Source organism: Barbatula barbatula, assembly GCF_947034865.1.
Source record: "Barbatula barbatula genome assembly, chromosome: 25".
NCBI classification, from domain to species: Eukaryota; Metazoa; Chordata; class Actinopteri; order Cypriniformes; family Nemacheilidae; genus Barbatula; species Barbatula barbatula.
The window spans coordinates 6,309,371-6,453,549 of NC_136788.1; the positions used below are offsets into that span (position 1 = coordinate 6,309,371).

General features: G+C 37.9%; 8 protein-coding genes across 9 annotated transcripts in view; 5 read left to right on the forward strand and 3 right to left on the reverse strand.

Annotated features, from left to right (window-relative positions):
- The window catches only part of LOC306890876 (uncharacterized protein), a gene marked incomplete at both ends in the record, with an annotated part of 5,876 nt that extends 1,145 nt beyond the window's left edge, over nt 1–4,731 (forward strand). Inside the window, 8 exons of the mRNA XM_079450892.1 lie at nt 349–399; nt 1,395–1,602; nt 3,033–3,063; nt 3,510–3,546; nt 3,675–3,803; nt 4,031–4,120; nt 4,194–4,370; nt 4,636–4,731. Of these exons, the coding sequence (XP_079307018.1) occupies nt 349–399; nt 1,395–1,602; nt 3,033–3,063; nt 3,510–3,546; nt 3,675–3,803; nt 4,031–4,120; nt 4,194–4,370; nt 4,636–4,731 (819 nt within the window). The remainder of the gene's footprint in view (nt 1–348; nt 400–1,394; nt 1,603–3,032; nt 3,064–3,509; nt 3,547–3,674; nt 3,804–4,030; nt 4,121–4,193; nt 4,371–4,635) is intronic.
- Nucleotides 4,732–13,925: 9,194 nt separating this feature from the next.
- Nucleotides 13,926–19,827, forward strand: LOC306890673 (troponin I, fast skeletal muscle-like). The gene is made up of 7 exons (XM_079450566.1): nt 13,926–14,017; nt 14,920–14,954; nt 15,043–15,079; nt 18,334–18,462; nt 19,091–19,180; nt 19,281–19,457; nt 19,563–19,827. Exons 2-7 carry the CDS (start codon nt 14,947–14,949, stop codon nt 19,647–19,649), a joined length of 528 nt encoding a protein of 175 aa, XP_079306692.1. The 5' UTR covers nt 13,926–14,017; nt 14,920–14,946; the 3' UTR covers nt 19,650–19,827.
- A 2,009-nt stretch (nt 19,828–21,836) lies between these two features.
- On the forward strand, nt 21,837–24,656 carry LOC306890877 (troponin I, fast skeletal muscle-like; the record flags this gene model as incomplete). Its single annotated transcript, XM_079450893.1, has 5 exons — nt 21,837–21,866; nt 22,808–22,936; nt 23,804–23,893; nt 24,258–24,434; nt 24,567–24,656. 5 exons carry the CDS (start codon nt 21,837–21,839, stop codon nt 24,654–24,656), a joined length of 516 nt encoding a protein of 171 aa, XP_079307019.1.
- Nucleotides 24,657–38,169: 13,513 nt separating this feature from the next.
- Nucleotides 38,170–63,767, forward strand: lsp1a (lymphocyte specific protein 1 a). 2 transcript variants are annotated; one of them, XM_079450604.1, is made up of 13 exons: nt 38,170–38,595; nt 44,865–45,011; nt 47,946–48,318; nt 48,400–48,530; nt 49,536–49,794; nt 50,497–50,637; nt 52,869–52,912; nt 53,281–53,362; nt 53,769–53,909; nt 55,224–55,322; nt 55,858–55,941; nt 56,061–56,169; nt 62,564–63,767. In XM_079450604.1, exons 1-13 carry the CDS (start codon nt 38,537–38,539, stop codon nt 62,587–62,589), a joined length of 1,695 nt encoding a protein of 564 aa, XP_079306730.1. In that variant the 5' UTR covers nt 38,170–38,536; the 3' UTR covers nt 62,590–63,767. The 2 variants fall into 2 exon arrangements, with proteins under 2 accessions (XP_079306730.1, XP_079306731.1); XM_079450605.1 differs by lacking the exons at nt 55,224–55,322; nt 55,858–55,941; nt 56,061–56,169 and having other exon boundaries at nt 38,338–38,595; nt 62,564–63,474.
- On the reverse strand, nt 58,667–64,934 carry prr33 (proline rich 33). The gene is made up of 3 exons (XM_079450603.1): nt 64,753–64,934; nt 64,426–64,469; nt 58,667–62,186 (listed from the first exon to the last, which is right to left on the reverse strand). Exon 3 carries the CDS (start codon nt 62,169–62,171, stop codon nt 59,190–59,192), a length of 2,982 nt encoding a protein of 993 aa, XP_079306729.1. The 5' UTR covers nt 62,172–62,186; nt 64,426–64,469; nt 64,753–64,934; the 3' UTR covers nt 58,667–59,189.
- A 3,858-nt stretch (nt 64,935–68,792) lies between these two features.
- Nucleotides 68,793–76,609, forward strand: tnnt3a (troponin T type 3a (skeletal, fast); the record flags this gene model as incomplete). The annotated part of the gene is made up of 11 exons (XM_079450894.1): nt 68,793–68,833; nt 69,434–69,537; nt 72,524–72,542; nt 72,638–72,683; nt 72,781–72,897; nt 73,041–73,118; nt 73,205–73,318; nt 73,914–74,026; nt 74,173–74,263; nt 74,569–74,609; nt 76,355–76,609. The coding sequence occupies 11 exons, from the start codon at nt 68,793–68,795 to the stop codon at nt 76,389–76,391; spliced, it is 801 nt and encodes a 266-aa protein (XP_079307020.1). The 3' UTR covers nt 76,392–76,609.
- A 506-nt stretch (nt 76,610–77,115) lies between these two features.
- myod1 (myogenic differentiation 1) lies at nt 77,116–79,440 on the reverse strand. Its single transcript, XM_079450293.1, has 3 exons — nt 78,665–79,440; nt 78,400–78,478; nt 77,116–78,301 (listed from the first exon to the last, which is right to left on the reverse strand). The coding sequence occupies exons 1-3, from the start codon at nt 79,172–79,174 to the stop codon at nt 78,063–78,065; spliced, it is 828 nt and encodes a 275-aa protein (XP_079306419.1). The 5' UTR covers nt 79,175–79,440; the 3' UTR covers nt 77,116–78,062.
- Nucleotides 79,441–79,914: 474 nt separating this feature from the next.
- On the reverse strand, nt 79,915–83,199 carry LOC306890047 (ferritin, middle subunit). The gene is made up of 3 exons (XM_079449513.1): nt 82,979–83,199; nt 82,380–82,526; nt 79,915–81,302 (listed from the first exon to the last, which is right to left on the reverse strand). Exons 1-3 carry the CDS (start codon nt 83,144–83,146, stop codon nt 81,006–81,008), a joined length of 612 nt encoding a protein of 203 aa, XP_079305639.1. The 5' UTR covers nt 83,147–83,199; the 3' UTR covers nt 79,915–81,005.
- Nucleotides 83,200–144,179: the final 60,980 nt, after the last annotated feature.

The following is a 144,179-nucleotide window of genomic DNA, read 5'->3' on the forward strand; positions in this document are numbered from 1 at the left end:
TTCAATTTAGTTGTGTTTACGTACCAGAAAAATCTAATATTGAAAGCCCTTCATTCGCCTTTGAGTTCTGGGAATAAATGCTATAAATCAGATTTCTCAGTTGTCTGTTAAGTTTTCAGAAACTATCCATGTACTGCTGTCTTACACAAATAACAATAAAACATTTAAGCATATTGTTGAGCAAAAAGTATTTTGTTAATACTGACACACGAGGTCAATGAAAATAAACTCCTACCATAATCTTTGGTTCAAGTAAGTATTCATTTTCCATCTATAGTATCCATATGGTAATATGGGTTGAATAAACATTACATAACATTAAACATTATGATTTTTTGTTCAAAACAGTTTACTCTGACTTCTCCCCTCTGTGACCTGATAACACCTCACGGTCCTCAGGTAAGCATTTTACACATATATTTACATACTGTAAGCTACTTTGATAGTATAATAATTGCTAAACATATAGACGGTTTCAAAGCAATAACATAAACAAACATTACCGCGCATGCACGCTTTTGTGGCCCTTCTTCCAGTACACATCCGCAAAAAAATTGATTCCCTGCAGATTATTTATGATAACTAGAAAAAGGAATAACAGGTAAATTACATTAGCTAGCAAGTTAAAAGTATGTCTAGCCAGTGTTAGGTTGGGTTACCAGAAGAGGAAAAGTTACTTGGCTTAACCATTTTTTAAAATAAAATGAACATATAGAAAAGTAAACAAATTGTTTATTTAATACAATTATTATTCAATAAAATATACATTTAAATGAAATAAAATATAAATACTTATTATTGCCAGACCAATAAAAAAAACACAGACCGGAAGTTAACTTCGGTCCAGGCATGTGAGTGTGATGAAACTGTCTAGGAAAACAAGTTATCAAAGGTAATCCTTTTCCAGTCAGTCCATTTTTACCATAATTTAGTTAAGTAGAAATTGGGCATGAGGTGACCCCTAAATCTCTAAAATAACTTTGTAGATGAATAACTTTTTTGATGAGATTGCTATAATTCTAAATGTTTGAAAGAATATAAAAGAGGAAAGAGTGTTTCCAGACATTTGACTGGTGGTCTGGGTGTATGGGAAGGTACTAGTAGGTAGGTAGGTAGGTAGATGGATGGATGGATGGATGGATGGATGGATGGATGGATAGGTAGGTAGGTAGGTAGGTAGGGAGGGAAGGAAGGGAAGGAAGGAAGGAAGGAAGGAAGGAAGGAAGGAAGGCAGGCAGGCAGGCAGGCAGGCAGACAGGCAAACAGAGACAGACAGAGACAGACAGAGAGACAGACAGACAGACAGACAGAGAGACAGACAGACAGACAGACAGACAGGCAGATAGAGACGTCATACTCAGAATAAAAGACATTCAGGAATAAGTGTTGTGAAGGACGGGTTATTTATACTGAAGGAATGGCGAAGGAGGGATAGTGCTGTATTTCATGACCTTGTCTGCCCATTGGTTTGGTGGTTAATCCACTTCCATAAAGAGAAAGTCAGGATTTGCCAAGAGATCACACAATGCAATATATACCTTCTTAACACGTCCTTCTGCAGCAGACAGCCTGGAAGACGTTCCTCTGTTCTTCAGAAAGCAGGTGAGATCAGTTTTTATGCTTAGATTCAAGAAATAGTTAGTCTTAGATCAGTTTGTGATGCCAAAAAGATGGAGGCAGTAGTCATGGGGACTGACTCTTGTATCGTTTTGCATCTGCTGGGAATGTCTTACTGTTCGTTAATGTTTGGTTACTGTATGCACAACAGTATAGATTTAGATAAATCATGTTCAGTTTTGTGACACATCTGAAAATAAAATCTTAACGCGTCCTTATATATTTGATAAAGTCAGTGTTTACAGAATGTCTCTGTCAGAACGTGGTTAAGAACAGAGAAACTGTTTTCAAAGCAGACCTGACGAGGGAGGTCAAGGATTGATATACTAACTGGTGATGTGGTCGTTTGAAAGTTAACATGAGCCAACATGAGCAGTAAATTTACTAACTGTCAACACCTTCTTTTGGTTCAAAAGATTTACGCGGACTTGGAACGAATAACTTGCAACTACGGATCTTCTCAAGCATCTTGTGTGATGGTTCATAATGTCTTAAACGTCTCAAATCTAAGTTATTATTAAGAGTTCGTCACTTGGACTTTTACCAGACCCTCACAGAACACTTAAGAGCCTTCCTAATATATCCTTAATGTCTGCTTCCATTGAAATCAAAATAGCCTTATACGTGACTTGACTGTTGTCTTCACAGCATCTTAAGTATGTCCTTGAGGAATTAGAAGTCCATTTGAGTGTACTAAATCAGCGTGTCATTCTCTCATCAGTTAGCCAGGTTTGCCATTTTGTCCCTTAGGGTATATTAAGACAGACATTTGAGACAGTTGTTTAGAGAGGAATAAAGGAGGGTTATATCGGCACTGTGTCGTCGTATCTTTGCCATCTCGGGAGGTTCTTGAGGATGGAGACGTGTCTGCAGCTGATGTGCCGGCCTTCAGATCGTATTTCAGTGACCTCTCGGAGAAAAGCCTCAAAAAGTGTTTGGGGACTGCGTGGCCTTCTTAAATTAACAGGTCTCCGGGTGGCAATGGCGATGCTTAAAGGTCACACGATCAGAATATCTGCGGATTAGGTGCTATGGAATGATATGAATGCTGTGGGAGATTAAGGGGGATCATCTTCAGACTTCTTCTCTGCCTTAACTGCAAGAGAAAATAGATTTGTGTTGAAAATGCGCTACAGTGACCCTTGTGGTGATACTGAAAATTGTGTTTCATTATAAATTATCTGAACTGGCACCTTTCTGAATTAAAATGAGAACAGAACAGGCATTAACAAAGCTGAAACAACTATTTACTTTTATACATCTTTTTATGCTAAGGCCCAAAATATTTTATTGGGTCGAAAATGTGTGTGTGTGAGGGGGGGGGGTGGTCTTCATAGTCAGGTTCAGATCCACTGCTTATAAGATCATATTTATATATTTTATATCTTGATTTCATTTTTTTCTCTGTTCAAAAGGTGTAAAAAGAGAAATCGGCAACATGTCTGAGTAAGTATTTTTAGGCATTCATTTAAATTACAAAAAATGTTGTAAATATGCAATTATTTTGTAATATCATATCATATCATATCATATATCATATATCATATATCATATCATTAATATAATATAACATACTAACAGCCGGGGGACTGTTAAGAGATCATTTTAAAAATAATTTCACTTTATCTGAATTTACTATTTATAGTTTATGTGACTTTATGTCACTCACAGACACTGAACTGGAATGACCACAATACATCTAGAAAGGATGATAAAATGAAAATTTGGAAAGGTCTCTTAATTTCTTTCCACGTCTCTATATGTAAAATAATATAAAACAATACCATATTTAGTATTAATGATTAAATATACTGTAGTTGCACTTTGTTGTTATAAACAAATTGCACAAGGCAATACTATGTGTTTGTAAAATAATATCTCTTCTTTTTCAGAAAACGCATGTCCAGCAGTAAGAAACATGCTCTTAAGGTAGGAGCTCAAGTCTTTTATTGAATAAAGTTAATTCATGTTGAACCACACCAACAGAATGACAGTAAAACTGAAAACAAGAACAAAAGATATGCTCACGACTCTTACTGGATCCCATGTGCCGGTAGGGCATGATGCTCCTGGTTGCAAAAGAGCTGCTGGAGGCAGAAGAGATCGAGAAAAAAGAGGAGAGGAAGAGGTACATGGAGGAACACTGCCCGCCATTATCATACCCAAACTCCAAAGACGAACTCCAGGTCCTGTTATATTATTACACGCTTGCTCTTTGGCTCAATAACGAACCTAAATATATCTATTTAGTCAATATATCTATTTTCTGTTGAATACCTTTAAAGTTTACAGAGACGTTTGTTGGCAGCGATGCCATATGTGAACCATTTTTGGTTCCCTAAACAACCCAAGGGATCTTAATAGCATAATTTCCATCATGGTGCTTATTTGATGAAGCCTTTTCTGTCCACAGTCCCTTTGCAAAGACTTACACGGAAAAATCGATGTTCTTGATGAAGAGAGATATGTTCTAGAGCACAAAGCCATCATGGTCGTCAATGAGGTAAGCTGGTTTGTCTCCTTTTTTTGTTGCTCAATGACGCGGTCGTCGTTAGATGTCTGTCTGTGTGTTTTAGGTCAAAGATCTTAATATCAAAATCGTCGACCTGAAGGGCAAGTTCAAGAAGCCTCCTCTGAAGAAAGTGCGCATGTCAGCCGACGCTATGCTTCAGGCTCTGCTAGGATCCAAACACAAGGTGTCCATGGACCTGAGGGCCAACCTCAAACAAGTCAAGAAGGAGGTCAAAGAGGAGGTGGGGACTTTAGAGTTTGCTTTTGTACAGCTTGGAGATGTGCAGGTTCTTGTGGGACGTTGTCACCATGTCATTGTTCTGTCAATCCAATAAGATAGGCTCAAAAACATTTCTTGGTATCATGAGAAAATATAATCCTGCCACATTGAGAAGAATGTCAGTGGTAGATTGCTTTCTCTGGATATTAAAGACCTCCTTGAGCTCAATATTTTTCTACAGGTTGTTAAAGGAGACTAGTAAATCATCTTTGTTCTCTTCTTCACAGGATAAAGAACTGCGTGATGTTGGTGACTGGCGTAAGAACATTGAGGATAAGGCTGGCATGGGCGGCAGGAAGAAGATGTTTGAGTCTGAAGCATGAAGACAGTTTGTGACAGTCGATGATGAGTCTTCTTCCATCATCTCTAGTACTACTCACAGTTTCTGCAGTATATGGACAATTCCACATATAGTCCATAGAAATGCAAATCGTTGTCAAACGAAACAGAGCCAAACATCATGTCCTCTTCCTGAACAGAGAACTGTAAAATCGTAGCCGTTGTTGATTAAATGTATGTCAAAATTACGTTTTTTTTTCTAAATAAATAACTCAACACAGATAATTGTTGTGGTTTCTTTTTTTCATATTTAAAACAAAATTTTAATATAATTTAAAGGAAAAGTGTGTAATATTTTGCGCTAGTAGTGGCATCAAAGAAACTGAAAAAAATCGAACACTTTTAAAAGTCTTTCGCAAACAACGTTGACAGCAGTTGGACAATTTGGACACAGTTAGAAAATTAATCTATGAATATTGTATATCAATCTGTGAAATTATTTCAGAAAAGAAAAATATAATATTGATCATTATATGCACATAAATAAAATCTAAATGACACACTTCCTCCTTAAATATATATTTTTTGAAAATGGCTTTAAACTAAACAATATCGTCACTGTGTTTCTGAAACCTTGTATTACCAAATTTGCTGTTTTTCAGGAGATGGAAAAAAATGATTGCATTCTGTGTTGTCAAAGTTAACATGCACCTTTAAAGACTTTGGTTGGGTGTTTGCAAAACCCAGTAAAAAACAAAGGGTGAGTAATAATTATGATTTATGTCAAAACATGTAAAACACCATATGGACATTGGAGGTTTCAGAAGGACGGCAGCGAGACATTTACTGAAAATGATCAAATATTTAGGTTAAAGTCACCAGCTAGCATTACCACAATCTCATAATCATACAGGTAAGATTTCCTCCCTAAAGTCTTTCCATCTATGTACAGGTAATATCCAGTCTCAGGTTAAATTATGATTGCAATATTTTGTCATTCTTGCAGAATGACGTCACGAATACGTCTTCATGAATCACTTTGTGAGTGAAGCCGAGATGCAACACATCTCCCTGGAAAGTGGGGTAAGATTATTTTTACATTTTATTTCAATCCTCATAGCAGTTAATAATTGAATATAATAATATGGATAATATTAGTAATGAATCATTTTTTATTTCACTGGAAGTATAGACATAAGCAACAACTATATACTATTCATTTTTTTATAAGCCACCAACTAGACAAATGAAGAAATAATAGGACATCTTAACATCTTAAAGGTTAAGTTATTTTTAAGAAGGGAACGTGGAAGGTATTTGTGGCTTGAATTTCAGATGTGTGCTGTGATCCACTGGTATTAGCAACATGGCAGTTCCTCACAGAGAAATCTGAGGTTTGCTGAGCCATCAAAGAATGCCGTTAAAACCCGTCATTGCCTTTCAATGGTGAGTTTATCCTGCTGAGGGTGAGGACCCCTCTCCCTGAACCCTTCTTGGATCTGAAGGATTTAACGCTTTTCTGTGCCGGATCTAACAGCAGTTTTCTGGATTAAACCTGTAATTTTTCTATTCATCTATTTAACGCATCTCAACATTGAGAAATGTCTTGTTTGTCTGAGCGTTGTTTTGAAACCTTAAAATTGTGTTTTCTACTGGAGTGATGCGAATACTAATTCTGCGATAATAAAGATACTTTATTATTGCAACTGTTATGATGTAATGACATCCACGTGAAAGTGTGTATGAAAAATACGAGTGTTATGGATTTATAAGCACGTCGGCACGCCATTATCACAATCACTTTGAATTATTTCTGTCATTCAGTTATTATTTCAAGTACTTTGAATACCCGTGAAATAATCAAAAGTAAAGTTTATAAGTAAAGTTGTGACTTGGTTCAGTGCCGTTTGCGTTCTGCTCGATGATTTATGTACTGATGATTTGACACTTAGAAACCAAATCCCTCCCTAAGCAGCCAATTCGGGATATGATTTCACGTGGTTTCTATCTGCTTATAAATTACGGTACTTGCATACATTTTGCACGACTGGATCTGGTATTCTTTTAAGAATGAATAGTGTTTATTGCAGTATTGTTTTAAGACTACTTTTCAAAGGGGGTGAACGTCATCTACTGTATGGGGACAGCTTGTTAGGTTTCTCTATAAGGCCTCTTCAAAGCTGTCAAAAGCTGATGACAAAGTGACACTTTAGGTTACCGATTTGGAATCACATGTCAAGGTTAAAATGACTCCTCCAAGATAAACATATCACAGGGCCATAGAAAATAATCTAATAATCTAAAACTACCATGGTCATTTTGAACTAGCATGACACATTGAATCATAAAAATGTATATTATTATATTGTTACATTACATTATAATATGCATGAAACTATGATTTTCAGCTAGAATGTGTTTATGTAGGTTGCACCGTGCCAAGAATTTTAAAACTTGTGAAAAAAACATGCATGCCAATCTAATGCTGCTGTATTAAACAGTTATTAATACATGTAATAACATTTCGTTTGAGCAATACACTGTAAAAAAATTATATCTGTTTTCCAGATTTATTTTGGGCGTTTTTGACTTTATTGGTACAGTAGCCTAAGTGGGACAGAGATGGGGTGGGATCTGGAAAGGACCACTAGCCGGGACTTAACTCGGGTTGCCTGGAGCGCAACAGCGCCATATGTCGGAGCAGATTTTCCACGTATAAAAATGAATTTTACAGTTTTTCTACTGATTTTTATGTATTTGAAAAAAACAGGGATAAATGTAATTTTACAGGGAGAACTTTATTTTACATTTCATTTCTGGGGCCCCAGCTGAGCTAGAAAATTTCAGTTATTTTTTATTTCTTTCTTTTACAGTTTATTTTGGAAATACGGTCAAAAACTATAAAATTACAGTAAAATACATCACATTTACTAGAAAATGGGGGAACTATTTAATATATACCCAACAATCTAACAAGGGAAAAACATTTTTACGGTATATTTCTATTTTTCCAGTTTACAGAAAATTACAGCTTTTTTACCGATTTGTTTAACAGTGAACAGTATGCACAATACAAGATGTTAATAAACAGGACTGCAATCTGTTTTTGTCAGTTTAAAATAATTGATTTAGCCCAAATAATGTCACTAAACTCTTTGAATGTGAACACTGAGAGTCAAATAACATTTACGTGTGATCACTTGGTTAATGTAATGATGTTGAGTTCTTGTTTGATGCTTCACTTTAGAGATCAATCCTGTGTGTGCAGAAAGAGACAGATGGGGTGAAAAATGGAAGAGTCTACAGAGACATCTATTGGTCGCATTTGGAACTGCAGGTAAAAATGCATGTGCTCCATTCATTTCATAATTTACTCCCACTTTGCACTTACATTGGTATGAGTATTACATTTTACTACTTGTAATAACAGTATTGCTGCGTATAAAGTGAATGTTTATAGACCGTAAGTATAACTAATAAATACTGTATAGCATATTTATTCTTACCTTGTAAAAGAGTCATTTGAGCTAATACGTATGTTCCCTTGCAAATGATGAAAAAGCTAACTTAAACAAAAAAGAATCAAATTAACTTTACATTTCAATATCTTGAGAAGAGCAAAGTTGTAACCTTCCAAAAACAGTGATGAAAAAAAATAAACTAATATCTGTTCTCTATGTCTGTTTTTGTATATTATTGGCATTCTTGGTGTTACATTGGGAAATATGTTGATTAATCTATTAGTAGAATCTGTAAAAATGATTTTCTTAATAAGTGTACTTTTGTGTATACAGTCTATAAACATGATAAACTAACCAGTTGTGAAATATTACGTTAACGTATAGGCTAATATTTAGCCAAATTACGTGCATGGTTTTATACGTTGGACATGCATCCTAAATATTCTTAGATCTGGATAAATTTGCTTTTATCAGCCATATAGATCTGATATGCTAACTGTTTTTTGGCTTGTCAAAGTCAAAAACATATATTATTTTAAAGGAATTTCTTTAAAGTATCTTTATTTGTATTGTGAGATACATTACAACGTTTAGCCTTTGATAGGCACATTAATTTGAACACATAAGCTAACAACATGTCTAACAATTAACATTGTATTTTATATTTAATTTGAATGTATATCTGATTATGTAATGGTATTACTTAGATAAGAAATATATATTTTAAATACAAAAGTTCTTTGTTTACGATTCTTAATCTGCATGCCTGTTTGCCAAAAGTGAGTTAAAGAGATGTCAACATGGCGGTGGCCATGAGGGGGTGATCCACACCAAGCAGAATAAAACACGATGTTACGTGTCTTAGAGAACATTATCTAAACACACTTTTCAAGTTTTAAGTTTTAAGATTACCATAAAAAAAACTTTGGTTACTGTAAAGCATGCTTAATTTTGAGACGTGGCTTGATAGTTGAGAAATAACTTTGCATCCTTTATAGGAACATTCCTCATCATTGCTGCTGAAAGAGATGGCTGAGGGGTTTCTGGACACACCAGATGATGTCTGTATTCACTCATCACTGTTCTGTAGACAGCAGCACTAACGGATGGATAGGGGACCAAACAGACTCATCAGTGAAACGGGCCGATGGTTTGACGCTGATGGTAAGTCTGATCAGTCTATGTTTAACTGATGCATTCTGATGTGAACAATTAATGTAAAACATTTAGAATTATGAATGAATATTTCCACTATTCATATATTTACTTTAGTATTTTTGCACATTTATAAGACATGTTCTTAATAATTGGTCATTTTATTGTTAATAAGAAGAGAGCTTGAAGTGGGAAAAAAGGTTCCAGTGCTCTCTTGTGCACGATGCCGTATGCAAATTATAACCACATTTGACATTTCTAAAAGGAAACAGTATTTGGACATTGCTGGTGCAAGTGCAACATATTTATTTGCATATTTATATTACCTATTTATAAAGGTAACAGCTGCCAAACAACTGATTTAATAATGTTAACTACCATTGACCAAAAAAATTGTAATTTCATTGCCTGTGATAATAGTTCTGCAGTGTATTGAATTCTTCTGTTAATTAAATTCATCATATACACACAGTCATATCTAATGCCTTATATGCTATAAATTCATATAGTATGTTATGTTTTAAGGCATGCCAAGTTGAAAACACATTACATTATATATAACACACAATCTAAGTTTTCATTTAAAAAAGAGGAATCACAAAAGATACAGTAAGTCGTTTGCTTCACTGAATCTTACCGTTTATCATTTTTATTGTAAAACCGTTGGCTTTCTTATGTTTGCCTTCTCACATCTCACTGCACAGTCATTAGGGCCCGCCTGCATACTGTCCTCTTCTATTTGATTGGCTGTACATTCTGTCTTCTTTAGCTTTATTGGCTGAAATGGTCCTTGGTCTCTGTAATTTGATTTGCTATAATTCCGTTAACCCTGTTTGATCGGTCAATCTGTTTAAATCAGCTCCACGCCAAAGACACTAGATGGAAAGCCTGCAATCTTTTAGTCAAAAAAGCATAACGGCTCATGCTAACGTCGTGGCTACAGAGAAACCAGCTTAGCTTTTTAAGGGATGTCAATGGGAGTTGTTAGCCATTACGCTTTCTTCAACTGGAAATATTACAGACCCGTCCATCTCATTTTAATAAGACCTTTGATTTTAATAAGGCTCCACGCTGATCTCACTGAAACTGGATGCATCTTGGGCCTGACCTAAAATAAAGCGTCTCCTTGAGGCCAGGGTTGATCGGGTATCCCTGTCTGACTTCGAGTACCGTTCCAGACATTTCTTTCTGGGTTTGAGGTTGAAATATCCGAAATATCCGAGAAGTGCAGGTTCAAGAAAAAGTGAAGACTCTTAAAGAAGACTGCCTACCGGCCCACTTCAAGCATAAGAAACCACCCCATCCTATCACTGTCATTATGTCATATGTTATCCACTTATAGGGATGGGCATGAGTACTCGAGTACTCTGACCTGTCAGTGACGAAAACGATGAAAATTTACTTTCTTTCTTTCTAATTGGTTATGGTATTTATGTTTTGAAATATTTGATTGAAATGTGATAAAAAATGCCCATGGCTTAGGCTTTGTTTTAACAAAGTCACATTTAAGTCTGGCCCCAAAACAATATGGAAGGTCCACTTTTCAAGATCCATCCAATTTGAGATGTATGAAACGGTGTCCAGCATTTTTCATAGTTGGAGATCATATTTCACATATAAAATTCACATTTAAAGAGAAAAATTTGGGTTTTGTTTTGACATTTTCAGTAGATTTTCCACATATTATTAAAGTCACCATACAATCAAACAGGAAAAGTGTTTTACACAGTGTTGTAGTGATTATTATAAATTATTTATCTGTGCACACCATTATTTTTTACTTAATTTGCACTTGTAATCTTTAATCAAAAACGTTAAGCTCCTTTCCCCCTTTCAACAACAACTCTTCACCACATGATGTCAGCAACAAAAAAGAGGTAGGACTATACTTACTGTCCAATGACAAGGCAATTTTAGCCCTCCCCAACAGGCCCGACTTACAACAAACCAATCAATTCATGTGATCACGACGAGAGGCTCTTAATAACGGCCGTACAGGCGGTGCCTTGCTACTCTACATTTAGGCATTTGGCAGATGCTTTTATCCAAAGCGACTTACATTGCATTATCCTATACATTTTACATAGGTCAGGGGGACTACCCAAGGAGGGGGAGTCACTACATGTGGAGCACTTGCTCAGGTATCGGTGTTCACCTTGTGAGGGAAACTGAGGTATACTAGGCTTGAAACTCAAAGTACTCAGTGATGGATGGAGTGCCGATACTTGGTCCAATGGGGGGAGTAGGGAACCTGGAATAGCTCGCTTACTCCCTTGGCGAGGGGAGAAGATGCTTCGCAAGGATACGCCCAAGCAGACAGTCGATCTTAGCTCAAGTTGCGATCAGACACCGGTTCTACACAGAGGTTGTAGAATCTAGCAAATGTACTTGGGATCGGCACACCAAAGTGATGGTGTTCACTTATTATTTACTATCTCTGTCTGGAGACAGCTCTCCCCTTCTGCTGTCCCTCAAAACAGACAAAGTGTTGCTCAGAGCTCCTGACGCTCTGCATGCGGTCCAAGTAGAGGCGCAAGGTGCATATTGGACACAACACGGTGAGTGTTGGATTCACCCTCCTCGCTCCCCTCAGGAACCTAATGACCAGGTCGTGCTGTCTGGACATACCCGCCACAGGTGTGTGATGCGCAGCGATGATGGCGACATACACCTTGAGCGTGGAGGTAGAGAGGTTGCTCTCTAACCTTCCTGAAGGGAGGACAGCCTGACATCGATCACACAACTCTGTGGGTCTAACCACGTGAAGAAAACCTATAGGACATGAAAAGATGTCACTTGTAGGCGTACAGTCGCCTAGTGGCTGGGGCTCTTGTCAGAGTAATCATGCTCGCGCCTGCGGGCGGCAGGTCACTCAGGATCTCCTCATCCCGTCCAGGAGCCAGACGTGGACTTTCCAGAAGTCTGGTCTCAGGTGCCAGACCATGCCCTTCCCCTGAGAAAGAGGTCCTACATCAGGGGAACTTGAGTCGACTCTCTGATAAGCGTGACCTGTCGCATCGGCTGTGTGATTAAGGTTGCCCAGGATATGATTGGCCCGCAGGGATTTCACCCACTGCTGACTCTAGAGGTTGATGTAGACTACTGAAGCCGTGCATGCTTGCCCTGAATGAGGGGACCCTCTCCAGAGCAAGCTAAGCGGCCAGCAACTACAGGCAATTGATATGCCACTGCAGGTGGGGGCCCGTCCAATGACCGGACACTGTATGCCCGTTGCACACAGCACCCCAGCCGAGCAGGCATCTGTCGTACCCAAGGGGCTATGGTGCGACAGCACTGAGGCATGATGGGAGTACGCCTCGTGCTGGTGTGGTGCTCTCCAGGGAACTTGACTCTGAACCAAATGCTGAGGCCGGCCTGAGATTGGACGGGACCGTCCCGGCTTTACAGCGGTTGACTGGAGTCAGGTCCAACTTCCTGGGTCTCCCAGTCGATTCTCTCCTCTGCGACTCTCTCCGTCCTCTGCGACCCGTCTGCCTCTTTACCGCCAAGAACTTTGAGATAAAATCCTTGACGGTGTCCCAAACAGCCTACCTTGCACGATACCCGCATCTAGAAAGCATACCTCCTCTACGTCTCTCACCTCGGTGGGAAACATTTCTCCTAAATTTTAAATGAAAATATTGTTTCTGATTGGATTTATTTAAAGAAAATTTAAACTGGGGAAACAAGTGAAACTTAAAGAAAAAATGCTCTGTGTTTTTCAGACCTCAAATACTGCAAAGAAAAAGCAATACATGAGTCAAATTTGTAAATGTATTTAGGAAAAGTTCAAAATGTAGTTTTATGTGATTTTCATGTGTTCTTTCATGCTGTCAGTCTTTCACATTACTGTTGGATGACTTATTGTCCCTCCTGAGGTTTGATGTTGTTGAAAATCAAGAGACACTGGACTGAAATGACCACAATACAACTAGAAATGCTTAGAATGGCCTCTTAAGTTTCTCCACAGCTGTACATTTAGTATTCTTTCTGTTTTTTATTTCGTGCTGAAATGAATCTTTTTTGTATTGAGTTACAATGAAATGATATTCATACTTGTGTGTGGCCACTTCATAGTATAAAACCCTCCTTTTCTCCAGAGGTTAAAATAAGAACATCTCTCACATCTAACACAAATATAGACTCCGATGAGCTAAAAATATCACACCACTTACTAAACCTCTGTGTAAGTATTTGTAAATGATCTTATGTTTTTTAGCGACCACTGCTGACCTTGCGATTTATGACAGGAGGATCATATTAAGTCGATGCAAAACCCGCCTCCTTAAATCTCCAAGACACGCCCAAGTATTTAATATGATTTACTTTAGTCTATCAGAGGTTTTAAAACAAAACACACCACAAAGCAAACTCACAACAATGTGATGATCTCCAGCATCACATCAACAATTTGTGTGGTAGATAAACAACTTCTTGCGGTCCATATTTGATCAAATGGGTTGTGATAGTATTATTTTACAGACATCTGGAAATTTCATTATTCTCATCAGTCTATTTTAAGGAGCGTAATTGGCAGACATTAGAAGTGGATATTTCTAGAGACTGGCAAGCCAACTGTGTTTAGTGCCTTACCATAAAGAGGGGAGAGGTATTATGATGCCAGACTTAAATACCTGCATTTGAGCACAGTCCTGCTGCTAGTGGTCTGCTTTCTTCTTTCCGGTCCGAATCACTGCTTTATATTCTCATATAGGTGAGAAGAAGGTTTTTCATTAAGATTTGCATTTTTTCCTCTCATTATTCTCATGCATTTTTGCTGTTTGAATTCACCTGTAAATTCTAACAATTATTATTATTATTATTTTAGATGGATTCACCCTAAATGTATTTCAGTAAGCAGTTTGCAGTTATTATATTAAATAGGGACAGATAGATCAGCATTTAGCATTAATACTTCAAGACGAAGCAGTTTACTTTGTATTTTTGTTTATTATCGCACATGCATTCTTGTTAGCTTATCTAATTGTTATTCCTGCAATTTTTCATTTCTCGCTGCTGACTTATGATATGCTACAGTACGATACGCTAAACCCTATGATACTCATTATGTGACCTTGGCACAATAGTAAATATTTGAAGTGACTGGCATTAGCATGATTGCTAAAACGTCCTCCTAGGTGGTGACAGAATTATATATCTACCTTAACTAATACGTTTAGTGCTTATAGCATCAATATATATGTATGCAATATTACAGATTTGTATAATTTGAGCCCGCTCCAGATATCAGTATTGGAGTGTTAGAATGTGTGTATTAATGTAAAGGCATGTGAAACAGCAGAATAAGGCTGTCAGTAAACATGGTTTCAGATGGCATATGCATAGATTGTTCCAGAAGCTGGAAGATATGACACTCAATATCAAGGGTGAAATTCACACCCCACCCCCTTGCGGTGGGCATCTTAACAAACAGACATCCAATTTGATTCCAAGTCTTGAATTAGGATTGCAGGACATATAGCCCATATCATATCATGCTTGTAATGGATCTGCCGTAGCAAGCTTGGCTAAAAGCAGCATACCTTTATTTTAAATGATTTAAAAAAGTAAATCAAGTTGTTGAAACTCACTTTCTTGATTTGAACCTTTCCATAGGTGGTGAGGGAATAACAGGTGGCCAACATGTCTGAGTGAGTAGATGATTTTCTCCATTGTGTATTCATTATGCCAAAATCTTCCTGTTTATTTGTGATTCATTTCTATGTTATCTCGTCACAGAAAAAAGATGACATCGAGTCGGCGCCACAATCTCAAGGTAAAATAAATAAATAAATAAATAAAGTAAGGATTGCTTTAAGGGACATTCAAAATCAGACCTCAAACCAAAATGTTCTAGTTACTTACAGTCTGTGCTATAGATTTACAGAACTTGAATATTGAAAGAATTTCACTAGAGTCACTAGAAAATTTGAGTATGAGAGATCGGATTTTTTTAAATACATGCCCTTGGATAACAGAACATCATTTTTTCAGATCCACAACAATTGTTTTTCATACCACAGATGTTGTCAGAAAATAACTTGTTTTCAATCACAAATCATGTTTAATGATCTTGTTATTTAAAAAACGTAACAAAGTTTTGTGGGTTTTAGTCATCTATGCAGTAATCCTAAATACTGTTAACATTCACCTTTTACATTTTTATCTTTTGGGAAAATTTATCAAAAATAATGATGACTCATACTGCACTATACAGATTTTTGACCAGTCAAATTCTCCCGGAAGCAAAAAAATGCCCCTTCTCCTATACACTTTCAAAAAAGATGTTTCATAATGCCATAGAAGAAATGTTTTCAGTTAAATGATACCAAACAGAACCCCCGAAGAGTATAATCTTTATATTTCACCAAAGTTATTTGTAGTAAATAAAGGTTCTTTAGACTATAAGAAAGTAAAAGTTATAAGAACTTTGGAGCAAATGGTTATTCTATGTAATCGCTGTAAAGAAACTTTTTAAAGGAGCCGTATGTAATTACTGTTTAAATCAAAACAAAACCTTAATATGTTTGTAGACATTTAATAAACAGGTTAAGTTCATATATTGGTTTGTCCAAAAAACGAGGAGTAATATAAAGTTTTTTACGGTTATTTAAATGAGACAGCAATATCGTAAATGCGACCTCCGGAAGACACAACCTCTGAAACGAGCTACTGATGGAGATATTTTTGCAAACAACAAAGCTACTGCAAACGTATAAATTAGTATCAAAATTTACAGTGTAAGAGTTGATGCTTTTCCTTAAACTCCTGTAAGTGTCTGGCAACTTCTGTGAGCGTTGAGTCTGAGGAGGGGCGGGGAAAAACCCTCGCCAATATTTTCAAATTTAGACTGCGATACCAAGCTCAACCGCTAGGTGTCAATGTTACAGACGGCGCCTTTAAAGCACCATTTAAGAGTGTAATAATATACAATGGATTAACACATAGCAAATAATAAGTCACGAATTACGCCCCGTTCACATCGGCTGCGACTCTGTCGCAATGTGTCGCAATGTGTCGCATAGGGCTGGGCTATCTTCCCAAAAAAACGTATCACGATCTTCATAACAAACAATCTCGATCCACGATCTGAATTGAAATGAAATGCAGGGTTGTACGTTAAGTTTTTTGCACATAGCACAGGTGCTACAAAGGTTTGACGTTTTGTAGCACAGGCCAAACAGTTGTACAGGTAGCACCAGTATAAAACGTCTGTTATCATCTTTAAAAAACACAAATGCACAGATCATCACATGAATAGAGCTAAAAAGTGCAGCTGAAATAAACTCTCAGGGCAACTCTGGACATGATGTTCATGAGTTTATGTCCTCATACAGTAAGACACACACAAACCACGTGCGTTAAACTGTGCAACACATTCACTCATACATGCAGATGACAGATTTGAATAGCAGGATTCCGCGTCTGCATTTAGATTTAGTCAATGTGAACTCAATGCAGCCAGTAAACAAGTTTCAATCGCACAGTAGACTAAAACTACGTAAATTAGCTGTGCGCCATCGACTAACGTCACACACAAACACGCGTGACCTCGCATCCTAAAGCATGCAATCTCTCTGCTCTCGCGGTGTTTCAATGTCACACGCCAATGGGTCTTTCCTGCACCTCTTGTTTTAGACGACAGACAAGATCAAGATCCTCGCAATTCCTTTGAAAAGTGGATTGAGGACGCCTTCAAGATCGATCTCGATTTAAGATCGTCAGATTCTTTTGCAAAGATGTAATTAGAAGGAGTTACTAGTTTTGGTTGCACTAGAAACAGTTATAAACAAATGCTGAGGTAACTGATGAGAGACGATGACGTGAGCTCCGGTGCTTTACACGCATTGGTAGTACTCCAGAAAGTGGCTCATCATTTGAATAAAGTTCGTTTATGGAAGTCGTCAATTAAAAAAATTGCAATTAAATAGCATATTTCCGATCAATAATTAAACCTGATATGGACTGTACTATAACTTTGGTTTGCTAAGCTTAGGCCATATTCACACTTGACTCATTTTTGACAAGAAAAAGATGACAATGGCGCCTTTTTAGTTAAAAAAGCTTGCAGCGGCAATGTTCAAAGATTAGCATTTGTGCATGAAGGCAGCTTAGAGAAACAGGCTTCATGTGTAGCGTAACGGAAGTCTATTTGAATTATAAACAAAGAGCGCCTTTGCAATAACCAATCACATATTTAAAAACTACAATACTAATTTCTCGCTAGAAATGCACTCAGAAGTTATTGAAAGTGCAAATTTAACTTAAATTTATACAAAACTGCGCAACAGGCGTCTTGGTCAATGTTTCACGTTCCTCGCATGTTGTCATGGAAACTACAGGTCTCTGTCATTGGTTAGCTGTAAAAAAAGGTGCTTGACGTATGGCTTTTTTTCAGAAAAGTTGAACTTTTTCAACCTCAAAAGACGGTCTAAGCTTAAGAAAAGATACTGGCGCTTAAAAAAGTGCTTTAAAACACAGTTTACACCATATGATAATGTAAAAAAGACGCTAGCGGCTTTAAAAAGATGTCAAGTGTGAACGCAGCCTTTTTCTAGCTAACTTCATCTACTGCATGCGCACAGTCAGGCAAGCGCCTCACATAAGCCCCGCCCAAGAGAATCGTAAGTCTTTATCGATTGATGATTGGAATGTTCTATTGGAAGGCGGGGCTTTCTTCTTCCTCTCCATTCATTGTAATGGCAGTGGCGCATCTTAATGTATATTATCTTTGGGAATTCTTAATTTTGTTCTGTTGCTGGACAAGCCCACTTCCTGTTGCCAACCTGTTGCTACAATTTAAATAAATAAAAACATGTCTCTTTGTCGTTGCCAGTCGCAGGGGGTGTAAACGGGCGTAAGTTGGCATCTTTAGCCTATTGGCTGTTTTAAAAAAGGCAAAAGCCTGTTGACATGTCCTTCCGAAAACAGTGTGATTTTTAGCATAAGTAAATATAACGTTTAAGCACTACACTGCAATCAAATACCATCAATTCATGGTGTAAGTCAAATATTCTGTCCTTCTCACAGAGTTTGTTGCTGTCCATCGCAAAGACCTTGCAAGAGAAAGAAGCCGCTCAAGCCATTACAGATAAAGAGAACTACATGGCCGAACACTGCCCTCCACTCTCCCTGCCCGGATCTACACAGGAACTGCAGGTCTAATGTCTAATATACATATTCACAATGGCAAATGCATCACACAATCCTAACAAATACAGAAAGTAAGGCTTTACATGGCCTTATAGCAAGGAAAAGTGTCCTAAAAAAAGTTTAAATATGAATATATATATAAGTATATACTGTATTAATTATATATGATATATTTAGTATACATTAAAAAAAAGAAAAAGATTTGCCAGTTGGGCAGGAAAGATAAACTTGAATTAAGTTTAACTTCTTTATTAAGTATTTAATTAATGTGCATTTATCTTACCCTACTAGCTGACATTTTGGTTGTTTTAATATATATTAAAAAAAAATCCAAGAAAATACTTTAAATATTAGGGAATTTTGTATAAAGATATTTGTACTGCAAAACAAGACAAAAATAAGAAGTAAAAGATACACTTTTTTGCAGTTGTTGCAATTACGTTTATTGTTTGATGCTGAAACAATTTTCCGCAGATATTTTCACTACAGCAATTCATGTTTAAGAACATATTCAGTCATTTTTTTAGTGCTCGACAACTCATATTATGTAAAAAACGTAATATGACACGTAACCGATCGCACAAATGTCTTTGTGTGCCTTTGTTCTTTTTACGTTTTACAAATCTCCATTTAGGAATTCTGCAAGAAACTGCACCAGGAAATCGACAGGATAGATGAGGAGAGATATGATTTGAACGTCAAAGAGGAGAAGGCCAACAAAGAGGTATTCAACCCTAAAAATTCCAACTGCACTATATGCAAATGTATATATCTTTAGATTCATCCCATATATTGGGTTTTAATCCTGTTTAATGTGAGTCTAGATTGAAGATCTGAAGATCAAGGTGATCGACCTGAAGGGCAAGTTCAAGAAACCCACCCTGAGGAAAGTGCGTATGTCTGCTGACCAGATGCTTCAGGCTCTGCTCGGATCCAAACACAAGGTCTCTATGGATCTCAGATCCAACCTGAAACAAGTCAAGAAGGAGGTCAAAGAGGAGGTGGGTTCACCATCATTTTGTTCGAAGGGGTCTTCCAACAAGACCAGTTCGGTCTGGAAGACCAGACAAACAAAAATGTTTGTATCTTTCTTTCCTGTTATCCAGACTGCAGATGTCGGTGACTGGCGTAAGAACGTCGAGGACAAAGCCGGCATGGGCGGCAGGAAGAAGATGTTTGAGGGCGAGGCCTAAATTTTTCTACATGTCTTAGTTTCATTATCGTAGGAATTCTTCAGAGCTGCGCAGACCTTTTGCAACAGTGTTTTTTCAGTCGCTGCCTCAAACAAGCATTTGTTTCATTATAATCTATAGTCTTGAAATAGAAATGTATCATTGCAGAGCCACTGCCATTAAATGAATGCTTTTGAGGAAAAACTTTGTTCGTTTCACTTTCTTCTGCTTTATGATTATTGGAGTTTGTATGAATAGATTTTTGAAGTTAAATGACTTCATATTAAATGACATGGTTAAATGACTTCATATGACTGGATTGAGAAGATGCTGGTATGCTATAATACGACCACCAGGGGACACTAGAGCATCTTCACGACTTCTGTTTACTTAAATTACTCCCTTTTTTACATTTATTCTTTTAGTTGTTTATTTTAACATATCTAAGAGTTGCAAAGTGTTACCGAATCCGATACATTGTGATCACTCATCGTTTAGAAGAAACAACCATTTGAGCCCATGTGTCCAACCGAGTGAGTATCTTTATATTCTGCTCAAACCTTCTCATGTTATTGAGTAGCATTATCTCTCATTTCTCAGACAGATCTTTATAAACCATTGAACACTGTTTATTGATTCGTAGTATTTTGGTTTCTTAAGAACTGTTTCTGTTCGCAGCACACAGTGAGCAGCGTCTTGAAGGAAATTTACGAGGGCCTGAGATATTTCAGGAGCTCGGTGGCCTATTGGTCTGGGGTGGAATCTACTTCCATAAACAGGACCCCCAAGATCTGCTGAGCCATCAGAGCACAACATATATATCCTCTTAAATTTTTCTGTCTCTGGGGCTTACCGGTCTTCCACTTCTCCTTCAAAGTGTCTGTGATACCCTCTTCTTCTTCTTCATAGGTGAGCTTCAACCCTCTGAACTCTGTCTGTGTGTGAAAGACGAAGAGACATAACTCGTACATATCAATGCATGGGTTTAAATGATTCAAGAAGGAAATGTCAAAATGAAAGGAGAAAATCAAAAATGAGGTTGTGAGGTAGAGATCATGGGTGTCAGCACAGGGGCAAGATGCAGACGTCAGGGTTTTGTGAGCCACATGCTTGAGCTTGTTTACTTGAAATTAAATAAATGAGCAGATATAGTTTGTGTCAGGTGTCTTTCAGATACAAGTTTTAGTTTTAGTGTTTTATTTAGCGTTCTGTATTAAGGATCTTGTTTTCTGATCTATAATGATTAATGTACGTCTTTAAGATTGAATGAAATATTTATCAACTACATTTACATTTAGTCATTTCGCAGACTCTTTTATCCAAAGCGACTTACACAGAGTTCAGGGAGCAATAAGCGATATGTCGTAAAAGAGCAATAGTACATTAGGTGCTAATACAAAGTTACTAGTTTCAACAAAAGCTAGACCACTACCTATTGAGAGAAAGAGAGAGGGTTAGTTTCTTTTTTTTCATTTGTCTGTCAAGTATTCACAGAAGAGATAGATTTACTTCATACAATATTTTTCTCTAGAAAACGGTTTTAAATATTCAATAAATGCTGGGATGTTCTGCATTGTTTTGAACTGTAGAGTGTTTATTGTCAGTATTTTTGTCTGTGGCTATAAATGTCTGAAATATGCGAAGGTATTTTCTTTTGGGTTAAACATATACGGAGACCATAATAATGAATGAAGTGTAATTCTGAATATTATCATCTTGGATTGACATTGTCTAATGGCTCGTCTCATTGCCACAGCTGGTTTTATGATCCTTTGGAAATGAAACTGAACTGAAATGCCACATGTCAAATCCAGTGTCAGAGGTTACAAATCCAAATGTTGCGCTAAAATTGAAGTCTTTGCTGACTGAGTTTCATTTATTTACAATTCTCCAGTCAAATCTAATGACTCATTTCTGTCCTGTGCAGGGTGAAGACACACGAAACCGCCACAATGTCAGAGTAAGTATTTTGATTTATGTGGGGTTGTAATCTTTGTGACTAGTGTTTTATTTTTAGATAAAATTAATGCAAAACCATATGGACCTAAATGTCATTTCATATCTTGTTTCAGTCTCTTATATACAAAAATAGGTTAAGGTTATAATCCAAAATATGTGTTTTAATGTTATGGTTGCCATGTTGTCAATGTGTATTGATGTATAGAACCCTCAATTTGTTCAATGTTTCTTTTCACAAACAGAAAAAAGATGACCTCCAGCCGCAGGCATACTCTGAAGGTAAGATAAAGACTTTATAAATTAAGATGACACACCTTTTATCAGTTTGCATGGATATATGACCCTGGACCATAAAATCTCACAAGTAGCACGGGTATATTTTAAGAGTTTGTTTCCAAACCTTCAAAAACCATGTTTTTATTATGTAGTCATGGTTTTAATGTGTTTTATTGTGTTTATTAGCTGTAATTTTTTTACATTTTGGCTTAAATCAAAACAAACCAACTGCAGTTTGACTGAATAAACTCTTCATTTTTAGCAAAAGCCAGAATTGTGTTGCTCAAAATGATAATTTTTTTATTTTATGTCTACAATCATCAGGATATCAAGTAAAGATCATGTTCCATAAAGATGTCCCTCCGTAAACATATAAAAACTTTATTTTTGTGAGTGGAAGCATCGCGAACAAAAATGGCCGAAAACACGCCTATAAAGTTCACTCGCTGCTGTCCGCTTAATGGAAATTACCCACTCAAGTTCGGTATCTATGTCAAGCTTAGAATTTCAGCTGTTGAGTTCATCTACTCTCCACAATGTCGTTACAGCGGTAAGCCAATAGAGAGCGCTAAAACAAACCTGGGCTGGGTTTCCCGGAACCTCCTTGACGCTACATCATTCTTAAATGATATTTTAAGAGTGGTAGAGATATAATCTAAAGAACGACGTAGTGCCTGTTTCTTCTTAGCAACGACCTTCTGCAGCGCCTCTGAGTAACAACTTCAAAGGCCATTTTCTCTTGATATTCCAGATTTTTCAATAGTTGTATCTCGGATATTTATTCAATTTATGTATAAATCTTCATTTCGTAAAATCGACACCTTGTTTTGTGGTCCAGGGTCACATTTATGGGAAATCGAACCCAATACCTCAACGTCGCAAACCCCACCAGTTGAGTTACACGAGGTTATTACTTTCAACTAACATTTTCTCTGTGTTTTTAGAGCCTGGTGCTCTCCATTGCCTTTAATCTGCTGGAAGCTGAAAGCAAGCAGGCTGTGATCGATAAGGATGCTTACATGAGCGAGAACTGCCCTTCTCTGGATCTGCCAGGATCCACACAAGAACTGCAGGTATGGTACAAGCTATTGTTTTGGTTAACAGATATTGTAAATGATTAGATATATGCGTGTAACATTTAAAATACACGTGAAAACATACCCTGACATATTCTTCGGTATCATGTTAATATAAAAAGCTACTTGCATATTCATTTCTATAAATCATATTTTTATTCTGTTTTGAAAAAAATATTCATATACTTAATTTTATTGTTCCGTACAAATTACTGTTAATGTACTTGGTTTAGTACTACCTGTACATGCAACCAACTCCAAAACAATCCTTAAAGGAATAGTTCACCTTCAAAAGGAAAATTCTGTCATAATTTACACGCCCTCTTGTCATTTCAAACCTGTATGACTTTCTAGAAAACAAAAGAAGATATTTTGAAAAATGTTGGTTACAGAAAACTTCTGGACCCCATTGACCTCAATTGGTTTTGTGTCCATACAATTGAAGTGTATGGAGACAAACGGTTTTTGGTTTATTACATTTTCAAATCTTCTTTTGTGTTTTGTAGAAGAAAGAAAATCATACAGGTTTACAATAACAACAGTGTGAGTAAATGACGACACAACTTTCATTTCGAAGGTGAACTAATACTTGAACTAAACTCTATAGTAAATACATGTTTTTGATTATTATTACTAAATATGTCAATGCATATTTACACTATAATAAGAAAGCCTTACAATAAAGTGTTGCCAGTATTGTCTTGGCACTACAATTACATTTTTCTAACATTCAGATCCATGCTTTCACGTGATCATGAATAATATTTCAGTCAAGTATACCCTAAACCTTTTGAGGGTAGTATGCATACACTACATCTACACAGTGTCGTTTAATTACATTAACAGTGTTGTTTTTGCCATCAGGAACTGTGCAAGAAGCTGCACCAACAGATCGACAAGGTCGATGAGGAGCGATATGACATGGAGGCCAAGGTTGCCAAGTCAGACAAAGAGGTACAGTGTCATTACTGAGCTACAACACGACTAACACCATTCAATCTAACATAAGTGATGCTTTCAACATTTACATTCATGTATTTGGCAGACGCTTTTATTCAAATCAACGTTCAGAGCATTCAAGCTATGCATTTTATCAGTATGTGTGTTTCTGGGATCGAACAAGTGACCTGCTATTGTAATGCTTTATCAAATCAATATTTTTTTTAATGCAACTGATGACAAATCCTTACATCAGAATGTAACATTCAGTTGACACTTTAAACAACTTCCATTCTGTTCTCCGTGTTTTCCAAAAACTGATTTGGGTCGTTTTTGTATCAGAACATTTTGATGTCTTAACAATTGTTCATCCGTTCAGATCAATGATCTGAAGATCAAGGTGGTCGACCTGAAGGGCAAGTTCAAGAAACCAGCGCTGAAGAAAGTGCGTATGTCTGCTGACCAGATGCTTCAGGCTCTGCTCGGATCCAAACACAAGGTCTCTATGGATCTCAGATCCAACCTGAAACAAGTCAAGAAGGAGGTCAAAGAGGAGGTGAGTTTCATGAACGTTTCTTATTGGCTATTTTCTTTACAATTCTGACGTCAAACGCATTTGAATCTCAATAATGATTTATTTGGGTTCATCATCTAGTTCATTATTGCCTGATGTTTTTGCGTTGTACAGAGCGCGGAACAGGTCGGTGACTGGCGTAAGAACATTGAGGATAAGGCTGGTATGGGCGGCAGAAAGAAGATGTTTGAGTCTGAGGCTTAAGACGTGTCATGTTTATACTTCCATGTCTTAATATTTCTCTGGCAAACATTTCTCTGTCCTGTGAACTCCCCTGTTTAAATAAAAGTTTTTTTTCTTCTGGAATATTTTGCACATTTTACATGGTCACAGTGTTTGGCATTAAAGATAAGTGTACGTATATTGCCTTTGTGTGTTTGTTCATGATTAAGGTTTACTAAACAGCTTAGTCGTAGCATTAAGGTAACTAACAACACATTATTATTTTAAAAGTTTTTTTTAAATGTTAAATAATTCTCCATTCTCATTTAATACATTTAATGAACTGAAAGGCATATAGGGGATGCTTTACCAAAAAACCCAGCTGCATTACCAAAACATTCAAATAAAAACAGCAAAGCACTGTGATGCATTATGGTAAAGGGATAAATATAATACATCAAATAATACTGAATGATCTTATTTTCAAGGTACGCTAATGTACCGTATAAAATACATACCATTGGAACACGATTGTGCCATGCCCCCCCAAAAAAACATGATAATACTTGTAGTTTATTTTACTTTTTGGTTAGTTCAGTCTCTGTTATTGTGACTTATTTAGTAAAAGCTAAAGGAATAGTTTACAAAAAACTGGTATAAAACCAAAACTGGTATGGAACACAAAAGGAGATATTTTGAGAAATTTGTGGTGTGTTCATATAATGGAAGTCAATGGGGTCCATTGTTGTTTGAAATCCATCATTCTTCCAAATATCTTCTTTTGTGTTCGGCAGATGAATGAAAGTCAAACAGGTTTTCGTACTAAGAAGTACATTTTATACATGGTTTAAGGTGATCAAACAACATAACATAATGGCCATTCTTGGCACCACAGTACAGTGATACAGTAGTATCATATGACCACGATAACTTGATACAGTACTGAATGATTACCGGATGTTAGACATATACCATAGTATTAACATCAGAGTCCTAATTATTTCATGTAAAAATACTTTTTTTTACTTTAAGTATTACTATAAAAAATATTATTCTACGAATTGTTAGTGGCACTTACTGTATTAAAGAATCCCCATTTATCTATAGTGTTCTCAGATATACAGCCGCGTAAAAAATTAAGAGACCATTTCAAATTTTCATTTAATCATCATGTCTAGATGTATTGTGGTCATTTCACTCCTTTGTTTGTTGAATACACACTAAATCAAACATCAAAGTCGTCCGACAGCAATGTGAAAGACTGACAGCATCACTAGACACATGCAAACTGTGATAAGGTGTCAAGATTATTGATCTTTTCAGTGAATATGAACTTGTTTTCTTTGCAGTATTTGAGGTCTAAAAAATACAGAGCATCTTTTCTCCAGTTTTCATTTTCTGCAAATAAATGCAAATAGAAACGATATTTTTATTTCAAATTTGGAAAAAATACTGTTAGTAGTTCACAGAATGAAACAAAAATGAGTATTTTACCTAAACACATACCTATAAATGGTAAACTGTAAAATCTGAAAAATGGTCTCTGAAATGGTCTCTGCGGCTGTATATAGCAATATAGTAAAATATTCACATGCACTACTAACTCATTTAAATCTTAACAATTTGGAAAATTGTATATTCGTCTGATGGTGGAGGTTCTATTACATTACATTTAGTTTGATATTATACAGTTGGACAATAAAGTCTAATGTCCTTTAAACTAAACTTCCACTGACTAAATACCATTAATCCCACTTCCCGGCTGCTTCTTTTTACAAACACCATGGGCATTTCTATTTCCTCAACGACACACTCCACAAACTTCATGTTTTTTTTCCTCCAGGAACCCGCAGCACTTTCACTGTGAGGTCCAAACCAGTTCAGGCTTGCGCTTTCGCACCCAATCATTTTTCCTGGTTCCATGCTACTCAGCGCCTCCATGTACGGTCAGGGCTGTTTGTGTTTAATAGCTTGTGTGGTCCCTCTTGGGTTTCTCAAGGAGCTCAGATGTTAAACTGAAAGGACTCGACTTGCTAAGTATATCTGACCCTGCAGCGTTGAACGCAAGAAGACGCCAAACTATGCGGAGAGCACATAATTTCCACGGCCACTTCGGCACCCTGAAACCTAAAACAAGGGTTGTAACATTTGGAAGATGCCATCACGGAGAACGATACTTCATTATAAAAATAGCTATTTCACAAGTATTAGAAGCAAATTAAGTACAGTATATGTTTATATCTGAAGGTACTGTATGTATGGTGCTAAGTCTTGTTTTCTGGCACACTCGTAAAGAACTGACGCATTATTATGTCACTCGTGGCATGACATATGTGCAGTCTCTGGGCTTTTTCAGTCACATGAACTTATGAGAAACAGCTGTCTTTAACCAAACACAGCACATACAGAAACACAGCCAATATGTAACCCCGTCTGTGCAATCCGGACGAAAGAGGTATGATCCATTTAATATATTAGGCCATTACCATAAAAAGACCATAAAAAAGGATTGTTAATTCCTGTAAATTATGTATAATGTTTGGAGATACAGTACTTTTCACTTATAACGTGGGAAAAAATGAAAATGAAAGATTGGACTGCTGGTCTCCTGGTGTTAAATTGAGTTCCTGGTGATCCACTGAGCAGGTCAACTCTCCCACCGTCTGGCCATTCATACAGACTCCAGATCATGAAATGTATGCATATCAAAACATTCTGCAGAATAATCTATGAAAATCTATTTGGTCAACAACATTTGTCACACACATATCAACAGTAACTGCTAATCCAATACATTCCAAAAGAGATCTACTGCTAATGTGTTTTATATCCTGGAGATATTTTGGACACCACTTGGTCTTGGTCAGCACGTTCGTGCACGGGTGACGGGTATGTGTGCCATCGTTGAGGCCATGAGAATGTCTCTTTATATCCTGCATGTGGACTTTGCAATTAATGGGAACACAAAAAGAGATCTCGTGTTCTCATGAAAAACAGTTATGATGACATCAGCACCACAGGAATGTGCCAGGATTTTGCCCTGCGTTTGTGCATTTGGCCATTAGAGGGCTGGTTGACACACGTCATTGATATTTTCTTTACCGCATTTGGGAGTTAGCACAAATGTCATATTTTAACATAAGTTAAATCAAACACATTATTATAACTACATATAATGTAGTTACAAACACTGGCAAATAGGTATATCATGAATGAACAAGCAAACAATTAAAAAAACAATAAAATGTCAACCAGCATCTTGTAGACATCTTAAAAATACATTTTATTTCTGGATAAAACAATAAACACTTTTTATTTGCTCACACTGAATCTCAGACTATAAATAAACATGGGTTTAAACTGGGCCATCAAAGACAGACAAATACTTGGGGGCATTCTTGTTAAATAAATATGGAAATAATCTGGGTATTGATGTCATGGGACATTTCCTCATTTTTAAGTCTTTTGGTGAGGATTAAAAAATAATATTTAACATTTCTTTGCCTACAGTGGTTGGCTTCTGCATATTTCCGAATAGACGGGCATTTAAAGGTGCGCTTAACACCTTTGCAATAAATAATGGACTATTTGCAGGGATGGATAAGTGACCGGGCCAAATGGGGCCCTTAACTACCTTGAGCTTGAGGGGGCCCTGGCCAAGTTCCAGTTTGGTACAGAGAACCCAACAACAATGAAAATAAATGTTTATCTATGTTTAATATATGGGTTCCATAGGCTTTACAAGGACTCTGTGGATAAATGAAATGATCAACAAATCTTTGCAACATAGGTTTTTATGTTACTTTAACTTATTAATTAAATAACAGCATATTTAAATAGCATTTTCTGAATCTTTTGCTTGATGATTTGATGTATGTCTCAAAGTAGCATTTTATGGTGAGAATTTTGTATTTATTTATGGGATGCATTGAATGATTTGGCAAACACATTTACACTGACACCTAGTGGCGTGGATGTAGCATGACGCTAAAGCAATGGAAGCGCAATACCGGCCATAAGCTAGCAAAAGTGTTGTCCCTGGGCACCTACATAAAATTAGTTTTGTTGGAAATGTAAACTCAAAATGTTTATCTCATAGAGGACCCCTTCGTTGTTAAAAATAGTCTGTGGGATATCTGATATGCATATCTGATGTGGGTGGACAAGCTTCTAAAGCTGTTAAAATACCCCCCCCAAAAAAAAGTTTTTATGCAAGAAGCCTATGTTTTCTCTCCATCCCAAAAGTCTAACCATTTTCCAGGCTCTTCACCCTTACATTGTTTTAAAAATGCTATCACGTTGAATTATTTGTAATCATACCTAATCCTGCTGCTTCATCTCAAGATGAGGTTAAACTTAACAATTCATTTTCTTCATAAATTCATCTTGTATTAGCAATTCAATTACACCCATGCTTGTTAAGTCAAGATCCAAAAAGTGAAAGTTTTCCATCAAAACTCAAGGACGTGTCCGTGAACTTAAGCAGGCCTCTAACCTGACATGCTCTCCTGTTCTCTCAGACTCCATCAATCCAAATATGGTTGTGTTTGACTGTTCCACCAACATTCAGGGTTTCCTTAATGCCACATTTCTTTCACAGGTTTGGCCTTGATTAGCAAACAAATGAACGCTTGTTGTAAACATCCACTGACGTCAACTTTACTTTATTTGCACCAACTCGCCGAAGTGAGGCACATGGCATGTGATTAGCCTATTGGAAAGCAGCATCACCTCTGAGCTGTTGTCTCAGCCTATTGGAATGTGCCTGCCCGCTGTTCCCATTCCCAAAACCCAGCAGGGTTAACAGCCTCTGCAGAACACAATTCCCCACACTGGGGACAGATTATTGTAACATGTCTTTGTCAGAACATGACGTCTTGCCTTTGTGCTGTAGACATCTAGTTTGCAGGAGGATTATGGAAAAAAGTTAGGAATGGATTTGAAGACTACAAGCCACAACCATGAAGGATATATTGTTGTTTAGCAACGCCTTTTATTTACTGGTATGATATAAATCCCATTTAAAGGTCCAGTGTTCACATTTTTTGGAGGATGTTTTGACAGAAATGCAATAAAATAAACATAACTATGTCTTCAGAGGTGTATAAAGACTTTACATAACAAAGCGTTATGTTTTTACCTAAGAATGAGTTATTTCTATCTACATACACGGCGGGTCCTCTTGCATGGAATTCGCCATGTTTCTACAGTAGGCCTAAATGGACAAACTGCTCTCTAGAGCGTGTTTCGTAAATACGGAATCTCCTTCGGCAAAGAGGTGAAAACATGACGTAAACTTAGTTCTGTTCCGTAGTGCTTCGGAAGGGAGGGGTTGGAGTGAGCCATTGTTTGCGATTCACAACCTCACCATTAGATACCGCTGAAAGGTATACACTGGACCTTTGAGCATGCAGAATGATCTATACTAAATTTATTTTTGTATACTTTCGAAAATCAACAGTGTTTGTTGTTCAAAATTTGTAATGCTCTCCATATAAACCCTATCTGATTCTTGTTCGGTGTCTCTTCTAGCCTACATTATTGATGATCATTGAGTGTTTTGGTACCTTGACATTACATCAAATGGAGGTTATAGTGCTGATCAAGGTGTTGAAAAGTACCACACTGTGTCTTTATCTGAAAATGAACTGTGGGAAGTAGTCTTGAGATACAGAGGATGTTGCTCAGAGATACAAATACAGGATGTGTTATGCTTGGAACCTCTGATGAACATTCAACTGAAATTGATTGAATCCTCTTTCATTTTTATAACTTTTTTATGTTGTCCTGCTGCAATGACCGAACAAGCTGGAATTGTTGGAAAAATAAAGAGTAGTTGTGTAAATTCATCATGAAATTGGCCTACAATCTCTGAAGCCAATGATGTCATGAGACACAGCAGGAATGTTTTTGGAAGTAAACGCAGATCCATCTATTTTCATCTGCACAATTGACCATTTCAAGGGAAGTTGACCCATAGTAACAGGTGCTTTAAAATCACTGAATATTCATCTTCTAAAAGAAAATGTAAATGTGCTTTTGTATTAGTGTTTTATTAGTACATACATAAAACTCACCGGTTATATTGTGCATTAATGAAGGAATTATAATAAATCAGGTAATAACAATTCAAGACAAAACCTTAGCCATCAAAAGTATTTTGTTGACCAAATATTCGTTTTTTTTGGATTGTTTTTATTTTTTGTGTAACCAAATATGTTCAGCAGTCTTCATATATTGTGTATCGGATGCATTGTGATCTAATGATGTCACTTTCTCAGTTTGTGTGTAAATGTGTGCAAGATTGCAACCTGTTGAGTTAGCCAGAATCCTCAAGGGATCCAGATGAAAGTCTATCCTGCCTTTTTAAAGACTACCATACTTGCTAACATGTAGCCATATTACATTTTTACATGTTATATGATGCATTTATTTTGGTGAGTTTCGCAAAGTTTTTAGACTAGCTTTGTCATGATCCTGCCTCTCCTTGTCTTGGTTTTCGACTCTTGTGGCAGGATCATGTCAGTCCCATGTGTTTTGTGTGGAGAAAGAGCATTGTTTTGGCTCTCTCTCCGGTGTCGCGTCCTTAAGCCCCGCCCCCTTGTTTCCCTGTTAGCGGCGCATTAGTGTTTAGTCCTGTCACCGTCCCTGTACAATCTTCCCCTTGGTGTTTCATTCCCCTCACCTGCCTCGTGCAATCCTCCTGTTAGCTTTCCTTTAGTGTTTCATTCATGTCACCTGCCGCCACTCTCCCTGTGTCATCAGTCCTTGTTAGTGTTTCCCTTTATCTAGTCCCAGTTCCCTCTGTCTCTTGTCGATTCATTGTCATTATTTTCCCTGTTTGTATTCTCTGGCCCTGTTGGATTATTCCTGTCTATGGATTATCGTGTTTGTTCCTGTTCAAAGTTTGTGGATTATTGATTTATTATTCTAAGGACTTTGTTTGTTTTGTCCCCCTTGTGGGAAGTTTTAGTTTACAGTCTTGTTTTTGTTCATGTTTTCCCAATTGTGGGTCTTTGTTTAAATAAAATTTTGATTTTGTTCTCACGTCTGCCTGCGCTTGGGTTCTGTCCATAACCGTGACAAGCTTAGTCTCCTAGGAGGTGCTCAATTGAAATTTCAGGAAATTTATGAGACTTGAGAAAAATTTGTTCATTAAGTCACAGTAGAGTGATGCAATAAATCACAAATTAATAGTTAAGAATACTGGCCCAGAATAACTTCATGTTTCAGATTTTTCTTTTGACATAAATCAACTATATTTTCGCACATATAAAATTATATGTTTGTTCATTTTAAGACGTGCATTTTTTTCAGTTTTAAATGTTCTGTTGGTTGTATTTTGCTCAAATGTTTGTGTATGGCTGTAAAAATTAAAACAAAATGATTTTGGACAAGTGTTGTTTATGGTTTAGAGAGAAACTCGAAAGAATGACATCAGTGTAAGATTATAAAGAATAATTTAGTGTGTTAGTCAATCATGTCCAAACTGTATTGCCTAGAAAAGCCTGTTGCTAGTCAGATTTCACTAACAGCAATGGACACTTCACAGGACAGTGTCACAAAAATGTCCTGCCTTGGAATTTATGGTGGGGCCTGGCCCTGTGAGCAATGAAAGCAGTGAAAGTTAAAGTCTACTGAGTCCCTTTTAACCCCGAAGACCTCAATTCTTGACTCCTTGCGGCAGTGAATGTTTTTCTTCTTGTTCTGAGGCTCATATAAAGGCCATTTGTCAAACTCCAGGGGGTTTGTCATTGGCTTCACACACAGGCAGTTAACTTCCATCCAACCACTTCATTGCAGATGATGTCCCGCAGAGACGCTTGCTCTCCTCGCAGGTTCTCCTATCTTAGTACTCAACTCTACATATTTTTTTGTGTGATTAGAAAATAAAATAAATTTAGTTTAGTGTGAGTCAACGTCAAGAAAGAGCTATGCCTGCTGAAAGCTCCAATTACTTTTTCTGTGTCTGGTATTCACCTATATTATCATTTCGTATTATCATTGATGCCAATTTAGTATTAATTTGATTTTGACCATAGGACAGCATAAGTGGGAGGTGGCAGGAATGTGGATCGTGGCTTAAAACTCTTGCATGTGTGTGTGTGAGGGAGTGCTGGACTGCGCATTCCCATGGTGAGTCATAGGTCATCCCTTAGATAAAAAGGCCTATTTCCTGTCATCATCAGCACTTTCTCTTTTATCTGTGAGTTCAGACCAGCAAAGAGCAAGAGAGATGGAGTGAGAGATACAGTCCAGGGTCATCTCTTGCCCTAAAGCCCATAACAGCTCACAGAACTACAAACAAAACAATTACAGACACTATAACAATCCTTACAAACAATATAACAACGGCAATTCATGTTTGTGTGTTATGTATGCAAATATCACAGCAGATCAGATTAATGGGGAGGAAAATCTGTTATGCATATTCACCCACATATTGATGTGAACTCACTCTTCCTGTTTTTTCCCATAGTTCTCAAATATCATATTCATACTCGCTGAGACAGGCTTGATGTTAATAATGCCAAACTATATCGGCTCTTGTCGCAGGAATTTCACAAGTTTGAATAGGTAAAAGTAAAAAAGTGAAATGTGCTGTTTTGTCTTTTTGGAATTTCTAATGAGAAAAAGTGTGGGCGTGGCTTTCGTCTTTCTCTGCGATTTGATTGGATGTATGAAAACAGCTGTTGCATTTTTAAATGGAACTGGCATCAGACCGACAGTTGAAGGGGAGGAGTTAACGGATGGATAGTCATTACAGGAGGGAAGTGCATTTTCAGATTTTAAATAAAGATTATGAGGGCACAAAATATTGATAAAATATTTACATTATACACTGCAATATTTCATGAAAAAAATAGGCATTGTCATTTTTTATTTCACTGGGACTACAACCTTGGTACTGCAAGCACTATGTTGTACAACTGTTGTGCAACCCATCATTGCCACAATGGCTCTCAAGATCTCACGATCTCAAGATGAATGCCCCCGCCCCTAACTGATGACAGCCATGAGTTAACAGTGCTCGGATCATCAAAACTTTGTGACTCAATGATTGTAGGTTGAGCATGTTTTACCTAAGAGCTGGAGGCAGATGCCTGGATGTGCTGATGTTCCCAGCAAGCTCTGAGGACAGATCAATGATTCACATTATTCTTTAGTCAGACCGCTGCTTCACTACAGTAAAAACCAAACATAATGTTTAGAAGGAGGGACATTTTGGACACGATTCAAAATCATAGTCACATTGTAGCAAACGTTACCAAAACTACATAAAAACATTTGTGGCTCATTGAATGACCCTTTAAATACTGTAATTGAGCGTTTTATCGTGACTAATAATTTGGCCTGTCTAGATGTGTTAATGTTGTCATTGATAAAGTGTGTCAATTGACTGACATGTTTTAAAGACGGTTACATTGGATGCACACACCTGGCTCGAAGTAAACTTCCGGTCGGTGTTTGTTTATCAGTCTGGCTAGTGGCTTGGTTCAAAAATCATGTTTTTATTATGTCATCATGTTTTTATTGTGTTTTATTGTGTCAGTTAGGCGTATTTTGTAGGATTATGGTTTAAATCAAAACAAACCAACTGCAGTTTGATTGATATTAATTGGAATCCACAATTTAAAAAACATGATTTATGAGGTATCTTATTCTGGAAACAAACTCGTCATATATTTTATTGGATTTATATTAATATTTTCTTGTATAACAATTGTATTAAATAAACAATGTGTTGAATTTGATTGTATATTAATATGATTAAAAAACGAATAATTTTATGGGTCATGTAACTTTGGCACAATTAAAAATAGACAAGTGACGGTTCCTTTACTGCTTACCCAACATACTACTGGCTAGACATACTTTTTTACTTGTTATTTCTTTTGTTTGGAATCAGAAATAATCTACAAGGACACTATTCTTTGCGGATGTGTACCGGAAGTTCACAACGTTTGTTTATGTTGTTGCTTTGAAACCGTCTATTGCTAACACACGTTGCTAATTGTTTATCCTGTAACATAACTTGCCTCAGTAATTGTTATACAGCTTGTGTCTTCTCCACACACTGTGATACAAATATGCCATTGATTTTCCTCCTCACAGGTTTACATAAAAGCTGCCAAATTGGACTATTGGAGAGGTTTTTCTTGTCACAGTATCGTTTCGTGCTTCACATAATATGACTCATAATTTATGAGTCTGCCAGTATACAGAAATGAGTACAGCTGGTCTTCTGTGAGACAGTATTGACATGTTTTACAAGATCTGGGCCAACATCCTGGAAGCAATTTCAACTTTTGCTTTCAGTAAAAAAGCCACTGTAGATGGTGAACAGCAAGCACTGGTTGATAATGCTTGGCTAATGATATCATAACAAATGACTAAAGTCGGGTGTGATCAATTTTTTTGTGCTGTCTGTGACTTACTCACAAACATACCCAGTGTCACACGAGTCGCTTGTCTAGACCAGAATGGTTCTGAGTCGTGGCCCTGTTTTTAAGGTTTCACAATTCACGTGAACTTCCAGACCCCCACCTCCCATCTGAAACAGAATTAAGCAATACCTTTTATGTTCACACATCATCACATTTTTGGCAAAACTAAAGTGAGTACCATGGTGTCTGTGATGATGTAGTTTAGCATTCACCCTCAGACAACAAACTAGTAAGGGTGTCACAATTCTGATATTAAAATCAAGATTATTGTGTTCTAAACATGTGATAACTTTGTTTATTTGTTTAAACATTTAAACAGATATTTTGTTTAGGCATGGGTATTGTTAAGATTTGATCAATATTGATACTGCTTATCGCTACCGATACTTATCAATACTGTTATCGATGAGTCTCTCCTTTCTGTGCTCGCGGATCGCTTTCTTTTCAGAGAGCGAATCTGCTCCTCGTGCCCTCCAGACGTCTTCCTCGCAAGCAGTTGAGAGATGAAAGCAGCGCTCAGATGAGTGCGGCCCGTCTCCCTTGCCTTCTGCGGAGCCCAGTGAGACCCGGAGCATTTCCGGATTCTCACAAAGGCTGTGGAGGAGCTGGGCTTAGAGGGGTCTTCTCTGGAAGAACCCGCTCGTGGCCACATGGATCAGTGGTTTCTGCCGGGGTGCTAGAGGCTAGAGCGCTGTCCACGAGATGACTCTAAAATCTGTGGTCTGTCTTTTCCGCCTGGTGTGCAGCCTGCGGCACATACCCGGAATCTTGCGACGTATCATTGATACTCATTGATACTGTCTTTCCTGCAGGAGCTGTTGGAAAAGGGTCGTTCCCCTTCCACACGCAAGGTCTATGTGGCAGCCATTTCGGCTTCCAACGTCCCTATTTCATCCAAACAGTGGGAAAGAACAAGTTTGTTGTTCGTTTCTTAAAGGGGTCCAGGCGGCTCTGTCCTCATCGTCCCTCTACTATCCCTCAATGGGGTCTTCCCACAGTGTTGAGAGCTCTGAAGAGCTCTCCCTTTGAGCCTTTGCAGTCTGTGGACCTTCGTTCCCTGATGCTTAAAACCGCTCTGCTGCTAGCGCTGGCATCTGTTTAACGCATTGGCGATTTACAGGCACTCTCTGTGAGACATGGCTACATAACGAAGGTGCTCTCTACCCTGTAAAGGGCACAGGTAGTGACACTTTCTGCACTCCCCTCCCCGAGCAGGACCCAGAGCTAAACCTGCTCTGCCCCGTCAAAGCACGTTCCTTGGGCCTTCGATGCCCCACGGGAGTAAGAGCTCATTCTACTAGAGGTATCGCCTCATCCTGGGCTTGGTCTATCGGTGCGTCTATAGCGAAGATCTGTGCGGCGGCCTTTTGGGTTTTGCTGTCCACATTTACCAGATTCTAAAGTCTGGATGTCCCAGGTTATGCTGGTTACCAACATATTTCAAAATATCTTCTTTTGTGGTTTGCAGAAAAAAGTCATACAGGTTTGAAATGACATGAAGACATGTAACTTATGAAAGAATTTCATTACTTTTAAAGTCGACTTTTAGCCGATTTATTGTTTATCTACCAGCTGGACTTACATAATGCAATGTTTCAAAGTCCATAGCTGCAAAAAAATTTTCATCTCTGAAAAGTTTTCTCCTTTTTCGTCTACATGTTAAACATCAACAAAATCTCAAACTAGATAACTACATCCCCGAAAGAAACTCAAACCGAAACTAAGTCAGCAAACTGAACTGAAGGACTTCTGAAGGAATTTTCCCTTCAAATTCCCCTTTCGCTTTGTGGGCCAGTTGTGTTGAAGTGAGGAACGGGCTTGTTACACAAGGCCCAGAAAAGTGCTGAGCACTGCAAGAGCTGACTGCCTTTATTGTCTGAAGTATGACCATAAGAGCTCCGCTGGGTTGGCCCGAGCCGTGTGTAGTTCACCATAGTAACAGAGTTAACAATGTGAATGCTTCAGTAGATGGAGACGGTTGCATGTTTATGTGTGTGAATGTGCCCGTGTGTGGTGAATTATGGCGTTAAATAAGTTGAGGGATGGTGTTGCTACGGAAACGTGAGTGAAACAAATGGAAAGAAGGCCGGTTTGGTTGCTCGACACTTGAAGGTGAAGTGTGTGTCGTGTTCTGATTTAATGCCAAATGACAACTGGGAGTAAGTCGTTCGTATGTTGACACTGTGGCACTTTGTGTTTGTTTACACAGCTTGATCGGCTTGACAAATGATGTCTGTTCGGAGTAGGACTTGCTGTTTGACCCATGTATGGCCTATATTTTGGGTCAACATTTCTGTGTATTTTTTCACCATTCGCAGTTCATTTAAAGGGACAGTTCACCTCAAAATTAAAATGTCGTCATCATGTATTCACCCTCACGGGGTGGAATAAAAGTGGAGCACAAAAGATGATATCTTCAGAAATTTAGGGGCTATCAGTGGTTTTACAACCTAGGAAGTAAATGAGAGCCAATATTGTTGGGGCACGACATTCTTCAAAATATCTTCTTTTATGATCTGCAGAAGAAAGAAAGTCATACAGGTTTAGAATGACACAAGGGTGAATAAATGATTATAACATTGTCATTTTTGAGTGATCTATCCCTTTAAATGTGGTATGACAAGTTAATTTGTATAGAAATATATCACATCTCTTGATTATTATAAATACAAGGAATGAAATATTGTGAGGTTGCACTTTCAGAGCTCTTTCAGAACATAATCGAATTCTCAGATGTTTCTTTAAAGTATCAATGTAGTCTTTTAAGACACAAATGGGACAACTGTTTAAAAACGATATTAAATGATATATACATAATTTCATGTCAAGACAATTGCATTTTACAGAACGACAGTGGGGTCTCTTTCTCAGAAGCACGTGAGAAGTAGGAGATTAAAACAAAAGCTGCCATCTGTTCTGGGTTTAATCTCATTGCAGACAAAGAGAAACAATAGAGATATTTTACGAGCTCTCGTTTGACTTTTCCTTCTCTCAAACAACGAGAGATAAAAATTCCAGCTGAATGTTTGTTTGTAAGTTTTTGTGTAAGTGAGCACTGTTGACTGTGTAAATAAAGGCAAAGAAAGGTTGAATTCTGGGTTCGGGACGATGGGGTTTCTGGGGGTCTAGATTCATAGCATGGGGTGGGGGGTATCAACTTACATTTTCCCCTGGGATGGCCACATGAGCCTGCAAAATGAGGGAAAGGAGGGGAAAAAGATGTTGGGCTATGGTCTGAGCTCGCTCAATGAGAACCACATGCAGGAAAAAAAACCAGAGGGAGGAGGAGAAGAGAGAGGAGGGGAAAGTGTGTGACTAAAGCCCTGTGTGAGACAGAAGCCACTGCCGCGTGGATCTCACCTCAGAAGCGTCCGGGAAAGAGCGCCAGCGTGTGCGAGTCTTTGTGAAACACATTCATCGGAATACAAAAATTCCAAGAATTCAACAAAAACACTGAAGGGAGAAGAAACAACAATGTCAAGTGCAATCATGAGGCGAAACTCCAGCAAGCAAGGGCTGCAGAACCTCCTGAGGTGAGAAGAGCTTTTTAAAACTTGATGCAACAAGGAATTTAAGGTTTGAAGCCGGCTGCTCAGGTCTGATGATGATTGGTTTTTTATCAGTCAGTTGATAAAATATTCTTGTGATTCTTGTTTGTGAGAAAAAGCTATTCATATTATTGACAACTACATGAAGAACCTGTCATCCTTTGTTCTAGCTTGAGGACAAATGTTTTGTCTAAATCTGAGTAGTTGACAATCATAAACCAATTAACTTATAATTCAACTAGATAGTTTGTTTACTGTAGGCTATGAATGGATATGTTTTTGTTTAAATTTGCTTTAGATGAATTGTAAAATGTGCTGTCGGCATTCAATTCAATGTCACTTTTATGATCCCAAATATTGTGTTTGTGATGTTCAATAAGGTCGATAAATCTAGACCTTCATTGGTATCGAGAAGATAACAGTTTTCAAATACTTTTGAAAACTGAGCACAGTTTACTACGTCTGACAACAAATGAACTCCAACATTTGTCACTTCACACCTTGTTGTTTTTATAGACAAAACACGTCATGTGTGGTTTAGTGTGATTTTATGAGCAGGAATTTGGTCAGGGTTCCAGATGAGATTCTGTTGTTTTCTTCCAGAGGTGCTTTGGGATGGTGGAGGGGGGACGGGGGGATGGGGTTAAGGGCACCTGGGCCCCATAATTAACCTAATGACCTGTGTTTCAGTAACTTAGATTGATACGACTGGTAATGGTGCTGTAAACTCAATTATCAAATTCTTTTAAAAGGCTTTTACTAGTGTTTCTGTAGCTCAAATGGCAGAGCATGAAGGTCATGGGTTTGATTCCCAGAAACACACAATAACACAATTGTTTTCTTTTAAGTGTTTTAACATAAACATGACCATTCAGCATTCTTTAGAAAATGAATCATTCACTGAATAGGACATGAAACAACATATGAATAAATAGACAGAGATAAAAACAATACAGTAAGCTCTCAGGATGTCCACACTGTTACTGTATTCATTCCTCTTCAGACAGGATTTCAGATAGATCAGGTGAGCTTTGTCAAACACTCAGCGAACAGGTTACAATAATGACAGATCGGCTGGAATTATTTCCCAAAGCTTTTCAGAGCTGCCAAAAACAGCTTTTTCTCACACTCACACGGCAGCTTCCTTTATTAATGGGCTCCATTCAGCCAGAACAGCTTTGTGGTTTGCGAAGACAAATACCGGATATGTCAAATACATTTCTGTGTACGCAATGTTTTGTATACGCATTTCAGATGACAAAAACATTGTCACATTGAGGCTTAACAGTACGTATACTACTATCAAGCACATACCTGAAACAAGACAAACTAAAGAAATTGACTGGAGGAATTGTTATGCTACTTATATCATTTTTTCTATAGTGGGTGTTTCAAGAAAAAAACGCTGACTATACGTGTGGAGTATCAGCTGCAGAAATAATTCATCCTCATTTCCTCAACCTTACTTCCTGTCCTGTGTCCTTAAAGGTCCAATGTGTCATTTTTTGGAGGATGTATTGACAAATGAAATTTAATATACAAAACTATCTACAGAGGTGTATAAAGACCTTACATAATGAAGCGTTATGTTTTTATCACCTTAGAATGAGCGATTGCTATCTACATACACCACGGATCCTCTTGCATGGAATTCTCCATGTTGTTTCTACAGTAGCCCGAACGGACAAACTGCTCTACAGAACTGCGTTATATACATTATGTCCTTCGACTAAGAAGCGAAAACAAAGTCAGCCACCGTAGTACTTTCATACACTGGACCTTTATACGCCTAAAGGTTGACAAAAGTGACAAGTATACAGTACACCTTCTAAATTTACAGTCTTTCTCTTCCAGGAAAATTACCCCCAAAACAGTGATGACTCATCGCGAACTAAAGTACACGCACATTTCTTTCCAATAAAGTTATTTCTAGAACATGTTTATAATGTCTCTAAAGCCAAATATCCCTCTGATCATAGCAAAAGCAACAGGCAAATGTTTAAAAAATGATCAGGCAATTGACTGGGTCTTTAAAAAATCTGTTCAACTTGCAATAAGATCTGCCAAACCATTTCAGAATTGGCAGGCTGTAAAATGAGCTGTTTCCTCATTTAAATGAAAAGACAAATCAAATATTGGAGAAAATAAATACAACAGGATCGGGGGAATTGATGGTATAAATGATTTCCTGCTTTTATTTTAAAACTGTATGAAACCTCCCTCTCATTGTGGTCAGAGCCGTGACCCTGTAATTTAGGGACTTTACATAAGCCGCTCTATCTGTTTACGATACTGTGATAAGGGCTGCAGGAATGCAGGGGGCTTAGCTGTTCGACTGAAAGGGGGAATAAACTTTACCGTCCCTGTGGCAGAGCGCTTTGCCAAGGTTCACCGATTAAGGGAGCGCAGCAGAGTAAACACTCCAGGGCACTTCTGTGCTGTTATGTTTAGCTAAGCATTACAAGACTCATTTTGTTTCTTCGGTGATGTTGCGGGATGTCTCGCTAGCGGCACCAGACGTTAGACAAAGTCTCTGTAGCTGCGGTGGTTTACCAAGACATAATGGCACATTTTAACCTTGTGGCTTTTAGAGATGAGGTTCGAGTGACACGTCATATTGGCCCCCAGACAGAGTAATGTATTTAACAATGATCACTCGCTTTAAAACATTTAGACAACATCTAATTACAAAAAGGAAAGTGTAAGGAAAGAATTATAGAAGTACAATGTGTAAATATAACAAACAACTTATATGTTTATTGTGTATAGTTTTTTTTAAAGGTCCAGTGTGTCATTTTTTGGAGGATCCACTGACAGAGATGCAATATAATATACACAGCTATGTCTTCAGAGGTGTATGAAGACCTTAGACAATGAAGCGTTATGTTTTTACTACCTAAGAATGAGCTAGTTTTCTAACTAAAATACACTGCGGGTCCTCTTACATGGAGTTCACCATATTGTTTGTACAAACTGCTCTACAGAAATCGTTTCGTAAATACGTTATCTCCTTCGAAAAAGAAGCAAAATCGTGAAGACATCTTGTCCTGTGTCAGCCACCGTAGTGCTTCGAAATGGAGGGGTGGAGTGAGCTTGCAATTAACAACCTCACTGCTAGATGTCGCTAAATTTCATACACTGGATGGGTGACCTTTAGAATGTGAAGATTAAGCTATAGTCCTCATGATACATGACACACCTTCCATGGCTTAGATCAATGCTTTCAAATTCCTTCAGCTTTTCAAGGAATGCTGAGAATCTGAAGTTGTGGCCACACACTGACAGCTGATACTGTGTTTGTCTGGTACTATAACTCTCCTTTACCGTGTAAATCTGTCTCGCTGTGATGACATCATCCGTCTCAGAGGCAATAAACCCCACGGCCGCCCTTTAATACAGATTTACAGAGCGAGAAGAGGAAATAACGACATCCTTCATTCACGACTCGAACACTGGGATTTGCTTCTTTGTAAACAGGCACAAAGAAGAACAAAAGCGGAAATTTTGATGGTTTCAATTAAGAACAATGGTTTGTTCTTTCATGCAAAGAGGATCAGAAAACAGCAGTTGAAGGAACAAGGTGGTACAGCAGGTTATAATCTCTATATAACACACTATTCAACATCAACAGTCACACAGCAAATCATGTACGTCATCAAAATTTTAATTACTAATAATGATAATAATTTATAATAATTTATAATTACAAATTTAGCCAGACTAAGCGAACATAGATTGCAGATTTGCTTGTGAAACAATTATTGTGACATGTTGTACTTACATATTGTACTCATTGGTTTTAAGGTTAAGAATGGGAAAGGGAAACCCAGGTCAGAGGTCAAGCACCACATGACCCATTTGCGTTACTGACCCATCTTGCTCAGCTCGGCCTCTGCAAGACCAGACTTGGCTGTGGTAAATAAGGGCAGGCTACAATAGCGAAAAACATTTCCCAATCTGTCAACCCCTCCAAATCCGTTCTGCCTCAGGGCACCAGGCCGTGGAAGTTTAGTCAACACAGAGTCAGGGGAGGTGATACATGACGAATTTAAGCCAGACTTCATCTTTCAAAAATAAGCCTGAGAAACATTTCGCAAATGTGTGTTTGACAACAGATTTAACAAAACTAGAAATCTGTTTTTACTTTCATGACCTTTGGAAGATGGTATTTCCACACCACATGAAGGAAAAGCAGGCTGCATAATCCGACTGATAGTGGTAAATAAATCAGATGTGCATGACATCATTGGCAGGATTGACATCATTCAAGTGTCGTCTGCCAAAAAATGAAGTAATTCCTTCTGAGTGATTAACAGCATTTAATAATCACAAGCCCGGAAACGCTGTAAGGCCTTTATAAAACGGAACGTGTACTTTCAAGATGTGGTTTGGTGTCAGTTGCACTGTGACTATGAAGGCTGGTTTTCACTTTGTCGGAGTTCTTCCAGCACTAGATTTTAATAAAAGAAACTGCAAAAGGAATAAAAAAAAGACAGAAAGAGGTAACAGACAGGACAGAGGAGACACTGAGAGACAATGTTAAACCATACTGGACAACTGTGGCGGTGAAGGTGAATGAGGAACACAAAAAGCAGAAGATATGCTCATCATTCATTTAGCCCATAGTTGAGCCGGCCTGCTTTCACTATTGAATGTCACATTGTTTACAAGAAATATAAGCATAACTAAAACAAGTGTATGTAAGTACAGTTCTAAAGTTAATTGTGCATTTTGTATGATACATATTGTTTAACTTTTTTGTTTCATATTCTTTGCCAATTGACAATTGAAATGACAAAAGGGTGAGTAAACGATGACCGATATTTCATTTTTGTGATTTAATTAACTTAGTCTCAGATCTTTCTCCTTCAAGTGCTTAATATAGAAACGAATAAAACAACAAACGTTGAAATGCAATACAAACAATGTGGATTTGAGTCAATTTATTAGAATTCCTATGAAATCTTTGAGTTCATTTTGAGATCTACAATAATATGTTGACTTTTGATCGCAAACTTGGCAAATCTGACCTCAGTTTGTGACATTGTTGAGATCTCTATTGAAAATCTAATATAGACTTTTGTGAGATGTCTGCCTCTTTTGCTCAGAAGAAATATCTAGGACGCATACGACTTCCATGAACGTGTCATGTTCTCTATGTAATCCCACGGATATCCACTAGAATCAACTGAGATATTAAAGACATCTCATCTGTGGTTTATCTTTCTTATATGGGTGTGACCATTTCTGAGACAGATGATAAAAATGGGTTCATGTGGTTTCTCTGTTAACAATACGAACTAAGAGCTTTCAGCGGTATTTGCAAAAAAGTTAAAATTTGAAACACAGCCTAAGAAGAACTTCATTGTTAGTTCTTTATAGCAGTTTCGGTTCAGCCAAATACAATGTTTAGAAAAACATTTTTGTTGTATGTAGAGATATTCTTTGGTAGTGACACGTGTTCTTGATGTTACATACGTTCTTTAGAGTTTGGACTTTTAGGTGTTTAAAGCACAGTACATTCTAGAACTACAGAAAAACAAATTGTTTTGCCGTCAGGCTGTAAAACCCTTTGGGGGTCTGTTTGGAGTCTTATTTTTAGAGCGTTGACTAATGTCATCTATCAACCTTTTACGACTATTGTGAAGCTATTGTAGCAGCTTGTGACCTCAGTGACGGACCTGAAATTCTTTCGAGGGTCCCTGCATGCGCCCTTAATTGACCAAAAATCCAAACTAAGACCTTGAGCCATATGACACAGACCCCTTTGCCTCCTTGGACAAGCGGTGGTAATGCTTACTACCATTGACATTTGTAAAAATACTCAGGGCTTAGCGAATACAGCTTTTAGTTTTTAGCCTGCATTTTTTAGGGGTAGAAAGTATATCTTCTCAAAGACGTATAGATGAAGAGGACATACAACCGTGTCAGTCTTTGCATGTGTTTACAGGCTGAATAAACACAATAATGCCTGAGTGTCATGAGTGTGTGGTTACATGGGTCCCAAATCTCCATCACTCAATCACCGGTGGTGTCGAATGCCAAAGCAGATGTTCCACTGGCTACAAATCCCAACCGTGGGACTAAACAAACTATTGTTGGAGGCGTCTTTAAGAGCTTCTATGTATCACAGTCAGTATCATTCTCCTGGGCTAGGGGGTCATTAATCATTCGAGTATGGTTTTCATACATTGTGCCAAGAAAGAGAAAAATGTGGTCTAACAAAATGGTTGTTCACACATATATTTTGGCAGAGTGACGGCCCAGCGGAGTGTTGAAGATGCAGAAGAAATTGAGAGGGAAAGACGACGTCGGGCCCGGGAAACCTTCCGCAGACAAGAGAACCTGTCTGGATCCACAGGGTCCCCTCAGGACAGCGTGATCCCACCCGAGGCCACCCCGTAAGTGTTTATGTGCCTCACACTTTGCGTGGTATTTGGTAGGCTTGTTTGGAGTATCGACTATTTTGTTTATCGGCTACTTTTATGTTTATTTGTTCATTTAATAAAAAGTAATAAATATGTAGATGCAGTGGGTTTCATAAAATAATAACATTTATTATATATTACACGTAATCAAAACACAGAAGTTAATGTCGGGTCAGCACGTTTGTCGATGAAACCATCTATAAAGAACCTTTAATATCCACATAATATTTTAGGGGCCCAAAATTAAAAGGTAAACAATATGTTTATTTGGGCGGGGGTTTACAAGGTAGTGGACCGTAATAATTGTCTACTGACTTTTATTACTGTTTCATATTTATTTATAAATATTCATAAATATGTGTTTCTTATACTTTAATTTTTTGCGAACGTTGTTGCAGCAGAATTAAATCCCCAAAATTGTTTTTTCAGGTTTATACATCCAATATTACTCTTATTATAGGCAATTATTTAATATCGTATTTAATATAAGTTTCATCATATCTGGGGCTATAAGCATGTAAACATTGCGGACCACTTTAACAAATTTTGGCCCTTACAAATGGCTTATGTCTGCACACGCACACACAGCATGTACAGCTGCCCTCTCATCATGACTTAACCTCTGAAGAATTTCAGCTGAGCATGCTTTTGGAAACGGGTTTATGTCATACCCCACACCAGCGCACTTTGCTTTTAATCAGAGCAACGTTGTTTATCCTCTACCCCACATCTTTCATATGTGTAAAGTTAAACACAGCTTTAAGCTGACTGTTTGAAACAGGTCGTCTAGGGCCGCTCTATGATTATCCGTGATCATAGAGGAGCTAGAAGTTCACTCTCGGCTTGGAGACGCATAAATCTTTTGGATTTCTTGGAATCTTGGTTAGATGTGTTTAACGTGGAAAGAGGTCTTTAATGAGTTATTGAAGTAGTCTCACACAATTAAACATCGGTGTATTAAACAAACATGTTTTCAAACGGATTGATTTGTATGAACTTATTGTTGAGTTAAAGTCGCAATGCTTTGTTGAAAAACGATTTAATAATCTTGAGGAATGTGCTGTGCAGCTCAGTCAGCTTTTGCGTGGATGAAACAAATTTGATCATTTTAATGAAAAGGAAACGGTCAGAGGTGCAGTTGTCATTAAATATCGATCTTTTTGATCTTCATTTTAAGGTTTGAGAGTGCAGTTGTGTTTATTTTAACTTTCTGTTAACCCTTTGAATAACTCTATACAATAATGTACAATCAGTCTAGCATTTAGTTTTTTCTTTTTTAGGTTGCACAAGGGACAGCTCTTTTTTTACAGTTTTCTTTACATTTTTGGGCAGCTTGTCTTTATTTTAGAGAAGGAGAATAGAAGGTGAGAAAGATGATGGAACATGACCTGGGTTGGACCCAAAACCAAGTCCCCATGAGCCAACATCTCCTATCAACACACCACAAGCAAAGCGTTTTTAGATGCGAAAGTTACAAGTAAACATACGAATTTGCCCCTCTGTGACCGATCGCGGTTCTTGAAACATTTCGGAACTTTCTGAACCTTGTGTCATCGAACTAAACTGCAAAAATAACTCCCTCTGTCTGCCATCCGTGGGACAAATAGATAGTCTCGCCTCAAACAAGCCAACAAAGTCACAGGAATGTGTCACGAAATTGAATCTTTTGATTCGTGTTCATGGACACAAATTTTCTCACCACGACTTCTAATCTCAAGTATTTTATGTATAAATGTACTATATCAACGTAATCGAATGGGAATTCATACCAATTTTATGAGTTGGCTCATTCTTGTGATTTCGTTCGATCTCATTCGTACGTTTTATTGTGATTTGACTTTGCCCCTGAGACATTAGGTTTAGGGTCGGGGTTACTGTGAGTTATTATACTCATAAAATGTGTGAGTTTTCGCAAAATTAGCCTTTGTACCTGTGATTTAAAGGTTTGTGGTGGGGTAAGTGATTGGGGAATTCGTGTTCATGAACACGAATCAATAGATTCTAAACATTGTGACTGTGTCATGAACTGGCACGAGACTGGGTTGAACTAACAGACTGTAATGTAGCACAAAAATCAAACAATTGTCCTAGGGGTTCACAACCTTTTTGACTCCAAGGCCCCTGACTGTATTCAACAATATTCAATGTCCCCCCTGCCACTCACAAAATCTCATATTTGTTCCCAAATAAAACATTTTAGAGCTTATCATTAACTAAAAAAACATTTATTCATAATAAAAATCGCCAAGTATATTTAGTTTATTTGTATTTCAATGCATTGTCTAATTTTAGTCATCCCGTGGCCCCCTTAGAAGTCAAATGGGGCACCCTTGAGGGCCCCGGCCCCCCTGTTGAGAACCACTGCACTTCCCCACATTTTGTTTGTTGTATTAAATTACCTTTGTTAGATTTTTGTGAATATATCATGTCTGGTTGCTCTTGGCGAATGAACGAAACAACAACAAACAGCACCTTTCCAAATCCTCACACGAACCTCAAACATCTGTTTTCCAAGGATCATGTTTGATGTCTGCTTCTGGTGTTAATGGGTGGCACAGTGACATCATTGCATACTTTCGCTGGTCAAAGCAACAGCGATACAGGTGTGTGGGCCCATGCGGTCTCACTAACTGGAGTCGTTCATGCCTGACTGACTGTTAACTCATCCAGGTCCCTTATGAATGTGGTTATATAGGTCGTTCCGTCAGTCTTGTAAATGGGTCTGGCGGCTCCACCCTAAACCAACAGAGTCTAGAATGAAAAAAGTTAAGTTAAATTGCTTGCTTTGATCTGCATTTGGAATACCATAATGATGGATGAATGTGCTTTTTCAAACCTTGATCATTTGAAGTACTAAATAAGAAGATAAAATGAAGGCAGTCTTTCATGATCGTATGTGTTTTGCAGCTACGAAAGTGACTTCAAACCCAGCAACCCTACAGCTCTCGACGAAGATGAGGGCTTTAGCGACTGGTCCCAAAAGCTAGACAGAAGAACAAGAGCCAGAACGGAAGAAAATGGTCGGGCAGAAGAGTCACCAGAGGAGGAAAGAAGACTTCACGCAGAATCTTTGCAGAAGACCAGCTTCACCACCTCGATACAGCATCAAAAAAACCCAGACAAAGAGCAGGAGGTGGAAGAGGTCGAGGAGAAAAGACCAGTGAGAAGAAGCAGCGAGAGGCGTATGGAGATCAGCGAGAGGTTGAGCAGTCAGAGACCAGAGGAATGTCACAATATCAAAGGAAAACAAGAGGAACCAAAAACATCACTAGATGGAAAGGTAGGAGGAGAAATAATGACTTCTGAAAGTACAGCATTGAACTAGATATTCCTTTGTCTAAAATGATACTATTATTCACAGAAAAAAGAGGCAAGGAGTGAGGTGAAAGTGTCTTACACTTCTAAAGTCTTCTTACAGCAAGACAAGATGCCTAATTGCAATGGAGAAGCAGCTGTAGAGGAAGTGACATCACAGCTGGTTAGAACCAAAAGGTGGGTCAAATGACCTAAAAATCCCTTTTATAACATAATTACACCAGATGGACCTTTCCAAAGGTAACATCTATTATTTTTTCTAACATTCTCTATGTTAGACCCGGAAGACCTATCGTTTCATACAGTCATGTGACCACGACAATATCGAGACAGTTTTCCTATTGCGATAACACGATCCATAATATTGTTACATCCCTGCATCCAAATCATTATAGTCCTTATTAGATATTTTGGTAGAAGAGACATATAATGTTTTTTTTTCTTTGAGTTGATGCTCAATGCTATTGTTGTTCTTGTTTTACATTGAAATACATAACAAACATAACATTGTAACAAAATGTAACCTAACATTACATACGGAAGTCTAAAATGGATAGATCCCCCATCTATCTAATGGTTCACAAAAAGATAAAAATGTACCAACTGTTTTTTGTTCTAGAAACTTTGACTAACATTTTAACTGGACATATGGAAGAAAGTAAACACTTGTGTAAAATATGTTACAGTTAAATATAGATGCTTGTGGCTTATGCTAATATTGTGGTTGCCAAAAATGGCTGTAAAGGGAGCAAGTTAATATCTAGTCTCATGTATCAAGACCTTTGGCATGAGTTCTGGTCCACGCTGCAGTCTTATTGTGCCAAAAGCCACAGCTAGACAAGAAGAGATGTTCTGACTGACATATAAAGCAACCAACCACAGTTCATAAAAAATACTGATTATTCTACAGACATCTCAGGAAACTAAATAGGATTTCATGTTCTGCTGGTGTTTATTTAGTTTACTTGTTACACCTTGAGATATTTGAAAACACTTGAACCAGACAACCAAAATCAATCTAGCCACATTCATAAGAGCTTTCCTATTTGATGTGCAATAAACATCATTACTCCATTATTCAATTTCACTTCTAATCTCATCTCATCATCTCATCTCATCTCATCTCATCTCATCTCATCTCATCTCATCTCATCTCATCTCATCTCATCTCATCTCATCTAGAAGCATAGGTGCACACCACACCCCTGAGACTAAAAAAGAGATGGACACTGGTCTGGAGACAGAAATGAAACTCGAGAAGATTCGACGCAGCCATCAGGAGAAGGAAAGTCAGGAGATGGAGCAACTTCGCCAGCGTCAGGCCGAGGCTGAGCTGGAGCTTGAGGAACTGAAGAAGAAGAGAGAGGAACGCCGTAGATTCCGTGAGGATGAGGAACGGAGAAAGGAGGAAGAAGAACAGCAGAAATTAACCAAAAATGAAGTAAGCAAATATTGCATTTTCACAATATTCAATAGGCTTTAGGCACATCACAGCTATGACTCTGGTTTGGCTGCAAACAGAATTAAGGGGAGGGATCTTCCTATTATCAAGAGCATTTACTGGATTAAACCGTTCATAGTGCAGGATGAGTCATGAGCCTTTATAGTCCATTTTCCATTGGCAAAAAGTGTATTTATGTCAAAATTTGTATATGGCACAAAATCATATAGATGGCTTTGAAAACAAATGCCACAAATGTCCAGTTTTGACCATCTTAACATTCTAAAGATCCTAATTCATAACTTTCAAGTAGTGAGTCATCTTGTTGAACGTGTTGAAAGAAAATTTGAATTTCCTTTTAAATATAAAAAAATAAAATGTTTAAAGTACATTCAGACAACGTGTCATTTTCGAGTAACACTGTAAGAATATTTATTATCTTACCAACGACTCTCCATTAACATTATTTTAAGAGGGGTCGGTTCCTAACATTTATACAACCTTTGCAAAACCTTAATCAAAATCTTTGGAACTTCGTTGCATAGCTGAGAAAATTTCCATGCATAGATTCCATATAAACACAGACGTTTCCTGACAAACAGCCCTGCTTTATGCCTCCGCTGCAGTGCCAGAATTGATGTGTTGACAGATTATAAGTGCATGTTTGTAGATTTCGTAATGTGAAATATTTTGGATATCTAGGAAGAGAAGAAGCAGATGAAGGAGGAGATTGAGAGAAGGAGGATGGAGGCGGCAGAGAAAAGAATGAAGAATCTCAACGTCTCTGTCACAGATGCCGATGATCCATTTAACCCTCTGAACCCCAAAAGTCCAACTGCTAAGGTACAGTAAAAGTAGATATTTTTATGCCTTTGGCCTAAAGCAAGATGGTAATATATAGTCACATTGTCAGTACTCAACGATATCATAATAAATTAACCTGTTCCTTTTTTTAGATTTCAAGTTGCCTTTTATATTGTAAGTGATTTGGTGATATTCTTGTGTGAGCGATCAAACACGTTTGCAGTGGCACATCTTAAAGTGACACGCATGCATATTCACATTTGTTGACCTGTGGTTTAAATTAGAGATGCACCGATACTACATTTCTTCACCGATACCGATAGCCGATTATTCAGAGTGATATCTGCAGATACTGATTTTGAAGATTACATAAAAATGTCTTAAGTTACTGAATGGTATTAATTCATATAGGCTAATGAACAAACTGCATGCATTTTCCTGTCCTCTGTTGAATGACAGGATTTAAATAGCTTTTATCTACCAATATCGATTATCGGCCGATATATCGGTGCAGCTCCAGTTTAAATGACTTCACTTAATTTAGCTGGTTTGTTTGAACTTTTTGCAAGCATGAGTTTTGGTGCAGGCCCAAGTTTATTTGCAGTCAAAGTTCAGATCTTTGGTTGGTGTGAATGCTGTTTTGAACACAGGTGCGCTTTATGGAATCTTGCCTGACACAGGAGTCTGATTTCAGTTTTTATTGTTACCTAGCTACAGTGGTAAACAGCTAGCATTAGTACGCAATGGTGAAGAAATGCACTGCAGTTCTGAGCCAAATTACAATGTTGTAAGAGACCGGCGAATCTGTGATGTGATTTATCAAACATGCATTCATGAACCATCTCTCTCTCTATCAAACACAACCGCAGGTGGACAAAATAATGGAAAACCACAAAGTATGCCAGTTTAAGAAAATTATAATTAGAAACGTAGCTTCAAAGCCATTTTGGTTGATTATTAAAATATTAAGGTTTTCAAAGCAGCAGATGTCGAGAGAGTCCAAGTAGTCAGTCTCTAAATTCCTGCTCTTCAAATCTACAAATCCCTTAATGTGCTAATGTTGCAGTCTTAAGGTCGATAAGGTAAAAACATCAACTGTAGGTCGTGAAAGGCTGGGATGCATATCTAAGATGGCTTTCATCTACTGGTATCCAGGGTCAAGCCTCAAAGATGCAGAACATAGTTTAAAGAGCACAAATGGACCCCCTGAGGAACCGAGAACAAGTTATTGGGTCTTACAAACGAGTCATTCCAGTGATGGAAACTCACTTTCTATTGCTCCGGGGGTTACTTGTTGACATCAATGAACGATTTCTTCACTCACAAATAGAGATCATATTCCATTCTTGTTCAGTAGGGCATTGAAAGCACTGTTCTGAGAACAGTAGACGAGTAGTCGCTTCTGATTCTTATACAGTATATAGAGGGCTTCAAATGTTTCCATTATTTTGTCCTCCTGCTGTATTTAGAATGTAGCTATGCTAGGTTTTGCTTTGCTATTTACTGAAGGTGTGAAATGGACTGTCATTTTTTAACTAACCTCAACATAACATGTTTAGAAACACCTTTTTGAAACCATTCATGTATTTATGGTGTCATACACATACAACAACATTCAAACTGTATGCACCTACCTACTTATTCTTTTTATAATAAGTTTATAATAACTTTAGTAAAGTCATCAAAATTCATGAACACATTGAAATCAAACAAATAATCCTTTAGGCTACATAAAAATCAGATAAACATTCTGCCAAGTATGTTTAATCTTTTGACTGGTACTGAATATAACATGTATTTTTGCAGATTGTTTGGTGATTTAAAAGCTCTTTCCTGTGTCTCTCTGTGAATGTTCTGGCGAGATTGACATTTGCTCAGTCAACTGAGGTTTAAAAGCCAGAGGGCTGCACTACAACACAAGGGAGACTTTTGTGGGTTTGAAATGAGAACCTGTTTACATAGTGTTAGGATGTGAGAATAGTCTGAGGAGCTCTACCATTATTACAATCACAGACCATTTAATTATAACTTCCTTTTGGTACTGAAAACCAAAACCTTAAATTAAGAGTCAAAATGAAATATATTATTAAAATCCACTTAACCAGTGGTTCTCAAACTAGGTCCCGTGGACCCCTGGGGTGGAGGGGGGATGGGGGGGAATAAAATGGATCCAGGGGGCCGGGCCACATAAGTTTGAGAACCACTGCACTAAACATTAGGTTGTTACAAATGTCACGTTCATCAAATTCTTAAATATGTTTTTATTCCAGATCACAGAGAGAACCGAGTCTCTGAACCGATCTTTAAAAAAGAGGTGAGTTCATTCGTCAAAAACAACCCTGTAGACGCAGCAAACATTCAACTTTCTATAAATGGTAGATTCTTGAAAACACAATAAGAAATATGCAGGCAAGTTGTCTGAAAGAAAACATTGACATAGGTACCACAGGTCACTTTGATACTTTGATGCTGGATCGCCTTGTCAGCCATGATTTATGGGACAGCTAATAGCTAACAGATGTGCAGTGTATGCTTTTTTACTGATAGATTGAATGATATTGGAGAAATGAAACAAGTGTGCTGTCGGATATTTCACATCATTATGTCTACGCCTCCTTTGGTTATGATTTAAGTATTTCACCTGAGTAATGATTCATATTCATTTTGATTCTTTGAAAACAGTAACAGTTTTAAGAAGACGCAGAGACCTGTGATACTGCCCAAGATTGATGACAAACTGGAGCAATACACACAGGCAATAGAGGTGAATTACTATTTACAATATTTAAAGAGCCACAAGACACTATGAAGTCGCACTGAATTCATTGCCTCTAGACATAATTGCTGTATTTAATATTTTATGCTATCTGATGGGATCATATATCTTCGCTTTACTCTAAACGTGAACAGTGAGTTCTCTCAGAAACCAGCAAGAGTATCTTGTACCTGCCTCAAGGAAACGTCTCTCAGTTGGACCGTTGTTTAAAGAACTAACAGGTCTCTCTGGCAGCATTTAAAATAATGGATCAGATGGTTTATGTTAAGGCATTACATGGGATTTCTTGCGTTACACCCCCCTGGACAATTTCTTTCGAAAAGTTTATTATTCCATTTGTTGTGCTCCATATTTTCTCCGAAGTGATTTATGGCTCTGATCCGCTTGCTCTCAGATCTCCTCCAAAGAAATAAAGATTAACAAAGCAGCGTCAGTGGACATGCCGTGTGTGTCTGCTCCGGTGGCGTCTAAGAAGAATCTGTTTGAAGCAGGGGAGGCCTGGAATCAAACCACCTTGAAAGGCACACCAACGAAGGTCAGATATCAGACATGGGCACTCATTCATTGAAAGCAACAAGATTATCGTTGCTGTCCTTTTGAAACCTTGTATGTCCAAATTCACTGTTTTTCACTAGTTTATAAACGTTGACAAGCGCTTTTTAAATACTTTCTGTTGATTAGATATTTGCAAAACCCAGTGACAAACATACAGAGTGACTAATAATAATGATTTATGGCTGAAAGTAAAAATCATGAAATAGGGAGATGCAAGGTTTCAGAGGGACAGCACCATTATGCTACAGGTTTCAGCAAACAGCAAGTAAAGTCTCTTTGTGTGCAATAAGAAATGAGCCTTTTCGATTCATGTATGTTATAAGGGAAAACAGTGACGTTAGGGGCGGTGGGTAACACTTCTGTTATGACGGTAAAAGCATTTCAGATTGTGTAAGAATGGAGGTCATAAGGCAGCCCTCATAGTTTCAAAAACAGCGTGAGATAGGTCTTGTTAGTCATGTAGTATGCAACATCTGTTCTCAGCGCTTACATCTGTGTGAGTTTGAGACATTTGTAACATAAAGGTCCCGCGGCACTCTCTGGAAAGCTGTTGCATAGGAATTATTGGAATAAGTTGGCTTCATGAATCATACTCACTCAGCTGTCAACTGTGATAGTGATAAAGTGGCTGTGTCACAAAATTAACAGATTTGACTCACTGTCTAGTACCTACATGAGCAGCAGTTTATAGACAGCATGTTGATAAGGTTTTCACATGGCGAGTTGCCAATAGTCTAAGGCTATGTTCACATTTGACTTCGTTTTGACAAGAAAAAGTTGACAGTGTAACGGAAGTCTATTTGAATTATAAACAGAGAGTTTTGCAATAAATAATAACCTATTTGAAAACTACAATACAACTTTCTCTGTAGAAATGTAGTCAAAAGTTATTGAAAGTGAAAATAAAACATACAATTATACAAAACTATGCTCCAACCGGCGCTTTGGCGGCCATTTTATTTGTTCGAGTTTAATCTGCTCGACCAATCACCTTTCTCGCTTGTAATCGGTTAGCTTTTTTTTAAGAAAGGTTTAACTTTTTTCAACGTCAAAAGACGCTCTGAGCTGTAGAAAATGATGCCAACGCTGGCGTTTAAAACGCGTTCAGGACTCATGAAAATATGCTTTACTTCATAGGATTATAATGTAAAACAGACGCTAGCAGCTTCAAAAATAAGTCATATGTGAACACAGCCTTAGTGTGTTATGTATTATATTGTGTAATATAGAGTATTGTTTTTATAGGGATAAAACAAGCAAAATCTGCATTAAAAAATCGCGTTTAACATTTTAGGAAACAGACTGCGTGAAAGTGGGTGTGGCAACCCTTATCAACCATTGGGTGAAAGGAAGTCCAGAGGGCGGGAACAGAAACTCACCTTCCACACCATCTGTAAGTCTATTAATGTCTAAATTTCATAACTAATATAGAGTGCTGGACGTCTGTTTTGCTTGCTTTGCTTGAATATCTATATCGTCCCATAGTGGAAAATGGTTGAATTTAATTAAGCAAAACTATTAATTGCTAAATTACATACCATAATGAGATCCGCAATAAGTTTTGACGGACTGTAGAAGGTGTTTCTAAATAAAACAGATACTCAGGTATGTTAAATATGGCTAAATAAATACAGTAAAATCACCAATGCCTCATGTGTGGTGCCCTCTTGTGGTAGAATGACCATCACTTCCTTAATCATAATTTTCTTTCAAAAATGTATCCAAAGTAACCGACAAATAAGTAGAAATTACAAACAATTTCGGCTGGATAACCGTGGTATACAATGCTGATGGACCTCTGAGGTTTGACGTTTGTGTTAGTCAGTGATGTAACACTCTGACATGTTCTGGTTTATGTGAAAGTGTGTGATGAGGGCCAAAAAGCAGCTTACGCATAATAAACACTGCCTCCTTATGCTCATCCTCAGGATGTTAAACCTGGAGATGTTCTGCAGAAAAAGAACATGTGGGAAGTTATCGGGGAAGCAGAGAAATCAGGGCTGGGAGGAAAGGTAAATATCCTACTGAGATGACAACCTTGAATGAATAATGTTCCTGGTGGAACACTGCACTAAAGATCATGGGTCTGACTCCTATTGAATCTAAATGTTTGCACCTTTTATATTTTCAGGGATCCTCTTCGGGTAAACGGTACAAGTTTGTTGTGACGGGACATGGCAAATACGAGAAGATTTCCATTGATGGTGATCATTACATTGTCTACCCCAATGGAAAATCAAGTGAGACAATGTCTTAGATCCTACCTTCTTTATTTGAAACTTTTCGCAGATAAGCGAAGGTTTGCTAGGCAATGTTATAAAATATTAGATACCCACCAAGCAAGCTATCTAAAAGTTAAAGGCTAGTTCACACTGAGCCGAAAAACACCAAAGTTGTGTCCCAAATGACATACTATACTTTGCACTTTATATTGTTCTTAAGTGCACTTCTTTTTTGAGAATCTTCAACGTGAAGGCACTACTCGCACTATTTATACTACAACAACCCGGTACCATGCTAAAGCGTGTAACATACATCCTGGTCCGCTCGAAAAAGCATGCATGTCAGTGTCACGCTTTACCTCCTCTAGGCGTGAACATGACACGGCGAGTTCTCTGCACTTGTAAAACTGAAACGATTTTATAAATACATATTATTTTATACTTGTATATTAAAATAATAGTTATTTTAGATAAGCCTACTTAACCCTAAACCTTCCCTAAACCTACCCACCTCTGGACAATTAAACAACATGCAACAGAATAAAAACATTACGAACAGGTTGTGTTGTATTCCAAGTCTTTTACAGCCGTACAACTGAGCACAGTAGGTTTTAATCACCGACAACCGAGCTCCAAAACGCACGCTGTGTTTAAGTTTAGTGTTTGACGCAATCGGAGCAGGACAGCCAATGGCGTTTCATAACGTAAGCGAACGTAATGGCTCAACCAGTCAGGAGACACACGAGAGCCAATGCCATTTCATAATCGAAGCTTAGGTATTTTTAACACAAACGTAACCGTTTTTTACGGCGGACATAAAAGGGGATTGCTATTCTTTGGCCTCGGAACGCTTGGAATTATTGCACCTTTTGAATAAATAGCATCTGTAGCCATATCTGCCCGCTATGTGTTGTGTTTTGAATAATATACAGTACAAACTGTTCGGTTTAGGTGTAGGGGTGGGGGTCGGGTTTACGTGCATAATTCGTCTAAAGTGTGAGCACAGAGCAATAAACATACACAAAATACCATGTACACCACCAGTACACGTCATGAATTATAAAAAACATTACAACATCACCTCGTTCTGCTAACGTTAGTCCACCTTCATACATTCGTGTCATGTTCACACCTAGAGGAGGCAAAGCATGACACTGAAATGCATTTTCGAGTAGACCTGTTACATACTTTGGCGTGATACTGGGTTGACTACAAAATGGAGTAAGATTAGAGCATCAGTATGCAATTTGGGACGAACCTCCACAAACTCCAACACCAACATACTCCAACCCACACCAACATTCTAAAGTATCATTGACACTGATCCAACAAACTAATACAAACACGTTTGATGGATCAGTGTCAATTAGCCTTAATGTAAATGCAATATTTTCTTATTTTTTGCTAGCATACAAAATTGTCAACTACTTTGCAACAAATGAAATGCTGTGCAGTAGTAATTATTTTATATAACTTAAATCATTTTTTTTATTTTTGACATATCCATAGATAAAATAAACAGGATATGTACTTCTGAAATGTAGCCCCCTGAAACATCTGGGGGAACGGTTTAGATCCTGCTGACCTAGGAGTACAGGACAGATTGAAACAAAATTCTGATGCAGTATTTGATTTTGAGCATTGCGATCGGCAGGTTCTCTATTGGCATTCTTGATTATTTATTTTACCATCATGTTACATATTCCAATCAGTTAACAACTGCAAATACAATGCGGATTTAAAAGCGATGTGAAAAAAATAATGATACTTCTCTCAAAATCAGATGTTTTATTAGAAAAATATATAAAATATTAAATAGAGTACAGTGCACATTAGAATGCAAAGCATTATACACATCAGCATCAGTCAAGAGAAAAGATTCTCAGGCTGACAATTTCTGCAACAAAAGACAAACATGCAAAAAAGGCAAAGCCTACAAAATGACATACATACAGTATAAACCTGAAAGAGAACATGCGCGATTTGACAGTTAGCATTCACTGATTCACTTATATGAATGGTTTTGAAAGCCCATTTTTTGATCTTCATCAGTAAAAACTAATTGTCAACACTGAGTGCCAAAAGTACTCGGTTCCCCAATTTCATGCTGTGGTCTGCAGGGAGCATCATGCCTTGTGTTCAGGCCGGTACAAGTTCTAAAATTTGACAGACTTGCCATTTCAAGTTTTCTTCTATATACAACTTCTGATTCTTTCTTCAGCACTTACCAAGTTTTACTCACCTGACAACCCATAACTCACACTTCCCTCACCTTCAAAAACATACAATATGCCCTTTGCCCCTAAACTAAATAAAAAAGGCAGGGTTACTTTTAACCCAGCATTGGGTCAAATGGGAACCCAGTCGTTGGGTGAAATTAACCCAAAAAAGTTCATATTTGACCCAAAAATGGGTTGACTTACAACCCAACTCCTTAGTATCATCTTTGTTAAGCAAGCAAAAAGAAAAACAAATTACTTGTTAAAGAGAAGCAGCAAAAACCTTTAAGCCATTTACATAATTTTTATACTTTATTAAGCACAATTCTAGGCTGTAGAAATGTTGCTGCGAAAATAGGTGGTGTATTTCATTTTATTTATAGTATTGTGAAAAAGAATGATGCCACTGTAACTGAATATTCTCAGATGATTATGCATGTCTTGTGGCAAGCTGAGGTAATAACATACCTTTAATTAAATAGAAATGTTTGGGGATGTAATAATTATCAAAACGTTAATACTACCATACTTTAAAAATGGTTGTCACCGATTAAAAAGATGATCTTGGAAACTCTTAACCAGTTAATACTTTAATCTAAAAATGACGTCTCTAATAAAAGCATGTTCTGCTTTTTCATTATTCCAGTTAGCTTAAAACTTTTGGACTGCAATGTACATTTGACAGAAATTTTATTTTATTTTAACTGCCAATTGATCTGGTATAAAGTTATAAAATATGGTATGAAGGAAATAGCTTGGATACACTACCATCATATCTAAAGCCAACAACATTCTTTTCCATTCTTTAATTTTTTTACTTTAAGAAGTGCTAAAGCCTTTGGCTTTTCTGTTAAAGTCTTTTGGTTCTTCCTCTTTGTTTTTACGGCCTATGAGTCCCATTTCGAAAACCGTTGCAATCTTTGTTGCTGGTCGTGAAGCTGCCTCTCTTAGTCTCCTGGCGTCGAATCGTGGGCTGTATAGAAGAAGTGGCAAACGATGTGCAAATGAAGGAATTTCTATTGGCATCTCCTGTTCTTCTTCAATTTGTTTCTGCTCCTCAGTTTTATTGGCTTCAATCTGTTGCATTACGTTCTCTTTGGTGGAGAACATTTGAAAAAGCATAGCATCCCACATTTTGCTTGCCCTAGGAGTGTCCTGGGTTTCCTGACTCTCACTAATCTTAGCTTCCTCTTGTGACTTGTTCTGCATCTCGACTGAATTTTTATCAGCACTGGCAGGGACTTCTTTCTCCAATGGTAATTCTGGAAACGTGGGTTCTTCGGACTCAACCACCATATGTTTTTTTAGGCGAGACCAGCCACTGAGTTTTGACTTCATGCCTTTTGGTTTCTGTATAACTTTCAAGAGAGGCTCTGCAGGTAGGGAGGGAGGAGCTTCCTTCTCCTCTACAGGTTTGAGCACTTGTGGGGTACTAGATTTCATCTTGACTCCATCAATTTTTTCATCGTCCTTCGTTTTAAGGTCCTTTTGGTCTTCTTTTGGTTTAACCAGAGACTGAGCTCCAGCCTTAACATCTCCATTCTTTTTAGGAGCTTTTTCAACAGAACCAGATGCAAGGTTTTGTTTTTTAATTCTGTCCAACAACGACATTTTACCCTCTGTAGGCATCTCTGACACTTTTGCTGGTTGGGTATCAATTTTGTCTTCCGACAGCTTTGGAAGCACTGGCTTTACCACATCTTGGTCAGCTAATGGCACAGCTATGGCACTTTCCGGTTTCGAAGTTTCCTTTGAAGTTTGAGTGCCTGGTATAATTTTGGAAAGTCTTGCAGATCCATATGTTGGAGTTCTTACTCTTGGTGTTACAATGCTAGTTGTCTTTGCTTTTGGTGATTCTGATTGCGGTGTGTCAGCTACAGTCACCACAATGGTTGGAATTTTAACTTCTGGTGGCACATTTCCTTTGGGAATGTCCCCCACTGATTTAGCTTTTGTTTCAGATGCTGACTTTGTAACCTCCAAAGGTGGAGGAGCTACGGTGGTTACATTTTTAACAACAGCCTGAGATGGCAGGATTTCAGCTTGCTCTTTCGGCTTTACCTCAGGCTTAACTTTCATGGTCACACTTTCAGCTGGTTGAGGTACTACTTGTTCCTGTTTGGGAAGTTGAGATGACTCTGTAGTTGGTGTAGAAATGCTAAAAGTGGGCGAAAAACTTTTTATTCCTCCATGGGCAACATATTCAGCGGGAGTCAATCCATAATATGTTGATTTGGAAAAAGGTGTTGTTGGTGTTTTAGGCCTTTGACCTGCAAATGCTGGGACTCTAGGCCTTTGATGCCCAGCTGAAGATAAAATGGGTGGTACAGGTTCAATGCTAGGTGCACATGGAGTTTCAGGCTTTTTATGTTCCTCTGCGATAGGTTTTGGGGATTCTAGTGCTTGAGTTTCCTGTTTTTGAGGTTTTGATGGTTCAAGTTTTGACAGGCTTTCAATAGTGGTTTTACCAACTCTTTCTATTAAGGGCTCAGTTGATTTCACATTTATATCCCCATTTTGAAGACTGGTGTCATCCACATGATCTGATATTTTGTGAATTTCATCATGTGGCCCAGTCAAGCTTGAGGTTGGTGTTTTAGATCTTCTGCCCTCCATGTGTACAGGAGATACAGCAAATAAAAGTGGATTTGGTCTTGAAATCTGAATCACAGGTACTGTTACACATAATACATATTCTGAGGGGGTTTTGGGCCGCCCTGCATGTGTTTTTGCTAAGGTATAGACGTATGTTGGTGTTTTAACTCTCGCTGGTGTTGTAACCACCTTTGTCTCAAGGGTTAGAGTTGAACCCTGTTTAGTCTCAAATAATGGTATTGAATCTGGATTAATCTCTGGGGCTGGAGCACTGACCTTTGTTTCCGAAGAAGGAATTGCCTCTTTCTTGATTTCGGCTGTTGGAGTTGGAGCTTTCTTAATTTCTGAAGTTGGTGTCTTTATCCTCTTGACTTCAAATGTGGGTGTCGTAACCCTTCTGATTTCTCTGGTTGGTGTTTTATCTCTTTTTATTTCTGATTTTGGTGTTACAATCCTTCTAAACTCAAATGTTGGTGTTGGGCCTCTCAACAACTCTGCAATGGGTGTTTTACTCCTTGTTGGTGATGATGAATATGATGTTCTCAACCCTTTTGTCTTTGCAGTGTAATAGGTAATTTGAGGAACCTCAAACAATGTTTTTGCTGTTCTAGAAGTAGGGCTAGGTGCTTTAAAGGTATTAAAACTGGCTGTGAGAGTTGTACCAACTTCCCCTTTTTGTGAAGTTTGTAGCACCGTGTCTGAGGATTTTGTGTGTATGGTTTCTTCGGTCACTAAAATCCTAATTGGAGCTGTAGCATGTACTGGTGATGGTGTGTATGGAAATGCTGGAGCTAATTGTTGAGGGACGGTGTGGATTGGACCCACATATGGTTGAGGTGAAAACCTTGCTGTCTGGCCAAAAGAGAATCCTCTGTGATGAGGGTAGGGGGATGATACATGCTGATACAATGGTCGGACATTGAAACGTGGGTGTACTGTGCCAAGGTATAAAGGTGTTTCTGGAGTCTTGGGAGGAGTTGAGTGGTCACTGTGTTCCAAGTCGGGACTTGCTTCATTGACTGGGGAGAGGCTTGAGCGGAACGGGACGGATTGTTGTGAGGCCTGTGCAGCAGCCTTTTTCTTTGCTGTCTTCTTGAGTAGTTTCTGAAGCCGGACATTTTCTTTCCCGGGTTTGGGGAGCAGAGGTGGTGGGTACTGCTGGGAAAGCAGGCCAGCATGGGCAGCATTGCCAATATTGACAGCCATGAAGTCTCTAGCCCCCTAAAACAAATACATGAGAAAGTGTCATATATACTTGAAAATGCTTAATGTTCTCAACTCTGGAATGAATTATTTTTTATTATTCACTCACACTCATGGCGTTTTACACAACTTCCTTCTGTGAAAGCCAAATGAATAATTATAAAGATTGTGCTCATTGCTTTTTCTTGCAATAAGGCTTTTAGAGTCAATGTTTTACATTACATTTATGCATTTGGCAGACGCTTTTACCCAAAGCGACTTACATAGCATTATACTACACATTTGTTTACAATGTGTACATTGTTGCAATGTTAACATGTCTTAACTATTCTAAAATAATAGAACTAACTACAGCATATTTTTATTCACTAATAATAGTGTTTTCCTTTTTTCAGGTGACTTTTCCTCTGAAGACCTTTGAGGACTCGTATCTTAGAACTTCGAATACACCTTTTCATGTCTCTAGGGTTATCCATCAAGACTTGTTTGTTACTTTGAGTCATAAATAAAATATATACAAGAGTATGACATACACAATAAACGCAAAGGAGTAATGAATTACAATTTATTGTACGCACTTTTCTGCCTTACATGTTTAAGTGTACATTTAATACATTTAAGACATTTTCCTTCATACAGAAAAAGTATTTTTCTGTCACATATTCAACATTTTAGCAAACTCAATCTCAAAAATGTGTCTAATACATAATCTACAGACTATTCTTTTTTTTATTATGCCTCTATCTTTTTTGCATTATTTGTGTTGACCTTACAGAATACCCTTCTATTGGTTATAAATGTATGAGTATGAATTAAATGTAAATGTAAAAAAGGCATAATCCATGATGTGTTTCGCCTATATTTTGTATCGATTATCTATGCTGGCTTTTATATACCCTGACATATTTTACCTTTGTAAAATAAGAATCAAATAAATCAAATGTAGTTAAAACACTTTCAACCCCAAAGATTAATATGAAAAAAACTAACTCCTCCATATTCTACCGCTAAATTGAATTTTTAAGACATTTGAATTATTATCTTCTGATGTATGTCATACAAATATATTGTTTATTTTTTCTGTGTATTTTCTTTGTAGTTCTGCATAATGACTACACTTGGTTTTCAAGAAAACACTGGAATTAGTCCATGTATCATATTTATATTATTAAAACAAACATGTTTGTTTAGTTATAAGCATTTTGCTACCCAGTGATATTCAGTATGATGTGGTAAAACATAATAATGTCATGTAGTCGTAGCAGCATTTCATTACTGTTTTCAATAAATTTGATATTTTGTGCAATTTTTTAAATTTACTGTATATTTTAATTGTGTGGTATTGATAACATTATCTTATCATGTGCTATGATGTCTCACAAGTACTCTCACAACTTTATGCCAGTTTTCCACGCAGTAAGGCTCAACTCATCTAGAATGCCTTCTTGGCCTAATTTTAGGCCGAGCAAGTCATCTGCCCTGTGTCACAGTGATCGGTGCCACTCTCACTGTAAACCAATGCCTCATGATCTGGGGTTACTGCAGTTACTGCTCTAGCTATAGGTGGGGCGGCTTCATTCAATTACATAATAAATCATCAAAGATATATGTCCGATCAGATTCTGGTGTCTGTTGACGTGCACACTGTGATCCAAAATCCAAAGTGTTGCTCTTGAGTTCTTGTATATTGTACTGATTTAAAGTGGCGTACTTCCTTAGCAATTACACGACTCTAAACAACGAGATTATATATTTCATGGTCTATCAATACTTGCTACCATGTAGACAAACTACTTTAGGCACTGATAAAGATCCTAATTTACTATTAAGAACCAATGGGTTGAAATACAACCACACCATATTTCACTTCTTATTACTTAAAGTGATAAATTGTACTGGTATTACTTCGTTTTCTACCTTTTCACCAAGGAGTAAAAACCTCTATTTTAACCATGGTTTTAATGTAGGCCACCTGTAAGAGTGTGTAAAACTAGCCTTCAGCTCACAGCGTGACACACAGAAACATATGAGAGCAGGTCATCCTTTTAAGGCCCTGGTAGGCTGGGCTGGCTGGAAACCTTCCAACGTGGTGCAAAAGAGGAAAGGGCAAGAATAGCCAAGCAGGAAAATCACGCACAGCCTTACTGCTTCTTAACAACTACCAATGGTGAAAAAGTCATTGTACATGTGCAGGTTTAGATGTGCATGGTCTATGCGCCACATACTTTATGTGCATGCTTAAAAAGCGATAACTTACCAAGAGATGACCGTAGAAGACAGATGAAGACACTCAGATGTCTCCTGTAAATATGACCATGCATCAGGTTAGTCCGAAATTATTATACATGTCTGAAAAGCCATTGCAATATAATTTAAAAGACTAGTTACAAATACGGTTACATTGTAAGGTAGTTCTAATCCTAGTCTGTTTGGGCTTTTTTACACTCAACGTTGCAGAAACATTTGAAAACTGTCAAGCTTGCTAAAATACGGCTTACACATTTTCCCAAAGAACAAACATGCCACTTGATTTAAAACTTGCCCCACAATGGGCACTAACAACTAAAAAGCTGTTGTTCTGTACCTGTGTGTCTGCTCTTCAGGGTGTCCGGCCGCTGCCTGCTTGTCCCAGCTGTCAGACTGTCAGAACGGTACACTCATGTTGAGTTCAACTATTCCCCCTTCCTTCAAATGGAAGGCACAGGCTCCATAGCAGTCCAAAAATAAAACCCTGAGTCCGTTACTCAGAATGCACGCTGTGCTGTGACTGCCTGCAGGGATCCGTCAGTGGAGCGCCGGGTTGGGGGGTCATCCAGGTCACCTTAGATATGACCAAGTCTCTCCCTCCCCGTGTCAACAGATCCCAGGCTTTGATAACACAAACTCTAAGCACAGCGCCACCCACAGTTAAGACATAGGGTGCTTCTTTTTGTGGACTGATGTTGCAGGCCTACCCATAAGACCCTGGAGATGGTTTTCTCATACGTGTCTGAATTTTTATAGTACTTGCGATCTGATATGCACGTTTCACCCCAAAATAAAAATTCTGTCATCAATTGCTCACCCTCGAGTTGTTTCAAATCTGTATAAATTTCTTCGTTGTGATGAACACTTGTGTGATGAATGATTGTAACCAACAGTTCTTGGCCACCAATGACTAACACAGTAGGAAAATTACGAGTCCCCTAGAACTGTTTGCTTTTCCACATTCTTCAAAATATCTTCATTTGTGTTCAACAGAACAAAGACATTTACGAAAGCAATTTTTCCTACAATGGTAGTCAATGGTGGACAAGAACGGTTTGGTTACGGTTTGTACAAATGGCATTAAATAAGTCTAGATCCTAAGGCAGCTTCGATAAGAGGACACCACCTCCAACTCAACTCAGCTACAACAAAACTTCTTGTCTTTCTTGGCCGCCATAGAGTGCTGCATAACTTCATCATCCAACAAGGTTCTATAACCATAACAGCCTGATGCATTACTGTACATTATATCTGGAAAATCAGTCCTTATCTATCTAAACACTCCTTGTCTAGACCCTTGTAATGTCTAGGTTGGACTATTGCAACGCTCTACTAGCCGATCTTCTAGCACAGGTAAACAAATGATTCAACAATGATTCAGTAGGTAGCAGCTTAACTAGATTTCCAGGAACACAAAAGTCAACGCTCACCTTTTTTCTATCCATTGGTTACCAGCTCATGCACTCATCACGTTCAATTCATTGCTGCTTGCATTAAAACAACCCCTGGCTCTGGACAGCAATGCTTTTACTCCCTCTTACACACCCACACCCCGTCCAAAACCCTTAAAGGCAGCGAAAGAGCGGCGCCTTGTGGCACCCTCGCAAAAGGGCACCAGATCACTCTCCCTTTCATTCTTCCAAACTTTGTCTGGTCTGCTACCTCCAACAAGCAATATCTCAAAACAATTTTGAAACTGTAACTCTACACAGCACTTCTTTTATTATTGCCGCCAAAATATGGATTGCTTGTTTGTCTCTCACTATTGTACTTTGTATAACGTGTGTAAAAATGATATGTATAATATAAACAAATAATTGAAGTTTGTCTATTTTTTAGTCAATTTTTTATCTAATCATGGGTTGGAACATTTTTGCATTGTATGTATGAAATTAAGGTACTTTTTCAATATTAATTTAGTATATGATGTCAAATACATAATACAATATCATACACAAAATATTACGCAACTCAAGTGTTGTTTGATGAGTGAAGGGCATGCACTGAAATGAACGTCCCTGATCAGCTTGTCAGCAGCGGTGAACACTGAATAGAAGCATAGTCTCACTTACTACATGCAACTAAATATATCTGCATTGTACCACAAAGCTCAAATAAGGGCAATTGTTATCATCAATAAAATAAAATATTAAATAAAAGCAAATATTCTATTATGTTTTGCTAAAACAATGCCTGTTTACAACTCTAGCCTCATTATTTTGTGATATTAATGAATATGTTTTAGTGACAGAATAAAAGGTATGAGCTAATGAATCACAATCTTTTTTATGAAATTATAGGACGATTAAGGAACTCAAGCAAACACATCTGTGTTAAACACTCCTACATACTGTACGTCAGTTGTCATTTAGGTTCTTAGTCATATCATTTGACAAACAGTTTCCTATCACCGAGTGGTTCAAAACACATTGCTAGCGGCCTTGGGTGTGAGCCATGTGGGACACCACGGTCAAAGCATACAACAATAACATTAAAAATAGGACTAAATGCCAATCATGCTCACTTTTATCCCATTCAGAAAAAGTGTTTAATTTGCTGTAGTTTCACAGTAAATATAGCAACAACATTTCAACTTGTAGCTCATTCCACACTATTTTTTCAAAACCACATCCATCTCCTTTTTCAGCACCCAGGTCAAGATTTGGACCTTCCCTCCTAAACCTAACCCACAATAAAATTTCCTCCAATGGCAGATCTCCAAGGATCAAGTGTCACTATAATAGACCGAGTTCTTTAGGCCTGCATGTTTTCAGAACTTTGAAGCCAGTCTCCGCCAGCAGGGAGCTTACTTCTTTCAACTTTTCTAAGGTAAGGATGAGAGAGGGCACAAGAGGGGATGATAAATTGTTGGGGGTGGGAAAGACGTAGATATGCATAGATATGAGTGAGGTTAGAGCGCCCACACATCATATGAGGAAAACTGCCCCAAAAGCATCTATGTTGGGAAACCTGCAAAGTTTGGGTGTAAACACATAAATGTAGAAATCAAGAAATAATTATAATTGTGGAAGTGCAGAGTGTTGAATCACAGTAAGCAGTATTTGTTATTTCTGAGACCGTGGTTTGGAACAGATATCTGTTGACCGACTAATAAATCTGCCTATAAATTATACTTTCTATTTTCGTATTTTCCTTGGTGTAGCTTCATGTTGCTGTCAGAGACCCTGTCTTATTTAATGTAGGGTGTAAATATGTACAGTCAGAACCAAACATTTGAAATCTCTTTTTTTATCTCAAAATACAGAAAGCTGTAATTTAAGATCTTAAAAGAAACAAGGAAAATATATGAGGTAATACAGTATGTTTGTAAAATGTCTAGGTCACAAATTTCTAGGTCAATTCTACTTTAACTCCATGGTCTCAAGACAAATCATGAACCGGCAATTAAACAAAAATTACTGAGAATGAGAGTATCTGAGACTTAACTTGGGATGTCAATGGAAAACCATTTCTGGATCTGCTGTTTGAGGTGGATTCGTGCAGATCATTTGGTTTGTCTGAGTGTTGTTATCCATTTGAGATCATCAAAACATCATTCAGTGTATTTAAATTATGCTAGTAACATAAAAACTTGCTAGTGACATAAATATGCTAGTAACATAAAAACTTTTTGTCAACACATTGTAATTTAAAATGTTATGTTATAAGCTTTTGCGAGTAAAAGGGTATAGACAGTATATCCAACTATAATTTAGGTTATACATTTTAAATCTTTTTAACAGTATCAGTATGAAGTTATGTCAAATTAATTTATACATTGTGCATTGCTAAGATATTGGAGTTTTGCTATAAAATGACAGTAGATCGATTTCACACAAGACGTTTCTATTGACACCTACTATTGTTTAAATGAGAAAAAAAAACTTCATCCAATTTAGTCTGCAGGTTGCATGTCCAAATATGGAGGGGAAATGTACCTTATAGATACTATTTCAAGAGAAAGAACTTGAGCTGGAACGTGGAAACAAGATCCTTAACAATGTCTGAGCCTATTAAGTGCAGCTGTCTCAAGTCAAATTCTGAGGCTTGAGATGTTTGTAAGGATGTCACATCGATGTTGATTTCTATTTAAAGTCATCAAACCCTTCAATTATTTTGGAGTTGTATTCTTGCATCTTGGTGCTTTAGGACACGTGAGACCTGCTAAATATACAGTAAGGACATATTTGCTTTGAAACTAGACAAAGTAACGGACAAGAAAACATTAGCGTAAGGGATCTTAAAGGCTTAAGTTCACCCAAGGAGGTGTTCTGAGGAAAAGTGAATGACTTTTGATCTTTCAATGACCTTTACTGTCCTGAGCAGACCATGAATCTTCAGCAGAGGTGGAAAACAAACATTCACATAAATCTAAGTATGGCTGACTTCTCCCTTATCATGTGTCTGCCAGTTTTCAAGTCAGCTTGAATTTTATAGCTAATAATAAAACATTTTGGTTAATGCCCGGGTCTCATTTGTGACCTAGGAACTGGTTCTGGATTACTATTAACATAACTTGTAAGCAATATATGTGGGAGTGTACTTTTTGTGAAAGTATTAGTGCCCGATTGATCTCATTACCCCTTTTCAAAACAGGAAATACAGATGTGCATCAACTCCGTCTTTAATTTCTTAAAATGAAAACAAATAAAATATACAGTAAGAGCATCATTGAGTCCATGTTAATTTAGTAGCTCAGTTATTTGGCAGATTGAAAAAAGGAAGAGAGAAGAAAATGGAAATGTTTTTCTATCGATAGCACATATCTAACATTTGACATCTCAGCTCAGTCTTGGCAGAAAATCCTAATGAACGTTTCCACCTTATTAAAGAAGAAAAGAATGAACGATAAGATCACCTTTGTGAATTTGTTCTGGATACTGTATTTGCTGAGAAGCCACACTGGTTCAGCATTACGAAGAGAAAGTCAACTTGGAAAGGGGAGGGGACAGTTTTATGAATCACCATTCCAAGGAGGTCTCTGTGTATATATTTAGCTGATTGGAAGTATTCGCTAGACTCCCCACAGTCCTGCTTAGATCTTCTGATCTGATCATCTCATTTCCATTTTCTTCTAGTCTCAAAGTCCACAGCCATCATGTCAGACACAGAAGATGTGTAAGTATTTACATCACACTTACGCATTTACAACATTAAAACATTTTGTGCATTTATATAACACAAAGTCAACACCAAATGACTCTGTGTACTGTGTTAAAAAAATGTGTTCACACAAGGGCACGACAGGCAATAACTGTTTTCTTACTGTTTGACAGTGAGCACGTCGAGGGTGAGTACATTATTTGATGCTTTCTTTAAAAATCTTGCAATTGTTCACTTTTATTCACATTATCTTATTCTAAGCATTGTAAATGTCAGTTATGTACCAAGTCACGTTTTCTCCTGTTTATTCTGCTGGTAAGAACGTTGTCAATGCAGGAATTGATCAGGATTTTGGTACATGGGAAATATATTTAGGGTGCAGGAGTATTTCTTAATGCATGACACTGCTGCACTGATCAATGTTGTGATGGCTGCATGAGGGAAAACCCTGAAAAGTTCTGCACCTATGTTTATGTACCGTATACCTCGATCTTTGATAATGGATGCCTTTTTCATTATTTGTTGACAACAATGGATTTAACTGATGTTTTTAGAAAATAATTCAATCATGAATGAGTCAATTCTTTGTACAGTGCCTATCTTGTCCAATCGACTGCGTAATCCCACAAGTTGCAGTCTGCACCCAGCTATATACTGTAGTTTAGCAGGACCGTTACAGTTGTGCCGGTGGAGTGGACCTGCTTTAATGAAGTAGTCTGTGGTTTTTTTATTCTTGTTCTACACACATTTTTATTATTTTTGAATGTCAGATGAATCAGCTCCTAAAAGGCACATAAAAAGTGCATGAACTTGTTGGTTGCTTTGAATTTGTTGATGTCATTCAGTCTCCTCTAAAAGGTTCTTCTTGACCATAAAAACCTGCAAATGTGTACCAGAACCTGGTATATGCACATGTAGAATAACAACTCATTTAAATCAACATTTGAATTAGCTGTATAAAAACGAATATACAAATGTCAAATTTCTATATTCCTTTTTATATTGATCTCAGGAACTATTACAATATTGATTTAAATAAGCCGTCTGAATCATACATTTTTAAACTACATCCAAATTGTACCATTTTTGTGCGTTTTTTGCTAAATCTCATGATGTTTTCACATCAGCACAGTGGTGAAAAAGAGAATGATGCAAATGATCACTGACTGTAAAGGTGGCCATGTATTCACAGCAATATGACTTACAAATGAAAGAGGAAATAGCATTTAATATTTTGCCGAATATATAAGAATTGTCAAACTTGTGTAATGATCTCCTGCAGAATAAGGCTGTTCATGTAAAAATAAACATATACACAAAAATATAAATTGAATTTAGCTTAATATTGCTTATCAATGTGCACCCCATTCTTAAAAATTAAAAACAAAATCTAGAACATTTTGGCAGTGCACAGAATGGCATACTTTAATACTATTATCACTATATTTCTTATCGTGTATATATATATATAAATATATATATATATAGTATATATATATATATATATATATACATAGAGTATATACTATATAAAAGTATGCTGTGTAGATATACTGTAAAGAGTATGCTCATTTTCTGTATATGCATAGGACACTGTAACACAAGTTGTTCATTACACAACCGAAGTCTTTTCTTTACCGTACTTGGATGACCAGACACAGCTTGCCTAATAGGCAATATCGTAAGATGTGACAAAATGTCTCGGACTACGCTGGAAATATTTGGCTTAACATAATGCTTACTGTACACACTGTAAAATAAGAATAAAGGGCTGTATTGTATGTGGAGAAGCCGGAGCAGCTACCCGTTCTGAATAAAGCCTATGGCATTCACCTCTTCCTTAATAGGGGGTTTCTGTTGAAATACACACTGTCAAATATGTTGTGGTTTGTCTTACATTTTCACCCCTGTTAAGGATTTGTGTCATTGCCAAGAATAAAGCGATGATACTCGTTGAAAAAAAGAAAAAAATACTACTTAAAAAATTAAGTTTTAAATACCAAAATAAAGCATCCATTTTTTGTGGACAAATGTTATCACGTGTATCATCGCTATAGCGGTTCACGCTTTATTTTATGATCTTTAATATTATCAGTGGCTGTACTGTATTGGCTATACCGTTAATGTTGTCAATTCTGTTCTTGTCTTTTGTTCTTGATCAATGCTTGATGCATGCAGAGGTCTATGAAGAGGGAGGAGGTATGTTGATCTGGTATCCTCTGTTCTGTTGTCTGCAGTCTCCCTCTAGTGGAGAATATCTATACCGCTGTCCCTTCTAGTCTGGGGTGGCATGTTGGATCAGGGAGCTCCCCGGCCAACCCCTGAACCTGCTGTTTGACTTTGCTCTGCATGGCATGTGCTGAAAAGCGACCATTTGTCTCAAGGACTTTGATGTTTAGACGATAGGATAGAGGAACCTGTCAGACGTTAACAGAAAATTGGTGTTGATGGGATTTGGTAAAGATCTAAGTTTGTCATTTTTGTTGTTGGGGAAAGCTTTTGAATTTGACTACTTTAGCCCCGAATGGGTGAAATCTAAACATACATAAAGCCTTTTTGGGGGGGGGGGGTAATAAAAATGACAATAAATGAAAACGTTAATTTCATAAAAATAGGTTGGGTTTCTGTGAATGTAGTTTGTGTGACCTACACTTCCACATTGATATTATCTTGTTCTGATAGTATCTTGATATCTGGTATATTGTTTTTACATTAACATTTTATTATAAACTGTTAATGTTATTTATTTATTTTGGAAATAATACATGTGAAAACAAATAATCAATTAATTGTTTAAGAATGAATTAATAATTTATTAATAATTGAAATATGTTTTTTTCTTTCTAATTTTGTAGACCCAAAACTACTTTTTGAAATTTTTTTGTGTGATGCAAAAGTTTGAATATTGACCAATAACATCAGTTTGTTTCCTGTATTGCCCGGGGTCAATTTTCTAAAAAAAAACAATAACATGTACTTGTCCCCTTCTTTATTCTCAAAAACAGAGGAGAAGCCAAAGTTTAAGTAAGTACCCTTTATCTCACTAAAACACTTGGAACCATATTTACACATCCACCTATTGATTTTGCAACATTGTGATTTACATTTTTTCATTAAAGACCATCAGCACCCAAGATCCCAGATGGTGAGAAAGTGGACTTTGATGTAAGCGCTAATAGAAACCCATTAACATACAAATGGCCATGTGTCTACATGTGTGGTGTGTGATAAGTTTGGTGTTTCTTGATGTGTCTAAATGCAGGACATCCAGAAGAAACGTCAGAACAAGGATCTGGTCGAGCTGCAGAGTCTCATCGATGCTCACTTCGAGCACAGAAAGAAGGAAGAAGAAGAACTAATTGCCCTCAAGTCGAGAATTGTAAGTCCCCCGGGAAGAAAGTTTGTCATCTTTAGTTTAATCTTTGGGCTACCTAACGCTAAAAAAAGGACTTCTCAGAAGGTGAGAACATACAGACAGAGGCGAAATGCTGAAAAATATTGTGTTTTGTTTTCATATGACAGGAGAAACGCAGAGCTGAGAGGTCAGAGCAGCAGAGGATTCGGGCTGAGAAGGACAAGGAGCGTCAGGCGAGACGTGAGGTGTGTGCTTTTTTCTCTAACCTGGGTTCTGTGTGTCCATCCTCAGGTTGTGTGTTAATAATCCTGTGTCCTGATGGTTCCTTCAGGAGGAGAGGCAGAGACGAGAGGAGGCAGATGTTAAGAAGAGGGCAGATGAAGATGCAAAGAAGAAATCTGCTCTGTCCAACATGGGGGCAAACTACAGCAGCTATCTGCAGAAGGTCAGCTCTACAGAAAACCTTTTTTTTAGTGTTCTTAAATTTAAAATGATTAAAGATGAGGTAACACACAAACACACACAGTTTCTGCTAATCTCATATTGATCTTGAGTTCATATAGAGTAGTATTGCATACGTTGTATCTTCAAAGAGTATATAGTTTGGTCAAATTTATAAAAGACAGATACAGCTGTACGATTATTCCCGGAAAATGACGAGCGCCCGGAGGCGTGAAGGGGGGACGGAACTAGAGCACGAGCACACAATACATCATCGCATTGATTCACAATAAGTTTGTGTTGTTTATATTATGCACATACACGCCGATTGCCAACAAAACAGTGACTTATGACTTACCCCGTGCGGAAAAAAAACTTTGCAAACCCCGCCGGAGTGAATCGAGCACAGAAATACTCAGTCATACGTTCAACTCTTGCTTGAGAAGCCAGCACGTTTATCAATGTAAAGAAGTCAGAATGTTACCTCCGCTTTGACTATTATGTGGCCCAAGGGTTAAAGTTCTCACCTTGTTGGGTCATATAACTAAAAATGGTTATTACAGTTTCATGTTTCTAAACTTGCTCTATGACCTTCTCAGGCTGACTCCAAGAGAGGTGGCAAGAAACAGACAGAGAGAGAGAAAAAGAAGAAGATTCTGGCGGACAGACGCAAACCACTCAACGTTGATCATCTCAATGAGGACAAACTCAAGTGAGCTTCACTCCTGAACAGACCCTGTCCGGCAGAGTTTAGCTTTGAACCATCAAACACACCAGAGCTGAAACAGCCCTGATCTACACCGTCATATACTGTACATAGTCAGGCTGGGTCTCACTTACTTGTGTCCTGGATTTCAGAGAGAAGGCAAAGGAACTGTCTGACTGGATGAAGACCCTGGAGTCCGAGAAGTTTGATCATATGGAGAGGTTAAAGAAACAGAAGTATGAGGTGAGAAAATGAACAAGCAAAAGCGATCTAGAAATAAACCTACAGTGTCCAAAAACAAAATGTCCCACTCTCAATAGCATTCGATTTTTTGAGATGCATAACCAGTTATTTGCTCTGGGTGTGCCTCAATGTTTTATCAAATGATCAAAATATTAGTTTTCATTCGGGGAGCAATAAGCGATATGTCATACAAGAGCAATAGTACAATAGGTGCTAATAGGAGCACCCAATGAAGAGCATTGTACAGTGGGTCACTGTTTTAGCTTCATTAAAAACTGTACTAATAAATCTCTTTTCTTTTGCAGATTACTACACTGCGCAAAAGAGTGGAGGAGCTGAGCAAGTTGTAAGTACAGTTTTAGGTTGAATGAATGAAATTGGCGCCCCCTGCTGTGCATGTTGTGTATGTGGCTGTCTTAAATGACACAACTACACTTGGTTCCAAAATGAAAATCTAAAATCCTGTTTTTTATTGTGCATTCCGATTCATATCAATCAAACCAAAGCAGTTGGTTAGTTTTGAATTTAGCAAACCGACATAATAAAACACAATACAAATATGATAACATGATAAAAAACATGATTGTTTCACTTAGAACAGCAATACATTTATAACTTTAAGGAGCCGTTTTAGGCTCAACTAAAATTCAGACTCAAAATGTAGTTCATGACCAGTGGTTATGAAATATTTTAAGGCGTATTTCACCCAGACATAAATAGCCTATTCTCGGATAATAATTTAGGCTACTCACCACCATTCTGACACAGATGGGCGACAAGCTTTCTTGTAGCAGTAAAGAGCAGTTGGTTGTCATCTCGAGAAGCGATAGTTTTGTGAGTTTATTTAGCGACGTTGAAATAGATCACAACGATACTTTCAAATATGGCGGCGGTGTCAACTCAAGTTTCATTGGTTCTCGCGAGTCTCGTGACGGCCAAGAAACGTATATGTGTATAAGTGTCTCATTTTTTGGAGGATCTATTGACAGAAATATAATATACATAATAACTATGTCTTCAGTGGTGTATAATGAGTTTACACAATGAAGCGTTATGTTTTTAATACCTTAGAATGAGCGATTTGTATCTACATACACCGCGGGTCCCCTTGAATATAGTTCGCCATGTTCTGTCAGCCGTCGCAGTGTTTCGAACGGGAGGGGAGGGGTGGAGTGAGCGGTTGGTTGCAATTCGCAATCCTGCCGCTAGATTTCACTGACTGGACCTTTAACTCAAGTTGCCCTATAATTGAATGCAAAACAAGATAAAATATATAAGTATTGACCATTTCATAATATTTTCTAAATGACATATAAACAAATGAACGGGATGGATTTCAACCTAACAAAAACCCATTCTTTATTTTTGGTATTTAACCCTCTCTGCTGTCTAATGAAGTGAAATCGTTGTAATATTTGTTCAACATTATTAGAAAATAATTTATATTATTCCAATTCTAATATTATTAAAATAAAATTAACGCATTGTGGAAAGTCATTCAGAATCCAATTTCACAGGTGCGATGCCATTTTTACACGACCACTAGATCATTTGGGGGCTTCTTTAGATATATGACTTACTTGTATTAGGTTTTTCATTTAAAATTCTCAAAGATTGACTTTTTAATTCTAAATATTTGTTTGTTAGAAATGTTGATCAGAAGTGCAGTTTTTGATTTTTCATTTCAGTCAAAGAAAACATGTGGAATCCCATCACTGGTGTACAAATCAGACATAACACAAAATCAGACCAGTTGTTTCTTATTTCCCATTCTTTATCTGACCGAGAATCATGTAACATTTTTTCGGACCGTTTATTTTCGTGCAATACCACCGAGAAGGTAATACATGAATACATTCAAAATGAAAAATATTACGTACCGAAAAACATAGACGCTGTTGAGTAGCAAAGGCTATTTGAGCTCTTTGTTGAGAGCTGCCAAAACATATTACATTCACTGTGACGGTATGGCTGGTTTAAATACCGTGACGTGCATGCTGTTGTGTCGTACAATACGGTGTCATTCAAGCATTTCACGTTAGATTGATGCCAGGAAATCTGCTCACCTGTTTTGTCACTTTTGTATTACAGTAGCAAGAAGGGCGCCGCCACTCGTCGCAGAAAGTAAGTGCGCCTTCCTGCAGGCCAAGACTGCTCCAAACACGATGGATGAGAAATCCACCCCTCAATCTGTGCAATAGCTGATATAGATCAAAATATCACCCCATCCTTTCTCGCTCTAGAGACTGTTATTTGGTTCCTGTGTATGTCATGTAAATAAAGTGTGGCTATAAAGCAGATCCGTTCTATTGAAACATCAATAAAATCAACGTTTTTAAACATGTCATCCAAGTCTATTTTGTGCAAGGTTCCCCGGTGCATGGTCATTCCGAAATTGATCGTTTTCCAGTCTTGATTATTTCAAATTATTAAAAATAAATGGAAATCTTTTTTGCATATGTAAATGAGGGAAAGTCTACAGACGTGTTGCATTGACAAGATGTGAGGGCTACGACCCTTCGCAAATACGATTGACAGAAACACAAGATTGTATGACTGTTGGCTATATGTCTGTAAGAGATTCTGCGTTTATTCATGATACTGCGAGCAGACGTTTTTTGATCTGCAAGTAAAATAAATTGCCATTAAAATATGAAATGTTTATTTCTTTGGGATTATTTTAGACGGATAACTTTAAAAGTGCAGACACTTCTATATACCAATATATAACATTATTATCATAGCATATACTGTATATATATATCAAATAAGATCACATTAAAATAATATCCTAAATCCATTATAGGCATATTTGCAAATATTAATTTGCTCCGTTTAAACGTACATTAATTGTCACAACTTGTATGTTTATTAATTACGCAAAACATTATAAACCGTTACTGAACATAAAAGGTAAAAAGGCGTCTTTTTCTAAAAAGTTGCTATCTTCAGTGAAATTTTCGTAAATAAAAACGGAAATAATATTGCAAAAGCAAAGGGTTTTGTAACCCTAAAGTGTCAGAAGTCTGGTACAACAACTAGAATAAAACGAATAACAATATTTTTTTAGACAGAACACCTTTTGAGTCACACAATTCCAGTGTAAAGAATAAATCAACAGCATCAAAATATTTGAGTATAAATAGTTATATTTTTATTAATCCGACATTCACTCGTTTAAGAAGTATAAATATAAAGTTTAAAACAAGACACAACAAACTAATGCTTCAAACAGGCATCCTTATTAAATACATAATATGTTTGTTCGTTTTCGTTGCTTTAACAAAACAGATCTTATTTACACATGTACAAAAGTGGTCCTACGTTTCGAATCTGAATTACGATTCTCTCGTAAATAGTTAGGAAATAAAAAGGTGATTGTGACAGAAAATCTATTCACAAAGGGAAAAATGTGGTCACATTTTAACGTGGAAACAATTATATAAATAAGCATAGTTAAGAAACTCACTTCTGCTGATCTGCCGAGCCATTGTCACAAGGGACTTTGTTGTTTTCCAGAGCGTAAAGATAAAATAAAGAATAAAAACGCGAAATGAAAGAAAGAAAGAAAACGCAAAAAAAGAAAGAAAACGCGAAAAAAGAAAGAAAGAAAACGCAAAAGAAAGAAAGAAAACGCGAAAGAAAGAAAGAATGAAAGATCATTCGCTTCATGCCTCCTAGTTTCCAGTGGAACGAAATGTCTTTCTTTAGTCGTTAAGATCGAATTTTTCGTTTTAATTCTGCTGAATGTTTCTTGAGTCAGATTGTCCCTATTTATTGGTTGAAATGTTGAGAATCTTCATAGCACTTGATAGATGGGATCCTGAGGCTGCTGTTGGGGACAATTGGTTGGGGACGGTACGGGAGCCCCAGTGTCACTCAGGACAGAGCCTTCCTGCGGAGAGCACGGGTGTCCATCGGGCTTCTCCGACACTGACAGCGCGGGGCACGCGGGGGTCTCCGTGGAAATTCTCTCAACGATGCTGGACAGACAATCCAAACTGGATACCACTGCGTTTTTGTTACTCCGTACGCCAGCTGTAAACAACAAAGATTTTAACTTCATGTAACTACCTCCCGGTCACAAAAAATACATTTAGGTTTTTTGGAGAATGACATTAATCGGCGTAACTCACCGTTTTGCGTCTCGTTGAAGTACGAGCTGTCATAGCTGTTTCGCCTTCTCGACGGACATGTGGGACCCATGAAATCCATCTACAAAATATGAAAACATCAACATTAAAATACATATTTATTAACATCGAGTCTGTTTTTGGTCAACATGGTCAAACGTTGCCAAAGTTTATTTATAACGATTACGGCATTTTCTCCAATCCAGCACGTTAATGTAGGCCATAATGTACGAAATATAGCTAAAAGATATTGAACAAAAATCCTCACCATGCCATCAGAGCAGTTGGACCTCGGGCTGGAGGCATCAGAGTCCCCACTGTAATGCTCCAGGACAGGGTAATAGTTTTCCTCTTGACCTCTGAGCAGCGCCTGCAGAGACTCGATGTAGCTTATAGCGTTTCTCAGGATCTCCACTTTGGGCAGCCTCTGGTTCGGGTTGGTGGACGTGCATCTCTTGAGGGTCTCGAACGCGTCGTTTACTTTACCCAGTCGTCGCCTCTCGCGCATGGTGGCGGCTTTGCGGCGGTCAGCGTTGGTGGTTTTTCGTTTGCACGCTTTGCATGCCCACAGCAGACACCTGCCGGCCTGGTGATGCCCGCTGGGTGCCCGGACGTGCTCGTCCTCGATGTGGTGATGCTCGTCGGGCTTGAGCAGACCCACGTGAACCAGCCTGGGGTCCAGGTCTTCGAAGAAGTGCATGTCGTTGGTGTTGAAGCAAGGGTCGTCGTAGAAATCATCAGCTGATGGGATTGGGAAGGGAATATCCGACAACTCCATTTTAATGAGTTAATAAAAACAAACGCAGGGAAATAGGCCTACTCGAAGTAGCTGGTCTTGAATGCTTCCGAAATAATAATGGACCTCGTAAAAATGTAGTAATAGGAATATTGAGGCAAATTCCTTCTGAACTTGAACAAACTTAATGCTCAAGACACCAGTTCAGAAATAGCAGGTCCTCGGAAGCTTTCTTGCCTTGTACCCTTCAGGTACTTGTTGCTGGTTGGGGCGCATGGCTCGTTTATATAGCGGCTCAACCCGTCAGGGGCGTGTTCAGCATGTCAATGTTTGGCCAATGAAAAGGTGCGATGAGGAGGAGGGCGGGGTTTTGAAGGCCCATGAAAAATGGAAATATTTGAGTTTATTTGAATAAAACTTAATAAAACATATGTCTGCAAGTTATTAAAGCCTAGTTCAAATTAAATGTTTACTTGATTTAGCTTTAATAGGAAACTTTGAAATAAGATTGTTAATAATGGGCATATCTTACAGCTTTATCATTTTCTATTTGACAAATGGTGATGTTGTGATGTAGCCTAAAAGAGTGATGTTAAATCATTTCTGTTGATCCTCTTGATTAAAAAACTCAAACATACTTGAATGTAAATAGGCCTAAAGTTAAAATGACATGCTTTGAGTGTATAATAAACTAGAATAGACAGTTTGAGTTTTGTCACATGTTAATAGCCTACAAACAAATGTAACATACATTGAATAATAAAGTTAAATCAATAGCATTGGGTCGTTTAATGAAAAACTATTTATTAACATGTTTAATAAAAAAGCTCAATAGAAACCAAGCACAAATAAAGTGTATATATATACAACATTGTATATTCGTAGTCATTGTTTAATCACAGCTATTTCTGTCAAATAAAGTTTATTTTATATCTTAATTTATGACATTGCACATTTTTTTTTCTTACAATAGCTGACAGTTTACATCAGTTTGCCAATAGGGGGCGACAGCGAGCCAAATGAGAGTTTAAACTTTTCTGTTCTCCCTAAAAAAAGGGAAAACGCCCTTGAAAGAACCACTCCAAATTTATTTTGGAAACATTATGCTAATTATGACTAGCTCATTTTATTGGAAAGTTCGGGTACTTTTAAACATTTAAATAAAACACAAATTTTGCTACTATTACAGTCATTAAAACCAATTCAAGATAATATGCAACATTATCATAATAATATTTTTTATCTGAAATAATACTCTTTACTAAAATGATATGCTTTAGCTTACATTTTAATTGCAAAACAAAAGGGAAATATATTACATATTTTAATATCTTTAGTACATTTTCCATAATAACATTTTACATGAAACATTTAGGCACATTTGGGTTGAAAAACAACCAACAGAAGTTATATTAAATGAACTGCAAACACATAAAAAACACAGCAATTTCCCATTAGAATGTGTATAAATTTATGGTTAACAGCATTAAAAAAATAAAAACGAACAAACAAACCACAAAAAGTATTAAACTTTGTTGCTACACACAGCGTCCTGTTATTTCGAATTCTAGTAAAATGATATTCATTAAAATTCTATTTACATTCTAATAAAATAGTCTCTAAAAATGGAGGGACCTCTTGCTCATATAAAACCGCATCTCCTTGAATGCCTCACTGTACCTTGTTCCCTACTGCACTAATACAGTTTATCCACTCATCCATCTATCTGTCTGTCTGCCCATCAATCAACAATATTCAAGAATGGAGGCACAATTTGCTGCAGGATGCATAAATGTCGGCCCTCTGACTGCACTGCTATGGGCCCCTTAGTTATGTATGGACCTGTGGACCCCTAGAATTGTGGACCCCTTTGCTAGTTACATGGCTGCAATTTGTCTTGTAGCTGGTCGAAAAGGAACTCGCCAAAGCCACCCGTACTATCATTGGTGCATCCCGCTCTCCGAGCTTCGGTCAAGAGGTCACCTACGAGCTTGACCTTGGAGATAAGAGGCTGAAGAAACCGACTTTTGATTATGCTGGCAGTGTGTGGATCTCCATAATTGAGTGCCAGTTGGCTCAGCTCCACCATAATGGCCATCTCTTCCTTCCACTGGTTCAGAATGATCTCCAGAGCTGAAAGGACAGTACACCGGTGTCCAATGCCTGGCCTCTGCTCATAGAAACAAAAAACAGATAGTCAACGACAGTGAGAGACTAGACAGGACAATTAGGAACAGTGGTCAAAAGGGCTGTCTGAAGGAGGGTCATATTTGCTAAATATTTGTGCTCAGGTTTTAAGTTTTATACTTAATAAATAAACAACTAATGCTAATTATGTAAATATATGAAGCCATTCGATAATGTTTGCAAAGCTACAATACCCAAAAAATCAGACTTTGTTTGAAAAAGTGCACAACCATCCCCCAGGAACTGATGACCGGATAACAAGGTGTTCAAAATCGCTGCTGATGGACCCTCACCAGTCCCGCCGGATCAATTTTACACGAGTCATAAAAGCAGGAAAGGGTGGATGGTAAAAAACAGAAAGAACCGAAAAACGACAGTGTAAAGTGACAACGGTACAAGCGCCATGGAATCCATCTGGAACTACAATTAATACACTGTCCTTCCTCCACATTAATCTCCCCAATTTTCCGGAACTCAGTGGAAACGTATACCCTAACAGGCATTAAAGGGGAGATCTCTGCAAAGCCCCCTGTGGGTTTACCCCCATCTCTCTCTGGTTCCCTGTCCTCCATCCCCCCTTAAAGCTGCTGCTCCAGCCAGCCAAAGCGGCCAGGAGCCCCATTTAAAAATGATATATTCAAATATTTTTGTTTAGTTTAATACTAGAAAAATCTTAAATCCTATTGTTAAGGTAGTATTTTCAAACAATCATTGTTATGTCCACTATAAAAGCTTAGTGTCACTAACACATTCTTCTTTTATAGTTTTTCAACATTTTAGAATAAGGTTAAACACATCACAACTACGGAAAAACACAAATGTAAGGACGGAATTGTGTTATACCTAAAAAACATTTACATTTAAACAATAGCATCGCCAAAATAGCTGTTATGGGCAAAAAAGACAAATTAGTATATTTGGGAATATAAATTATCTTAAGTTAAGCTTCGGTTTACACCACAATACATAATATGCATATATGCATACATATACTTAAACATCTATAATATTAGCCTTCAGATCGAAAAGTGTAGTCTTGAAAACCACAAGGCTAAGTTACCTGTATGTTCTTACTGCAGAAGGTTCCTCCACGCTGGGACAGGTACTGCAGCATCACCCCAGCCCGATCTCGTTCCATCGCAGACTCCTGATGAAAAAACGCTGCTACCCTGTGTAAAGCTCGATCACTTTGCTCAAAGTTGTTGGCCTTAAAAATAAAAACGAGACAGCTCGAATTCAAACTAGGCTAACTTTTACATTTACATTTAGCAGACGCTTTTATCCAAAGCGACTTAGCTACAAAGAGTTCGGGGTGCAATAAGCGATATGACGATATTGCTTTTGCTATCCACAGTTTCCGTGTGCAGAGAAGATCTGTCCACGAAATTAAGTTTGTGTTTCTGTGTAATTTTTGTGTCTATTGCATCTTTGAATGTGTAGGTTTACAGAAAAAGAAAAAAAGATGTTGACGCAAACTATTTGGGGTTGTCAGAATACAGCGCGCCTTGCAAAGCAGTGCATTAAAAACTGCAATAAAACACGTCCAACATAACTGTTATAAAATGCAATAAAATAACGCAACGTCATGTTACCATGCAGCTTATATTGCATTTATGTATTGGGTCTCCTTACTGTTGTTTACTGTGACGTTCATCTCACCAGCGCCTGCAGTCTGTAAGAAACCTCCAGAAGTAAGTTAGAGACCCCACACAAGCTCTCCTCCACCACAGACGGAAAGTTTTGCCTGGACTGACTCCCGACAACACATCTATGGCTTTCGCAGTGTTGAAGATTGCTTTTCCTCCTCTTAATGCGCGGTTCCGACATGTCCGCGTACGCAGAAACTTCAGTAAATATAGCGGCATGCAAGCGTTTCCCGTTCAGTCAGTCAAGTTCATCCGGTACAGTACGTGTGGGTGTCAGCACTGTACCATCCATTATGTGAATAGGCTGCAGTTGACAAACGTGTTCGCTATTTCATACAAATATACTTGTTTTATTAAAACTGTGCTTACATCATGGTAGGAGAAGCCACTCATAACTGGGGTTTAACAATACTGTATATTATAACCTACGTATATGACCATAAAGGCAATTCGATTTTTGCAGTCAAAATATAAACGTAGTGAACGTATTTATTACCAATATATTGAACCATTTGTTTATATGTTTATGAGTCCAGACATATTAGTCTATACGCTTTAAGATCAGGAGAATATATACATGGATGTGACGGGTTATTGAGAGACACCATATTTGTAGGATTTCTTTGAATTAAAAAGTACAAATTAGAAGCAATAATACCCAACAAATAGGATGGCTATTCGTAGAACACGTTGTAGTGTAATGATAATATTGTCATTTTCATGTGCCCATTTATGACTAGTATTGGCAGTTATGGATGTGGAAATCCTGAAAGCGACACTTAACTGACTATGGAAAAGCATGCTTAAAAACTTTATGAAAGACCTCAGATGGATATTTTACATCTTTGTATTTTAAATATTGACATCTAAACTCGTGGTTTTGAAACTGGGGTCTAGAGACCCCCAGGGGGCAAGGTTGGATGATAAAGAAATAATTGTACAAGTGTAATAAACATTATTATTGTTGGTGTTTATCTGCTTTTTTGCTATACATGCATCGTTTCCAGAATTGTCTTTGTGTATCTTTTCAGTGAGTTTTTCTTCGAAGTTGGAAACAATAATATCAGGTTTACTATGTACATAAAAAAGTTCAAATGTTTCTTCTCGCGTAAAGAATAAGAGATGGATATGTAGTTTGGGGTTCCTTCACATATTATTTGGGGGTCCTTGGCATCATAAAGTTTGAAAACGCCTGGTCTAAACTATCAGTATGGTAAAAACCTTTGGTCAAAACGTCATTTCCTTGTTATAATATAACTAATACTACAACCACCACCCACAAAGCATGAAAATATACCACCAAAATTAACAATGTACATGTGACTCTTTATAAATATATTACATATGATCAAATGTTACAGTGCATCCAGTTTATGCATTTTAACATAATGCGCATTTTGCGGATTTGAACTCATGACCTCTCTGTTGATAACACATAGAGATGCTCTACCAGTTTAGCAACAGAAAATATAACATGCCCTGCGCCTTGTCTCCTGGTTCTTTAGTGCGTACCCCCTGCCCTCTCTCCCACTGGACACGTCTCCTGTTTCACTCGTGGCCCGTGTCATTGCGCCCTCCTCAGTGCGGATGACTGACACAGGGGACTGGACAGGATCCCCGGGGGCCGGTTGTAGCTGGATGGAAGAAAGGCGAACGCTGAGCATACATGGAGTCTCGGGTCAGCAGGACTTGAACTTTTGACACGACCTCTGAACCTCTCAGACACGTATATAATGACCTCAACTGAACTTAAGTGTAACAAATTACAGACACGCTCTGGTGGTACAAACCGCTTCAGAAAGTTTAGTTTGTATTTGAAATTAAAGTAGAGAATGTGATCAGCATCTCCAAATTGTTATTAGTTACGCCTGGTATTTATGCCCTTGTACATTGTGGTAGGTGTTGTGTGTTGTTGTTTGGCCAGAGATAACGATGCAATAGAGTTGTCATACATTTGGGTAGTTTGCTGAAGACCTCCATCACGGATACCACCTGCCTTTTGTCCATGTTTTGTCTTGTTCTTTGTGTTTCTTAGCGCAGCTGTCCAGAAACACTCAAGACTTGATTTGAAGTCTTGTTCCTGGTCTTGCAGCCGTTTCGTTCCTCGTCTCACCTGAAATGCTCTTTATATGTTTCCCAAAATGTTCTTTAAATGTTGGTCAGAGTCTCGGTGAAACTGTCACCTAGGTGTAATTAATAGTTTAAGTCCAGTGATAACATTATGAAGGCGATTCGATAGTATGGTTTAAGCCTTATATATGTACATGTATATACAGTTAGGGAATTATTTGAGGTTAGATTACACATAAAGTCAATGCAAAGACGAAAATAGACACAAATTTGCGTAGAGTGATGCAAATGACGCTAACTGGGCGACGTGATTGCTGCGAATGTGCAGTATTTGCCTTAATCGCGTCTTCCGCGAGAGTTGAAAAATTCTGACTTAAGCGAGATATTCGTGCAAACTAAGTGCTTTTTGACATGTACGATTTGAGACATCCAGATGCACGAAGAAATCCTACGAGAAATCTAGAGTGAGGAATGCGATGATTTGCAAAAAACTATTTATGAATAATAATTATGATAAAATGACTAATTAAAAATTATTTCATATGAAATATTTTATTTAATTAAAATGCTTTTTTTCTTATTATTAGTTCTTTATGCGTTTTTTAAAGATTTTGGTCGACTAAAATGTATTTGATGTTTATACAATTGAAATAATATCATATTTTTTGCTTTACAGTAAAAAGTATGGGCTTTTTATTATGATTATCAATTCAATATTTTTGCTTAAAGGGGTCATATGGAGCGAATACATGTTTGTATGTGACTTTGGTGTGTTATGAGTTACCCATGCATGATTTAGACACGTAAAACTGAAAAATTGTCGAAAAAGTGTCGAAACAAAATATGCATTCTATCTAAAAGCGAATGCTCACCCAGACCTGCCTGAAACGCCTTGTGTAACCACAACCCCGCAAATCTACGTCAGTTCGTGGTTTGATTTGATTAAGACCGATTTAACTGGCCAATCATAGTACACCTCGCTTTTCAGAGCAATGAGCTTTGTAAAAAATCTGTGCAAGGCAGAAAATTTACTTCCAACTACCAATATCTATACATTAATATATAATACATTTATTTGCGCATGCATTCCCCTTACATAAATGCATGTTCTGAGGATTGTTGGTGCTGGGGCAAAACACGCATCCCACACCTGCTTTCAGCCGTAAAGATGGTGGACTGCCTTGACAAGACATTTTTACAACGACCCTGACTCTGTGTTTGGACAGGCCCCGCTCTAGATAACGTTACCTGTGGATTACACAAAGGACAATGTGTGGACAATGACTTCTCTCGGACACGCGGGCCTTACCGTGTCGCAGCATTACAGGGATTATAGACTTGAAAACAGATTTATGGATATGTCACACAGGAGCCAATCAATGTCGCTGTTTGTCTTGCCTAACATCTAGTCTGTGGGGTTGTTGGGAAGATTGTCCATATTGTCTTTACTTATTGATAGTCTAGGGTGGATCATAATGGCTAGACGTCTCCCCCCTTCATGTTACCCAAACAGCAGAGGTAGCCAGCCAGCAGGGCTTAACTGTTTAACCCAACGGGATATCATTTCCAGTGCAAGCCGAATGATTTGAAAGGGTTTGGTGTAGTGCTTGTGATGTTGACTGTGGTTCAACGTGACCAAACTTTTGACAACAAGTGAAAAGTCTGGTTCTTACTGTAACGTGTGCAGGTAAAGAGCCACCCACTTTGACAGGAAGTAAAGGCCATTTGACTTAAATATACAGCAACCAACCACATTTTGTTATTTTACACGATGATATCAAAACAATCTTTTTTATAAGTTTGACAAAGTGGTAGGTCAATGAATTAATGGTGTCTGTGTAATCTAAAACTGTAATGTTAAATAAAATAATAATACAAATCAGTAACCTCATTCAAATATAAGAAAATAGCTTTGAAGAAAAAAACGAATCTTTGTTGTATCATCCCAAATTCAGAAGAACCCCTCTTAGTACTTGTTATGTTAATCTAACTCCATTTATCAATTACTGTTTAAATTGTTAAAGGACATTTCCTCATATTTTTAATACATTCTTATTCTTTCGTTTGAGATGAATGGATGCTAATGGTGTCTGCTCCTTTAGAGTTGAACCGTCTCATTTGTGGAGCTATTTTGGTGGACGTTGATCCCGGGGGTTTGTCTGTGTAAATTCATACCACATCAGCATTGGAATGTGGCCTTTTGCTTTTAATGGCCGTCTCTCATCACACAACCCAAAATATAAGAACCGACTCCTGCTTGGGAATCTAGCACACTTTCGTTGCACTTGTTTATAACAGACGCATTAACACACCGGATGTGTCTTATATGTTTAGCTGCATTTTTTAATCAGCTCCACTCACAATAACTAGAATGTTTTTGGTCTACATCTACAAAGACGTTTCAATGGGTTCTTTGCATTGCCTTTTAACTTTAGAAAAATGAGTGAACTACTGTCTAGGACTTAAAAGGTGTGCTTGCTATGATATAATTTTAGAAAGGCTGGGTTGTTTTTAACCCAGCGGGATCTGGGTCAGAAAGGGACAAACCCACCGTCACTGTTGGTAAAGAAAACCTTTATATTTGACCTAACGATGGGTAAAAACAACATAGCGCTTTGGGTGGAAACAACCCAGCATAGGATTATTGACGGTTGGGATCATCTTTGGGGACCCAAGGTTGGGTTTAAATAGCCCATATACTGTATACCTTGGTGGGGGGAGCATTTCAAACATACACTCTTAAAAATAAGGGTGCTTAAAATGTTCTTCCCAGGGATGCATTAGCAGAACCATTTTTGGTTCCACAAAGAACCATTCAGCCAAAGGCTCTTTGAAGAACCAACTTTTTTATAATCTGAAGAACCTTTTTTTCGCCACAAAGAACCCTTTGAAGCACAGTTTTTTAAGAGTGTAGACAAGTAAGCAACCTAGGCGACTACACAACACACCCTATAGCAACTACTTAAAAATTCCCCCCAAAATCACTCGAAACACATTAACAACCACATAGTCACACCCTAGAACTGTTCAGAAAATTTAAAAATCATAAATATCACATGTTTAAAACTAGAATCGAATATAATCATTTACAAAAAAGTGATGCATGTGGGGTAAATGTATTTTTCAAAGGGAAAGGCCAGTCGTTCGTATGACGCCCTATATGAGGGGTCACTCCACGTTTTCGAGAGCTCTTGACAGAGAAGGAGAGTTAGCCTGTAGCTTACAAGCACAGCTGGTGAATACATCAATGAGCCCGAGCTTTTATCAGGGCCAGCAGCTGTCTATAAACAACACCGGGTAACGTCACCCGCACAACTCAGGCCGACCTGGCAGCTCACTAATTGCCACCTAAACAGGGTGGAACGAAGGGTAAAGAAAAATACAATGGTGGATCATAACACATGAACGCTAATCCAGGGTTCGGCAGTCTCTTTCATAGCTGTCATTTGACACCGTCCCTGAAATCATCACTGATGGAATGACTCTGTTATGGGAGACTTTACTGTTGTGTAAGGGGGTTTCTGAGTGTGGGTCGTCAACCCCTGGCTGTTGTCTATAGTGTTGGTAAAGGTGTAGTTAAAAGCATTTGCCAAACCGTTGACGATCTGAGTACGTTATGGGGATGTGATGTTGCGAAAGGGGGTGTCCGAGCACAGTTGTATTAGACACAATGATTAGGGAAAAATCTTTCTGGCACACTGGACCCTCATTAAAGAGTCAAATATAGAGTAGTGCATTTCACAGTGTGTAATGAAATCCATTGCACTGTTTGGCAAGAATTGAGGGGGATAAATGGTGATGATGATGTGGAATGGATCAGAGAGCTGAGATGTTTGGATGCCTGGTTGTTTTCTGCATTATCAGTTACACCCAACCTAATACTTTATATTTGGGCAATAAGGTACAATATGAGAGTTTGTGCAATAATATTAATATAGTCATGGCTAAACCAGGTTGGTAACTTAAAGGTTGGGTCGTTTTCACTCGCTGCTGAAACAACCTTGGGCTATGGTTACTTGATGATTCAGCCCAACTCCTGCCTGAAAACAATCCAAGATTAAAAGTGTCCCAGGATGAAGCAGTTTTCAGCACTGACAAATTGTTGTATTTGTTTGTAAAAACAATGTTTTTGTCAAAGTACTTTCTCTATAATGCATTGACATTAACTCTGTAATTCACACTGAATTGTGGCGGCAACACAATCAAAATATGCTTTAAATGAAACTACTTTATAGGTTAAACTATCAACCCAGTTGGGTTGACTGCAACCCATAATTGAGATTGGGAATCTTTGACCCAACATTGGGTTGCAAAACAACCCAAATTGGGTTAATTTCAACCCAGTGTTTTTAAGTGTATGTTAGGCATAAGGCAAAGTGTTCCATATTAGTAATAAAGCACAGCCTTTAGTGCCTTGTTGTTTTTTTGAGTTTCTGAGATGGGCGAGTCTTAAACTTTAATTGTAGAAAGGATAATATCTGCTTGACAACAGACACGCCGCCACATTTCAAGTCAGAATTTATGGGCAAAGTTGTATGCACTCGAACTCATCCTCCATCATTCCTGTAGTGACAATTTCCTATAACATGTCAGCAGCATTAGAACTTCTTGAAGCCACACAATTTGATTTCATTTCTGTTTGTAGCTAAATCTTAGTGGTTCAAAACAAAATCACTTTTGGGAATCTTCCCATATGTGTGTGATTGAAGTTTTTTGCGAATATCTATGCCGGGCAATGAGCCACTCGCAGGCTGTGTAGAACGTGAGTCATGCTGAATGTTGTGGATTGGAGAGCTGGCTCAGGCTGGGGTAAATGTTTGGGAAGGTAGAACTCTGGCACTGCTGCCCAGATCACAGGCTCAGGTTTCAACTCAGATTCTGTGAATAGTGATGATGACGCTTGTACCATATGAAAGTCACCTCGCTTCCAAACCTACTTAAGCAACGTATTGTAGAGCTTTAAGGTATTTTCCCCTTTATGGGTGTCATCATATTTCGTCCATGGATGTAGCTGCTGGGGTAAAATGTGTTTTCTCTTAACAAAACCTATTATAATCTTTGTGAACTGTCATTGTTGCCTTGCAATTCAAACAGGATTTACTATCAATATTCTGTCCATAAGTGGACAATACAAGTGGTAAATATCCCTAATGCCATTGAGCCTTTTTCTTGTGGCCATTGCACTCAAGTCTTTGGCAAAAGAGATGACACATGACTGTGGACAAATTAGAGGTGTATAAAGTATCAATGTTTGGATTTATATTTTTCAAATGGTGTGGGACTTTCATTAGGGGGACTTTTAATGGAAACGTAACTCTATGAGATACAGGAATGAAACTCAATACTTTGAGATGTGTATAGTTAAAAAGTAGATTGGGAATTGGTTCTGTGTGTGTCTGTTATCCTAAATGTGTGTGTGTTAGTGTCCCTGGTGTTTTGTGCCTAATCTTTGGCACATGAGCTTTGAAGAGGAGTCCTATAAAAACGACACCAGTGGTCATCAATGTACACCTTCAGTGTGGCCACCCAGATGCTAGTCCTGTCGGGAACTGTCATGGGAAGCCGTTGTCGCCAAAGGTTTTGGCACGTGTCACCATAACGACATGAACATCATGTGCATCGATGTTTGTCAATGTGTATCAATCAAATCAATGGACAGTTAGAGTCCATTTATGATGGCGTCTTTAATAAGGTGTGTTACTCATGGAAAGGGTTTTGTTTCATAAACACCCCGATGATCACCATCCAAATATATATATATAGGATTTTAATGAGCGTCATGTTACATTACAGGTTAGGCACGAGGTCATTCAGAGTGGGGTGCGCGTGAAAATGATGGAGAGAGAGGGAGAGAGAGAGAGAGAGAGAGAGAGAGAGAACAGCTATCTGTGTGGTCTTTCAACTCTCCACAGTCCCCAAGTCATAAGACCTCCAAAACTTTTTGTGCCAGCTCAGACACAAGAACCCAGATGGATGAATATAAAATATTACATTAACTTCATTACACAAATATAATTCACAAACACAAACTTTTTTCGCTGAAAAAAAAGGATATTTAGAAGAACAGTGGGGCACTATTAACTTCCACAGTAGGGAAAAACTACTGTGATAGTCAGTGGTGTCCCAGAACTGTTTAGTTTCCCATGTTCTACCAATTTTTTACAGCTTTAAAACAACTCATGGGTGAGTAAATAGTGACAGAATTTTCATTTTTGACCGAACTATCCATTTAAGAAACTGAATGATAAAATGCCAAGAGAACTTTTTACAAATTCTAATCGAAGTGTGGCAACTCTGAATATGCTAAAACATAACAATGTTTTGATTTATTTTACATGCGATTAGTCCCAACATTATCCACACAGTTACAATTGTTTATGAGGCATTACATAATCTTGCACCAATCTATCGATCTAGTTGTTGCACCCACACAAATTGCCCTTGTTACACGTGTTACATGTATTAACTATAGAATTTACTATAAATTATGCATCATTACATGTAACTAACCCTAAACCAAACCCTAATCCTAACCCTATAGTAAGTACATGTTGTTACTTTCTGGTGCTCCGTATAATGACACTGTAATGTGGACACTGTAAAATAAAGTGTAACCCTTTTGTTTCTTGAGATTGAGCTTTTGCACAAAGCTGGCCCAACACTTCGGAATAATCTTCCGGTTGCCAGCCTTACAGCTTCTTCGTTCCCTCTTTGTAAAGCCATGCTTAAATCTCACCCCTGGAGTGACTTTCAATGACCTAAGAAGTGTTTTTGCCATTCTGTATGATTTAATTACTGTCTTAGTAATCATAATATTTATTGTATTTTAATTGACTATGTTTTGGAACTGTCGTTTTTATGCCACGTAAAGCACTTTGGTCAACTTTCAAGTTGTGTTAAAATGTGCTACTCAATGGTTTTGGTGATTTTATTATTAAAAGACTGAAATAAACTAAATAAAGAATGAGTAAGTGTTTCCAAACTTTTGACTGGTACTGTTAAACATGAATAATAAAACATTATCTTGCATCCTTATATAAAATAGTATAATTCTGGAAATTCATTTTTATTAATATTTAGGATTTTCTTTTAGCTGCAGAGTGCAAAAATAGTTTCGCGATTGTGTTCCGGGACTTTATCGGGAGAAATAATTGAAATATGAGATTCAAGGGAGACATAACAAAACAGCAGGGTGACGGGAGATGGGAGTGAAAAACCAGAGAATTCAGGCCAAAACCGAAGTGTTGACAGATATGCAGTAAATGCCACTGATTTGTCACATCATGTGACCAATACAATTGAATAAGGTGAAGTGCAAATGAGAATTACTACGGAGAGAAAGTTTTTGTTGCTCTTATATTCACACTTCTATCGTATTAATTGAAATATAGGGCACAGGTCATATTGGCTAATTTAATATTACTTGGAGCTTGCCAAGCTGAGGTCACTTTTACTTTCTTCCATCTTCCCCTTGCGTTCAGTGGATGAAGAAAATAAATTTAGCTTTGGTATGTTGGGTTTGTAGCAATGACACCAAAATGACCAAATTGCATTTTTCCTTTCAACAGTTATGCCATTTGAAGGTTCCTTAAATTTGAGCCAACGTTCCGGAGCTCTCTTTAGGTTTTGATATCCCTGTGGCCCTCCACTTGGGCCGCCGTCCACCCTTCAACAGTCCCACCAAGATCACAGCACCTCAATATTTTCCTAGCGTCCCGTCTTTGATCTCTCTGTGTTAGATTGCGTCCCGTGGAGAGCGTCCTGGGGAACACACACAGAGACGCTGCCCTGCCACAACAGGACATTAAAACGTAAGCTCAGAATTTGGGACCTGGATGGTGACAAGATGGCAGGTGTGAAAACCAACCCGAAGACACAGCGACTCTGCCAAATTTAGCTACTGGAGGCCAACAGTGAGGTGGAGATGGGTCGGGGTGGCGTCTCTGTTGCAGTTCGTTGCCGTCACCTCCACTTTGTTGCTTTTGTCTTGGTGGTCCATTTTGCAACATTTTTTGTCACATGCAAATGGTGGAGGGGTTTGAGATGCAGGGTGGCCCATATGTAGTCTTTGGTGATGGTAGGAATGTGCGCTGTTACCAGTGGCATTTTCACACCTTTGAGTGTCTGAAGTGTTTGCCATCGGAATGTGATGAATGGTGTCGAAACAGTAATTTACTTGATCTTGAAATAGATCTACTTTTACCTGAGTTTTCCCATAGAAATATTTGCCCTGTTTATACTATTTGAATTTACACTGTAGTCTTTAGATTTGGCCGTTATGTTTAGTCTATAAATGCTAATTCCAGCTTTAACACACTGATGCTAAATGGACGCCACATGCAGAAGGAATAGTGTGAAACAGAAGGCACTTCTTTCTAATGACACTAATTTACAGTCATTAGTGAGGTGGGAATATCACTCCTCTCCTCAGCTTGTTTACTGGCTGTCACTTATCGCAAGCTGGAAGAGAGCTTGATCCTGTTATCTGCAAAGCTGAGGTGAAGGTTTTTGATAGCATTTGCTACCTGTTGACAGTCACGTGACAGTAGTGTTATTTCCTTTTAGTTTTACATTATTGCCAAATAAATCTTATACAGATTAAAAGTGCAAGCATCTGTAGACTCTTTTACATTACATTTACATTTATTCATTGGCAGACACTTTTATCCGTCTGCCATAAAATTGTTACAGAAATGATATTTAAACGGTAAAAAAGTGCTTTGTAGGATTCTTCTGTGATAAGTTGACTATTTCAAGTCTTTCTTATTACTGAAAATGCATAAAATAACACTTTATTTTAACATGCAAAGCGTGCTGGGAACTGGAAATCTTCTGCCCAGTTTCAGCAATGCTACTCTAACACAACACAAATAAGTGTAGTTCCAACTCAAATCAAGTCAATTGCTTGAATTAAAATAGTAAAAAAGATGTAATTAACTAAACTGGACAAATAGTGTTTAGTATTATAAGTATAAGTATAGTATTTAGTAAATCGTGTGACAAGGGCATATTTTAAAATTGTGCGTGTGTGTATTATGCTCATTCAAAATGTCATCGTCTTGTGACGAATTTCATCAAACACATCTACTTTATTTTAAAGGCAGCTCAATAACCGATTCAATTTTCCCATTGATAAAACATAAAATCAGTGATTCTGCTCTCAAACATATTTATAGCCGCACCACACTATTGTACATGCAACCTTAATGAAGCATGCAGATAGCAAGACTTATTGTCTTTCCATTCATGATCACGTAAATCATATACTTTTAACATCTTAATTCCCAGAGTTCCTGCTGTCGCCCTCTATGCGTCCACTTGACTCAGTAACTTGCCAAAATAATGTAATGTTAATCTGAAGCGTGGCTGTGACAAAAGTGCTGGAATGTGTTCGGTGTGGACAGTTAAGCATCCACCTTGGTGTTTATAGCCAGATATATATGCAGTTGCCCTGCTGACGTGAGGTGTTGGGACCCCGTAATACGGCTAGCTTAGGTTACACAAGCATGCAGGGTGAGCCTTACAATAGCAAATGAGGGTTTTGGGGTCTGAATGCTAACACAATCTACAGAGGGTGTTTGTGTTCTGATAGTGGCTTAATGATAAAATTGCTAATTTGGCAACGTTGGATTGAGTTAACCCAATTCATCATTTAAACTTTCCACATCCACCCCAACCTGTTTACCTTAAGTTAGAAGTGCCGTGACTCAGCTGGCAGGGCGCGGGAGTGGAAAGAGAGAATCAAACCCTCCCCTTTTGTGTTGCTGTCTCTTTTTACTGTGATAGGCCTTACCCAGTTGTCAATCATCCCCGTATGCTATTTGAGGAATGAATCCAGTGCTATGATTGGTCGAACACTGCTTTTGCTGTTTGATTCGACTGTGTGCGCATGAGCGTAGGTTTGTGTGTACCATAAGCTTACATGCTTATCTTCACGTACTTAAGTGTGAAGTCAACTGATGTCAAATTGACATTTCCTGTGAAGTCCAAGCCGACAGCTCAAAATTGCAAATCATTATTATATGCTTACCATTGTGAGGTAAGCAGACAGCCACGGATCTCTATGTACTTGCTTAATAACATCTTGTTTTTATCTAAAAGGGTGTTTTTTCATTTATCTAAAGTTGATTAGATAAAACAATAACTTTAGTCTGTTTGGTAACATTAAATGTCTCGTCATCCACAATGTCAGTTCCCCTTTGGAAACCTCCCCTTGGCGCCATTATTAAAAATGTTGGTGTGTGTGTGCAACATTATGGACCTTGTCCTATCAGCACCTGCACCGTCTGCCAAATCTTTCCTGGCCTTGGTCAAACACAAGCAACTGAGGTCTGGAGACCATGTCGGACATTTAAGCTAAGTCCTGGACCCTAGAGACAACTCTGAGGTTCCAAGAGGTGAAATAGGAGTGGTTTCGCTTTCAAAACAAAAATTTACAGATAGTGGAGGAAAAGTTGAAAGGAAATAACGTGATTACGTCTTGTGTTAAACATGCAAGTGTAAGAGACCCGGGACGGGAGAGGGGGGAGTTTTGGCAGAACTACCGTGCTTACTGTCACAGTGCCATTCGGATTGTATCACAGTCCCGTCATTTCTCATATAACAACATGTTGAGCTTCTCATCTAAAGGGGCAGCTTTCAAAGGCCCTCAAACTAGATTTTATTTTCATTTCCGAAGCAGTTTGAAAATGTAAACGCAACGAGCCCACGGTTAGATCGAATGTCTGGGAACTTTCCTAAGTTCCTTTTTTTATTGGTCACTTCATGCCCACGCCAGGTGCAGGTGTATCCCTCCAGATCTCGATCCGTTCACCAGACCGGCGTCTCGTAACATGCTGTGCCCTCGTGCAAAAAAAGCATCCCGCATCACAGGCTTTAAAGAACTGCGGAGGGTAATCCTGACTCCTACAGGCTTGTGAAATATTAAGTGTGGCGCCATCCAGCCTGTTCTGCACTTAATGCGGGCATGGTGCCAACCTCAGGGTGGGGGGTCTGTCCGCTGGCATAAGGCTTGGAAAATGGGAGCGTGTTCTGCCTGGAGAGGGAACAATGTGAGGAGAGAGGCGATCGGGTCCTAATGATGAGAGATGTGGAGGGGCTGTGGTCGTGGTCCTTTACCAACCGCTGTCTCAACAGAGCCGGTCATGAACCAGAAATGAGTTCAGCCTTGGTACAAAGGGAAACAACATGGATGTTTTAATATCTGTTAAGACACATCAATGTAATTCTATGTAAGGCCATTTTTTTAGATTAATTGTTTAAAGCTGTGTGTTTAGAATGACACAAGTGTAAGAAAGTGATACTAACATTGCAGTTTTTAGTGAACTCATCAATTAAGTATTTTGATTTGGGACAATAGAAACATTTTTCAATTTATATCTAGTATTTGGTTGAATTTGATTTTATAAAAATAATGTTTATTTACAGCGGAAAGAAAAGAGCGTACATTTTAAGATCTGCGCCCAAAACCGAGTTGACCAATGTTGCAGGGTGGCATGGAAAGGTTCTGAGGTGTTGACAGTGGCCCAATCCCATCCTCTAAGCTGCATTCACTCAGCCCATTAACACGTGATCACCTCTCGTCTGTTTGGTCGCTGTGAGATCTCAAAGCTTTGGCAACTGTAAATTTTACCATATTGTCATGTGTCATACGTGAGTGTTTTGGGAAATGCCTGTTTTGCCTGGATGCATAATTCATATTTCAAAAATTCACATTTTTACAATGCAGCACATTTTGTAGTCATGACTTAATGTTTTAACTAAATTGAACATAAAATGTATTTGAATTTAAAAAAGTAAGAGAAAGTTTTCAGTATATTTTAGGTCGATGGTAAGTATAAATGTGCAGTTTTCAATTAATATGATGTCATAAAAGCTGCATGCATAATAGAACTAGCAAACTGCAGGTTTGGATAGTTTAAATCAGAGCCATTGAAAAACAGAGTTGCGACAGTTGCATAGATGTCCGTTAGAAGAATGGAATGTGGAAGTTACTCGTGTCATGGAGGGCTCTATAGTTCCAAACATTGCTTTGAAGCCCAGTCATTTCACTGTTTTCCAAACACATTGCCTGCTAAGTTGATAAAATACATGTCTGTAAAACTGGTGTTTTATTATAGACAGTTCCATCTTAAAAACATAAACAAACGTTGCTGAGCATGCACACTTTTGTGACCTCAACCGAACTTCCGGTACACATTGACAAACAATAGAGTGCCTGTAGATTATTTCTGATAACAATCAAAAGAAACCGAGAAGAACTGTTAATGGCTAAACTTGTGTCTCCAATATTTTTAATTTAGACTGCAATACCAAGATCAACCGCTAGGTGTCAATATACCATACGGTTTGTTTAAATGTGACTGAACTACAGGACCCATTCAAAAAATGTATTGTTTTCATCGTTTGTCGTTTGTAAAAGCACCTTATTACGACCAACATTTACGTATTAAGGATGGGCGCCCTCTAGCACCAGCAGCTTATTATGAAAGTGCAGTCATTCCATTGCTTTAGCTTGTTCGCTTTTATGGATATCGTATTTGTTATAGTATCAATAATTGCATCAATATTGATAGTTTTAAAGATATTATATATATATATATATATATATACCCCTAACCCAACCCCCAGACGTAGATTAACCATGTATGCATCGCATGTATCTCGTTCAGACTGACGTTGTGACGCAATCGCATGCATGTGTGTTAAAATACAGTTATCCTGACAGTTTTAAGTGAAAATCACACTCCAATACGTCTCATCATTGCAAAATGACAGTGCAATATAAAATTTTATAATTAAAGTAGACAAAGCATTATCCTGCTGCCTGTAGAGGTGAGTATTAGATACTAGGCTTTGCTAGCATGAAGCTAGCAACACCAAGGTCATGGGTTCGATCACAGGGATTACATTCACATTGAGGCATTTGGCAGACGGTTTTATCCAAAGTGACTTACATTGCATTATCCTATACATTTTACATAGGTATCTGCAATCCCCTTGGATCGAACCCACAACCTTGCGTTGTGAAATATTGGGATTATAGCACCTAGTTGTACTAAGTGAATCTGTGTTCTTGAACAGAACATAAATACACACAAAAATCTGGTTAAAACTATATTTGAAATAAACATCCCAAGCTTGCTCTTTGTTTTCTCCTTTGTTGGCAATACTTTAACTGTTATTGTATTGACATGGTTTGAAGGATTTCATTGTTTTAATGTAATATTATTATCAATATTGGAGAAGATAAAAATGTATTCGAATTTTCAACAGGAATTCATTACTGTTTCAATGTAAACTGTACAAAAATGTATGATTATTCGAGAAAAAAACAACACTGAAGCCCCTCCTCTAAACCTTACATCACTGGTGCAAAGGCAAACTGTACTAAAACGTACAAATAATATTGTACATTGATATAAATTAACCACCTTGTAAAATAGTTATGAACTGTTGGAATTTTATATGTATTTTATTATATTATAATTTTATACATATAACAAATGAGAAGTTTTGTATGAACAATATGAAATTCGGATTACATAACGTAATGCAAATGCTATTTACAAAAAATCATGATGATTATAAAATGATTAATGTTTCTGCATTCCACATTCTTTATAAACAATACTATCAGCCCCATAATTATTTTACATTTCCTATGATCACCATCCTTCCAGAAAGTTCATTAACTTGAAACACTAGCCGTTCTCTGAATCAGGACTAAACACGCTGAACGCTGCTTTTCTCACAGTCCCGTACCGGATAACAATGAAGTGTGGTTAAACCTCAATGTGTTTTAAAGCTTTGCATTGCCCTGTCTGGCAGGATAAACACCACCGGGTATCAGATTTAATATCAACCTGTATATATGTGTGTACGGTGCTCCTAATAATCATTTTAAACCAATCGTGCCCCATGTACGGCGGGACGTGAGTGAGTGTGAATAATCGCACCACGTCCAGGTGTATTTGGCAGACGGTGTTGTAAACTGCTTGATCTAAACTAGCATTTATTTATGTTGCTGCAATCAGTTCGAAAATTAGGAACTGAATGTGTGTTTGGGAAATAAAATAAAAAATTATTGTGTATTATAAATATCACAGTTATCCTTCCGAAACCTCGGATGTCCGAATTCGCTGTTTATAACTGTTAGTCTTTAAATGATCAAATGTTCTGTTGCTTTCAGAAACTTCCAGCCTTTGACTTTCTCATGAGCTGGTTCAGAATTAGTCCACCACATTGCGTTGCTTTTCAAACAAATCTTTGACCCTAATTAGGGCACCCTCAGAAGCTTCGACAGGTCCCGTTTTGTGAGACTTATACAGCTCCAGCCTCTTCCCAATCACATCAACACAGACCTGAGAAAGAAGTGGTCCTTCCTCTCTGATCTGAGATCAGCTCTGCTTAGTCTTGTGTATTAACAAACCGGCATGAGAAACTGATCCCGGAACAGCGCTGTCGGTCAGGAACGAGCTCAGGAAGGGACATGTTCCAACATGCTGTTCCCGCCTGGGTGTTAATCACGTTGGACTGTCCCCACCCTGGCCTTCCCCTGCAGGGGGTAGAAGTGGGGGTCTTTAGAAGGAAGGGTGAGGAAGGGGGGATCTTTAGAAGGGTGGCATTAGATTAACTTTCCATATGAGCAATGGGGGTTTCCCCAAGCGCAGTTGTTTATCTTTGAGTGTTTTTGTCTGTTTTTCTTTACGGACGAGTCACTGGTGTTGTGATACACGTTTCAAAACAAACATTTATGGTTTAGATCAATGATTATTTTAAGTTTGAGGACCCCCATAAGAGCTGTGGACTATTGTGCTTTGTTGATCACCAGAAAGCACATCGACCTTACTAGACAGGTTACTCCGAAACAGGAAAACACAACAGGTGGCCTAAAAACCAGTGTCCATCTGTAAAACACATACAAACTAGCTTAATGCTCAATATAAAATAAAGCGACAAAACGTGATCATTAAGGTCAAATATATTTTTTTAAATAACGTGTTAAAATAGTGCATTTTATCACGTAGTCTTACATGCACATGAATTTTGAAATAAGAAGACTTTGAAAGCCATTCAGGAGTAGGCTACAACCCTTTAAAGTGGACCTACTTTTAACTTGCCAATCTTCAAAATGTGATGCAACAGAAATAGCAACGCAATATTGACATCAGTGTGCAATTAAACATAGAACTATTAAAAATAGTGCATACAGAGTGTGCCTGTATGTAGGGCCTTCAATACTTTCCTCAGAAATATTGTTATATAATCTTTGACCATATCAACCTGATCTCATGGGAATTTGTTACTATTTTACTATGTTGCTTATTTTTATGAATTCTTAAGTTGTGAATAGCAGATAAAAGGAATACCGACCCTAACCCAAATGTGACTGGTGCGAGAAGATCGTAATGAAATGTACGAATTAGATTGTACGAAATCATATGAATTAGCTAAAATCGTAGCCACATTGAAAAATAGTTACGCTTTGCCATGTGTTGTCTATATATGCAAAGTTATATATAATTGACTATTAACAGATATTTGTTTAAAGCAAAATGATTTTTCATATTTCATTTCTCCCTAATTCAAAATGGAAATATTGTTTTTCATTTGCATTTAGTGGAAGAAAACTGAAACGGGACAAACTGGTCAAAGTAAAAAAAGATGCGACAAAAAAAGATGTAACAATGTATGCAGTATATTGTGATTATAGATTGATATCAACAATTATAATTCATCACAATCTCAAGGAAATTCTTAACTATGCTGGTAAGTAATCGAGAAATGCTCATTCAAAGCAATCCATATAAAATTATCTGTGCATATTAGTACTTTGTTTTAATAATTGTACATTTTCCTACGATTAACATCAAAAACATTCATACAAGTTAGCCACCTCAAACAATAGTTGCGAATTCCTGTGAGATGAGGTTGAATATTTATCCTGTATCGGTCACCATATATATGTTTATCTATAGTATTCGTAGTCATTTGCATAGAGAAGTCCAGCTGTTAACTAAAAAAACGTTTTAATTTTATATAGACATATTTAAAGTTTGTATATTTGTATGCTTAATGTATATTGTATATTTAAATAATGTATATGTATGCTAACTGCATTTAATTTGTACTTCTCCTCTGCAGAACAACATAAAGTTAAAGTCCCTGGGAACTGTTAGTTGTGATTGTATTTACTTCTGTATTTCAACTAATTTCCAAGTGAAATATAATTTAGAATGAGAAAAAAAGTGGGTGTAGCTTGTGTTTTTCACTGCAAATTTATTGGATGTATAAAAACATTTTGAAATGGAATTGGCAGCAGACTGATGGTTGAAGGGGAGGAGTTAAAGGATGCTCCGGCCAAGCCGCCTTACTTACAGTCACTAGATAGTCACTAGATGTGCATTTTCAGATATTAAAGAAGATTAAGAGGGCACATTAATGTTAAAACCCACACTGATAAGCTCTGAACAATAAACACAGGAATTGTCATTTTTTATTTCACTGGGACTTTAAATCTAATTTACAAATTCACATTGAACTACAGTATGAACACAACTGAATGTCAGAGCAACAGTAAGAACACATTTTCTAGATAAACATCAACTAAAAAAAATCTCTCTGGCATTTGGAGCTTAAGCGCTAAGGGATCAGCTTAAGCTTATGTGGCCCATTAAATGTTTCTTTCATAGCATACATCAGACAGGACCCGGTCTCATTAATCTCAATAGAAATGACGAGAGACATGCCAGGATAGTGAAAACGAATTGTTATTAATTATTCATTGATAGTGTTTAGTCTTTCTCTGACAAGGGTGTAGTTAACAGGTGGAGTTGGTGGAGGGGGTTGTGGGTATGAAATTGGCACTAGCTGCCTCTAAATTACACTTTGGCTTCCTGTGCCTCGACCTCCAGGTCCCCGACCTACAACTGCAGTGTATTTTGTGTGACTAACAGCTGTAATTCTCCAATTATCATGCTGTGTTGTCCAACTGTGCTGTAGTTTCAGTTACCAGGAGTCTGCAGACAGGAGCTGGGCCTCAATCGAGGCCCCTGACTTAAGATGAGTGGTTTTAGATGGTCTTCACCGCAAAGTCTTCTCTTTCATAGCTCAGTTTACAGATTTTAAAGTCCAATCTTTAAAAAGATCGCGATAAGAACCCCGTACTTATTTATGGGTACATTGTGATTGCAAAATGTATATGTTCAAGCTAAGATAGTTGTATAGCATACTGCAGGTCACGCATATCATGTAATATTAAAATAGTTACCGCCTTGTTTTAAATACAGTATATAAAAAAAAATTATTTCCCCAAACGTTGCATATTGTTCCCCTTTATCTACAGATATGTATTGTAGAGGTACATTACTGTTGCAATGAGTAATTCTGTTGAATTATTCAGCACATTGCGGGCCGTAATCTAAAGTGTTACCAAGACTGATTATATCTCGATTAAGTGGATTTGAGGTATCATTTATTTCCATGTATTGCAGGTCGAGTCTGCAGAACGGGGGCTATAAGACCCCTGTAAATTCATCAGAGCTGAAGTTGAACCATGAACAAACTGAACAGTTATTTAGTTGACCTTCAAAGAACATTACATAACACCCTCTGGAATATATGTGTAGTTAGTTCATGCAGTCTTTCCCAAAATAGATCTATGACGCTCATACAGTGCATTACTGTGCGCTCTTGGATAGTTTACATTGATTCCTGACATGATAGAAATTGTTTAAAGAATTGCCACACGCAATCATTTTTATTTTGCAGGACAATGAATGTAATACTGCCACAGTGTATAAAATGTCATTAAAATAATTGCAAAGATGGGTTTCAAATTAATGGACATTTTACGTATACCAAACGTTCAGAAAATCGCTTAGGACATTAAGCTAAATATTATATAAGCTTTGTTCATAGTTTTAGATTTTTGCAGCCTAGCACTGTGTCTACGCCGGACGTGACGCGGCACCACACGACTACAGACAACAGAACCCATCTGAACCCATTATCATTTTTAATTTAAATCGGTGCATCGCGCCACTCGCGTCTCGTGTAGACATGGTGTTAGTCTGATTTGTGTGATTTTATCAACATAATAACAGGGTTGAAAGTGACGGGGTTGTAAATGTTGCCTACATTAAGGATGTCACTATCTAATGGTTAGTGTTTGACTTATTATTAGCCTTTAGTTATTGATAAACATATTTTTCCAATTCACAAATGAAAAAGAAGTGTTACTGTACATTGTTTTCTTTGGAAAATATGCATAACAGAGTTGAGGGCAGCAGTGTCGAAGTCAGATTATTTTGTACAAACAGAGATAAATAGTTTAGCAAAATGGTTCATAACACTATAGTTATGTTAAGTTATATGTTGAATACCATGGGGTGGACCAGTACAATATAACGCAATGTACCAACACGGTTCCAGCTGAAATATAAATTGATCATATAGCATGTGAAAAAAACTATATTTGTGTTTTTTTCTTTTTAACTTTAAAGCCTTCACTCAGTGCGGCCCCTGTGCGCCGTGACATTACGCAGCCTTCTCTCTAATTAACTAGTGACTTTCTCCAAGACATCAATCTGAGTCGATCCAGTTCAAAACAAAAAGCTAAAGATCGTCTTAGCTATCAACAGTGAGGACCCAAGAGGTGAAGACGCAGGAAAGGTTGTTGAAAACCTAATTTAAGCGCTCCGTCTGGCTACTCCATTTAAAGCAGGACACTTTCAACACTTGGAGGGAAAGTGTGAAAAACCTTTTACCTTCTGTGGCACAAAACATATTATGAATAAGTCCCACGAGTCTGGTATTGTGTGATGAAGTCCAAACCCTTATTGCTTGTGGTTGAGATCCTGGTATGTTGATAATCCTTGGGCCGATGTGTGAAATTGGTTCAGGTTTTTGCTTAGAATGACACAGAAACCCAAGCAATGCATATTTTGTCTCTCAACAGGTGTGCAATTGTTTCTGAAATGAAAATCTGTGCGGCCAAACCACAAAATACTTTTTGAAATGTGATTTAAAGGTGATTTGTGTCATTTTATATATAATTACAGTAACGGATTTAATACAAGGGTTATAGTTCACCCAAAAATCTAGATTCTGTCATCATTTACTCACCCTTGAGTTGTTCCAAACCTTTATAAATGACTTTGTTCTGGTAAACACAAAGGAAGATATTTGTAAGAATTTCAGTAACCAAACCAATCTCATCCCCCATTTACTATGATAGTAGGGAAAATAAATACTATGAGATCTGTTTGGTTACTGACATTCTTACAAATATCTTAAATGTGGAGGAGAGGCTATCTCCGACCAATGGCAGACAGGAAAGTTAGTTTGGTGAAGCTGGTAGCAAAAAATGGCACAAAATACATTTAAATCCACATTCAATGTTGATTTATGATGTTTTTTTACGGGAGTTATAAGTGTAAATTCTGTTTTATGGGCCCTAAAGAAGTACTCAGTGAACTTCCCAACTCATCCATTCCAGCACCTAGTTTATTTCAAGACACTCTTTGGTCTAGTTGGCATGAAAAACATAAAATATTTCTGTTCACTTAGCCTCAGGTTACCCGGGGCATCAGGGTCAAGTTGGCCTCCTCATCCAGGAGTTTGATTGATAGTGATGTGCCAAAATAAGACCACGGTGGAGGCATTCTCTCATAATGCAGATATCAGCAGCTGAGAAAGCCGCTGAGAGGCGGGATCAGGGCGTCAGAGAGGGGTCACGCTCCCGGGATGGAACCAGAGAGAGATTGAGGCCCTGCAATATATGTAATCTGCTTGCAAATACACTTGAATCATCAAGTTCAAGTTCAGACAACCGAAGACTTCATGAAGATGAAAAGGTCTTGAATAAAGGTTGAGTTCAGGATCTAGGTCCGGACATTCAGCATTTGATGGCTTGTTGCGACACAACAGAGACTAAAGACAGTATAGGGATATTTACTGTAGAAGCGATAGAAAAGTTAATCATCTGCACAAGTTGAAAAAATATAATGTAAAGTAGTAAAATTGTATCTACAATAATGTGCAAAAGGTGTCATTTCCATGCAATTTTTAAAAGGCAATGGTTAACAAATATTTCACAGGATTAACAAGCAGTTAGCAACCGAATATGTTAAAACATGCAAAAGGAATGGAAGTTTCTTAATATTTGGAAATCATAAGCGCTCCTTTCTCTTACTGTTCTGTTTACCTTTAAGTACGCTCAGTCGTTCCCTGGTTTAAGTGTTGAAATGGATACGCCGAGACGATTCCAGACACTATTTACTCAACTGTTGTGTGCTATCCCTGATGTCTGTGGCTGATTCTTGACATGATCCGTGTTAATACTGACAAATGACCCTCTGACTAGGAAGTTATAAGACCCATGAACAACGCTCCAGCAACCATCTGTGACACCCTAGCAACCCTTAAAAAAGAAGATTTGTATGTAGAATGTTGGTGTTTGTTGGCGGGATAGTTCACCCAAAAATTTAAATTCACCATCATTTATTCAGGATCATGTCATCCCAGACCTGTAAGACGTTCTCTCTGCTAGAGAACACAAAAGAAGATATTTTGAAGAATCTTGGTAACCGAACAACATTGAGCCCCATTGACTTCCATCGACCCAAAACCACTGAAACATTTCCACAAATACCTTCTTTTGTGTTCAGCAATGAGGGTAAATAAATGATGACAGTATGTTTTATTATTTAGACGGAATACTCCTTTAATAATACAATTGGAGCGGTGTAGACCTGTTCCTGCACACTATTTGTTATGTTTCAGCTGTCATAAACCTTTCCAAAATAAAGATAAAAATAATGTCTCTAAAACGTTAACATATCTGATAATGTTTTGAAACAGAATAATATATGTCCTCATGTACCCCATGATATTTCCTTTGATGTTCAAGAATAGCATTGTAAAGTAAGTGTATAGAATTGCGATGAGACACATTAAAAGCGCAGCTTTAAAATGTTCTGGTTCAAGTTTTGGCCTTTTAGATCTTGACATGCTAGTAAGTTATAGTGTGGGTGGTATAGTAAAGCCAAAACTATGGCATTTTCAGCACCTCTGCATGATCGCATTTACATTACCCTTCACACTGACATGAGATCAGTTTTGCTTTTGGAAAAGGTGGGTACGTGAGAGACTGGACTTTAAAGGCATATTTTATCTGTAAGATTTAGATAGTTAAAGGTCCAGTGAGAGACATCTAACTGTGAGGTTGCGAATTGCAATCGACGGCTCACCCCTCCCTTTGGAAGCACTACGGAGGCTGACAAAGGACAAAGATCTCGTTACGTTTTCACTTCTTTGCCGAAGGAGATCATGTATTTTCGAAACGCGCTCTGAAGATTAGTTTGTCCGTGTGGGGCTACTGTAGAAACAAAATGGAGAATTCTATGTAAGGGGACCCGAGGTATATGTAGATAGAAATCTCTCATTCTAAGGTGATAAAAACATAACGCTTCATTATGTAAGGTCTTTATACACCTCTAAACACATAGTTATATTATATTGCATTTCTGTCAGTAGATCCTCCACAAATTACACATTGGACCTTTAAACAACTGAAAGTAAATAAATAGCAAAACATGGCTAAAAGTGGTATTACTATTACTAGTGTAGTTTTGGATGTTAACCTTCATAAGGTCAACCTTCCAGCATCATTAGTTTCAAATTTCCCGGATTTCTCCCTTAATGGACGAGCGATAAACATGAACACTTTGCGTGATGCTGGCAGCAGAACACTTGGGGCAGTTTTGAAGTGTTCCTGTACCGCTGTGTACTTTGAAACCTCTGTATTGGCTGTATAATGACAGATTTTGTCATAGGCCTGTCAACACTGACAGTGAGCTAATCACACAGATCATCAGAAACACATGCGGCAAGAAAGAAAATAGACGCCGCGACCTCTTGCAAATGAAACAGGGATTTACCCCGGAAATATAAACAAATATGCTATTAGAAGATGAAGGCAAGAGAAGCATTTTCAGGGTGTGTCGGATGCGAGTCGAACCTCATCTGATCCAGCTAGTTTTTGTTTTGCAATAGAGAAAAAACAACATGTAGTGCATAATAAAATGTTGTTGCTAAATAAAGCGTAATGGCACGACAGGCTGTTTAATAGCAATTTCCCGGTAATAAATAGTTCTTGATATTTTTATACGTCTGGTGTTGTTAAAATAATAGTTTGGCAAAAAAATAAATATGCTGTGTCACCCTCTTGTCATTTCAAACCTGTATGACTTTCTATCTTCCGCAGAACAAAAAAGAAGATATTTTGAAGAACGTTGTTAACTGGACCCCATTCACTTGCATTGGTTTTGTGTCCAGTGTTGTTGGGTTAGCAACTTTTTTCAAAATATCTTCTTTTTTGTTCTGCGGAAGATAGAAAGTCATACAGGTTAGAAATGACAAGATGGTGAGTAAATGATGAGAGAATTTGTATTTTTAGTTGAACTATCACTTTAACAAAACACCACATTGACATGGTTAAGTGGCTTTGCCAGTGCCAGTGGTAACTTGCTGTATCGTAACAAAATATGTGAGGACTCATATTGTATTATAATGTAAACATTTTAAATAGTACATTGAAATGATTTTTAAAAATAACCTACATAATAACCTACAGGGTGTTTTTTGAAAGACGACAGGCTTGTTACATTAAAATTGATGCCTTTGTCAGACACTTTTATCCAAAATCAATCTATTCCTTTTATCAGTAAATGACTTTTAATTTACTAACACACCAGGAACCTTTTTTACAACCTCGAAATTGTTTTAATTTTAAATTAGAAAATAAGCTATTCGAAAGCATTATCAGATTATTATCACATTATCGTATCTATAATTTTCTGAATCTTCAAAACTCGAGTTATTGGCCTTCAGATTTTCACTGGCCTTCCTCTGCCCTTAAACAAAGACTGTGGAGATCAAAAGCCCACCTAACCGCTCACAGATCATCATTGCCTCTCCTGCTGTCGAAATAATGAGTTAAAGACGACCTCCACAAAAAGGAACTTGTCCTGTGGGTGCGTAAGAGGTGGCAGGTCACTTCCTCAGAAGGTGTACAGGTGACAGATGTCATGCACTCTGTTTCCTGTCACATGGTCAGTCACTTTTCTTTCCCCTGACAACAGCAGAGTTGATGTTCTCAGTGCTGTCCATGCTCGGGTCATTAGAGAGCCCAGCCTACACCTGATTCTAACATTAGGATGTGTTCCCACGCTAGACCCCCTCCTCTGCCTGTTTGTAAATGACCCCAATCAGGCACTTTTAGGGTCTGTGAAAGTGAGCTCTGATTAGTCACTTGTCATTTAGGGGATTTTCCACTTGTTGGCTTTGCAAGAAAAACCAACTAAACTTGATAGACATGAATGCACGTGTAAGGGCATTTATTTTGATCTGTTTAAGATGTTATTTATTCTGGATTTGAGTCGGGTTGACCATAGAGATCATCTATAGATAGAAATTATTATTTAGATTTTATATCCTCCGTGGTATACAGTATATAACTACTGTTTATATATAGGATTTTAATTTTAACGCGCATTATTTGTGTTATTGTTCATTTTAAAGTATAATGTAAAAATAACAGAATCCAAAAGTTCTTAAAGTAAATATAACTGAGCTGGTTAATAAATATTAATAACAACTTTAAGGTCAATGAATAATTGAAAATTGCTATAAATCATTGTTTAAATAAATACAAAAATAAAAATTTTTGTTTAAATAAAAAAAAAAAAAATTAAGTTTATTTTCAAAACCAACTAACTGTTTTTAATGATCTTTTATGTTTATATTGTGTTGGTTGTATTTTTTTTTGTTACACTCAACCCAACTGCAGTTTGTTTGATATTACTGCACAATAAACAAACATGATTTTTGACATTTGTTTTTGCAAACAAACTCTTCAATTGTAAATTACAATGTAAATGTTCAAGTTACATGGAAGGAATAATCCACGGCTAGCCGTGCATGAAAGGATTTTATTGCACAACGTGGAGGCCAAGAACTGCATTTAAATACTTTAATGCATGGCTACCCGTGGATTATCCCGCTTATACAATGGTCATTTTCCAGGTTAATGCTGCTTTTGATGTTTACAGTGTGATTTTTGATCAGACAGGGGAAAATAACAGATATTTCTGCCTGCTAATGTAGAACATTGATCAAACCGACTGGAACTACCTGTGCATTAAATGTTTTTAATGCACACCTTCCAGCCAATCAGAATCGAGTATTCAAACAGACCATTGTATAACAACCCAGTCTCACGGCAGTTTGTGATATAGTCACGAAATTGAATCTTTTGGGTCGTGTCGGTGGACTCGAATTTCTCTCTTTTTTCGCCTCACTCACCTTGACTTTCATTACACAGACTGCGTGTGTATTTTCATTTATAGATTTGTAACCTAATATCAAAAGAATACACATTTTAGGATGTGGCTAACCAACACCTTACTTCACCACAAACCCTAAAATCAAAGCCGCAAAGGCAAATTTAGCTAAAAACACGAGGTGGCAAAACGACGATAAATGGCTCCCCTAACCCCACCCCTAAACCTAAAGTCGCAGGGGAAAGTCAAAGCATAATAAAACATACCAATGTGATCGTAGGAAATTGGAATTCACACAAATGAGCCACCTTGTAAAATAGGTGTGAATTCCCATCAGATTGCGTTGATAAATATTTACACATATAGAAAATACAGAGTATTAAAATACATTCGACTGAGAGTCGTGCTGACTGACATGACAGAAGGGGGAAATTCGTGTCAGGAAACATGAATTAATAGATTTAATTTCATGACTATATCACAAACTTCCGCGAGACTGTTGGGTATAAACTTAAAGACCAGCTCGATTAATTTCATTTAAATTCACATTAAATTAGATTATTTTCATTTGTCTTTATAGCTGAATTTTTCTTTAACAGTCTAATTCTGCAGCCATTTTTGTCCATAATAATCTATATTACTATAAATGTTTCGCTTAACCATTGATCATTACTATTTCTCATAATCCGTATGTCTGTACAGCATACAGTGTATTATCTACTGAAGGCTTCACAAAATCCCCTCTACACCTCTGACACATTTCAGAGGACAATCATTACAAATATTGTTATTTTTCGAGAGCTACAGACTGTAAACTCTACAGTGATGAGATTTATGAAGTTTCAGAGGCAGTAATCCTCGACCAGCTGCTGTTATAGTCACGGGAATCAGAGTGAGCGCTGTACACGCCTTACCATGAAACAAAGAGTCCAGTGAGCTAGAGAGAGAGAGAGAGAGAGAGAAAGAGAGAGAGAGGTAGTAAAGACACTTGTGTTGGGTGGCGTCTGTGGACTGCATCAGTAAGCTTGAGGAGTGCGGGAGAACGCTGCTGTTATTTTTCAGGCAGGTGCGGGTTCAACATAGACTCGATCTGTTCCCTTCATTATTCCACCTGATGGAATCAACCTGTGGACTTCATATTGCTAAAAGAGCTGTTGTCGGATGATTTATCACTTATTTGACAACTTTACAAATAGATTTTGTTTGTAAACGTTGTCAACAGACAATTTGTGTAAAACTTGACAAATGACGACTTGACAGTTTTATTTATAAAACATCAACTGACAAGGATTTGTACGTTTGCAAAACTGACAAGTTGACATTTTTCTAGGTTTACACATGACAGCTGACCAGAGCTCACCCAAGCCTTTATGGGGCCCTAAGCAGAATCTTATGTGGGGATCCCCCTGTGCCCCAATACAATTGTCGGTGTTTGATTATTGGCACGCACACTTTTTATCCAACACACTCATCTCTATTAGTTGTAGATGTGTTTGAGATGTAGGAATGTCACAAAAACAAATAAACCTTGCATCACACAGCCCTTGTGGATGATTTAATCTTATAATTTTGTGTATTTACTTGATAACCATTAAATCAATTTGCAATATACACACGATCTTAACCTTATCCCAAACGAAACACTGAATTGACAGATAATTATAAATTACATGAACCACGTTAGTTGCCAAATATAGATTTTTTTTCACAGTATGCCACACAGCACTATTTCAACTTTAAAACTGCAGCTGTGTATACTGACTGCTCTTTTTTTACTCAAAGATCAAAGCTTTCCTGTAGCTCAGTTGTCCCATGGCTTTTGCATACTTAGACAAAAATGTATTGTGTAATGCTTTGTAAGTCGGCCAAATAAATGTCTTCTTCTTGGACATGAGACCTTAGAGGCATGCGTATTGGGTTAGTGCGCCGAATGCCGCATGGGGTTTGCCCCTTTTGGACACCGGCATGCTGACTCACAACGCGAAAGTGCTCTCGTCCAAGAAGAAGACAAAGAATTGTGCTCGTGAACGCTATACATTGACCAGAATATATCGATTCAAGTCGGTATTTTGCTTTGTTTTTCGCACATAAAGCATTCTCCTCGCTTCAAACGAATTCAACTAAGCCACTATGAGCGGATGGGCCAATTTAACAATGGACCTTGACAACAACTGACACCATGATGTCTGTGAGGGGGCCTGGAAATCTCTCGAATGTCACCGATTTGATTCATTTGTGCTCCTAAAACGCAGGAAGTTCTCTAAACGTGTTTAATGTCACATATTTAGTAATAGCCAAAAATACATTGTATGGGTCAAAATGATAGATTTTTCTTTTATGCCCACAATCATTAGGTTGATAAGTAAAGGTTATGTTCGATAAAATATTTTGAACATTTTCTATACCGTAAATATCTAAAAACTTTACTTTTGTTAGTAATATGATATGCTAAGGACTTCCTTTGGACCACTTTAAAGGCCATTTTCTTAATATTTAGATTTTTGCACCCTCAGATTCCAGATTTTCAAATAGTTGTACCTTGGCCAAATATTATCATACCAAACCATACAGCAATGGAAAGCTTATTTGTTCTGCTTTCAGATGACGTCAAAATCTTAATTTCTTACACTTGACCGTTAAGATTGGTTTTGTTGTCCAGCAGAGCTGATCCTCCCTATACGCTGGCTGCGCAGGTTGCGCTATAATGTAATCAAGCGCTATTTTTATAACTTGCGGATTAATACTTAATATTACTTAATATATTTCATTGCTTTTACTTTACGTATTACGCCGCAAGGTGATGACATGCGTGTAATGTGATGATGCATGTTTACCATTCATATGGCCATGGCTATAGAGCTATTCTTCTATAGCGGGAAAAAACGACAAAAACAGGAAGCAAAAGAACAAGAAGCCATGAGTGTTTGTACTATTTTATGCAAATACAGATTTACAAATTCAGTATTTATCCACTGGCATAAAGTTGGTTTGACCTTGGACGTGCAGTAGTCTGAATTTAGGGACCATCTCCAAAGTTACATAGGCTAAACATACACATTTCTCACTTCAATAGCATTTGAAGGTTTTATAGTCACAAATCTAGGTGTACAAGTTCACGGGTGTCATCTGTAATGCACACCATTGCAATCCACTGTATGTTTGAGTATGATAATATGTCTGTGGTGAGCAGGGCGGGACAAGAGCAGTGAGGGATCGGCAAGAGGCCGGTGACATGAGTGATAACGAGCGTCAGCTGTGTGTGCACCGGTCTCGCATCTCTCAGGGAGGAGATCCGGATGCATAAGAGAGGTGCGACACAGGGAGGGGCGAAAGAGGACCAGGCCTGGATTATATGTTGTGTTTTAGTGTGTTTGTATGACATTTTAAGTAAGTTTGGTTGTTTGTATATTTTATTAAAAGTGTGTTTTATGTTCGCTGGTTCCCGCCTCCTTCCTTCCTTGTCTTGAACTTTGCTACATTGGTGCTGAAACCCGAGAGGAAGGAGGGACATGCTGTCGGAGAGCCCTCGCTGCTGAGAGGATTACGGTGCTGAGGAGGTCGGGCAGCACGGAAGAGTGAAGACCGCGGTGGTGCTGGAGCCAGTATGCAGAGTTGGGTTGGAGAGCTCGCTGCCGTTCTGCTGGGTCGAGGTAGGGTGGCTGACGTCCGAGAGGGAGTGGAGGAGTCGCCACCGTTCAGTGTGGGCCAGAGCCATCGCTGGCCGCTAGGGGGTGGAGGAGGATCGAGCCGTCCACCGAGCACCCAGTACAATCACATGGCACCGGGAGGAAGTGCTTCTCATCTGGCGGAGGGCCGAAGATTTTCTCTCGCCTATGTCGCTCCTTGTGCTTCCATCTCCTTTTCTCTGGTGTTGACTGTCCTTACCCCCAGGCGCTGCGGCCGCCGAGACTGGCCCGGGGGGGGGAGTAAAGCACAGATCCCCGAGGGGCCAGGGTGCGGTGAGGGAACGGCGCGAGGCCGGTGACATGAGTAATAACGAGCGTCATCTGCGCGTGCGACGGTCTCAAATCTCTCACGGAGGAGCTCCAGAAGCATAAGAGAGGAGCGACAACAGGGAAGGGCAAGAGAGGACCAGGCCTGGACTTTGTGTTTGTGTGGCCGGCAGTCGACCGCGAGGGAGCATTTTACTTTTGTTTTGTTTTGTTTGTTTGTTTATTATATTAAAAGTTGTTTTATGTTCGCCTCCTTGATTCCTTTGTTGATCTTTGCTACAATGAAATTTTTGTGTCATCGCATTTAGAGAATCATTGATGTGTTTTCGTATGCTTAGCTTTCTTGAGTACATTTTATTTATTGTGTTTTGTTTTTGTTAATCATTCATTTGGTAAGTAAAAAAACACAGTATTTACATGTTAACTTTTTTTTACTTTTTATTTCTTATAGTTTACAGTTATGTTTATTTAAATGTAACAATAACAAGGCCCCCCACAAAGGATTGCTAAGGGCCCCCTGACGTCTAGGATCGGCTCTGTTGTCCAGGGTCACATATATCACTTTATTGTTTGGTAATCGTAGTCTCTTGAATAAACTTGTCTGCCAAAAGTGAAAATGTATTTTTCTTCAAAATATAAATGTATTTAGATCAGTTAATTTGAAACCTACTGGATGCTATAATTTAATTTAAACCATTTTTGGAACAAATGTATAATCAGTGGCGGCCGGCCAATAGAGGGCGCTAGGGCGCCGCCCCCCTTAAGCCACAAAAAAAAAAATTAAAACAATTAAAACAAAAATAGTAATAATAATGAGAAAAACATCAGTATGTCAATATTTGTGTGTTTTAAATATGGAATGCACCCAGTAATACATGTAAAATATGATACAAAATCATATTTGCAACCTTTCCTCTGCCTGTCTGACCGCTTCATCAGCTCTGGGGCGATAGAGAAAGCGCCCCAAGGAGGCGGGTCTATGTAGCAGTTAAGCCAATTGCTAATTTAAGATATGAATGTATGACATAAAATTTAGCCAATCAGCGTTCTTAAATAGAATCCAAGAAGGGCGATCATTTTATCGCCCCAAGCCCTGATAAAATAAGGACTGGGCTCTAGGGGCGCCATTTTTACTAAACGACAATGGCGAGCGCGGACGTTACTCCTCCAAGACCCAACCCTAACTCGGTGAAATCTCTCCTCCAAGATCCGTTTGAGAGGAGAACTTTGTCGGAGAAAGTTCGGGTGAAAGAGCTGGGCCCAGATCAACCTGACCTCTCAATCAAACAGCAGGCTAGCGAAAAAGGGAAGCAGTATATGCGCGGCTTCTCCCGTAGCTGGTACACCAGGAAGGCTTGGCTAGCTGGGTGCACCCATGCTAATGCTTTATTTTGCTTTCCGTGCAATATATGTTTATATGTTTTGTATCAATTAATTGTTGCAGTTCTGGAGCACATTAACAATTAGTTACATTTAGTTTGATCATAAAATACTTTATGCAATTCTTCCAGTCAAAGGTTTGAGTTCAGCCACTTGATATCCATTTCTATATTATACATCCTTTATACAGCGTAAGAATTCCTATAAACTTTATAATAATTTAATGTTATTGTCCACTTTCCACTCTGTTCTGACAGCATGCATATTGTGTTGCCTATTTACTACCAATGGCACCAACAGCCTTTCCAAAAGATGTTACTTATATGTAGAAATAGTCAATTGTTTACAAGTTCAGTTTAAATGCAAATAAAAGGCTTGTGTTTGTGCATCATGATGTTTATGTTTTTGTGTACGAATGCCTCAACTTTTTAATATTGGCATTAAATAATTACTGACTATTTCACTGAGCACTGCTGTCCTGCAGTTTGTGTTAAATATTATTGCGATGGTTACGGAAACAAAAAAAGTATGGCACAGCCCCACCGAGAATATTTTTCACCAGCCGCCACTGTGTATAATGTTTAGACACGTTTATCAATATCTTTCTTTGTAATATTTTCCCCATTTTTATGAACCATTAAAATGATTATTTATTACACATTACAAATACAAAATGATACACATAATTAAGTCGAACATTTTACTTTATAAGCAGCCACCCTATGGCCTTAGCTTACATGTTTGCATACTTTGGGCATTATCTCAACCGACTTCATGAGGTGCATACTGGGAAGCTTTTTCAACTCTTTCAAAGCGTTTTTAAGGTTAACTCTGTGGTATAATAATATTTAAAAAACAAATTAAAAGAATTCGATTTTTTTTTCTATAAAATGAATTCTAAAAATGTACACTCTAAGGTTAAAGTCGATGCTGAGTTCCACACTTTAGAAGTGTGGAATGTTTAAATGTCACCTGTGTCTGAGCACTTTTACACCATCGCGCTGAATCGTTCTTGTTGCTTCATCGTTCTACTCCGAGCTGATCCATGGCGGCCGGTACGTAAATGCACAGTTTCCACAGTAACTCCGCTCTTCATCAGGTTACTCTGGCTCCCTGTTGCCGCCTGCTTAAAGTTCGAAGCTATGCTCCTGGCCTACAAGACCACCACCAGGTCTGCACCATCATATCTTCCAAGGTGGTTGCCTAGTACGTTTCAACTTACCTATACATATGGGGTGTATTTAAGGGAAAGGTCAAATGTCCAATATGACTGAATGGGTTGGAGGTAAGTTGAAACTTACAAGGCAACCACCTTGCAAACCACTTCAAATGTCCTGGCATCCACCCAGAACACCTTTGCATTGTGGAAAACACAACTCGCATTAAAACATGGTCAGGCTGGTCATGTGATCTTAACATGTCAGCCCCCATGAAAGGGCCACCCGCCTAAAAATAATACTTTTTTATGCCACTGTTACTGCATAAGAATCTATTTTAAAGTTTTTTTTAATTGTCAAGATATTTAACAATACAAGTCAAGCATTCTCAATGTAAAAATATGCACATGCCAAACATAGCACGGATAAGCCTTTCCATTTAAAGAAGCTGACATGAACTTCCTGGAGAGATGAGAACAAATAAAATATAGAATGTATTTTCATGAGAGGAAGTGTCAAGATGTATATTTGTGTCCCGCAGAGTTACAGTCCTGTGTGCAGCAGGCTTGGAATGGTGTTTACTGCCAACTGCCCCCTCCGATTCTGCACCAGTTGATCATGTTCAGACCCATAGGCTTTCTACCCACCCCACTCAGACCCGCTCGGACCCGAAACCTCATTGGCCGCTAGTGTCGTCACAGAGACAACAGCTGTCTCCAGGATGAAGAAGCTACACTTGGGGTGCCAGCCAGTCTGCCTGCCTGCAATTGGAGAGTCCCAAAGTCCCTCATGGTCTCCGCACCACACGCTGACTTACATCCGGCCAACACAAATATGGAGCAGCGCCCTCTAGGGGAGTACAGTCAATTTGCATTCTTAGGGCTCTTGAATGTACCGTCATTAACAGTTGTACAAAACTACATGTTGTGGGTTGTAAAAGTTTACATAGAAATCTGAGCTATTAAAAAAAACTTGAGTTTTGCTTTATTTGTAACCTCATTTGCAACCATTTTGTAACCTATTTCAAACACATTTTCAACCAATTTAAAAGACACAGTTTCTGATATTAGTTATATCGTTTTATGCTGATACTATACGTAATGAAAATCCATTAAATTAAAAACTAACAGTCATAAATAAGCATTAAAAGATTGGTTTCACTTTTGAGAGTTTGTGTGTATACAGTACAGTATGTGTGTGTGTGTGTGTTTATGTCACAGTGTCCAACAGTTGATCTGTGCTTCACGCTCACACCTGCTGCCCACCCATCCAGCTGCTCAGGAGACCCCTATAAGAGCTGATGCCGTTTCAGAGGGGGCACTGGCTGTACGAAACCATGGGGAACCGCTATTGTGACCAGGACTGGACGTCCAACGTAGATACAGTAGATGGATAATACACGGATGGATGAGTGCTAACACATGGAATAGAAATAAGAAATGAAGCTCTTTGTAGCCCAAGGAACCACCAGGGACATCCCAACAGTAATTTGAAATAATTATGAGATTTAATAGGGAAGTGGACACTTTTTTCATAAGCGTTATATAAGCTGTTATCACTGGAATCTTTATTCTTTGGCTCTTCTGATGTTTTAAAAAAATACACAAACATTTCTAAACCGGAAACGATTTGTCTTTGTCTCGATTGTCATGTTGTTCAACAAAATATACTGTTGCTCTTGTCCATTTTATTTTCTCTTAAAATAAATAAATAAATTGCCAAATAAATTTTATTTTGCCCCAAACACAAAATCACATTAACAGCTTGAAATGTCTGTAAAGGTTTGAAAACAAGAATTTCTTTAATGTTACGGTTAGTTGATCACTCAATTCTTCGCAATTCTATTTTCTTTTTACTTCTTATTCAGCTTCTGCAGGTTAGTCGGGTTAGCCACGCTTCTCTTAGATAACAAGACAAGGCCACCCTGAGCATAAAACGAGCTTAGGGAAAGATTTTCACCCTGGCTCATCGATGACTCAGATTGCCCTTCACACTCACCGGCAGAAAGGGAAAATCCACAAAAGTTCTTTCAGTATTAGAAGTTTGCAAAACACCACATAGGCCTACGAGAGGTACAGTACGAGTACAGCACGAGCTTCTGCGCCACTCCATATAGCCTCTCACGTACGGTTGATCTTTTTCTATCTCGTGCTGTTGATTGACAGTCAGGGCAGGTGTGGGCTGTCCTGAGTCAGTTCCAGAAGCCCCTGTAGGCCCACCTGTTCTCTGCATGCTCCCCTTGGCCCTTGACCTGATGACCAACTTTTTATCCCCCCAGTGGCAACTGTGGCCCAGGGGCCGGATGGCTTTCATAAATAATCGCTCGTCTAAACAGACAGTTCTTCGTGTGAGCCCACCACAGCAATTATCTGCTACAGTCCCTCCTCCTGACCTCTTGCCTCTGTCCTCACTCATTCAGACCATTTCTTTGTTTTTCTCACGCGCTTGAATTATGATATACAGTAATTAATAGGTAAAAACAATGTAATAAGAGTCTAAGACCACCAGGAGCCGTTATATCTGTCAGTGGTTACATTGCCCTTGACAATGTCAAGACTCAGTACACAGTGCGTGCACAACCAATCTGTCGCTCAGTTTTAGACTTCTTTAGCAGGATTTTGCAAATCTTGGGATTTTTACACGACACCCCATTTTGAAAGACACATAAATGACAGTATCTGAAACAATAACATTTTTAAATGCAAAACAATTATATGAACTCCAATATAACATGAGCTATTTAAAAATGGCAGCACGCGTGTCTGCACTAAGTTGTTAGTTATAAATGTTTATCATTTTAAAAATTATATTCCGCAAAAACTTGATATTTAAAATCCCTGTGAAATGGAAATTCACAACCATTTCCATGGAATAATGTTGTGTTTTTATAAATGACTTATCTGTACATTGTGCCCTTATATTCTTTAGCCTTACGGTACCCTTTGCCCCCCTGAAAATGACCTCATTTCACTTCTTGTCACAAGAAATGAAATTTTCAGCCTGAAAAAGATCGCAACTATTAGTTATTAGCTATTCAGAACAATCCAGTCAGATATCAATGGATAAAATCAAGTCCCGCGTTACATTTTGTTTTCATTTCACTCAGAAATACATCACAATATGAAAAAAACTCGCTAAGACATAAAAAAATTACTATTCTTTTTTATGGACCTTTGCAGTGTTCATTATAAAGGGTTTATCCATGCAGGTCATTATTTATTAATGTATTTTACTTGTGTTTTTTTGTTAGTGTGCTCAAACAACATTCTTTTTACTGCATTACGTATGTATCGGTGCCAGGGCAGGACTATATTGACTGTCCAATGGCTAGGCTCCCAACATTCAACAATCCAATCAAATCCATAATTACAAAATCAAGCCCCTTATCACATTCTTCCTCATTCCAAAAGCTGTTTAATGCCAAGGATATACTAGAGTTTGAGCATGTGTAATTCATTCGGACGGTGTTAAAAAAATGGGCGGGAGCGATTTCTCTATCTTTTACATTTCTGTACCTAGAGGTCACATGGAAGTCAATGGGACGAAAAGCCAAGTGTGTCCGAGAATGAACTCAGACATGCATGACAATTTGGAAGAAAACTCCTCCACAACTTCCATTTCATGCCGATTTTAAACTACAATGCTTCATTCTACACTCTGAAAAAAAATATAGCACTAAAAGTGGTTATTAGCTCATAATCATAGGGGAACTACTTTTAGTGATACTGTAAATAGAACAAGATTTTGGTGCATCAGTGGTTCCTCAGCGGTCCTTTGGGATGACTAAGTAGCTATATAGAACCGCTGAAGAACTGTACTTAATAGGTTCTTTATATGGAAACGGTGCAATATAGCACATCGGTTACCCCAAAGAACCTCTGAAGAACTACTGAAGCAACAAGATGTGGTTCTACTGTACATAGCACTAAATGTGGTTCCCCTATGATTATGAGCAAAGAACCACTTTTAGGGCTATATAGCACAATTGTGTACGTAGTTAGAGTGGTTGCTAAGTGGTTGCTTAGTTAGTCAAATAAAACCACCCCTTAAAATATTATAGTATAATGTTCAGATCTATACATCAAGGTAATTTTAGTTAACTTTGAAAGTGTTCCCTTTTCATTGAAATCAAATCAAATATTGACCTAAATATTATTGGAAAAAGTCAAGGAAAATTTGAAATGTTGCCACAAAAATAAACTGAATGTAAATTTAAAGCAGTAAAATTATAATAATAAACTAAAACTAAAATACAACTAATTAAAAAATTATTAATCTTATAAAGCACCATTAAAAATAAACCAATAAATTATTAAAAGACACATACCAATACCAAAGCATATCCCAAAATTGCTAAAAATTGCTAAACCTTAATTAACACAAAAATCTAAAAATAAAAGGTAATTTGACATATTAATACAACAAAAGTCTAAAATAACTCTGCTGTACATATGGCTTGGGTTATACTGTATCTAGAATTTGCCCACCAAGTCCATTGATAGCATACCTAAGCATAAAGTAAATCAAAATATTTTTCTGAATCAGAAATGGTCCAAAGTTTACACCAGAGTTTACTTCTAAGGGTAAATGATTTGTCCAGTTTCATATCTAACTATGAGCAATAGAATTACTGAAGCATTTACTAATAACGCATTTACACATCGTTCCACGTTTAGATTCTCTTATCATCACAGAAATATGGATGGTGTATATCCACACTGTTGCAGTAATGGTGGGCACATCTTTAAATGTTCCGTTTGATGATGGGCCCAAACTCTTGTGAGGACTAAATAGGAAAAAATGTCTCTGTGGAACAAGCGGCCTCCCACACCATGCAAAATGGAGTGAGGTAATCCACACTTTCATTAGATATGACTCTATCCCTGAAGTATGAGGATAGCCGTGACTACTAGATGAGAGGGAAACAGGATTTTGTGATTTACCGAAAGCAACCATTACCAAACTCATGTAACAGACTTTTTTGTACTTTTCATTTGTACTAAAACCCCAAAGAACATTCATGATAATCGAATCTGGAACAAAAGAGACTTAATGGAAATAATCTGAAGAAGAGAGAGTGGTTGTCGTCATGATGCTGGTAATTCTGTGTTTGGCCTCTGAGTCAGCCATACTAACATTCTGTCCCGCCAGCGACAAACGTTTGAGGATTAACTATCCTGTCACAAAAAGGTGTGCGAAGTCGCAGTGGACATGAAAATAACCCGACTATGTGTGTGCGTGTTCCCAATATAGACACTCTAGCTTGTAAACTGATCCTCTGTCATGTTAGAGCGTGTAGCTCAGTGTCGTAGTTGTATATTACTGCCAGAGATTCTGTTAAGTTTACTTGTAAATAGTCATTAATGTCAGTGTCATAATGTCTAACAGTAAGTTTTGGTGAATAATAAAAGAGATGTTGACTGATTCAAATGTTGAACGTTTCTCACTGATACCTGCAATAGAGTTGGATTGATAGACCTGCTATTTCCTGCATGCAATAAAAGCACAATACAACTACTGACAAAATGTTCTGTGACATAGTTTTTATAGATGTATTCAACATTTAAATGTTTTGATATTACTTTTTGTCATTCGATACCTGATTAATGTTGAATTTTATATCCCACTTGAGTGACAGGTGGTTTCACCAACCAGGCATCTCAGCTCCAATAACATCATGCCTATTTGCCCATTATCGATTAACAGGGAGTGACGTGCTGCCAAGATTATTGGCGGTTGGCTCCGGTGCCGGTTGGCTCCGCCCACTTTTGGCTTCAAAACTGCTCTTCACAAACCTACGCTTGACGTCACGGACACTACGTCCATGTGTTATACAGTCTATGCATATACCACAATAATACACATTTCCTGTAGCTCAGTGGTAAGAGCATGGTGTTAACAATGCCAAGGAAGGTGGTGGGTCCTGGGTTTGATTCCCACGGGATAGCACAAACTTATAGAATAATGCAATGTAAGTCGCTTTGGATAAATGCATCTGCCAAATGCATAAATGTTAATGTAAATGTAATACAAACATTAAACATGTATAATTCAAAATAACGAATTGAAGTAATATTCATAAATATGTAAGTGTGAGAGTTATGTACAGATGTTTATAGAAATGTAGAAATATTTATTTATAATTATGCATAAACACTAGTCTAAGATATATCTCCTTTTGTTCATTTTGTGTGTGAATGTTCATTTTTGGGTGAACTATCCATAAACTGAGTCAACCCCCTTTTTGCATACTGATTATGTTCCCGTGTACAGTTAGCATTTATCTTACTTAATAACCATAAAATGGAGTTCTACTTACATTTGGCTGTCTAGCTTTTAGTGCAGTTTCCCATACAGTACTATATTTTTTATAAACTTTAGTGATCCATTCTAAACGTTACTATTAAACAAGTGTGGTTGTGCATGAATGTCTTGCTGAGTTAGATTCAGGGACAATAGCTAAAAATTATTTTAGCAACCACACCAATTGACAATAACTGCAGTTTTACAAAAAAATTATTTTTATTTATTAGTGCAATTATTTTGTTTCTATGTATCATTATAGCTTTGGTGTGGATGCTATTCTGTTAAAACGTTCTCATATTTACTGTTTTTGATGTGAACAGGCCTTAAAGGGACAGTTTTACTGACCCTCGAGTTGTTCCAAATCTGTATACATTTCTTTGTTCTGTTGAACACAGAAAGATATTTGGACCCCACGTAGGAAAAATGAAAGTGGTCAATGGTGCTTCAAAACTGTTTGCTTAACTACAATCTTCAAAATATCTTCTTTTGTGTTCAACAGAACGAAGAAATGTTTACAGATTTGGAACAACTTGGGGTGAGTAAATGAAGACAGAATTTAAATTTTTGGGTGAACTGGCCTTTTAATTAGAGTCATACTTCCCTGTCCTGTTTGGACTTGTTTTAAAAATTTCTGAAATTGTCACCTCTCAGTTACCATAGTGTAAAGCCAAGGATAGTTGCAGTTGTATTGGTCTTAAGGAAACTATCAACAGTGCTGTTTTGATCAGGAAATGGGATTAAAGGATTGGAAAGGAATGTTACCTCTGATTGGCTCACAATGTGACAAGAAAATGAAGAAACGCTGTGATTTATAAGAGAACACATCGCAACAAGAGCCTAAAATATAGGTTAACAACACACCCGAGCTCCAAAGTGATCGTCTGTACACAAATTAATGCGTGCGTGCAAACGCACATACTTTACTCTCAACACAGTAAAGTGTCTCAAGCTGTCTTTCCTCAAAAACCTGTCAACAACCACTAGCGGATTCTACTCAACATCTGCAATGTCTCAGACCTCGCTGTTGTTTTTTTGTCTCCCGCTCGCCCTCTCTGTCTCTCTTACCCGGCGCTGCTCAAACAGGCCTGGCCGGCTTTTGTTTCAAAAAGCTGATGAAATTGTCCCATGGTCTACAGCTGGTCCTCTGGACTTGACTTTGAAATCAGAGCCGGCCGCGGAGATGTTTGCATACCGCTTGTAAGCAGTGAGTGGGTTCAAGAGACCACGTTAATTAACAGAAAGGATCGTACTGGTTCATCAACAGACCCCCCATTTCAGTCTATCTCACAGTTTACCAGCTCAAATAGATCTTGAGGGGCCGGGGGGCATTGAACTCACTGTACAAGCTGTGGCTTTGGAGTTAGAAGAGTTAAAAACGTATACGTTTTCACAATACAATATATGCCTGGAAATTAGTTTTGAGGGGTTTAATAAAAAGTTGCTAGGGGGTTCAGGGTGGTTGCTTACATGTTGCAAAATGTTAGATCCTACAGATTCTTTGAAGCTTAGATCCAGTTCATTAATTCTTGTTACAGATCTCACAAGATCCGTCTTAAGGTAACAACAAGTTAAATGGACAGTTCACCCAAAAATACAAATCCTGCCATCATTTATTTAACATCATGCAATTCATACAAACCTGTATGTGACTCTTGCTTCTACGGAAGACAAAAGATGTTTTGAGAAATGGCTGAGTGTTTTTGAGCTCATACAATTGAAGTGAATAATGTCAATGTTGTTTGAATACCAACATTCTTTTAAATATCTTCTGGATCATCACACAATCCCACATACAATTTACACACACATTACATGTATGCATTTTATCCAAAGCGACTTGCTAGTGTATGACATTGTACACACACACAGGTTGCTCTTAAGAAACGCTTAAGAGAGATCGCTTAGTTTACATAAACCAGCTGTACACAACATGGGATTTCTGATCCGATTGCCTTGACAAGTGCTATCAATGACCTTGAGATCATCTACCATCACACTAACTCATCATCATCAACACTGTGACACTTTGTTAGTCATTAGCATGTGTGTCTATGGGTGTTGGGTGTTTAAGTTTGTAGCTCATTAAAACAATTAACATTTTTAAGTGTGCTTCGGAAGAGTTGCTCATTTCATTTCAGCACATATTTTCACACTTATTTTAATAATAAAAAATCCAAATTCTGTCATTTTCGTTCATTTTTAATTTTAATTTAAAGAATTTTCATGCTTCTTTTACTGTTTTTTTTATCAATAACGGGCTGAGACTGTTTTAGGTATGTTTCAGACACTTTTCGCACATGTTTTAATAGTTCCCAACTGAAAATCTAAACATTCTTTCCTTTGTTTTAAAGAATTGTACGCTGATTTTACTGTTCTTCTCATTCAATGAAAGTAAAAGGTGACTGAGCTAGTATTACAGTTTTTCTCAAATGCTAAAACTCAAAAGCCAATCCTCTAAACCAAATGTCCAGTTGTCTAAACACATTTACTAAATATAGCCATCATTTTCCAATATCATAAACACATTTCACATGAAGACACAACTCACAAAACACAATCCTCCGTTCTCATAAATCTTAACACATTTTTCCTTGTTAAAACACAAGTTGCAAAATAACTCTGCTCATATTCTCAGATGAAAGCTCATGTGATGCAAAATGCTTGCCACAGTCAGCAATATTTGAACACAATGAACACACCTGGCACCATTCATTACACACAACGACTCAAAATTTAAGACACTTGTTGCCAATGCTGTGGCCACATGTATAAAAGCAAGTTCAGAGGGCACAGTTTGCTCAAGATTTGAGTCAGAGGAGGGAGAAGAGCTGGCTATGGGAGAAGAGCTGGCTATGGAAGAAGAGGAGCAGGCAAACAAGGGAGAGGTGAAGGTCCAGGAGGGAGAGAAGAAGGTCCAGGAGGGAGAGGAGAAGGTCCAGGAGGGAGAGCAAGACAACCTCGCACCATCATTACAGACAAGATGCGAGCAACAGTCATTGACCATGTCATTGTCCATGGCATGTCAATGGCTGAAGCAGGACTAAGTGTCCGTCCAAACCTGAGTAGGTTCACCGTGGCCACCATTATCAGGGCATTCAGACAACACAACAGGTATTGTACTCTATTCCTTTCTTTGTCACAATACAATTTACAAGCCTATGAAAGTAGTCTATTTGTTTCAAATAAGTTGTTACTGTATTTGTAAAACATGTCAATTGACAACACGTTTCTTTATTTAGTGTTGAAAGAATGCCACATCGAGGTGGGAGGGTTGCCATATTTACAGCGGCACAAGAAACCCTCATTTTGGATATGGTTCGTGAGAACAACCTCATCAGACTCCGGGAGATCAGAGACAAAGTCACTGCAGATAATGTCAACTTTGAGAGCATTGATGTCAGCTTGGCCACAATAGGGGGTAATATCACTCTTTGTGCGGCCATGGGTTTGGAGGGGCTTGTCCACCGGCATTCTGTCCTTTAGGTCTTACAACATCCAACGTCTCCTCACCTTCCTAGAGGAGCTAAAAGACATCCTCCTGGACCGCCCATCACATTTATGTGATCATTTGGGACAATGTAAGCTTCCACAGAACAAACCAAATCAGAGAGTGGTTTGTACAGTAACCACCTTTTACAGTTTTTCTCAATTGTTTACACACATTTTCTGAAAGCATGCCTCATATTCTCAGAACTCTACACACAAATCAAAAAACACAAACACAATGGGCAAAACCCCTTAATTCTCCTGCAAAATGAAACTTCACATTCAAAACAATGTTCTTTCTTCTCAAAATGGTATTTTGTTTTCAAATGACACACACAAACCATCATATGAATAAACATTTATAAGAACCAGTTGAACACTGATGTGCTCTTTATAAAACACTATAATGAATGTAAAACACTTCTCCATTCATCATAATGACTTTGCTCTTTATATGGTTCAGTGTTACACTTACTACAGACAGTACATAAGTGTGTTGTAAAATATTTTGTATATATATATATATATGATATTTTTTATAGTCAGAACACACAAATACACGATAACAAATATATTTTATTTTTCCAACAAAAACAATGTACAGTGTACATCCCAACCAACGCAAAGTGGCACATACAGTGGTGTACATACAAAACAACAGAAGAATTGACTGTATACAGTTACAGTAAAAAACGATGCTGCATCTTCTCTTGGGTTTGGGTCTGACCACAGCACCTCATCCACATCACAAGCAATGTTTTTCAGTCCAGTCATGAAAAGCATCAGCTGTTATATCTCCACATGTGTCTTCCATAGCTTGGAGAAGGTGTGTAGGCGTTTGTGACAGGTGTTTACACATGTGAGGAGTCAGTGTTCATATTTGAATGGCAGTGTGTTCCTTGTGAAAACAAGAGATTTTTCTGGCCGAAAATTGTGCCAAATGCAGAGAATTGTGTGTAGTGTTTTGAAAAAAGTGTGTTTTAGATCTGCAATGTGAGTGTAAAGCAGGAATTGTGCTTGTAGTTTAGCAGAATTGGTTCAGGTGGTTGGTGCATGAGTTACATGTTGTGGTCATTGTGTCTCAAGTACCAATATTTGTGTGTAAACAATCGAGAAAAACTGTAAACGTCTGTCTGCCGCCATACTCCGCTTTCCTGAATCCTTTAGAGGAGCTCTTCTCATCGTGGAGATGGAAGGTTTATGACAGACAACCATACACTAGAAAGAACCTCCTAAGGGCAATGGAGCTGGCCTGTGTTGACATCCCAGTGGAGGCCCTCCATGGATGGATTCGCCATTCCAGGGCGTTTTAGACAATGTAGCCTGCGATGTGGATGAGGGGATGTGGCCAATGCAGCTCAGCGACATGATGCCGCACAGAGATTGTGGTGTGTGTGTGGTGTGAATAAAGTAAATAAAAAAACTTCACACCCTGATCATGTTTTCAAGAGTACTGTTGTGTGCAATAGATTCAGTTTTTGGATTGATTTGTGTTACAGTAGTGTACATGCAGAATTTACTATAGATTTATACTCTTCATATGAAACTCACAAATCTAAATGCCTTATGCTCTGCAGAGATCTAAGAAGATCCATTACTGTAAAGTTTCCAAAAATATGCATTGGCAGTTATGAAACAAAGAACCTTCTCACAAATTGAGCATTGTGTTTTCAATTTTTTTGCCGTTGTGTGTAATGATGTGTATAGTGTTTACATTTTTGAAAGCTTCGAGCTGCTCTTTTGGTGTGAAAGTTTGAGTTTTGAAGTGAGAAGGTGTGGTTGTGTTTATGTAGCTTTAGAAAAGGGTGTTGTGTTTAGACATTGGGGAACATGGAGGAAACGTTTGTGAAATGTGTTTTAGCATTTGAGAAAAACTCTAAGTATGTTTCTGATGACGTGCTATAGTTTCAGCTTTTAAACGATTACAAATCCCCAAATCTGTAATTTTCTTTCCTTTCTTTCCCTTTTGTAGACAAAGCGAAATTTTAAAGAATGTCCACGCTGCTGATATTTTTTTCAATTGAATGAAAGTGAATGGTGACTGAGATTGTTAGTCAATAAAACTCTGCGTAGCATCTCCTCCCATGTGTTCTACAAAAGAAAGTCACGCTGGTTTTAAACAACACGACATTGAGTATATAATGACAGTTCCTACTTAAAATGAAGATCTTTTTATTTTGGGTGGCCTGCCACTTTAAAGGGATAGTTCACCCAAAAGTGAACATTCTTCCATGAATTATTCATCATCGATGGTTTAAAACCTGTATACATGTTCTTTGTTCGGTTGAACCAAAAAAGCAAAAAGGCATCATTGACTACCATAGTAAAAGTCATCAAAGGTGCCCTAGAAATTGTAGTTTCCTAGCTTTCTTCTTGTGTGTTAAACAGAACAAAAATATATAAAACAATGTCCTACTGTGGTAGTCAATAATGCCATTGAAATGTTGCTTACATTCTTCCAAATATCCTGCTTTGTGTTCAGCAGAACAAATACATTTATACAGGTTGGAACAACTTGAGGTTGAGTAAATCATGACAGAAGTTAAATGTTTGGGTACTGTCCCTTTAAGACCTTTATAGTATAGCATCTCTTCTCTGATGGGACGAGTGTAGATTTCGACTGCTCTTGTTCTTTCACGCACTGCGGGACGAATGGAGCACATGCTTATCACATCACTTGACATGACACCATTGTTCCTTACAGATGTTCTTTCACTAGAATCAGCAGTATTAGGTGGATGCAGATCTAATCAATATCAAACCTCTATTAAAAACAAGCTAAGACTCTAAACCCAGCACCAGCTCTCAAGTTTCATACGTCCCGAAGAGGGATTTTCTGCTCCTCCAAAGATCTCCGTTCCACCTATTCTCACTGTGAGCGTCTCTCGATATGAGACTCTTTTTTATGTCTGCAGCATTTAATCGAATGAATCACAGTTTGCTTTTTATCTCGTGGTGGGCCCTTTGTTTCGGGACCACGAAACAAAAGCATTAATAAATCCTGTTGGCAAACAGGCTGTCTAATATGGAAAAGTGATCCAGGACTGGAATTACAAAGGCACGGAGAAGGGAATTGAGAGATTAGCCGAAGGATGTGAATCTAATGACTTTAAAGTGGATAATCCCATACATCTGGAGCCAGCAATTTTTTGATATTTATAGTTGATCATCAATCTTAATTGGTTTGTTATTCTTTATGAACAGAATATCAATGGGAGCGCGGATTTGTTTTGGTTTCATTCATGTGTGGTAGGGCTGGGAGGAAATGTAGATGTGTCTTTAAGAGACACTCAGAGCAAGCTCTTTAAGCTGAAAGAAAAGCAGCAGCCATGATCTTTCTGTCTCCGTCTTAGAGAAGATTAGAGACGATCAATTTAAGCAGATTTCTCACACTTCAGAATATAATGCATTATTGCTTTTGTTAGTCTTATCAAATCGACATTAAATCGTGTTAAATACTTAAAAAGATTGCATAGACAATATATTCTCTTATATAAAGCTGCCGAAAAAAACATTCCACATTTTCATTTGATCATAAAATCCAGGTTATCACATAAGAAATATTTTTGACTTTTCCTAAATACGTGTAGAAATTTTACTGTTGTATGGCTTAAAAGTGAGTATAAAAATAGTTTTCTTTGCAGTATTTGAGGTCTGAAAAAACACAGAGCATCTTTTCCTTTTTTTATCCGTTTCTGCAGTTTTCATTTTCATAAATAGAAACAATAATTTTATTTGAATTACTAAAATATTATTGTTAGTGGTTCACAGAATATAACAAAAAACATTGTTTTACCTAAAGACTAAAATGAATGTTTGAGGTGTCATAACTGAAAATAACTCACCCTAAAATATCTTGAAATGTGTCAGTGCCATTATTTGGGGTCAAGATCCACACCAGTAATGTTTTTACTGATTTTATAAAGCAATTTAAATATCCTAATTTAACGTTATGTTAGTCATGGCTTGAATAATCCCTGTCTGTGAAACTGTGCCCATAAATAGTAAATTCAGAAAAACTGAAATTATTTTGGTTTTCACGGCTGTGGAACTTCTGAGTGCAAACATTTTGGACAAAAATAAGTGACACATTTTACAGACCATTAAATCTATCAAATCAAAGATTTAAAAAAATAAGTGATGATTTGGAAAGAAAAGTAGACAACGGTTAGGCCTACTGTTTCTAAAATGCATGTAAATAATGCACATATTTTCTAAAAGATCAAATATGACTGTTTTGTCCGTTTATGAATCATTAAAGGTTTCCTTTACTTCGGTGTCGGACATACACCGATCAGTGATAGCGGCAAGTAAACACTCACTTTTGCAGCTTGAGTTGTTAAATACAAAAAAAACCCACATAATTTATTTAGACTATTCATTCGGAAATGTGTGAGAGTAAACATGACACGATCACAGAGTTTTTGGACCTGAAGGGAGGGAGTTCAAGCAGACCAATCACTGTGCTTGCGTTCTGTGTCGCATTGACGCAAGTTTTACATTTTTGGAGAGATGCGTGTCAGGCTACGGCGTATGGTATGCGTCTCTGCGTACACGCGTCACACAACTATAAACTGCACTTTAGTCTCCGTACACCCGTTTGTATTGTTTCATAATTTTTATACATTTCCTTTTTGAATATGTTAATTTAAGAATACATAAAATTATATGTAACACATAAATTACTGTTCTTCCAAAAACAGAATTTGTATCAAATTAACATGAATGTTTGCCAGTAAACAACAGCTTGTTTTAGCTCTTAAACTCTTTTACTGTGTGTAAGTACAGTATTACTTACAGTTATATACATTCAGCCCTGCAAGACATTTACCCTTTACCTATTTTTATGAAAGACGTCTTTATGACTCTATTCTTATCCCTAGCGTCAATGGGACACTAGCCAATCACAGCTGAGTAAGTGACCCCCCCCCCTCTCTCTCTCTCTCTCTCTCTCTCTCTCTCTCTCTCTCTCTCTCTCTCTCTTTCTTCCTGTCTGTCTGTCTGTCTGTCTGTCTTGCTCACTATATACGTATTTCTCCTATCGGTCGGCATCAAGTGCATCAAGTCACTTGGCTACAGAAGCAATGTACAAACCATGTTAAATAAGAGCTCCCCCTTGTTGAAATTAATATCTTGTTTGATTTTTATAGAAAAATGTTTATAGCATTTACCATATAATAGCCTTAACATGCCAAAATTTAATTTGCATTTATATGATTAAGTAAATGATAAAGAAAATTTCCTTAATAAGAGAAGTAATGCTATTAAACATTACTATCATTTTGGGGATACATTATGTTAGCTATCTGACAAGGTGAGCTGCAGAGAAGTAGAACAGAAACTGGCCACAAGGGGGCAAATTACTCCTCTCAAAGGGTCTCAAACGATCTTTAAAGGGGTTTCATCAGTTCACAAACAGAAAAGGTTTTAATCTACTGTGAAGTCTAAAGAAATGCAAGTAATAATGTTGCTATCATTCCTATTCTCAAGACATATTATAACACTTCATTTCTGCTTATAATAATATAATTGAGTAATAATATAACTGTTAATGCGAAGAGTTATGGATTTGAGTTATGGTAACCGTGTTAAACTCTGGCATGTAATATCAAATCATGTAGCTCATTTAGGACAGATGTACTATAATTGTATAAGGGAAACAAATCTTTGCTTCCTGGATGATAAAACAGAGGTTCAATTGCATGGACTTCCACTGCAGGAAGGTAAAGGAAGAAGATTCAGTAAAATATCCCGCAATGGTAAAGCAACCCCCTGGCAACCACCTACGACACACTAGCAGTATGAGTTTTACATGGACAATTGGCCCTCATGTTTTTTATGAAATGCTGATCAGAACATGCAAATATACAGGAGATTTTGACATGAATGACTACTTTATATCAGGCATGTTATAGAAAAATTGGTCAAAAGTCCTCTTCACGTGATTGTGAATGACATGGTGTCCTGCGGTGGGATGGGATGCTTGTCACACATCCTAATAATGCCCGCTGAGACCAAAGCCATTCCTGGCATTCATGGGTACATACCATAAGCAAGTCATTTAATATTCTGTCTGATGCGTGTCTGTTAGTAACTTAGTTGTTATTAAGGCTATACTATAATATCAAATATTAAACACTATATCTAAATTCTAAAAATCAGATACCTCAAAAATGGATCATTAGGGTTCATTTTGCTTGATCAATGAGCTGACCCTCACAAGGCCAGCAGTAAAGTAACTGTTTGCCTGTCAGCACGCTAGGATTTGGCTCAATTCGTAGTTCCATACTGTGTGTAATACTGTGTACACCTCTGTCTGCCATACAATTTCACAGAGTATAGATCTTCCGGTAGCTCGCTCGCGCTCATGTGCACATGCCAGGCAGATGAATTCAGCATTAGAGCCTCACTCGAGTAAGAATAAACCAGATGTGGGCGATGACCAGCCACTTGCTGCAGTTGCCTGATGGGTTTGAAAAAAGTATAAGAGTTCACCCAAAAATGAACATTCTTTCATCTTTTACTTATCCTCATGTCATTCCAAAACGGTCAGAACACAAAAGAAGATATTTTATGTTGGTAACCAAACAACATTAAACATCATGGCTTCCATTGTATGGACACTCAAGACGTTTCTCAAAATATCTTCTTTTGTGTTCTACAGAAAATAGAGACACATATAAAGACATGGTTTGGAATGACATAAATCATGATGCAATTTTTTATTTTGGGGTGAGCTATGCATGTACACTGTTGGGTGCGTTCCCCCAACAATCAAACTCATTACTTTCCCAGTCACAAAAACAAATGTTCAATTCACGATTCGATACAATACCGGGTTTACGACTGCAATTGAATCGCTATATTTGAAGAAAAAAAATAAAATAAGAAACTGACACTCAAATGGCAGATCTTTCCTCAAAACATTAACATTGTTTTGTAATATTTGTTCAAGAATTGACAACATTCAAGGTATAATTCAACCATCTTTATTCAAACAAATAAAAACTGAAAAGATCTGTCACAGAAAACAAAAAAGAATCTTAACATAAAAAATATAAAAAAATACATTAAAAAAATGTACAAATATATTGACATTGCTTTAAGAGTTTTCCGATACTTCAATACATTGTTATGCCCCTAAAGTTCACAAATATTGTCATCAATAGTATGTCATATTGAAACAGTATTATCATACAAATATGAATAAAAGCATTTCATTTATTTAAGGTATTTCCAATAGCAGATTTCTCATGATGCAGCATAGCTAGACCACATGTGTGCCAGCCGCATGCATTAGATATTTGGCACCTAAAGAAATGAGCAGTGTTTGACTAAGGGCACAATTATGAACGCTGTTTAATCATACATCTCACGGGATTCCAACAAAGCGCCTGTGCATGAAACCACGAAGCCACTCGGCGGACGAAGCAACCCTCTGACCTTTTGCGCTCCACAATAATCCTTCACAGTTCATGCAGCGACTCGGACGATGCACGCGAAGCCTCGAAAGCACGCCTGCATCCGCCAGCAACACCCCCAAATCTAAAACCATGACACCCACTTACACATGTAGCTCACACTGGGGCCGCAGCCCACGGCATATACGCCACGTTACCCTTCTGCGGGGGATATTCTGATATGGGCTTTTTATGTGGGGGCATCTTGTTTTTTCATTTGGTCCGTGACATTTGTTCTTGCAGCTGAACATGTGCAGCACAATTTCTTGATTCTTGCAGGGACGGACAGCTGTGGTGCAAATTATACTTAATCCGTTTGCTTTGGGAGGATTAAGCGGGTACAGTGTGTGTGGAGTGGAACCAGGGGGTTCAAGCTCCCCCATGGGTCATATTAACCCTACACAACCAAAAGTCCTCACGCACCCCCGGTACCGTCCCTTATAAACTGACCATTAGTCACAGACTGACCATTAAGGAGACAAATAGAGTTTGCGACAGGCTAATTGGTCTGTTGTTTAAAGGAAGGGTCATTATTACAATGGATGCTGCTTGTGTCCCACATGAGCAAATACTCATGGCATTGTTAACAGGAAATAACATCGTAATGTCCTTCAGTTTGAAAAAAAATATTTGTTGAACTTGTAGACTTTTAAATTTTTTGGCCTTGCGCCCACGCTGAGATTGTGTTTTTGTCAATAAAAAGACATTTTTGTGAAAATGCTCTCCAAAGTGGCTAAATCTGAAATGCCATAATCGTATTGTAGTGTGGACTGTGAAAACGCAGGCTTCTAATTAATATAATTAATAAAATGAAATTTAAGTATAAATAAATGAAATGTTAAATTTTTTTTTTAAAGTATGTTTTGGAATGTTGTACTAACATTGCTATGAAGAAAATGCGGATATCAGAAAAATGGCTTTGAGTTTGAAGGGGTCCAATATTTTGTCCACATTTTTACTTTTAAAAATAGACTTTTTTAATTTTGTCTTGTGTTACCCGCTGCAGCAACTCCCTCTTTATTGCTCATCTATTCTATTCAAAACAGTTTTCCATCTCAAAAACAATCACAGACGCATGGCAGAGATGATGCATGTTCTTAGGTTTTATTACATTGTTTTTATTACATCATTTTTAAACAAAAACAGTGTTCACAAATGCATTCTGAAGTCTAGCATTACGAAGGTGGTAGACCAGCAATGCAAGCTAGGAATTTCTTTCTTGAAACCTTGAAAATGTCGATATTCGATACCATTTTCGATACCACAGGAAAAAACTGCCGTAATGTTAAGGCCCTAACCTTTTTTGCTAAAAAGCAAAAAGGTCTAACTGGTATCGTTACTCTGGAGCATGAGTATTGAAACCGTTTCAGATTTTTTGGTGTCGATACGCATAGAAATATCAATATTTTTGACAACTCTAATGCAAACTCTTGGGAAATAAACATTGCATTTACTGTGTTAGTAGGCCAAGCTGGGTGAACTCAGACAAATTGTATCACGTGACGTCGTTCGATATGCCACAGCAGGACCCTCTCAGAAAAATAATTTTATTTATAATAATGTACATTCCAATTTTGTAAAAAAAACAAGAGTGTTTCTGGTTGCAACCCATATACGCAGGGCATGAGCTCAACATCTTCAGCATCAGGTAAATGCAAAATATTTAGTTTGTCTTTCCGAAAATTCACAGTCAGCCATGATTAACTTATTTCGCTACCTAACTTCATGTGAGTGTAGACTACATGATTTCGAGCATATCTTTTGGGTGTCAAGCGTCTCTGTAAATTCTGGCCCATGTTGGCAAAGTTTTCATCACGCTCCTTGTGTTTGGATGAGATCTTTGAAGTACTGCCTTTCAATAGCGATATTAAGCATGGCATCATTTTAGCACCGAGTATAGATTGATTTCCACAGGAAGACGTTAAACCCCCTTGAAAATTGTCTAGGTAACCCAACACCTCGCACCAGAGTGGAGGGATTTCTCGTGCTCTTGAGGACTTTTGTGCGCATATGTTGCCCCATTTGCTCTTGAAACCTGTAAACCATGGCAATCGTGTGGGTCCTTTCTTCAAAATTGTCCCTCCACTGATCCGAAGCCACGAGTTTGCATGATGAATGCTCTCCGGGTCTTTGCTAACAGCTGCAGCAGGTGAATGCCAAAGTTCTCTATGATTCCACCTTGCGCTCGATTTCAACATTTAGGAAATCTACGGGACACAAGTGCTGCATTGGAATATACAGTGAGCATGATCTGTCCAACTCCAAAAATCACCATAAAAGTAGTCATCAGCCAGTACCTACAACTCATTCAACAAGAATCCCATGAAAGCATGACATTGTTTCTGTATGGTCATTTAGATTATGTTTCTGCATCTTGGTAAGACTGCAGGAATTTGGTTCCTACCTATATAAAAATGCAAAGGTCAAGTTTGTCAGAGAGAAGAAGCGAACAGATCCATGTGTTCTGTGGTCTGTGTTCTTGGCCTGGGTTTGACCATGAAATCCCACGTGGCCTGTAAGACGTACTGTTGGTTTGAGTTATATATTCAGGGCCACCGGTCTTTTGTATATTATGCAAATAAGCAATTGTTTTGAACCCCTAAAGGCAATGTTTTGTCCTGTTACAATTCAACAAGTCTAGTTCTGGAGAACAACTATAGTAGTGAATTTCACCTCAGCTCACATGAGCTGAAACCTTATACCAATGCCTTCATATTCTAAAGAAAATAAAACTGGTGTATACCATCAAACCAGGGTGGAACAAGGTTAGTAAATTCATGTTTATGTGCGTGTTAAACCAGTATCACCCCGGAAAGTAGAAAACCATCTGGATAAATGTAAACCTTTGGTTGTTGGGCCGGGTTGAGGTTAATAGTTGATTTTACTGGATATTTCATGTTGACGGCAAGTGACAGTGCCCTGGTTGACACTTGGGAAACTTTATTAGTGCCCACACATACGGCCTGCTGAGTAATGTTTGTGTGATATCCAGAACTGCAGAAGAGCACAATTCTCCATCACATCTCTGTTTTGCTTCCATAACGGTCATCAGGTATGTTTAGCCAACAGTGGTAAATGTGCAACGCAGCTTCCATGTGCACCAATGAAGGCTAAAGTAGTGTCCCGGGCCACTACAATGCTATTATCCTATGCAATAATATACTATGCTATGCTGTGCTATACTATGCTACTCTATACTTTTGTGTTACTATATGTGCTATAGTGCTCTAAGCTATACTGAACAATACCATACTGTTTGCTGTACCGTTCCTGTATCTTACTATACATGCTGTGCCGTACTACATCCTACAATACTATACTATACTACACTAAACAGTAGCATGTTGTACTATGCTATACCTTACTATGTAATAAATCTTATGAATGTAAATTTCAATAGATAATAAATAGTTTAATAAACTATAATACTATAGTATAGTTCTACACTATATCATATTATAGTATGTTGTAATGTACCGTACTGAACTATACTATACTACGTCGTTTTAGGCTATACTGAACTATACTATGCTGGGGTATACTGCACTGTTCTTTAATGGTATGCTGTTTTATTATGTCCTCTACGTTAAACAACACTATACTGTACTATACTAAAGTATGTGATACTATGCTTTACTTTACTATAAAGTGTACAGCCCTGCGGTAACTTATATAATAGATACATGAATATAAATGAAAATCTTCCGGTTTGAACAACATACAACCAACTGAATATTTATAACTGATTTAAAATGTTAAACAAATATCTTTGCGATTTAATTATATATGCAATATTTAAAATAATCATAATAATAAATGAATAAAATCGGAAGTGCTTCTGGACCAGTGGTTACATGTGAACTGGTCTATACTATACCATACTATAGTGTACAGTATAGTGCTTTACAATCCTATGCTATGTTGTACTACACTGTACTATTATCTTATCTTATACCATACTGTGCTATGGTATACTATGCTAGGCCATACAGTACTATAATACACAGCACTATACATCACCATACTATACCACACCACTACAATTAATCTACACTAAACCAAATCATACTATATTATACTTTGCTATACAATACTGTACTTTAAGCCACCACCTGACATAACATCTTAACAGATGCAGAGCATTGTTGTTTGATTTTACACAAAACCACTGCTGCCTATGATCTCTTCTCGTCAAAGTCATTGTCTTCTGTTCAGTCTGCACAGTGATCGCACCGAGGCAGTGAAGCACAGAAAAACCAAACAAGCAAAGGATTTCCACCAGGGAATTCAGGCGGGCAGCAGCTGCAGAAACTAGAGCCCCATACCTGCAGATGTACTAGACTCCAGTCCAAAGCAGATTTAGCCTTTAATCCTCAAATGTTCTTCAGAAAGGGGTGCTGCGGTTCTTTGTGACCATTTCATCTGGAAGCCAAAGGTTGTTATGAAAGACTGTGTAATGGATGAATGGGCAGCTGTATGTCATGCAATGGAATTCTGGGCAATATTTTAGGGGTGATGTTTAAATTAAACACATTACATGTTTATATAATTCATAAAAACATTTATAACATCTTGGCGCGTCAATGGCTGAGCCAATGTTGCTATGGTATGTTGGGCTTGATCAAACAAAACAAAATAAGTATATCCTTTGAATGCATCACTTTTCAGGGAATCGAACAATTGCTTGAAATTGGAATAGAAGAAAGGTTTTAATTCTTGGCATAATTACTGTTCGTCGGTTGCTCTGCATTTCTGCAAATAAGAATTATAGGGAACCTCATAAAATATGATGATATAAGGTAGTATCTTTGTTTTGGTAGATAATAAATAATTTAACAAAAATTAGTTGTATTGAACAATATGTAAAATGTGGGCTTTGGGTTAAGGTTTTTTCATTTAGGCATGCATCCATGAATGTCTGACCTGTTGTAGCAGCAGGCTCTGGCTCTTCAGACATAGACCCTACAAAGAGGCCCATTGGTAAAGGAGGTGCGTGCGGTGGGGGGTGGAGCGTGCCAGCGAGAGGGAGCCGTGGGGACTGCAAAAATGACAGCTGCAGGTGTCGACACAGGCCCAGGGGGAGCAGAAGGTCCAGCAGCAACTGTTAGCCCTAATGCCAGAAGAATAAATAATAAAACAACTGTTAGATAAGAACTCCCATTCAAGAAAAAGAAGTCCACTGTAAATGCATAACTTGTGGCAGAGCTCTAAATCTCCAGACTTTGGCACAAGATGTCCAAGGCTTTAATTAAACAGATGTTGCAACTTCGGAGAAACCGGATTGTGGCGTGTGCTGATGTAATGCGTGAAGAGATCAGTAAATAGGTGACAGAGGAAATGTGTTTAGTATAATGGAGCTGTACTGGCATGTGTGTGTGTGACTGTGTGTGTATAGTGGATTCAAAGCCAAAGGTGTGGACACACTCCTATTAACACCTAACACAATCCTAGTTTTACTGTTTATATGCCACAGCATAAACAATGGTTTTATTCAATTAAATTGATGTAGTAAAGGCAGTGTGTGACTTATCGAACACTTTTATCCATATATAAAGTACATGGGATGAAAAAAAGTTTTTAAACCAAAGTTTATTCAGACACCATATATGATTTTTTATATACTTTACTATTGGATGCAGGGCCCTGTTGTTCATTTATGTAAGTGAGGATAGCAAAATAAAGTAGATTGTGACGTATTATTACCAAACATTCTTCATTCAGTGGTCTACTAGAAAAACTGATAAATATTTGGTACCAAAAACGATTCTTACACTTTGACCTGACCATGTGTATTTTCTTTCATTGCTAATGCCTTTTTACTTCACCGCCTATGGTTGGGTATCGTTTGATTTTCTGATTCTGCTCATTGATTCCAATTCTTAGCGATTCTCAGTTTCGATTTTGTCAGGGCTGAACGCAGCCCAGATCTAAAGTCTTAAGTCAATGGCGCAATCTTTTTTTAGTTATTTGGCGCAAGCGTAACTGGTTCTTAAGAAGATGACACTCTGATTGGTTTATTGCACGCTACGCCCAAAAAACACCCATCACTCATTAGGAGAATGGGGACAACCCGCTTTGACCATGCGCCCAGGCGTGCCGACCGTTTTCCCAGCATTAAACTAGCAAAAGTTGATTCGGACTCGCCCTGAGTGCACCTGCCCCGTGCGCTTTAAACCATGTGCTCTAGATCGTGAAAACAGGGCCCTTAGATATCAAGCTGTATGGTCATTTAGCCTGACTTGACTGGTTTTGTGTATATACACATAGCAACAATGTTTTGTCTGATTTATTACAATTTGTATTACCTGTTATTCTGTAGTTAATATAATGAAACCATGGTCAATTTGGGGCTCCTGTGTTTTATCACAAGTTAACACATGCACATTTCTGAAAATATGCCCAGAGGAATTTATAATATATATTAATTATTTTAGTTTCTGATTATTATTATTAGTACGTGATTCCTATTCCTATCGTTTCTGATCTGATTCCTAGCCTTTCAATTCCGATTCTCAATCAATTCCGGTTTTCGATGCCCAAACCTATACCACAAACAGAACAAAGTAAAGCATTGCTTTGTAACTGGTTAACCTAAATTGGTTTTATCTATACAGCTGACAGCTATTGAGCCTAATTAATGTGTGAGAGAGACCAACAGAAGGATGGCCAAAACCAGTGAAATATTACTTATTTAAGAGTAAAGGTAGTCAAATTCACGCTATTATATTAGTCACTTTTCATTCAAAACTTTTACTACTATACACAATTCCTGATCAAACAAATATCTAAAATTGCAAAATGTCCTCAATATTTTTTTTACAAGAGAAAGTGTTTGGACTACAGCATGAAATGGAGGCAGGGAGATATCTCCAATTTCTTCACACAGAAGAAAATGAGCAGGGAGAGTGCAGGTGACCAGCAGTGTGAGAGTAATCAAGCTGAATGCAGCCAGGCAGCTAAAACAGACCAAAATGTCCAGGGCCATGGACATCCAGATGAAAATGCAGTAACTTCTTGCTTACTCTGTACAACAAACATGCTAGTGTTCTGTGTGTTACCACTTGGTAAGAGTACACCCAGCAGATTTAATGTGGCCAAGAAAAGCAAGAGGAAAACAAACTCTGTGTAACTGTACAATATATATTGAAGTGGGCGATCGGTGGCAGCTTTTATTTTTGTTACTTTTGGGCGGCCACCCCACAATAATTGTTGTTACCCCCTGTGCCCCTATGGAATTCTATGGACCCGCCCCTCAGCATTTGCTTTTAGATAGAATGCATATTTTGTTCCCAAATTGTTGCAATTTTATGTGTCTAAATCATGCATTGGTAATTTACAACACACCAAAGATACAGAAAAACACGTATTTGCGCCATATGACCCCTTTAAACAGACTACACTATGGTCGTTCGATTTTAACGTCACCAACACCTCCAACAAGCCTACAACAACTCCGTGAATGAATCTGCATCTGTTTTTAGAGATTTGTGTCCATGTTGCATTGAGATTCATGCACCAGATTTATATTCAGATTATAACTGGTGTCTTTTATTTCAAATGGTCAAACATTAAAATATTAAGATAATTTGCGATTTACCCAAAATCCATAAAAAAAACATAGACTTTGGAACGATGGAACCGTGACATAATGCAAAAAATTTATTACATTAATGGTACATTAAATTCATTTTAGATTAAATGACACATAGTATAGGTTTTCAAATATATTTAGGCATTTTGATTTCTTCTTCAATGAAAATGGATACACGGTAAACATTTTTGTTTGGATGAGGTCTATAAAATATAAAAGGCCAATCCAATGTGTTTTGGCTTTGTCACGTTAACCTCATAACGCAGGTAACTCAAGCCCACACTTTTGACTTCGGTAGATCGCCACCTCCCCCAGTTCCCCATCTCATCTCTCTCGAGCGATATATGCCAGGCATCCAGCATGGTCAGCAGGGAAACCCTATCTGCTTTTTGCCATAGGAGTTTGGCCTTGGGTGCAACTTTGCCATTAACTAAAACAAATGCTGCCATATTTTTAGCTGCAGTAATTGCCCCGTTCAGCATCCAGGCTCTTGGAAGAAGCACAGATACACCCCAAACCCCCACTGCCACGACCCCTTCTCTGAAACATGAACTGGTTAAGACTATTAACACGACGCAGAGAGACGCTTGCCGCTCTGTGATGTGGCCTGATACTTGCAGGTGTGACTTCTCCATTTAGACCAATTGTGCCGAGTCTCGATTTGCTGACAGACAAAGAAGCTAAAAGATGGATCTGCTGTGATTTTATGTTAATTTTCGATCTCAAACATAAATCACCAGGGATTATCGAGACATTTTTCAAACTGCTTTATGCAACCCGACTCTTAAAAAATGTCTTATATAATTTGCTACTGTATATAAGGATTAGTGCATCCAGAATAATCATATTGAAAATAATATGTCTGGCGTCTTGATGGTATAGTATGCATGTGTGCTTTTTTGGCTAATACTATACAACTCCTTGCACACGGGCAACATGATTGGTCTGCAACAGTTCTGTATCCCAGTATACGCCTAATTGATCTTTTTACTCTCATGATACATGTTCCTGGTCTTATTGTCAATATTCAAAGCAAATAGACTGTCTCAGAAATCTCTGATCGAAAGCTAGTAAGCTGCTTGGCTTCTAAAATGGCTTTCACTTGATGTTACCAAACGGCCCCTTTGGTGACAGCCATAAGGACAGCCATACGTGGTGTTAGTTTGTGATCATCAATTGATGTGACATCATCATGAGTTAGAAGATAGCAAAAGCCGTCTAATATGTTTCTGCATCTTATATCTTGCTTTGGACAAAAGCGGCTGCCAAATCCATAAACATAATATAAACAAATAGCTCCGGAGCACCCACCCCAATAAAGGGCTTCCAAAACATGTTGGTGGACACTGGAATGGGAAATATGCCAGCATTATATCGATATCCGCTCTATATCATAGCTTCTCGTGATTAAAGGCACTCTCATCCCCCAGCAGGCATTTGGCAATGACAAAAGCTGTCATTTCTCTGTGAGGTTGGAGTGTGCCAGCTGACAGCTGCAGGGCTCAAGCCTAACAGCAGCCCGGCCGCCTGCACATTAGTGCAACCCCAGCGGGTGTTGGATGGGACACTGGTGAGGCCAGTGAAGGGGCGGCATGCGGCTGCGTGAGGGAGACCGTCTCCTCATCAACATGGCCATTGTTCTCTCAAACTGCTCCAAACGTTGGTTGAGGATCATGGGAGATCGATAGAAGTGCAAAAGGTGTAATCTAATATTTACACTGGCTTTGGAGTTATTTGTTGTTGTTTTTTTTCCTAATTGATGGCATTATACATTTCTTAGTACAAAGAAAACAAAGATGCAAATGCCAAATCCAAGATGCATGAACTGTAGACCAGATTAAAGCATGAGTCTTAAGGAACTGTATGAAATAAAATTCAAAATGTAAAAATAAATTCTAGGTACTGCGGGTGACCCTACGTGCCATTTCTTCTGGACACATCCTGGAAAGGATTGTGGGTACGACTTCCGGAGGACCTATTTGTTTAACATTAGAGTTTACTGAGGACACTGTGTGGTATGTGTGCAAGTATTATTTTCGTGAACTGAGATGCTTGCCTTCTGCTGTTACGTAACACCGTTATATAAAGTGCTATCAAGGTGTACTGTATGTCAAATGTCCAGAGATGTGCATGTGTAAATCGTCAGGGCTCACGTTGCATTGTCAGTCAACATATCACCAAATAAAAAATCCACACCGAGAAGTTATTCACACAAGAAACAGATGGGAGTCACAATTATACATAACATGCTTATCACAAAACATGTATTCATTTCTGTTTTTGCAGGAATATTTTTTGCTGTTCGGCACCAGAGCTCGTAATTTGTCACGCAGCAAGACGGATGGATGAGCTGGTTTTGAATTGCCTTGTATAGGAACTTGATATCCAGGCCACCATGAGTTACTGTGGGTGTGTCACAGAATACTGTACCTCACATCTCTTCGGGACACCCATTTCCTAACAACCAGACTTCCAGCAACTCACGGCATGAGCGAATGATAAATCGCTCTGCTGAACATCACTACCATTTTACAAAATACATACCGTAAGAGCTATATTTAAGTACTTATATTGGGTGACTATGACAGGGAGAAATATTTGTTAGTGGTGCTTGCTAAGGAACGCATGTGACATTTCTATAAGAAAACCCCCCATCTCTAAATATGGTTAGCGGCCCCCCGGTGACTATCATGCATCATTTATGACAAAAAATGGGTTTAAATTTAAGTTTTGGTTGTGAAAGCAGTTGTGGGTGCTTTCTGAGTATAATATAGGCCTACTCCATCACATTGTACAGGCCGAGAGCAATATCTGCCAAAAATAACTATAATGATAAATAGTGTGGAAAATTGGTTCATTCATGCCTACAGTTTCGCATTTTAGCACGTGCCCTTTACATTTTAATTGGCTGTCAATGTTTTATTTCATAGAAAAATACCAAAACACTCTGAAAGTGATGCCAACATTGACCTCGGTATCTTTATTGTTGTAGTTGTGTGTGCTGTTCATTTCAATTAAGATTTTTCAATTTAATCTTTATAGTTGGCGATATCAACCGTTGTGTGAACGGGCCTAAAGACACATGCTGGTTGAAAGTTAGACACCTTGAGGCCCACATATTGTTTTTCGGTACGACAGCATTTAGTATAAGTGCTTGACTAAGACATTTGCCTTTTCGCTTTCAACAGCTTCACGATTTGAATTTCCTGTGAGGACGGAGTGTAATGACCACTGGAAGTGTTTAGCTCGGTTTACCTGAGCTGTGTGAGCCAAAAAGAAGTGTGTGAAAGTAAAAAAGAGGACTTGACCTTTTTAATGCAACTTAAAAAGGCAACCAACGCGTGAGGGAATAGTTTGCACCAAAAAAAGTGCCTATTTACTCACCAAAATGTCTTGTGTTGTGTTTAACTGAAAACAAAAACTTTCATTTTTGAGTGAACTATTCATAATCGATAAGCAACGGA

Bases quoted from the DNA above. Each gene is read 5' to 3' on its own strand.
- myod1 (XM_079450293.1), bottom strand. From the start codon at position 79,174: ATGGAGTTGTCGGATATTCCCTTCCCAATCCCATCAGCTGATGATTTC. The intron at 78,479-78,664 runs GTGAGGATTTTT...CATATTTTGTAG, and splicing joins CCAACTGCTCTGATGGCATG to ATGGATTTCATGGGTCCCAC. The intron at 78,302-78,399 runs GTGAGTTACGCC...TGTTGTTTACAG, and splicing joins CTTCAACGAGACGCAAAACG to CTGGCGTACGGAGTAACAAA.
- LOC306890673 (XM_079450566.1), top strand. The intron at 18,463-19,090 runs GTCTAATGTCTA...ATCTCCATTTAG, and splicing joins GATCTACACAGGAACTGCAG to GAATTCTGCAAGAAACTGCA. The intron at 19,458-19,562 runs GTGGGTTCACCA...CCTGTTATCCAG, and splicing joins AGAAGGAGGTCAAAGAGGAG to ACTGCAGATGTCGGTGACTG.
- LOC306890047 (XM_079449513.1), bottom strand. From the start codon at position 83,146: ATGTCGGAACCGCGCATTAAGAGGAGGAAAAGCAATCTTCAACACTGC. The intron at 82,527-82,978 runs GTGAGATGAACG...TTTATTTTTAAG, and splicing joins CTTACAGACTGCAGGCGCTG to GCCAACAACTTTGAGCAAAG. The intron at 81,303-82,379 runs GTAACTTAGCCT...TTCTATGAGCAG, and splicing joins TCTGCAGTAAGAACATACAG to AGGCCAGGCATTGGACACCG.
- prr33 (XM_079450603.1), bottom strand. From the start codon at position 62,171: ATGGCTGTCAATATTGGCAATGCTGCCCATGCTGGCCTGCTTTCCCAG.
- lsp1a (XM_079450604.1), top strand. From the start codon at position 38,537: ATGTCAAGTGCAATCATGAGGCGAAACTCCAGCAAGCAAGGGCTGCAG. The intron at 45,012-47,945 runs GTAAGTGTTTAT...TGTGTTTTGCAG, and splicing joins ATCCCACCCGAGGCCACCCC to CTACGAAAGTGACTTCAAAC. The intron at 55,323-55,857 runs GTAAGTCTATTA...GCTCATCCTCAG, and splicing joins ACTCACCTTCCACACCATCT to GATGTTAAACCTGGAGATGT.